General features: G+C 39.1%; 3 protein-coding genes and 11 non-coding genes across 14 annotated transcripts; 13 read left to right on the top strand and 1 right to left on the bottom strand.

Annotated features, from left to right (window-relative positions):
- The first annotated feature begins 7806 nt into the window (after window positions 1-7806).
- Window positions 7807-7958, top strand: LOC135462233 (U12 minor spliceosomal RNA). Its single transcript, XR_010443452.1, has one exon. It is a non-coding gene; the product is annotated as a U12 minor spliceosomal RNA (small nuclear RNA).
- Window positions 7959-8930: 972 nt separating this feature from the next.
- On the top strand, window positions 8931-9082 carry LOC135462232 (U12 minor spliceosomal RNA). Its single transcript, XR_010443451.1, has one exon. It is a non-coding gene; the product is annotated as a U12 minor spliceosomal RNA (small nuclear RNA).
- Window positions 9083-10948: 1866 nt separating this feature from the next.
- On the bottom strand, window positions 10949-35483 carry LOC135481941 (uncharacterized). The gene is made up of 13 exons (XM_064761726.1): window positions 35459-35483; window positions 30523-32792; window positions 28840-28898; window positions 27813-27911; window positions 24456-24616; window positions 23074-23197; window positions 22327-22458; window positions 21260-21401; window positions 19849-19980; window positions 18580-18710; window positions 17248-17388; window positions 15426-15503; window positions 10949-15080 (listed from the first exon to the last, which is right to left on the bottom strand). The coding sequence occupies exons 2-13, from the start codon at window positions 32669-32671 to the stop codon at window positions 15015-15017; spliced, it is 3414 nt and encodes a 1137-aa protein (XP_064617796.1). The 5' UTR covers window positions 32672-32792; window positions 35459-35483; the 3' UTR covers window positions 10949-15014.
- A 63-nt stretch (window positions 35484-35546) lies between these two features.
- Window positions 35547-57068, top strand: LOC135481738 (dual specificity protein kinase TTK-like). The gene is made up of 20 exons (XM_064761408.1): window positions 35547-35756; window positions 36143-36292; window positions 36609-36760; window positions 37200-37273; window positions 37928-38034; window positions 40815-40967; window positions 41761-41860; window positions 43341-43457; window positions 44417-44620; window positions 45189-45346; window positions 49430-49856; window positions 50217-50307; window positions 50626-50703; window positions 52167-52324; window positions 53213-53379; window positions 53870-54090; window positions 54456-54633; window positions 55234-55312; window positions 55975-56063; window positions 56964-57068. The coding sequence occupies exons 2-17, from the start codon at window positions 36187-36189 to the stop codon at window positions 54582-54584; spliced, it is 2442 nt and encodes an 813-aa protein (XP_064617478.1). The 5' UTR covers window positions 35547-35756; window positions 36143-36186; the 3' UTR covers window positions 54585-54633; window positions 55234-55312; window positions 55975-56063; window positions 56964-57068.
- Window positions 57069-62125: 5057 nt separating this feature from the next.
- Window positions 62126-71340, top strand: LOC135478512 (uncharacterized). Its single transcript, XM_064758628.1, has 6 exons — window positions 62126-62224; window positions 65557-65751; window positions 66520-66658; window positions 67568-67697; window positions 67871-68010; window positions 69419-71340. Exons 2-6 carry the CDS (start codon window positions 65568-65570, stop codon window positions 69567-69569), a joined length of 744 nt encoding a protein of 247 aa, XP_064614698.1. The 5' UTR covers window positions 62126-62224; window positions 65557-65567; the 3' UTR covers window positions 69570-71340.
- A 31901-nt stretch (window positions 71341-103241) lies between these two features.
- Window positions 103242-103314, top strand: Trnav-cac (transfer RNA valine (anticodon CAC)). The gene has a single exon. It is a non-coding gene; the product is annotated as a tRNA-Val (tRNA).
- A 1900-nt stretch (window positions 103315-105214) lies between these two features.
- Window positions 105215-105287, top strand: Trnav-aac (transfer RNA valine (anticodon AAC)). Its single transcript has one exon. It is a non-coding gene; the product is annotated as a tRNA-Val (tRNA).
- A 12002-nt stretch (window positions 105288-117289) lies between these two features.
- On the top strand, window positions 117290-117362 carry Trnav-aac (transfer RNA valine (anticodon AAC)). Its single transcript has one exon. It is a non-coding gene; the product is annotated as a tRNA-Val (tRNA).
- A 1403-nt stretch (window positions 117363-118765) lies between these two features.
- Trnav-cac (transfer RNA valine (anticodon CAC)) lies at window positions 118766-118838 on the top strand. Its single transcript has one exon. It is a non-coding gene; the product is annotated as a tRNA-Val (tRNA).
- Window positions 118839-124782: 5944 nt separating this feature from the next.
- On the top strand, window positions 124783-124855 carry Trnav-aac (transfer RNA valine (anticodon AAC)). Its single transcript has one exon. It is a non-coding gene; the product is annotated as a tRNA-Val (tRNA).
- Window positions 124856-126290: 1435 nt separating this feature from the next.
- Window positions 126291-126363, top strand: Trnav-cac (transfer RNA valine (anticodon CAC)). The gene has a single exon. It is a non-coding gene; the product is annotated as a tRNA-Val (tRNA).
- A 584-nt stretch (window positions 126364-126947) lies between these two features.
- On the top strand, window positions 126948-127020 carry Trnav-uac (transfer RNA valine (anticodon UAC)). Its single transcript has one exon. It is a non-coding gene; the product is annotated as a tRNA-Val (tRNA).
- A 154-nt stretch (window positions 127021-127174) lies between these two features.
- Trnav-aac (transfer RNA valine (anticodon AAC)) lies at window positions 127175-127247 on the top strand. Its single transcript has one exon. It is a non-coding gene; the product is annotated as a tRNA-Val (tRNA).
- A 1431-nt stretch (window positions 127248-128678) lies between these two features.
- Trnav-cac (transfer RNA valine (anticodon CAC)) lies at window positions 128679-128751 on the top strand. The gene has a single exon. It is a non-coding gene; the product is annotated as a tRNA-Val (tRNA).
- Window positions 128752-128904: the final 153 nt, after the last annotated feature.

Here is a 128904-nt window from a genome sequence, read left to right as displayed (position 1 = left end):
GAACATTAAAATTGTGTACGTTATTGGATACGTCTTGAACGAGCTGTTTTAGCAAGTTCAGTGGCAGTGCATATAATACTGTGCGTAGAGCATGCATGCTATTGGTGTCATACGACAATCCTACTAAATAGCTAACTGTAACGTGTAACGTGTAATGAAATCAGTTTGTTGTTAGAAAAGCACTCCCGACGCCATACCTCACCATCAGGCGTGAACTGTTACCCAAAGAGGGTAATTTGAGTTCAGTTTAAATCTATTTAGGTGTGTGTCTTGGGAGAGGCTAAGAGTGTAAATGGGAACAGCTTGTGCACTGGAGCAAAGAATAGAGCCAACGTGTCAGAAGTGATATAGCCTATAAACGCTACTCGCTATGCTATTGCCCCACAAAGAGGAATGGAAAAAAAAGTAACCTTTAGTGGGCATAAGAACACATAGCTTAGCCTGTATACAGGTTGTCGCGGTTACTTTACCAGGACGTACTGAGGGCTTGTGACATGACACAGTTAAACGTGCACTCACAATCGTGGCGATAGAATTGTGATATTCCACTCGTGGTATTATCTTTACACCTAACATAGCAATATTAAAGCCAATTTTTCAACCAATCAAGTACTAAAGCTAAGGATCTGATCTGACCAATCAGATAATCAGTTTACATCGCAGACGTGAGGCATATAAGTGACATGATAGCAGCAACTAACATGTGACTAAATATATGTGCCTGGAGCTTTCATTGGAAGACTAAATTGTAACTTGATCAAACTACATTCAGTGTTCCAGCAGCGAACGAGAATCGTCAACATTGTCAAAAGGCGCATGTTGGAGACACGGCTCATTTGATGTGAAATCTCGCTTCTCAATGTGAATTTTATTCAAAGTGATAGAAATGACACTTGAACACGACTCTACCTGATAACAAGAAAATCTCGCTGTAAAGCGTGGACATGAATTCCATGCTGCAAGTTGTCCTACCTTTCGTCAGTTAATAGGCCATCTTTACACGGGAATAGGATGCGTGGTGTTTTGGCGTTTCCGGGAATAATTACGACAACAACATGTTCAAATCGATGTCCGAAAACCGGCGATCTACCAGTTTTCTTAATTACGTGTGGATATCACTATTTATCTCAGCCTTGTACGCCGTATACACTCTGCACAGAAACGGCTGTCTATCCTTCAACCCGGTGTCCGAGCCACTCAGAACTCCGGAAGACATTATGGCGGATCTTGTTCAGTTATTATTGCGCGCCTGTGACTCCCTCAACCAACTGAACGTTCCGCACTATTTGTGTTACTCCACACTGTGGGGTGCCGTGTATACTGGGGCTATATTGCCGTGGGACAGAGCAGTAAATCTGTGCGTTCTGGAGGAGGATATAGCAAGGTGGACGAGGCGTTCCTACACGACACATTCCGCAGGGCCGGGTGGAGAGTTCCTATAGCCACGTGCACGCATTTTACAGGTTAAAACTGCGCGAAGCCGACGGAACTCTTAAGGTATTCAGAAAAGGTGACGGAGAAAGAGTAAAGGCTGGTTTTGACACAAGACTGCTTCTCTTGTTTCACAAAGACGTCGAGTCATTTCCCAATCGATTGTTAGAGAGTCCATTCGCTAACGTCTCCTTTTACGGACGTCGGTTTCTAGTACCAAAGGAAAGTGTGAGTTTCATTAAATCATTGTCACCGTCAGAGTTATGGGAATTAACAAAACTACAAAACCTATAACATAAACAAATGCGGTAGATCAGAAGACCTACTGGCTCTTATTGTAATTAAACGAATCATCAAACAACTGTAACTGTATCCTGTTCGAGAAGTTGTTGTGACTGCAGTTAGGCTGAAATAAAATTTGACGGAATGTCATTCCGAGTATGGAATTGTCATTTAACGGATTGGTGGATCTTGTCATCAAAGATGGCCTAGACATTTTTCTGTCCTATTAGTCCGTTGGCAAATTTCACATATTGGGTACCACCCAAAGTGGCTCTGTGTTAACCCTAGCAAACATATAGCTTTATAGGGGTTGCCTCACTTTTAATGCACTCACTGTGTTCAGTTGGTCAACGTGTTGACTCAAACTTTGCTAAATGTAATGCAATAAAATCGCTCTGTCAATCCCCCAGTAAACTCAGAAAACAAGTTCTTACCTCTTGCATTACCTCCTTAACTAATGCAAGCAGTTCGTATCAAACATTATGGAGTAACAAGTTTTGCTGATGAAGCCAGGACGTCCTTCAATGCCTTTCTCGACTTGGAAGACAGATGCGAGGAAGCAACCACAATCTAGAGCACTTGCAGTCCATCTTTATCTTATTAAGTCCCACTTGGCATGTAGCTGCCAGTTAGAAATAACCAAACCACCTCACTTCATAGCTAATAAATATTAATAAGTAACAAAATATCCAATAAACCAGGACACGACCATTATCGTTCTATTCCATTTTTGTTTCAAGCCCACGCCTTAAAAACATTAAAATATCACACCAGGTATATTCCAAATGGCAGACAGAATCAACTGTTTCACAGGACACAGCAAACAGCAGCTCACCTTCTGGACTTTTGACTCTGTCAGAGGGACGTGACCCCTTACCTTCACCATGCCTGTAATGACACAATGAGGAATTACAGTTTCTGTCTCAGGCTGTCATGAAGTAAGAAATAAAGACGGACTGTTACAAAGAGAAGCATATAGTCCACAGCTTTAATTAACGTTTCTGGACGAAACGAATTAAATGAGTACCCAAATCATGTTCTATGGTAGTTTAAGAGTTAATCTTAAATCTTAGGTTTTGTTAATCAAAATATGTACCTCAGTTGTGCTTGGATTACGACTGTTCGTAAATCCAACGCGGTGATCTTATTCAACGGGATGAATACAGAGCCCGTCTCCTAGATTAAGCGGAATTAGACACAATTATAAAGCGCAGTGACTGAGATTCTGCTAACTCTGCCTCTGTCTACTTACACTGTATAAGGCCGGAGCTCAGTAGGGCAAAGATTCTTTAATCAAGTTACTGCTCAACGTATGTTCACATCTGCACGAGTAGCAAAAATTTTATTACGATGGGGCAGGTGGTTTGGGACATATAAAGCAATGTTTTGGGTGGATGGCTCATCAACGGCACCTTTGGAAAGAATCAAGTCTTTCACAAGAAGAAAACGCATATTAAATTTGTAATTTGTTTATCTAATAATCTGTTGGCTACAACTAGAGCTGGGGCATATGTTGCATATCACCGCTGTTTAAGGGGCTTGAACATATTAATATGTCTCTCAGCGACACCCAAGAGTCAGCCAAGAGAAAAAAGGGCGTACTTGCCCGATGAAATACAACATGGGGTACAAAAATAGTTAGATTTTTTTGTTACATTTCTCCCCGCCCAGTAAAATGCTGTAGTTACATCCATATGTTTGACTTGAAAAATGTCAAGGTCCATTAGGAGAGTGTATTCACAGCTGTGTGTTTGTATACATTCTTGTCAAGTCGCAGAAACTTGATGTGGACATCACTTGTTTCATTATATTTATGGCCAAAACGACAATCATGGCCATGTCAGAATGTAGTATTTCAAACGCTTTTTACTCGGTTTTACTATCCAGGGAGAGTGTTTAATGGTTTTTTATATACTTTGCCTCAGTGTTTTGTTTGTCTTTGAATTCAAAGGAGTCACCTATACCCTTTGTGAAAATTTTCGTTTTTGTGATTGCCAATTTTTTTATAATAAATATTTATAATCTAATAAATTAATATATATATATAAATATTTTATTACTTACTTGGGCTAATTTACCTAAACAATTATAGTTGTAATGGAAAGAAAATACATAGCTTTGGGTATGTGGCCAAATTGCATCACACCATCAGAAAAGCCCACAGATTTTACATGTAAAGGTTCAAAGGGATATTCCGCTAACAGCTCATATTAAATACACCAGTGAACTGTTAAATTTACTTAACGTCATTAACAATACAAAGCAGCTTTTTTGACATGGCTTTTGGTTTTTTATTGACTGAGAATGTGAGACATATGGCGTTTTTTTTGCTTTTCGTACTTTACGCAACACCGAAAATGATGCTTTTTCACTTTCTCAAAATATGTGATAAAGCCACCATTGTCGAAAGGCTATCATGTCTTAATTTACTTCTACTGAGCCTACAAACGTGTTTGTACCAATTAGGTTTGGCCACCCAGGTGGTACCAATATCTGGTCTGGCCAATGGACTATATAATATGCTCATAAATCGTGATAGAATATACACAATTCCCTTTCATCGAGATCTTGAGTAATAAGGTAGTATGTTTAAATCCGGCAACAACTTTACGTCCTATAAATTTGCCTGGTACAAAGCGAGAATATCTGAATACCTTCCCATCTCGACTTGCGCATGGTCGATGGTTTCCACCGGGCTCTGTCCGGTTTCCTCCCACCATAATGAGGGCAGCCGTTGTCTAAGTGAAACATTCCTGAGTACGGCGTAAAACACCAATCAAATAAATAAATAATTCAATCTCATCTGCATGGTTATAGTATAAAGCACACAACAAAAGCCACTTTTACAATTTCCCACATGACTTTTCAACAAAACTCTTGATAATCCGGCTCCGTTTTCAAAATCCTTAACGAGGACTTGAATTATGAATATTTACACGCCAGCTCTTAACAGTTCGCTCTAAAATTGGCAAATTAGTATTTTAAGATGAAGTTTTAACAGGTTTCAGAGATCTGCAATATCCCATACCCATTTACATTGAGCAATTCCTTTATTTGAGCACTTCAGTTATATAACTTAATTAAGTCCGAACTCTGAAGACGAAATCATGTTAGAAGTGCTCTTTGGTAATACGTATTTCGCATACTGAGTATGAACACATTCAATCTCCTTTGATTTGATTTGATTTATTTAATTCGTGTTTTTACGCCGTACTCAAGAAAAGTTCACTTATACGACGGCGGCCAGCATCATGGTGAGAGGAAACCGGCCAGAGTCGGGGGAAACCCACAGCTATCCGCAGGTTCAATCTCCGTTGAGTTCTGCAATCCCCACAATTCATATTCATATATCAGGATTTTCGTTTTGCCAAAGAATTCTATTTGGCAGAATTGTCAACAAGTAATTTCGTAAAACACACAGACCATACTGTAGTTCCTTAATATTTACATTATTATTAATAAGGGTAATCACATTTGTGCTGAGGCTATTATACCTATAAAATAAGATAATCGATGACATAAAATGATCAAAAAATGCTGATGTCGACAATGGATAAATCTATAGCTTTCCTTCTGTACGGTACCAGAGTTAGGTTATTTAGGTTATTATACTCTGCTAGGGTACTAAATATTGTAGTATTTTATTTTCATCTATGTATGCCGATCGGTATCCATTGTCTCTTTAATGGCTTTATGAGCGTTGTGTGTCTCATTGCATCACGGAAACAGCCCTCTACGTTAGAGCGGTCGTATTGCCCTGGGACAGAGCAATAAATCTGTGTGTCCTGCAGGAGAATAGCAGGGTGGCTACACGACACATTCCAAAGAACCGTGATGGAGAATTCCTACAGCTCCATGCACGGGTTTTACCAGTTAAAACTGCTCCAAAACGTCGAGTCATTTCCCATTCGGCACCTTGAAGATTCATTCGTTAACGTCTCTTTTCACGGGCGTCGATATCTAGTACCAGAGGAAGACATCGAAGCATTATGTCTCCAGAGGCTTACCGTATATATGATTGATCCAGGAGGTACTTATGGAAGTGAATTCAGATCGTTTCCTTTTTCAAAACCTCCTTTTCGGTGTCTTTTACAATCCAGTGTGGCGTTCCACAGAGCTCCATACTTGGTCGAGTGCTTTTCCTAATTTACATACATTGGTATCACCTACTGATCTGATATATGAAATTTTCCTTTATTTGCTGATGACACAAAAGGTCGTACTTCACCGGTTATGTGTGACCATTTGCCAACTATCAACATGTCGCCGCTGCTTTGGAGAGCTCTGCGTGCTGTACTCTTTTATAATAACCCTTTATCTTTTACAGTAAACATTCCACATTTATAAGATGAACTAAGGTAGTTTTACTTGAAATAGCAATCTTTTGTTGTAATAATAGTAATAATAATAATAATAATAATAATAATAATAATAATAATAATGTGGGAATGAGTGAGTGAGTGCTTGGAGTTCCACGTCGTCCTTAACAATTTTAGTCATATGACGATGAAGGAGCCCTGAGAGTACATGTACGTGTAATGTGCCTCCTTGTTGCAGGACGGATTTTCACCGCTTTTTTATCTAGTGTTGCTTCTCTAGGACGATTTATCAAGGCAAGTAAGTCGCTCCGCCTCAGCCATTATACTGATACGATTCAGCCAGTCGTTGCACTATCCCGTTAAACTGAACGTAAAGAGAGGAAGTTACCACTTCCTCTTTTAAAGTCTTCGGTGTGACCCGACCCGGGATTGACCTTGGTTCTGTAAAGGTTTAATCATAACCCGTAAAAGTTTAGAAAGATAAATGTTAACCTTTATATTACAAACGTAAACGTATACTCTCATGTGAAGTGAAACTTGACTGAAACGGATGCAGCTCATGCAGCTTTACCTTTTTCAATGAACGCTTTCGGAAACTTTCAGCGATACATGATGCAGCAGTATTGTCCAACTTTGATAAAAAAAAATACACATTCATGATTTCAAAGGAAACAGTTTTGAAATGTATCCCCCTGTATCTCTTTTCATCAACGCGGCTTATATTTGATGAACAGTTAGTATGAAAGAAGGCGTAATTGAAAGATTTGCTTTTGGTGACAAAACGGTGACCCAGTTTTTCATTCTGTTTTTTTGATTTATTGATTTGATTGATGTTTTACGCCGTACTCAAGAATATTTCACTTATTCGACGGCGGCCAGTATAAGGGTGGGAGAAAACAGGAAAGAGGCCAGGAGAACCCCACGACCATCCGCAGGTTGATGCAGAGCTCACAGCGACCGCATTAGTGGGAGTCATTTCGCCGTGCTGCCGTGCTAACTCCCTCGGCGACAGAATCCCCGTTCTTCATTCAAGAATAAGCATGTACTCCTGCCAATACGAAGCAGACTTGGACGACAAAAGTGAGGACACGTAAAGCGAGTCAAGAGCAAGACGTCAGAGCTAACACAAGGTGCTTCTTTGACCCATTTATAAATAGTCACCAAGCGGCACAAAAGCCTTATAGCTTTCACTTAGAAATGATGGCAATTCACCGAACAGGCTAATAAAGGAAGTTTTTCTTATTGCCGGCTGCCGCCATATATGTGAAACATTCCTAAGTACCAGGACACATCGTTCCTGAGGAATTTTTGCCCGGGTACAGGTCTTCCTCAGATAGCCCGCCTACTTTCGCGGGATGTCTAAAATTTGCCCGGAAAATTCATAAACTACCAAAAAGTGAGTTAGTTTGAGTCTGTGGCACCGTTAAACGATTCTCAAAATGAGAAAAGCCCAAGGAAGGGGATTTATTGAAAATTATTAAGAACGACATTAAACAACATGCAATCAAATTTGATCAAAGCTTGTGTTAAGAAATCGTAATTCTTTTATTATCAGTTGGTATATTTGCCATCATTCACACATATTATTTTCAAAGTTTTGTACAACAGCATTATTAATTTGCACAGAACTTGAAGAAACGTCTTGTCTCCACGTGACATTTTCCTGATGTATTCTGGCTCATAAGGCTAAAAGCGAATGTATGCTAATCGAACGCCCCCCAACCCATATGCGGATTGATGGTGCATAAACCTAAAAGCATCAGGGGTAACAGTTATGCCTTAAACTAATGAGTAAGGAAAATAACGAACCTGGGTAACGCCAGGTTCCAGGACACATCGTTCCTGAGGAATTTTTGTCCGGGTACAGGTCTTCCTCAGATGACCTGCCTACTTTCGCGGGATGTCTGCCAGAGAACGATCTGCCCGGAAAATTAATAAACAAAGGAAAAATCATTAACAATAACGGACTATATTACTATACATGATTGTGACATGATGCGGATGTTGACAAACTGCTGACTTCAGTTGAGAAGGATGTGTTTTTATACATCTGTTTCGGTATCGCTTACATGTCCACACACCAAAAGTTGTACAAGCCTTTCAAGGTTTGTCAACTGTCGTACAAAGCAACCAATATAGGTTCCTGAATCCTAAAATAAACAGAGCTAATTTTCCTGTATTAGGCAAAATTAAAGACTAATGATGGAATACCACTAATTAACAGTTGTTGTAGGATTATTGGGTCGTTAGAGAAAAAGGCAAAGACTACCAAAAAGTGAGTTAGTTTGAGTCGATGGCACCGTTAAACGATTCTAGACATGAGAAAAGCCCAAGGAAGGGGATTTATTGAAAATTATCGTTTATTTATTTATTTATTTGATTGGTGTTTTACGCCATACTCAAGAAAATTTCCCTTATACGACGGCGGTCAGCATTATGGTGGGTGGAAACCGGGCACAGCCCGGGGGAAACCCACGGCCATCCGCAGGTTGCTGCAGACCCTCCCACGTACTGCCGGAGAGGAAGCCAGCATGAGCTGGACTTGAACTCACGGCGACCGCATTGGTGAGAGACTCCTGGGTCATTACGAAAATTATTAAGAAACGACGTTAAACAACATGCAATCAAATTTGATCAAAGCCTGTGTTAAGAGATCGTAATTCTTTTATTATCAGTTAGTATATTTGCCATCATTCACACATATTCTTTTCAAAGTTTTGTACAACAGCATTATTAATTTGCACAGAACTTCTTGAAGAAACGTCTTGTCTCCACGTGACATTTTCCTGATGTATTCTGGCTCATAAGGCTAAAAGCGAATGTATGCTAATCAAAAGGCCCCCCAACCCATATGCGGATTGATGGTGCATAAACCTAAAAGCATCAGGGGTAACAGTTATGCCTTAAACTAATGAGTAAGGAAAATAACGAACCTGGGTAACGCCAGGTTCCAGGACACATCGTTCCTGAGGAATTTTTGTCCGGGTACAGGTCTTCCTCAGATGACCTGCCTACTTTCGCGGGATGTCTGCCAGAGAAAGATCTGCCCGAAAAATTCATAGCCAAAAAAAGGAATATATTAACAAGAGCAGACTATTACTACTCATAATTTGTGTCATGATACGTGTGGTGAGTATGTTGACAATCTTCTGACTGACAACCGATAACTTCTAACATCCTAAACTAACCAAAGACATTGTTCCTCTATTAGACAAAAGTAAAGGTTAATGACAGAATAACATCAATTGTTTGAGGATTCGTGGTTCATTAGACAAAAGCAAAGACTATCGAAAAAGTGAATCAGTTTGAGTTAGTGACGGTGTTAAACGATTCTGGGCATGAGAAAATCCAAGAAAGGGATTTATTTAAAATTATTGAGAACGGCATTAAACATGCAATCAAATCTGACCAAAGCTTGTTTTAAATCGTTCTTGAGAAGTCATCTTATACATTGGCCGTCAATATGTTTTTGAATTTTTTTCAACAGCGTTATTAATTTGATTAGAACTACTTTGAAGAAACTTGTCTCCGCGTAACATTTGTCTTATGATGTCGTCTCATAAAGTAAAAAACGCATGTATGGTAATCAAACGGCTCCTCGACAAATACGCGGACTGATGGGGTATAAAACTGAAAGCATCAGATGTAATTTGTTATGCCGTAAACTAATAAGTAAGGAAAATATCGAACTTAGGTAACGCCAGTCTCCAGAACAGATCGTTCTTGAGGAATTTTCTTTACCCGTGTATAGGACTTCCTCAGCTGACCCGCCTGCTTTAGCGTAATGTCTACCAGAGAACGATCTGCCCGGAAAATGAATAAACAACAGGAGACTTAGATGTGCAAACCATCATTATTACCCGGTTTAGATCATCTGAATACTGATTGTACAAAAAGAATAAGCGCAAATTCGCAAAACGTTAGACATCCTCCAAAAATCAATGTCGTTTTGCATCCACATCCCTCATTAAGCGAATGGCCCGTGTCAATAGATACGAAGTCGGAAAGTTTACTGTTCGACCAACCGACAGAGAGGCAGACATATGCTTTTTGCTTTTTGCACATGAAAATCTGCAGATTTTAATTCAGTTGCCTGTTCACGGAATAACCAAAAGTAATTTCTTTGTGTTTTTGGGTGTGTGTATGTGTTTTTTTTTTTTTTTTTTGATTGCAAAAGGGATGACATTTTTCTCAATGCAAGGGAAAAGGAACAGTGTCTGATACAACCATTTCATTCATTTGATTTATTTGCTGTACAAGGTTCTTGGAAGATATTTCACATGTGTATGAAGGAAGTCACGTTTCCGGCAAACTCCGGCGGGTAGGCTGTATCCATCAAACTTCTTGACTTTGCGCCACCGCTGAGCGAGCTTGAATCGAAAACACGTAATGACTTAATTGGTCTGACGGTATTCCTCTTCGCGTACACATAAATCCGTGCGTCGAAACAGACATTCGCATACAAGACCTCAATCAAAATGAACGTTCCGGTCAATAATCGCAAGGCCAATTGCCAAAACGACGTTTAACACAAATTCCCTTACAACTAAGAAAGCATATATAGTACAGAATCTTTACGGAATCAAGTAAAAAGAAACAGTCAACAGTTTTTAACGATGTTGGGAAGGCGCAAGGAATATTCTGGGCGAATCAGTATTCAAATCGTGTATCATAAGGCTTGGTCAGCAATAGCCTGCCGGCATTTAATACTTCCATAAGTTTCATCGCCAGCATTCTCGCTTTATTTGTAATATTTATTGTCTCTAAAAATACACTTTTGAGGCGAAATTTAACCAATATTTAGAACGAAAACTTTGAACAATATACATTATTCGATTTTGTCCCACAAATTTGCACCAAATGTATTAACACAAAAAAGTCCACAGGACTGTATGTTAAATAACAACAAAGCAGAATTTTAATCTCTATCATGAGGTCATACGAATTTTATTTACAAAAATAAGTACATACCAAAAAAAGAAATCCACTGATACAGTGGTATATGGTAGCGAGTCTGTATACTCCGCGGTCATACAAGTCATTATACAAACACTATATATGGCACGATACTCGCAAACATTGCTGAAAGCCATGAACCCGGCATGGGCGCATGATTAACATTTATCCTATACTACTTAATTATGGGTAATTTAAAATGTGCTCTAAAAATTCCCTTTAAATGCGCTAAGCGAATGTAAGATGAGTAGATGAGCACGAGCACTGTGGCTAATGCAGGGGTACACGTGTACACATCCATTTTATTCCAGAAAGACATTTGGCCCTGCTTTTTTTTCTTCTTTTCATGGATAAATCATTCAATTTTACGCTAATTTCTCTGTTACAGTAATATTCCACTTTTGCCGATAAAAAAAAAAGAGAGAATAAGCAATTTTTGTTAAACTTTCCAGTATCGCCAGCTCATACCGCTCCTGTGGAGTTTATAACTTTGTATGTTTATTTTTCCCCATATTCCCGTTCATTATTTCTCCTATATTGTATGTGTATTGGTGAAGATTTGGACAATGCCGACTTTTGGAACGCATAACACCAAACGCCAATATTGACAATCGAGTCTGAAGTATGCCATACACACCTTACTTGAATGATGTCCCATACATGCAGTGAACACCTAGTGCTGTAATTCTTTAACCTTTTCGCATCTTTGCAAGGTGTTTATTCAAGCATATTCTGAGGGCATTATTCTGTGTAGACAGATAAAATTTTACGTTTTGTGAAGTCTGAAAATTGGCCAATCCAACCAATGTAATTTTGTCTCCGAAATCAAATAAAGAATATTGATATACTGCGCTAAAAGTTGCTCTTTCATATGCGGAAAGGTTAAGCAATTAGGGCAACGTTTACGACATATATTATAGTTTTATGTCCTGGAATTTCTGATCAATCTCATAAGAAGCCAGATAGCACAGCTCATGTCTACACTATAATAATTCTATGTACAAGGAGACAAAATTAGTCTATCCTATAACTATATTTGTCACACTCACAGCCACAACGAGCAAAAACTTGCAAAACTAATTGCAAACAATAATAAAAACAGTGAATGAATATACCCTATGCTTTTCTATACAATTAGAGCCTGTAAATCTGTCTAAATGCATATTTTTCAATACTTTTTTCATACAAATATACAAATATGCATAGTTATGACAGTGAATAGAAGGAATGGGTTCAAATCTTTGCCTCTCATGAACAGAAGGGCAATGATCAAGGTCTATAGTCGTAAGAAACAATCTTCAATATCGTCCTCCATGTTATTTCCCTTTTCACAATACCGATACTGAAAAGCATGCATACCCATACGACCTTGGCATTATTGACTGAGATAGGATATACACTTTTTACTGTTGTTTTTAGCTAATGTTGCCTTAACAGTATGATTGTTAATATGGATTACACTTCCTGAATATAGCACAGATTCTAGTGCTGAAAAAATGGCTGAGACCACTGCAGGTTTCGAACCAGGGACCTCAGAGCCAGGCACCAAATCGCCAGCAATACGTCCACCGTCTAGACCACTCGATCAACAGGGCTTCCACAAAAATAGAAGGTAGTTGGCCGGTAGACTTTACAGCGAAGATTGGTTGGGAGACTGGTTGGGAGAAAGGTTAACCACTGCACTACCAGTCCTTTACGTACAAGTATTTCTTTTGTATTTTAGCCAATATCTGGTCAGGTCTGATACCATGCTTTACTTTTCCCTACACATGATCCACTTCGAGTAATGTTATAAAAACACTTTTTTCTAAGCTTACAATAAAACTTTCGAAAATATTAAATTCTGTCCTTCAGTTATTGATTGTTTGTGGGTGCAATGTGTGAATGTCAGTGTGATTATGTGTATATATATGGATGCTTCCCAGACTTTTCCAGATGATTACAAATGGACAAAAATGCAGGCAATTCTTTGTCTATATTTTTGCACAAATAGCCGGGCATAAAGAGAAAGAAGAATATTGAAATGCACCGCAATTATGTGGACCCCAATGATCAACCAGTGGACCCAAACAAAAGTGGGTGTTCTTAATCACATACTTCATAACATTAAAATGCACTGTTTGCAAGGGAAATGTTTTACTCAAGTTAGAAAACAAATGCAAATTGCAGCAGTAGGTAGAAATGCCAGCACATTTCTGAGCCATTTACAAAAAAAAAATCCTTTAAAGATCACTACAAGGGTACTATGACAGCTTCACACATCTATTTTCACAAAGCAATTTACAATTTATGAATAAAGGGGATCATTCTATTTAACACACACATGCGCATTCAAGTAGCAAACCCGTCTACAGCTTGGACCTGGTTAAAACACAAAGAACAAATTACACATACCCTAAATGACCTAAAATTTCGTCCATGACTAAGTTGCTCATTTTTCCATATTCTAGGAGTTCTACTGATTTTAGATAGGTGCTTTGAGAGGTGTTTGGAAGGTTGGCTGATATTCTACTGGGAAAATGTAAATTTTAGCACAAGAAGTAATATCTCATGACATCTATTTGCCTCCACGAATGCTTTTTTATGGTCAAATTTTTAGGCCATTAGGGTATGTTATGCGTTCTGGATGGACAAAAATAAGTATTTCATTGCTTCCTAAAGTACAATTGCAACATTTACATCATTCGCTCCAACAAAATAGATACGAAACGGCCCAAATACACATGTACCACAGTAGCTTTAGATTTAAAAATATCTTATGCAGTAATATATCATTGTAAAGATGGACAGAATACATATATCAGTTCTTTCCAGAGCAAACCAAACCACTATCAACGTACCTCATCACTACCATGCTGAATTATTATTCATACTTCAGAAAATAGCATTATAAATCTGCATCAGCTGTTTTACAACCATTACATGTGTACTTTCCAATAAAGATTAGTGATTTTCATCAATGTATATTACACCTCGTCAAAATAAATCCTGTCCACGTTTTTCTGAATTTCCAATAATCCTTCACACAATTCATGAGACTAAACAAACAAGACTACTTTTTGTGTTGGCTGAACAAAGGGGTATTTCAGAATGTATAGATTTGTCAGTGTGAAAAATAGTAATGCCCACACAATTATACCTTCAAAGATGTTCAAAAATTACAGCTGGAATTTTTTTTACATGTGTCTTCATTTATTAAATCAGGGACTCAATCTCTAAAGTAACACATACAAATTTTTTATAGCATCATCATTACGAGCCAAGCTAAAAATGTAAATGTTCATAAAACCTTGACACATATTTCAGACAGAACTTATTGCCATCACTCCACCAGCCAGCGATACCTTAGATAAATTATCTATATGACTGGTTCATATCATCTGAAGACCACACCCTCTGGTTTATCTCTGATCCCCATGCTCTATCCACTTCAGGAACCCTCATAGTGGCTCCTCTGGTCACATTAACCTGGTTGACACTTGGTTCACATCATCTGACTGACCTACCAAAATTATCCACTTCCAGTGCTTGACCTCTTATTTCCACACACTGGTTGACCTCTTGTCTCCACACACTGGCTGACCTCTTATCTCCACACACTGGTTGACCTCTTGTCTCCACACACTGGTTGACCTCTTATCTCCACACACTGGTTGACCTCTTGTCTCCACACACCGGTTGGCCTCTGTTCCTCACATGGTCCTGACATGTGGTTGACTTCTGCTCATAAGATGCTATACCAAGACACACCTGCTGGTTGACCTATAGTCCCCATATGCTGACCTTTGTTCTATGCTCTCTTGATAAGATGCTGTGCCATGACACACCTGCTGGGTTGACCTTTAGTCCCCACACGATGGTTGATTCCAGGTCTTGACATGCTGGTTGACCTTTGGTCTACGTCCTCTTGATAAGATGCTGTACTATGGTTAACAACAGTAGAGAAGAATGGAGTAAAAGGTTGAAACAGCTTTGTTCTGGAGGTTCAATGCCATACTGGCAGTATTTCAGCCATAAGCGCCAAAGTCACGCAAGAGCATGTGTTAAAAGCTCGCTCAGTTGTGACGCAGACATTCTCTCCTCTGGAATGACCTGTGGAAATATATATAACGCAGAATAACTGTTAACAAATTCATGTAAAAAGTGCTATCCGTAAAATGATGTAAGTCCACACATATATAACATGAACTAATATTACTGGTACTTTCCTCAGAATATATCAAGTATGTTAAAAGCGTTATTCTATCGACAACGTGTTCAGCCACCCAGCAACACTACTACGTTCTTTTCTATTCTATCAAACAAGATATGATATGTTCATTTTCTTCGTTCAAATAAAGAATATGAAATCATCAATGTGAAAAAATGGAGGCCTAAATAACATGTTTTTCAAGATTTGGTTGAATGTAAAATGTTTCAAAATCAGAATAAACCTACCTTCCAACATCCTTGTAAAATCTCCTGGACAGTGGAGTCTATCAAGGCAGGAACAATTGGGAGTGGAGAGTCTTTTATCTGTAACAATGAAAACATGAACTCTGAGGAGAGAAAGGTTTGTATTATATTTCTACTAATTCATGTGTTAAACTCATAGATCATGCAATAGTGCTATGATGACTGGTGGACACACCTGTACACGGTGATATCTGAGTCTCAGTGTAACTCCTGTCTGGAGAACATACCTGTACACAGTGAGGTCTGAGTCTCAGTGTAACTCCTGTCTGGAGGACATACCTGTACACAGTTGTACCTGGGTCTGTGTAACTTTTGTCTAGAGGACAAACCTGTACAAAGAGACACCTGAGTCAGTGTAACTCCTGTCTGGAGGACATACCTGTCCACAGTGGGTCTGAGTCTCAGTGTAACTCCTGTCTGGAGGACATACCTGTACACAGTTATACCTGGGTCTGTGTAACTTTTGTCTAGCGGACACACCTGTACAGAGAGATACCTGAGTCAGTGTAACTCCTGTCTGGAGGACAAACCTGTACACAGTGATATCTAAGTCTCGGTGTAACTTACCTGATGTTCTGTCTGTTGTGTACTCACTGATGAATTTGAGGACAAACCTGTACACTGTGATACCTGAGTGTCAGTGTAACTTACCTGGCTTTCTGTCTCTGTTCTGTCCTCATGGATGAGCTCCTGTCTGGAGAACAAACCTGTACACAGTGATACCTGAGTGTCAGTGTAACTTACCTGGCTTTCTGTCTCTGTTCTGTCCTCATGGATGAGCTCTTGTCTGGAGAACAAACCTGTACACAGTGATACCTGAGTGTCAGTGTAACTTACCTGGCTTTCTGTCTCTGTCCTGTCCTCATGGATGAGCTCCTGCCAGGAGAACAAACCTGTACACAGTGATACCTGAGTGTCAGTGTAACTTACCTGGCATCCCATCTCTGTCCTGTCCTCATGGATGAGCTCCTGTCTGGAGAACAAACCTGTACACAGTGATACCTAAGTGTCAGTGTAACTTACCTGGCATCCCGTCTCTGTTCTGTCCTCATGGATGAGCTCCTGTCTGGAGAACAAACCTGTACACATGGATGAGCTCCTGTCTGGAGAACAAACCTGTACACAGTGATACCTGAGTGTCAGTGTAACTTACCTGGCATCCCATCTCTGTCCTGTCCTCATGGATGAGCTCCTGTCTGGAGAACAAACCTGTACACAGTGATACCTGAGTGTCAGTGTAACTTACCTGGCATCCTGTCTCTGTCCTGTCCTCATGGATGAGCTCCTGTCTGGAGAACAAACCTGTACACAGTGATACCTGAGTGTCAGTGTAACTTACCTGGCATCCCGTCTCTGTGCTGTCCTCATGAATGAGCTCCTGTCTGGAGAACAAACCTGTACACAGTGATACCTGAGTGTCAGTGTAACTTACCTGGCATCCCATCTCTGTCCTGTCCTCATGGATGAGCTCCTGTCTGGAGAACAAACCTGTACACAGTGATACCTGAGTGTCAGTGTAACTTACCTGGCATCCCATCTCTGTCCTGTCCTCATGGATGAGCTCCTGTCTGGAGAACAAACCTGTACACAGTGATACCTGAGTGTCAGTGTAACTTACCTGGCATCCCATCTCTGTCCTGTCCTCATGGATGAGCTCCTGTCTGGAGAACAAACCTGTACACAGTGATACCTGAGTGTCAGTGTAACTTACCTGGCTTTCTGTCTCTGTTCTGTCCTCATGGATGAGCTCCTGTCTGGAGAACAAACCTGTACACAGTGATACCCGCGTGTCGGAGCAACTTACCTGGCTTTCTGTCTCTGTTCTGTCCTCATGGATGAGCTCCTGTCTGGAGGATAAACCTGTCACCAATTCCTTCAGTAGACAACCTAGTCCCCATGAGTCTTGCTTTGGGCAGAGTGATACATCTACCTGGCCATTCAGCAACTGAAAGGGCAACATAAAGTACACAAATATACATGATATTTTACTCAACCAAAACTAAGGCAACAAATGTATTTCTTCTTTCTGCTACACTATTTCACAGCAGGATTATCAGTGATGCAACCAACAGAAACCAGAACTTCAGCACCTCACCCACTGTACCTGGTCTGATGTTTGTGTAACTATAAAAACTCAAGTTTTACCACAATAATTATTATTACTAAAGGATACATGAAACACTTTGGTTTTATTTCTTAATATGCAGATTATCATGTGTAATAACATATAACAGTACAAACAAATTTTTCAACTTTCACTTTCGGGGGTAAAATAGACTTAAAAGTGCAGTTTTCATAAGGCTCCAGCGGTCAGGCCGGAAAGTAAGTACATGCAGCGATGAGGTCAACGATGATACCTGTTTTAAAAGAACTCTGGAGGGAATGAACCGAATGGGTCTGGCCCAATGGGGGCAGGGGTGTGGGGAACAGGGCGAATGGGGGATGGGGAACAGACCGAATGGGGCAGATGTAGGGGCACTAAGCTGGCCTGAAGAAGCCATGCAGTATCTGTGTACATATCAAATTGAATTCCGACCAAAATATGCTTAATATAGAGGGGTAATTAACAGGTATAAAAAACATACCCCCAAAATGACCTTTTTTTAACAAAAAATTCCAGGGTATAATTTTCATCATTTTCATGGAAACATCTTTGTTTCAGAGTTCCTTTTCAAGTATCTTTTAGGTCAATTTTTCTTTTGTAATTTGAGAAATGTTTGTATAAACTGTTAGGACTGACCCATATGAGTCAATAGTAGTCTAGTTCATGGTATCATTCCACATACAGGATGGAGACTAAATTTGAATGAACTGGTCTCGGAGCTTACGATATTATTCTATATGAAGATATATGATTTTTCATCAACAGGTTCTAAAATATTGTTCTCTCGGTAAAAACTTGATGCACTTTTTTGGGGGCAAACTGAAGTGAATAGAATACATCTAGGAGGTGTGAAAAGGGGTAACTACATGTAGAAGTCCTCACACACTATTACTGAGGACGGATCCTTCCTGATCAAATATCACGCAATATCTTTGCCTTGGCTTCATGGCCCATGTATTATGATGGGCCTACAGAAATAAGACAACAAAGTAACAGTCTTCACTGCAGCTACACCAGCGCTATGTTTTTTACCTCAGGAGGAAGAAGCGTAGCAGGAACAAGGTTTGACAGCTCTTCTAAATCATAGCTGTCATTGTAATGTACAGCTGTGGAGAAATTACACAGTTTGGCCACATACCGATTTGTCAACACAACATTCTTGGCTGAAAATCAATTAAAACAAACAAATGAATACATAAATTTAATCAAACATTTCTAGCAAAGATTAAACCAAAAATGACTGAAAAATTCTTCAACCAATTCATTTCATATAAGACAAAAAATTATTTAAAAATAAAAATTATGAAGAAAAGGTAATGGTGAACAATACCAATCTGCTTTCTGATTGTTTGTCGCAAATTGTGGTGCACATGTGGACAGCCATTTTATATTATTGCAAATCTTAAAATTTGAGGAGTCAAATAGTATCAGTCTCAGTGCTTATAACTAATATGAAATTCGCCTCATGAAATTAGATGCTCAAATCAATAGTTTTATACGTATCTATACAGCTCTTTAAGGTAACCAATATGCACATAACATGCTGAATTTATGATCTTGCCTGTTAGATCAACTGAATCAATGGGCCAGTAGATCAGAACCTTTGATACCGTGATTGGACTGGTTTAGGTGGTTAACATAATTAACAAGTTCTAAATCTGCAGTTGAAATATCTCCCTCCTTACATTTTTAGTGATGTTAATACAACCTGATGAATTCCGCTGGTAGTTTGAAATAAAATTCTCTTAACATCACAGCAGGTATATGTCCTTTATGGGTAAACAACCCCATTTCTTATTTACATGTAAATTTCCCCATTTCTCAAACACTTGGAAGGTATTATATATTGAAGATTCTTAGCAGTAATCCTTTAAATTCCTTGTTAAAGTAACTAACAGCATGCTACAGAAGAAAAAACTTAGTCATATGCACACAAAGACAGACCGTAAATTATTTATTTGATTGGTGTGTTACGCCGTACTCAAGAACATTTCTCTTATACGACTGCAGCCAATATCATGGTGGGAAGAAACCTTTCAGAGCCCGGTGGAAACCCACGACCACCTGCAGGTTGCTGCTGGACCTTCTCACGACAAGAGGATAATGACAATAACACTAACATCATCGTAATGCATGTTCTGCTTATTCCCGCCTTAAAGATGTGAGTACATCAGTACTGATTCACATCCCAAAGAGTATGAAAACAGGTACAAATGTACTTCTCAAACCCCATTATTGTAGTCAGAAGGGTGACACTTTTTCCATTCTGACAAGTCACTAGGACCACCATTAAAAACATACCGTTCCAGTAAAGAAATAAAATCTTCAAGTTGTGGAGAAAAGATGCCGCTGATAACACCTGACTGAAGAAATGCAATGCCTGTCTGGCCTCAAATGGTCCAGTTGTTAATATGTGGTCAAAAAGACTTCCACCTGATAACCAACCAAATAACCAACATGTGAATTCAGGCATTAACTAACACCAAACAAGTTTAAAGTTAACTGTAAATATCAACATTATCAACGCAAATTAAGTAGTAAACACAATTTCATCTTCAACAGTCCAATTTGACAGGAGTGAAATTTAGCCTGAAAGCATTAAACGCAAGAAATCTGGAGTCTGATTTCAATTTGTGTATTTGTATCAATGGACAGATTATTTTCTCTTATATTAAACTAATTAATCATTCTAAACAGATCTGAATTTTAATACGGTCCTTCCAATGAGCAGAGTTTGGACAAGAGGCCAAAAGCTCTCCTAAATTCCCTGAGTTATAGCTCACCTACACACTCCTTCCCTAATATCTTATTGGGAGAGCTATAGCTCATCTTAGGGGTGAAGTTGGCTACAACCACGACATGTAAAGTGTTTGAAGAATTGAAATTTACTGAACAAATTCACTTTGTGATTGTGGTACTGACATTACGTCAGAATCAATTCGCTGACAGCGCATGACAACGCAGAGTCTAGAACACACAACTTCCGTTTTCAAAATGACAACAATCACCAAGTGAACGGCCAAGACATGCGGGAGACATTTTGACGACAATAAAGGATAGTTCTATATACGATTTGACCGAGCAATCAATCGGTTGCCTAAAACTATTTCGGCGATTGTGGGATTCGCCTTTCATTGAAAGGGCTGTACTATTTGCATGGGTTAACTTAAGCAAATTTGTGTAAAATAAGGGAACATAATGACACAGTAATCAGTCCTGGTTTATTTTTTTAAATATGAATAAGGTAAAGCAGATGATTGGCCACAGCCTGCCTCACAGTAATGACACAGGTTCAAAGACTGGCCATAGCTTTAAGTCATGAAGTTTGTCAGGTACCGGGTGAAGAGCAATGGTATACTCCAGGCTCTTAGGTGTACATAAGACTTGAACCTGACAGCCTTCATCTAAAAGTGATAAGTTCTTTGCGGTTCAACTTCAAGCTTTTCACTGTGAACTATATTTTCCATAAAATTCCCATCTTTTTTATTAACCAATAAACAAAAATTCCCCCATCAACTCATCAACCCCACACAGGTTTTCAGGTGGTTTTACGTTAATGGATAAAGGGGACATACAAAAGGTTGGGGTAAGCTAAAAACCTCAGACATAAAGTACACGTATGTATGATACATACTGGCGTATTGAGGTGATCATATTCAGATTATCAAATACATCTATGTCCACTATTTTTTGAGTCTTCATTTTTTTTTACCTGGTTCATATTCCGTGCAGACAAAGAGCACTTTTCCAGTTTGTTTCATCCACAGGTAAGTAACAATGTGGTCAGCAGCATGGTTATTAAGTCTTCTATACACCTGTAATCTGTTATCTGCCTCTGGATGGGTCAGCTGTACCTACAACAACAACCAAACTGAGTCAACAACAGTCAAGCCTGTGCTCAAAAAAACATCCTTGAAATGTATCTCAAATGAAATCTGGGCGATTACTGGCTCAAGAACTGTAGCTCTTGACCACTGAATGAATGAATGAATGCCTGGGGTTTAACATCGTACTTAACAATTTTATGTGTCATTACGCGAGCGTACATATACTTTGTCTTCTTGTGGCAGGGCGGGTCCATGCCACCAAAGTGCGGCCGCCACTGATGCTGAAGACACCAGACATGACACTCCACCCAGTCACATTATACTGACCCGCCATGTTTCCAGTGCTGAGCACCAAGTGAGGCAGAAACACCTTGAACAATGAGGTAGCAGATTCCAACCCAGACTGCCTCCATCTGATTGGCTGCAGATCTACACCAACAGGTTTATTACACCATACTTGTCACAAATATTTTGATTGGCTTACTTTACCTTGTACATTTATCATCTTCTCCAGCCCAGGTATGATACCTCAATATTGACTGAGTAGAGCAACGGATCTATAACACCTGGCTGGTGAACATTTATAGACATAAAAAGGAATCATGACATCAAGTATCTGTAGGTGGTCACTGATTGTCATGAAAATTAAGAAACCACAAGTATTGGTCACAGGAAAGATGTGAAAAAAAAAAAAAGAACACTTCAAGGGGCATAAATCTGCAAATATTTAGATCATGGGGAATACCTGCATGTGTGATTCCCATATCCCTTCTCCTCTCATCTCAACCAACTTTTTAAACATTCTATCGCAGACAAAACATTCTCCACTGGGCGACCATTATATCCTAGTAAGACACCATAGTAATGTGCGCACAGCAGCCTGAAGCATTTTCCAGTCCGAACTAAAATTCTCTAAAAACCTGAAGGAAGGACAGAACCTAGAAATACCCACCCTCTTTACCACCCAGTCTTTCTGTGTTTGAGTCTCCCTGGCCAGTACGGAGCCACCAAACTTTCCTATCCTCAACAGGGCTATCCAGTCCCTCCCCTCAACAACAGGGCAGGCAGAGAATTGGGAGGACAACTGTAACAGAGAATGAGAAATCAAGTTTCAACAACGATGCAGGCAGAAAACAGGTGGAATGAGAGACTGCCATATAGGGGAAATCAAGCTGCATCAACGGTTACCTGAGAAATTGGAGGTCAGCTCTAACGGAGAATGAAAGCCTGTTATATGGGAGAAATCAAGCTTCAACAAAAGAACGTGTAGAGAAATGGGAGATCAACTGTAACAGAGAATGAGGGTCTGTCATATGGGAGAAATCAAGCTTCAACAACAGCACGGGCAAGTAAATGAGAGGGCAACTCTAACAGGGAATGGGAGAAATTAAGTTTCACCAGAAGGATGTGCTTTATGATACTGAATACTTGTATTTTGTATACAATATATTGAAACAGATAAGAGTATCAGCCAGCTTAAAAGTTCTATACAGGCACTAATATTTTTATGACTGGTCTTTTATGTGTCTGTGGAGTGATTGAGGTGTGCCGGTGGAATGCACAGAGAGTGCTCCATTAAGCTGGTGAGCATATCAGCAATTGTAGAAACTACACTCTAAGCAGATAAAGGGTATCCTGTTATGTGGAATGCTAGAAACCTGCTACAAGTATGCTTCCGAAACTCATACAAAAAACTCACTGCAAAAAATGTCTCTTCATTTGTTGACATGCTTGTGAATTTAAGAGTTGGGTGAAGAACAAATTCTGTAAGCTTTTTCGTGACCTCCTTCAAATCTATCTCTGTGTATCTCTCACTGCTGTACCTACAAGAATAAAGAAATTAATTAGCAAGTTTAATCAACAATGTTTCAAGCTGATCCAATTTTACCACTATGAAAAGGAATAATATTAAACACATAGTAGAGTGCATTATTACAATTGTTTAATCTTTGCTTACTGAGATCTCGTACATGTGTAGTTCATTATGGCCCAACAATCCTTAATTCTTGAAGAAAACTATGGGTTTGAAAATTCATTTCTCACAACTTTTGTTTCATATCAAATAATTATGTCTGTGTCAGAATTCAATCTGGGATGATACTGATAAATTGAACTTTCATGCAGCTTTGAAAAAATTGGGCAATATAAGCCTACAATTTCAACTGATACGATAGAGGCCTACTTGTCTAAAATAGTTAAAGCTGACTTGAGAATCATACTTAGATGTACTTGTTTGCATATCTATACAGCTATACTGTTGAACTTCAGAAGGTTCAGATATGATCATTTTTATTTGTCATTTAACTGCTGTTTTACACCATACGATACCATAAAATATTTCAATCTCGACACCAGACCCCTAGTTTATCGTGTGGTGCAGCACCATGCCTATTGAGAGGTCTGCCACAATGTAGTGCGCCCTGCCTCTACAAAAACACTTTATTCGATCTACTGTCCTTTCCCGCAAAACGATACAGTGAAACACACAACAAGTCTATGCTACCTCTTTTTTTCACGAACCAGATAAATGAAACTGTCAAAGCAAGACCAATGACAACTTACGGACTTACGAGTACATCTTGTAGGATAAGAAAATCATTATAGAAAGTTCTCCTCCAGCACTTTATTAAGTGGAGGAGCTCCATGGGTGACATGATATTAATACTGACATATTTAAACTATGACTTAAACTAGATCTAAACTGGTCTTGAATTGCAACATAGCCATCTCCAGCAGTGGCAAGTTCTCGGAAGCTGGGGGGAAGCGGCAATACCCAGCTATTATGGCTAGGACACTAATCCCCCATGCCTTTCATAAATATTAGCTAGGGGTCTGCACTCATACATAATTACAGTCAGGTTTATACATGTAGGTTAGGAAAAGCAAAGTGTCCCAGGGTAATTATTCCACCCAACTGACAAACATGCACCTTACTGACAACTGCAGTGAAACTGGCACAATTGAGCTGGATTTGAGCCTACAGCCTTATACTTGTAAGGGGCTCTGCTGAGAACAATGCTTCAGTATACTGCACCCACAAGGAGCACATGTGCACATACATAAATGTATATGTTTTCTTACTTCCAGCTAAGAAAGTTACACCATGGTACAGGGCACTTGATCTCATCACAGTGCTGACTGTGGTCAAACAAACAGAGTAGTTCACTGAAGTAGTCTGTATATGTCTTGTCAGACAGTTGTGTCAGTAGTGCTTTCTCTAAGTCTTGCAAGAGCCGCTTTCCCTGCCAAACCAAAACAGACCAACCAAATTCAATAAATCACAAATGTACACAATCATATGCTTGTAATTTTACTTTACAGACACAAGATATGATGTAATAAAAAAATAAAAGAATATCAAGGCTAATTAACTTTATATTAACTTTTTCTTAAAAAAAAACAAAAACTGTACCAAAAGAAAGATGCACAATTATTCATGTATGTATTCATTAGTTTAAAGTGTTAAACTTCTAAATCTGGTCCCTTCTATCTAATCACAACTCATTTATAACCTGACTCCGCCTCACATCTCTCTACATGTATCTCTACTTCAACATCATAATGTAATGTGTAAGAACTTACCTTACCTGTCAACAGTCGTGATCAGAGCACAGGTAGTAGTCACACCTTTTCACACGTATCTCTACATCAACCCCACAATATGATGTATAAGAGCTTACCTGTCTAGAGTCATGATCAAAGCACAAGTAGTAGTCACACCTCTCCACACGTACCTCTACATCAACACCACAATGTGATGTATCAAAGCATACCTGTCTACAGTCATGATCAGAGCACAGGTAGTAGTCACACCTCTCCACACGCACCTCTACATCAATACTACAATGTGATGTATAAGAGCTTACCTGTCTAGAGTCATGATCAAAGCACAGGTAGTAGTCACACCTCTCTACATATACCTCTACATCAACCCCACAATATGATGTATAAGAGCTTATGTTTATCCAGTTGTGATCGGAGCACAGGTAGTAGTCACACCTCTCCACACGTACCTCTACAACAACCCCACAATGTGATGTATCAGAGCATACCTGTCTACAGTCATGATCAGAGCACAGGTAGTAGTCACACCTCTCCACATGCACCTCTACATCAACCCCACAATATGATGTTTAAGAGCTTACCTGTCTAGAGATGTGATCAGAGCACAGGTAGTAGTCACACCTCTCTAAACGTACCTCTACATCAACCCCACAATGTGATGTGTAAGACCTTACCTGTCTACAGTCATGATCAGAGCGCAGGTAGTAGTCACACCTCTCTACATGTACCTCTACATCAACCCCACAATGTAATGTATAAGAGCTTACCTGTCTAGAGTCATGATCAAAGCACAGGTAGTTGTCACACCTCTCTACACGTACCTCTACATCAACCCCACAATGTGAGTTATAAGAGCTTACCTGTCCAGAGTTATGATCAGAGCACAGGTAGTAGTCACACCTCTCTACACGTACCTCTACATCAACCCCACAATGTGAGTTATCAGAGCATACCTGTATACAGTCATGATTGGAACACAGGTAGTAGACACACCTCCCTACACGTACCTCTACATGAACCCCACAATGTGAGTTATAAGAGCTTACCTGTCTACAGTCATGATCAGAGCACAGGCAGTAGTCACACCTCTCCACACGTACCTCTACATCAACCCCACAATGTGATGTATAAGAGCTTACCTGTCTACAGTCATGATCAGAGCACAGGTAGTAGTCACACCTCTCTACATGTACCTCTACATCAACCCCACAATGTGATGTATCAGAGCATACCTGTATACAGTCATGATTGGAACACAGGTAGTAGACACACCTCCCTACACGTACCTCTACATGAACCCCACAATGTGAGTTATAAGAGCTTACCTGTCTACAGTTATGATCAGAGCACAGGTAGTAGTCACACCTCTCTACACGTACCTCTACATCAACCCCACAATGTGATGTATCAGAGCATACCTGTATACAGTCATGATTGGAACACAGGTAGTAGACACACCTCCCTACACGTACCTATACATGAACCCCACAATGTGAGTTATAAGAGCTTACCTGTCTACAGTTATGATCACAGCACAGGTAGTAGTCACACCTCTCTACACGTACCTCTACATCAACCCCACAATGTGAGTTATAAGAGCTTACCTGTATACGGTCATGATTGGAACACAGGTAGTAGACACACCTCCCTACACGTACCTATACATGAACCACACAATGTGAGTTATAAGAGCTTACCTGTCTACAGTTGTGATCACAGCACAGGTAGTAGTCACACCTCTCTACACGTACCTCTACATCAACCCCACAATGTGAGTTATAAGAGCTTACCTGTCTACAGTTGTGATCACAGCACAGGTAGTAGTCACACCTCTCTACATGTACCTCTACATCAACCCCACAATGTGATGTATCAGAGCATACCTGTATACAGTCATGATTGGAACACAGGTAGTAGACACACCTCCCTACACGTACCTCTACATGAACCCCACAATGTGAGTTATAAGAGCTTACCTGTCTACAGTTATGATCACAGCACAGGTAGTAGTCACACCTCTCTACACGTACCTCTACATCAACCCCACAATGTGAGTTATAAGAGCTTACCTGTATACGGTCATGATTGGAACACAGGTAGTAGACACACCTCCCTACACGTACCTATACATGAACCACACAATGTGAGTTATAAGACCTTACCTGTCTACAGTCATGATCAGAGCGCAGGTAGTAGTCACACCTCTCCACACGTACCTCTACATCAACCCCACAATGTGATGTATCAGAGCATACCTGTATACAGTCGTGATCAGACCTCTCTACATGTACCTCCATCCACATCAACAACACAATGTGAGTTATAAGAGCTTACCTGTCCAGACTTATGATCAGGGCGCAGGTAGTAGTCACACCTCTCTACACGTACCTCCACATCAACCCCACACTGTGATGTATCAGAGCATACCAGTATACAGTCGTGATCAGACCTCTCTACATGTACCTCCACATCAACACCACAATGTGAGTCATAAGAGCTTACCTGTCCAGACTTATGATCAGGGCGCAGGTAGTAGTCACACCTCTCTACACGTACCTCTACATCAACCCCACACTGTGATGTATCAGAGCATACCTGTCTACAGTCATGATCAGGGCACAGGTAGTAGTCACACCTCTCTACATGTACCTCTACATCAACCCCACAATATGATGTATAAGAGCTTATCTGTCTAGAATCGTGATCAGAGCACAGGTAGTTGTCACACATCTCTACATATACCTCTACATCAACCCCACAATGTGATGTATAAGAGCTTACCTGTCCAGAGTCATGATCAGAGCACAGGTAGTAGTCACACCTCTCTAAACGTACCTCTACATCAACCCCACAATGTGATGTATAAGAGCTTACCTGTCTACAGTTGTGATCAGAGCACAGGTAGTAATCACACCTTGAGGACCTCACTAACATCTCTTGAAGTTTCTTCTCTCTCTGCTGTAGATCAACAGACTGAAAAACAATGCCCTCATATGTACATTATTAAATGACTGTGAGCAAATCAGACTCGATTTAATCCACTGTTCATATTGTACCAGGCATCTTATACTGCCATGAGTCAAATGACATTGCCTAAGTTCAACAGATTATATATGAAGTTTATAAATGAAATCAGTCAACATTACTGCTACCTGAAAGGGCTTAGATCTAGCAAGGTATATAAATGGCATGATCAAGCAGCACCAAATTACCTCCCTTGAGGCCACTCTCCTGTGTAAAAGTTGTGTTATTAGAAGTAAGCTGTGGTTAGGGACCTCAGAAAATGGCTAATTGCAAGGTTCTCAGTTAAAACGGAATAAGCTAGCTGATGACCTAGTTTTAAGGCAGATTTTAATTTTATACACTTATTTAGCAAGCCTAGGATAAACCCTTTTTTTTTAATCCATTCGGAGGTAATTTCAAAATCCTAAGTAAATACAACAGACAACTTTGGTAAACTCTTCACCTGAAAACATCGACTACATTTATGATCTCTCAACATTTCTGCAACTCTCAAAGACTGATATTGTTTCTTACATTCTTTTGACTACAAAATATTTATCACTACTGTGACATAACCTACAAACTGCATGCTGTAATAGGCGAGGTCACACTTCTTGAAGTTTTACGCCTCAAAAACTAATTTTCCACCGGACTCTACCCAGTTTCTTCCCACCATAATGCTGGTCGCTGTTGTATACATGAAATATTCTTGAGTACCGCGTAAAACACCAATCAAATAAATAAATCAAAAACCTAATCTCACGTTAGGTCATTGTCACTATCATGTAACAAGGGAGGTAATTCGGAGCAAGCCCATTAAATGTTCATCTGTTATCAGTCTAGGTTCAATTTCAGTAACATTGTGCATTTATGGCTTCTTTGTTATCTCTGTACATACCTGTTGCTCTTGAAAATAAAAATTTTTTCTCTTCTGATCTGGCGATGCAGCTCCTCTGGCTAAAACACATTCAAACAAGATATAGGGTACCAGTAGATGGGGAGGCCCAGATATGCTCGCAGTAAACACTTTTCACAAACCAGTTAACCCGCTGTTCTAACTGAATGAAAAGTCACTGGAAATTATAAGTGATTTTAATACCGTGCATTAATCATAACCTAACATATTTTTCAACAACTAATCCACGTGGACTACAGTCTGTACAGCGAGGAGAGTACTGTACGAAAAATTCCATGAAATTACTGGTGGTTTACTGTGATCAATTATTTTACTGAGATCAATTATTTAGCCAGGAGATTAACTTGATGTATAAGCCCATACAAGTGAACAGGTATACGTGTGCACATGCATGTATATATGTACACTGTACACATGCATGTAAATGCACTGAGAACAGGTGAACTTGTCTGCCTGAAGTTGGCCAGAGGTAATGCAAAATCACGCAGTTTAACAGGAATGTGAGTTGCAATGTATACGAGCAGCCAGAAATATACATGTAAGGGTGCTTATATGCAAAGGTGTACCATGACATGTGACAATTGAAAAAATTTTCAAAATACCTTGATTCACATTATGAATTGTTTTTCACATAAAATAATCATTATATTTTCTGAAAAGCATATCTATTAGATAACTAAGCAGCTCTGTTGACCTATAACATTCTGAGAATAGTAGATGGTTTTAGTATGTTGGACGAACATTGAAAGACACACAAGTGAATTTCATACACAATAATAGCTTTTCATGGAAAAGTTTATTAAAAATGCATTTGTCTGAGAGTGCAAACAAATTCTAAAGTAAAGAAGTCTGCAAAAATTTCTGAATTAGTATATTTTACAGAAATACCTACTTTATGTTGGACGAACACAAGAGTGAGTGAGTGCTTGGGGTTTAACGTTGTACTCAACAATTTTTCAGTCATATGACGACGAACGAACACAAGACAGACAATGTCCTATCCAAATAATATTGCCCTCAAATGCAGCTGGTTAAGACAATGTAAACAGTTGCTAGTAGAATGATTTCATACAAAAAAAAATGCCTGAAAACTGATCTTGTCCATAAAATAAACACTTGAAAAAAACAAAATATATGTTGGACGAACATAAGACGGACAACTTAGATGTTGGACGAACACAAGACGGACACATAAATTGGATATTAGTGTAAAGTGAGAACTACTCTTTCCACTACTGTAGGAAGCAAACAACATATGAAAGTGTGTCAATAATTATTTTAGCCTCCTGTTCTGTACCAACTACTCAACCACAGCATATTTTTGGGAGATCTGAAATGGGTTATTACTGAAAGTATCCATTCACACCAAAAAGTACTCAAAAAGTTTTTAAGTACTAGCAAGAACCAGGCGAAAATTACTTCTCATGTCTCTCCTTAACTGGGAATTGTATCCAACTACTGAACTGGTGGCCACTAGAGAAGTTTGTTCTCAAGAACTTATGATTCCAATTCATTTTGCCACAGCAGCCAAAAATGGCACCACTTTAGCCACAAGAATATGTTTTTTCATTTCTTTGAATACTGTTACATATCATTTTCAAGTATTTTTCACTAAAAAAACAAACAAATGTTAGATGTTAGTGAAAATAGCGGTAGCACACATACCCTTGCGGATCTGCGGGGTTAAGGGTGTCACAGGGCTCGGGGAGCTCTCTGGAGCTAAAAGATGCTGAATCCACTGTATGGTTTGCTCAAACTCCCTGGAGTCTGGAGTCAGGAGAAGTAGCAAATCCTCAAAGTAATTGGCTATAAGATCATCTCGTGCCTTCTGCACAAATGCTTTGTCCGTCAGCGGCTTGTTGACGTGCCTGTCACTGTAACGCCTCGTCTTATCTAGTGAAAACTGTGAGTTATGAAGTTTCTGCACAGCAGTTAATTTCTGGAAATTTTTTAGCGTCTCTAGAGCATAGCTATCTGACTCTGCTGTTCGGTTGGTCTCTCCACTAGCTGTAGATGTCAGACAATCCTGCACCTCTGGAGGCACTGTCTCCTCCCTCTCACCAGATAACTTCTCTTCTGAGGGTAACTCAGATGGTGACACCATCAAGCTGCTATCATTGCGCTCAGATGTTGACACCATCAAGCTGCTACCATTGCGACTCAAGATGCTCAAGTTAGGCAGACATCCTGCCTGCTGAGAACAGGACAGAGATGTGTCTGTAGCAGGTGGATGTTTCTGAGAATCCTTGAAACTGTTCAGAGTGTTAGAATTGTCTGGGACCTTTCTCATCAGAATGCTCAAATTAGGTTGATTCTGATTGGCCAAGGCTGCTTCACCTTGGAGGTTATGGATACATTCACCCTGATCTTTGGAGGGACTACCTGTAGCTTCTTCTGCACATACATGAACGCTGGTTTGAACACAGTTGGCTGTAAATGGACATGTACCTGTATTAGTACCAGAGGTTATTTCTAGGATACTCAATTCTGGCAGATTTGTTTCTGAACCCATTTGAGAACACGAGGTACCAGTTGTCTCAGAGCCATTCTGGTCATCTTCTAGTGAGAACACTTCTGTATATGTATTGTCCTCTGTGCTGCCATTCTCTGTGGAGTTTTTGCTGCTTTCTCCAGTTCCATACCCAGATGTTTTGTGCGAGTATCTATTCCTCTTATCCTCAGCAGATGTGGAGGTCATTCTGTTGCTGCCATTTTCACAAATGGATATTTCCGTACTGAAACTGACCTGTCGTTTCAGTTTACCTTTGGGATCATGTACCCTGCCTTCCATTTCCAACTTCTTCTCTTTCGAGGTACATGTAGACGCTCCAGCAGAGGGCAAAGGCATATCAGCAACAGCAACGTTGCAGCTGTTATCAGACAGGCTTCGCGCCAGGGATTGATGACATGCAGGATCTGGCTGGAGCAGATCCGGAGACATTTCAGACATTTCCGCTGTAGAGCTGGTCGAGAGAATAACATCTGGGAGACTGCCTGTATCGCTTACTTGCCTCCTGTATGGAATATCAGGCTGTCCTTCATCAAAAACATCACTATCACTGTAGCCCTCTTCCTGCCTCATTTCCGTGGAGGATTGATATTTAGAACGTCTGTCTGAAGCGGAGCCACTGTTCCAACTGTGCACACTATCTCTGGTCCCACCTGTGGATGTACATGTATTGGAATCATCTGGGCCCATAACTGCAGTCTTCCTAATGCCTAGCTCTGAGTTTTCTTCAGCTGACTGCATCCGACACGTTTCAAGCTGACCATCCTGAATCTTAAGGCCTTCATAAGTTCTCGCTGGTTGTAGCTGTGCAAAAATACTTGGGTGTTGGGGAGCATGTGGGTTGAGTTGAATATGCTTAGAATATAACAAGCTATAGAACTTGTCAAATGCATATTGTGTGGCATGAAAACTTTCACTGCTCTGAACTTTTAGACCATCTGGATCAATTGAGGGATACACTTCATCGTGGGGCTTAACAGATTTCAGGGAATGCATCTTATTGGCTTTGCATGGATATTCAGCTTCTGGTTTGTTAATTTTACAAACTGCCTCTGGTACAATGTCATTATTGGCGGGTCCAATCATCTTTTGGCGACAATCATCCCAAAGCTGGATGGTTTCTTTGGCTACCTTGGCTACACTGGAGACCATTCGATCACATTTTGCCAAATGATTTCCTGTGGAGTCAAGATTCTGGTTTCCTACAGGGCTTTGTCCCATGGAACGGCTCTGCTCATCACTGTGTCCAGTTGTCCTCTCCCGCACCCCAGGGTCTGACAACTGTTCATCACTACCTGATGCCATCTTTTGTGTTATAAATCGCACCAGACTGACAATAGAGGCTATGGCATGTATGGCTTTGATGACAACATTACCTGACAGATGTCTGCCAGGCTTTTACCAGTCATCTTAGCCCATGATAGATCTGAAAATGAAATAAAACTAAATTAGTGAAAAGTGGAACAATAAACTGACAAGAATAATACGCTTTTCTGTTTCATCCTACTTTTTCATACAACATTGTACATATGTTTTCATTCAACAATGCCCATAAAGTAATGAACAAGCTTTCTTGCTCATGTATCAGTTATGAGAATGGGCCACACCATTTTTGGGGTAGCTTGGGGGTGGGGCCTGGGGTGGGTGCTGGGTGGTGGTTGTAGTGGTGGTGTAGTGGGGGATAAGGGGAATTAGGTTGCTGTTTATATGCAGACACCATTAAAACAAATACATCTTGGCATTCAACATGGTCTTTTTTGCTAGCCAGCAACTTCCTAGGAGAGAAATGTATTACTAGAGAAGAGTACTATCTTGCTTGAAAATCCTCTCTAAAAATGGCTTATATTTACATAGAAGACTGCCTTTTTTCAGATCAGAAGATTTCTTGGCTACGTAACTGGTACCTTTCAACTCCGCATTCTTACATATTTCAGCTGACAAGAAATTCTCTCTCCGACTATCAAGGAATCGTTAGAGCCAAGACATTCGGTGTGGCTTTTACAGTCCCATCTAAATCTGTATATCAATGCGTTGTTTGTCTGTTATACCATGAAGGTATATATGGAAGGTGAACAACTCGCCCAGTCATCTTAGCAAGCTGGTCAGACATACCCACTGTCCTTTTCTACTCTGAATGAAATCTCACGTGGCTACGCAGCCTTTGATGTTCAATATATGATACTGTGCCTCACAGTGCACACGCCTGCCAGGCTTAGGGCGAACTTTCAGGAAAAATATCACGCGCACTAACTTTGAGTAAGAAGCATCAACTCAAAATTCTGCGCACAACAAAGATATTGCAAGGTCATTATTTTGGGGTCTAAGTGATCATTTTCATCACATCTATACGACTATTGCATCAGAAGATAGTTTGTACAGGACAGCGATATTTATTCAGCTATCGGGAAAATTTCGTAATTTTTCGCTACTTTCCGGCGGGTTAGTAAGATTATGTTTTTCAATTACCATTACCTGAGGCTGATGGGTTACAGCCACGGAGTTCAATGTTTTTAAAATGATGATCGAAAACTGAGAAAATTACCTGTTTGAAATACGAGGGCCTTTCTCAAAAATATCAAAAATTGGTCATGTCTGGGTTCCATAAAACCACATTTCCCCACAGCTAATGATGTACTGTTTATAAAAATAAGATAGGGGAAATACTGCACTGAATGTGCACGTGCCAATTTCGCCGCAAAAGCAGTTTCTTTCGAAGTATGATTTTCGTGAACACTACATTCCTATATTTATTTAAAATTATTAAAACAGGCAGACTGAGCCTGGGGGAAACTCATGACCAGAGAGGAAGCCAGCATGAGCTGGACATGAACTCACAGTGACTGGATTGGTGAGAGGCTCCTGGTCATTGTGCCCCGATGGCATGCTAATCACCACGTCGCATGCGTCCGCCAAGGAGGCCCCTAGCTAATATTAAGTCAGGGTCTACCATTCACTAACAAAGCCTCATTTCAATAAAACCATGTCTTGCACTGTCTATCAAGGAATAGTTCATCCATCACTGTTTACATATGCTGAGCTGCTAATATTTATGCTTCATGTGAGGTATCTCTAACTGTAGTCTGCCATACTGCCAATGCCTCATTCTGATTTTTGATGCGGCTGCTTTGCATGACTCGGTGCATCAGCAGTTTATCAGTAGGAGAGCTATTGCAGGCTAGTGTATCAACTATCAAGGTGTGATACTTATTTCCATGTAATTCCAAAGAACCATATGGTAAATCTTCAACCTTTTCAACCACTAAAGAATGTTTTCTAAAACAAGTTATGCACAGTTATTATGAATAATGCAATAAATGATTTAATGATGTCATTACAGATGCAAGCTTCATAAAACTGTGCAAACTGTTTCCTTGCACTCCATAGTTCACTTACAATGCTTCACTGTACTTGGTTGCAGACGCAGTTGAAAAGGTTGAAGAATTAAAAGGTATGTTTCATGTAGTAGCTTTATTTGTTAGAGATTTATTTATTTACTTGATTTATGTTATATGCCGTACTCAAGAATATTGCACCTATGCGACAGCGGCCAGCATTATGGTGGGAGGAAACGGGCCAGAGACCGGGGGAGACCCACGAGCATCCGAAGGTTGCTGACAAACATTCCCACTTACGGCCGGAGAGGAAGCCAGCATGAGCTGGACTTGACCTCACAGCGACTGCATTGGTGAGAGGCCTCTGGGCCATTATGCAGCACTAGCGCACTAACCAACTGAGCCACGGAGGCCTGTTATTTGTTACAGAAGGCCAGACATGTGCAAAAATGTAATGCTACGCATGTGTATGTATTTAAACTGTATAATACCACCATCAAGCCTACATTCACTATGCTGTAGCTTGCACATAAAAAGTCACTTGACACATGTTACACCACCTGAAATTGCCATTGGACAACCAGAAAACGACATTTGCGTCATTTTCTCCAATGTCCTCGAACACTGTCACACTTTTCTATCATTGGTTTCAAGAATCATGTATTATGCCCAATAATACACGTGTTTAAACGTTTTGCAAAAAGTAACAGCGCCGAAAAAACGCCTGTTTTAACCAGAATGGTGATGCAAACCACCTTACCTTGATGAACGTGTTGACCCTTGTGTTGTTCCCGGAAGTGCAGTTGACATCATTGTCATCCAATGAAAATCAAGCGCCGGATCTTTCAAACAACGTCGTCAAGTTTTACAGTAAGTTGGGTTAATGTGGCTTAAATTGCTTAGTTTTGCGTGCACAAAAATCTGTACTTTCGGTGCTGTCCTTGTGTGTAAACAGATAATATAGTTTTACCGATAACTTTGATCTTACCTGGTGGCTAAACGCTTCCCTCTATCCCGTAAAATTTGTGTTCACCGGAGAGCGACAACAACAACATCATGTAAGTATGGTGAAGCGTGACACTGACTGGTTCGAGTGCATCTGATTTGAGTTCTAGATTTACCGATTTGAAATGATTGTGAAGTATTTGAATGTATTCGGATTCAGATGGCTTCAATTGTTTGGGTATGTTGTAAGCCTACATTAACCCAAAGCTTAGCTGGTGTAACTACACTGGGCCAAGCAATTTAAGGCCAGAGTTGGAGTCTTTCTGGGCTATGAGTTTGGAAACTTCAGATGCAAATGTCTTATATTTCATTGTAATCAATACTGTGCTAAGTTTTATGTCATAAAAACAAACATTTTAAACTTGAATTCATTCCGATTTCAGTTTTAATGTTGTGCTGTTTAGTTTTTGTTCCAGTTGATTTTGTCATTTGATTGCAGACCCACATGAAAGATTAGATGTTTAAAAGCCTTGTTCCTGCAGAATGGCCAGTAATATGGCAGCACTGTGGCAGAAGCTTGGGTCATTTCAGGCAAGAGAGAAAGATGCAGGCCCAGCAAAACGAGGAACTGTTAGTGGGGAATCACTGGGTGAGTAACTATCCTGATGCATTTTGTGTTTATAAGCCACATTTACCATACAGACTATCAATTGCTTATTGCATGTATGAATTTATAAGCCATAAAGAAATGTAAGCAGTACAAAATGTTTTTTTTTTTTTTGTTGTTAAGAAAACTAAGGCCCCACCTGTACATCAGTGTGGAAATTAAGTAGCCGGCAGCAGCTGTGGTCACTTCATTGGTGATTTCTGTCAAAAAAACTTTGAGGCAAGAGCCCAAATTGGAGGCACTACAGATGACTTAAATGTTTTCAGCTGATTTCTAAATGTCATTATTGTATGCCCAGATCACACAGCCAAAGCTATGCAGATACAGGAGAACGGTAACAAGGCAGAGGATTGGCTGAATTACACACGGTTTATCAAGCATAGTGTGGAATTCCCAGATCCTGTCAGTCGTCACAACTTTCTGTGTGGTACTTATGACTTAGCTATTAAGGTGAGACCCTGTTTCTATGAAGGTGGACTCTCTTCCGAGAGTTATATAAGTAACAAATCAAATAATTTTATCAGGTAAACAAATTATTTTCAAATATGCTAATATGGCTATTAGAATATTTAGTGTTATAATTAGCCATGTCAGCACCATATTTGTACCTTCTATCATGTCTGCAGTGCTGGGCTGTAACAGAAAACATTTACTTCCCCTGGAAGCTGTGGAAATTTAGAAAGTTTAGCTGATCTTATCATTGGTTTCATATTTAGAGGAAACATATTGAACGTGAATTTTCATATAAAGATTTGTAATGCAATGTGAAGTGTATTCAGCACTGACATGCCTGAATAGAGAATATATCATATGTCGTCTCATAAATGTGATTTGCATGTTGCACATGTTTGTTCACATACATGTAACCATATATATTTTTAATTTTTAGGCAATGTCTTTAGCTGAAAATAAGAGAAATGTCTCATATGCCATCCTACTGATCGAGTATGCAAATTTGAAAAGGTAATTTTTAATCATTTTGTTATTTATAGGTAATCATATTGCTTGCAGATTATCGTACAAATGTGAAATGTAACAATCATGTACCAGTAATCCTCAGTATGCCGTTCTTGTCCCTTGTGCAGTTAACTTCATTCATGGCAAGGCCACACCAATTAAAGTTTTCATTTTAAATAAAAGTAAAAAATTCATAAGAAGTGTGGACTATTCTGGCATTTTTCCAAGTTAAGATGCATGTATGAGATTGAAAATTTTCAAAAACAGAAAAATCTGAAAAACATCAAGGTTGGATGTAATAAAATTGTGGATTTATAATTTTAAATTTTTGGATTTTTTTTAGTGAAAAATATGCACACAAAAAAATTGTTTTTTTTTGTACTGTACGTGTTATGTGAGACATCGGGTCTTTTTTTAACAAAACCCACACCACAGTTATCTTTTCTGATATAATTTATACAGCTATTTGATACCTATGAACAACACATTATTCCTTTTTCTTCCCTATGGAGCTCTGTGAACCAGTGCAACTTTGGACCGTTTTCCTGTTACTGTAATAGCTCTTAACACCAAAATGGGAATAAAAGACTCGTGTTTCAAGCTGTACCAGTGTGTTTAACGTTTTGAGCATTTTAATTGTTTCCTCGTTTTACTTTCTAGTCAATATAGCCCTGATGATGCCCGTGCCCTGTTTAACTATGCACGTGTGAACATAAAGAGACTGGCTGTCGTTTACATCGCAGCTGCACAGTTTGAGCTCAGACAAGGTCAGTTTAAGATCCTCATCTCCTGATTCATGATTCCTGCAGCGATTGGAGGCATCACTGTTTTCATTCTCTTTGGTTTTCTTCACAACTGTCCACAGTTCTACATGTTTGATATTTATCTGCTTTATAGGAAAAGACCTCTGAAAATTGAAGTAGGCATCACTAAATAGACCACTTAAAACTATGCATAAATATACTTTGATTTGTCTTTTTAAATTTTTTGTGAAAAGAGTTAAAGCTGCTCAAACTTTTGAGTTTTAAGGCAGGCTTTATGGACCATACTATCAGAATTTAGGAACTCTGATGTCAAAGGAATTTTTCCAGCTCTAATCACGACACTGAATGTTGGAAGACGTCTTTTTTTCCCATGAGCAACAGAGAACTGAAATAGTGTTCCCCAAAATTTTTTCCTTCGTGTTAATCATCAGCCAAAAAAGGTGATATGATGTCAGAGTTCCTAGATACCTTCAATATAGCTCGTAAAGCCCACCATAGCATTCAGATATTTGAATGCCTTTCAACAGTTTTACAAAAATGTGAAAAAATAAGCAAAAGTAATTTTAAGTATAGTTTTCAGTTGTCTTTATGATGAACATCACTTCATAGTTAAGCTTTCTTTTACTTTAACTTTGTGCGCTATCCATTTTGTTCTTCTAACATGGAGGGAGTGGGTCTGGGTCGATTGATTAAAATACCTGGGGCCGGTTTCATGAAGGTGACTTACATGTATCTAAGTAAGCCCTTAACTACCATGACAACGTATGCTGTAGAGATATAAAGTGCGCTTAGCTAAAGGCACTTTAACACGAAGTAAACTTCATGAAACTGGCCCTTGTCTTTCAATCACTAGGACATGTACACAAGGCAAAGGTTCACTCCCAACCTTGGACAGGAATTTTATGGATTCCCCTACTGTCACTAGTTGTGTGGCATTGGTGACAGTAGGCGATTGACAATTCTCATTTAGCTGTTCGCGCTCTCTAACATTGGTTGACTAGACATACTTGTCTTCCACCAGTATCATACTGTATGTCCCGCGATGGGAAGGTTTGTTGGTAACTTGCCAAAAGCCAATTGTTTACCACAGGCACTCCAAACCCCTCTGCCTATGAAACCATTTTGTAAGATATTTTGCAAAGTTTCTGTCAGGCAGAGAGACGAACGTCTGTCAATGGTGAACAATCTTTCCAAAAATTCCTACTTGTTGATCCAGATCAGAAATGGTTGGTGCTCTATGCCATGGCCAAGTTATATACAAAGTCTCATCAAAATCTGTGTATAATGTTTTAGGTAAATTTGTAGGCACATTTAAAGAGATGAAAAATCATTAAAAAATGCCCTGGATCCAGATTGTCACCGAACTATAATGGAGTGTTGCTTATACTTCTTTCTGTATTGAAGTTGCTGACAGACACAAAAAAAACAATGGTAAAAACATAACGTCCTTTGGCTGGTGATAAAGACCTTGTTAATGTTGAAATGCATGTGCTAAAGTACATGTAAAGTCTGTTCTGATCTCTTAATATTCATGCATTGGCCAGGGATGGGCAGAGCTCATTGGGGTACTTGTGAAACTCTTTCCTTCATGTAACAAAGCAGTCTAAAGCTATGGACTACTTTGTTCTTTCCATTATCAGTCTCAGTTATTAGTGCATGTGTGCTCATAAAACACCAATGTAGTACACAAGCACTGTAGTGTCATAGGAAAACTATTCGTTCTGCTGCGATTTGAACCTTTCTGGCCAGCCTGTCTGTCCCCCATTGAATCCATATGTTTGTTTTTGGTTATCACTGCTGAAAAAAATAAATAAAGCATGGTGATGACTTCATGGCCACATTCTCATCAACTCTCTATATTAAGACAGGGAGTGCACAGTCCTTGAAACCCCTTGAAAGTGCTTGAAAAATACAATTTCATTTTCAATTACTTGAAAGTCCTTATAACAGACAAATACTCCTGGAACTCTGAGTTTGTCCTGAACTTAAATATTGTCTGCTTACTGCCGAGTCTATATCGGGAGCCCGCAGATAATTTTCGCATCATCAGGGCTTTCGCTGACACTCGTCATTGTCGCAGATTGAGAACAATTTTTTGAAATGGTGATAAAATTTGAAAAAATGCGAATGTTTTTGGCGACAAATTTATTTACTTAAGAAAAAATACAAACGTTATACATAATCTACCATGAGAGTTTTCTGGGGTTTTTAGCAGATTTTTGTAATTTTTCTAATGAAAATAATCCAATTACTTTCATTTCAAACGGCCTCATCTCGGCGAAACAACAACAACACAGTTGTATGGCGATTACTTGGCCATTACTCAGATATTTCTTGTGAAAGCAAGCGTACTATTCAATATACATGCTTGCAAATTAAAGAATCTATAATTCAGACTTAGAATATAGTCTATAATTTGCGCCATGGTATGTTTAAACTAGCCTTGAAAATGACAAATAAACTCCTGGAAAACTCCTTGAATTTCATTTTCATATACCTGTACGAACCCTGTAAGAATACATGTATGTGTGAATGTAAAGTGTTGTGAATTATCCTAATATATTATAATAGTAGATTGAATGTTGTTTTTGCTGATAGTGAAATATATTATGGTGCTCTAGAGAATAGTGAAATTTACATATGCTTGATGTATTAATGTTCAGCTGGCTGTGTTCCTACTACATGTAGCTTTCTTAATCAAACCTGCTTGTATGTATGAGGACTCATACATGTACTACAGCTACAACAAAAAGTCTTGACATTCTTCTGATATCTTGTATCAGGTGCTCCGGGCAAGTGTAAAAAGATTTTAGAGAAAGCCAAAATGTTTGATGTCCAGCCGTCCAGTCTTCTTCAGAAAGCCTTCATCAGTTTCGAAGAAGGGAGGTCACAATTGCTTACTGAGGAAGAAATGGAGGCATGCCTTAAGAGTGAAAGTAAGTTCCATGTTCATATGGTTACACCAGAATGTCTGCTTTGGAATGTTTTTACGTATTGTGCTCTCCTGTTTCACGGGCAAATGTATGCTTGGAGCTATAATTTATACACTTGTATGTGAATAGTCATAAGCTCATAATTATTTGCTGTATCATGTAAATTTTCTGGTGCTGTAATGATAAACATTTTCTGAAAAGTGAAATACGTGTGCGTCTGATAATTTTAACAGAAGGAGCATGTCATGGACGAGTGGTTAAGGTTCTTGCCTTTCATTTGCTGGAGTACACAAGGTGCGAGTCTTAACCACGCCTTGAACAGGGAATTTGTACATTACACTGCTTTTACTGTTTGTGGAGTCATGGTGACAATATGCAATTGGAGAAGTTTGGAGAAGGACCATTTTTGCATTCTAACATTTGGTGAAGACCACTTGGCTACCACCAGTATGGCATGCTTATCTGGAGATACTATGTTGGAAAGCTCACTAGTATCATGCCAAAAGTTGGTGGTTTAACCCGCGCACTCCATTTTCCTCCATCTCTAAAACTGATTGCCATTGTATAAAGGAAAAAACCTTCTGGAGTTAAGCAACAGTGAAATGAATCAGCTTTTCCAAAACATGTGAAAATGTGATCATATATCAAGCACCAGCTTTGTTAGTATGAGAAAATGGAGGTGAGATATGCTATACTTGAATAGAAGAGTATTTTCCAAATTGTCATAGAAAAACTGATTATGTATGTTTTAGTGGTGTCTGTGTTAGACCCAAAAGTGAAATTCTTTTATTTGCAGCTGAAAAAAACCAAAGTGGCAATACTAAAAGTCTGGACAATACTGGGGATTTGAGTCATACTGATAATAGCAGACAACCACTTGCTCCACTGTGCAACAAGTAAGTATGACTGTCTCATTGCGGGCTTCTGTGTGACATTAGACTCATTCTGAGATTGGTGGACAACCACTGACGGCACTATACAATAAGTATGTTTGTATCAGTGTAGTCTTCTGTGTAACATTGAACTCCTGATATTGGTGGACAACCACTGACAGTACTGTACAACAAGTATGTTTGCATCAGTGTAGTCTTCTGTGTAGCATTGAACTGATATTGGTTGACGACAGATGATTTTACTGTATGCCGTGTGCAGCAAGTTGTGCATGCCGTAAACTTGAAATCTATGTATTATTGTCACATACATGTAGTATACTTTTTAGTCACATTTGACTCAAACAAACTGATTGTTGCAGACAAGTGCTCATTTCACTGTACAACAAATAAGTATAATTGTCTCTGTGTAGGCTGCTTTGTGACATTTGACTCCACCTGATATTGATCAGTGGACAACCACTGACTGCGTGCTGTACAACAGATATGATTTGGCTCACAAATACTGACAAGGACAGACAAACACTTAGTCCGCTGTAGAGGATATATAACTTTGCATATACTCTTGTCAGTCCCCTCCACCCCTGAACCTGTGTCATTGCTGTTGTGTTATTTATAGGTCTTAAATTTCCAGGTTCTGACTAACCCTAAACCCCAACAGCTGGTGTAAAAGGGCATAAATATTGAATATTGTAAAATCAGCAACTTAATATGCTATGAAAAACACTCATTGTTTTATTTTTTCATTGTGACATTCTGTTAACATGTGTAATTTTTCAGAAATTCATCCCTTAAGTTCAAAATGATTTTATTTACAACATTGGGCCAAGTTTCACAAAGCGGCGTATGACGATTTTGTCGTACGATAGTTTGTACGTCACTATTACCGTACCTTTGTCCAATATGTGCGATTATCGTACGTGTGCGACATCTTTGCAAAACTGGTCCCTCCACATATACATGTACATGTAAGTGGTAATATAAAAACACACATCTGAAAAAGTACATTGCAGCTGTTGGAATGATTGACCAAATCTAATTATGTCATATTTGTTTGGTTCCTTTTTTTCTCAAGGGAGGTTTGGCGTCGTACTTTACAATTTTTCATTCATGTGACAATGAAGGAGTCCTTAGAGTGCATGTACATGTATGTGCTGGACGGATTTCCACCACTCTTTCATCTAGTGCTGCTTCACTGAGATGACTTAATAGCGAAGGCAAGTAAGCCGCACCACCCGAGCAGTTATACTGATACAGGTCAACCAGTCATTGCACTATCCCCTTTATGCTGAACGCCAAGCAAGAAGGCTACAACTTCCTCTTTTAAGATATTAGGTGTGACCCGACCCAGGATTGACCCTGGATCAGCCACCCCGGAAGCCCAAGTTTTACCAACTTAGCCATTGGGCCAGAGTTTTTTAAGTGTAATGACAATGTACAGATGTACTCATTGTTGATACTGATGAACACTTGAATTGTCTTCCAGTTTTCCCAAAGGCTTTTCCTCTTGCCCTGTTACTGGAGGCGACAGCTCTAAGCACAGTCAGATGAACACAATGGCTCACCTGGCCATGCCAAGAGAGGACAGCCACACTGATCACAAGTATGATCAACAGCCAGGATGTTCTGGATTATGTGTTACATGTACTTGTAGCTGTTAGTTCAATATCAACTTCTGTTAGAGGTTTATGCATAATATGCATTTATTATTCTTTGAGCCTCAAGAAATTCCAGTCGATAAATTAACTGCATGCATATTGTGTAAATGTGCTAGTGAAATAGGAAAGGTTAGATAGTATGTTTAATATTAAATGGGGAGAGGGCATACCTTATGGCTTGCCTGTACAAAGTACAGGCATAGCTTTTGTCGCACCCTGGGTGACGGCGTACAATAATAGAGAAAGCAATGTTAAGAAAATGTTAAGGGTAGTATGTCAGAAAGTACAGCATGAAGTTTTACATGCGTATGAAGCACAGTGACACACGGGGGATGATTCATTGCTGATGATCTGTGCATATTAATTGCCATAAAGGACCAAATTCATGTTTTCAGTACATTGTGTATTGAGCTGAAGTTTGGCATTTATGTGTCTCCTACAGGCAAGCTCTTTGGTAGCCTTGCTAATTGCCAAAAGTGGTGCTAGTATTAAGCAGGACCAGGAACTGTTGCTATGGCAAAAAATGATCAAAGTGCAACATCTAAGATGTTACAGTGTATATGTTGTTCTGTCTTTAATTTGACATCGTGATGATTAGCTTTGAAAGGATACCATTTTACGACAGTATGTATACACTTGACAGGGCCTCTACGGCCAAGGGGGTTAGCACGCCAGGGTGGCACAATGATCCAGAAACCTCTCACCAATGTGGTTGCTGTGAGTTCCTCTCCATGGGAAGATCTGACAGGAACCTGTGGATGGCCATGGGTTTCCCCCAGGCTCGGCCCGGTTTCCTCTCACCATAATGCCGGCAGTTGTCGTATAAGTGAAAGTGAATGGGTGAGTAAGGTGGAAAACAGCAATCAAATAAGTAAATAATAAATGTGTACACTTTTTGTTGCAGACCTTGTTTCAGGAATAAAGATTTGGGAGTTGATACAGGAGATGTGGCTGGGACAGCAGATAACAACACTGCCCCTATAGATATGGAGACTGAGAGCCATGCTTACCATCCACCACCTCCCCCACCAGCAAGCTGCTCAAGGCCTCCTTTTCGGTCTTACCATAGCACTCCAGACGTCAAATCTGAGAAAAAGGCTTTGTCCTGGTACTTTGATTTTTATTTAACATTGGAATGAAAATTAAAGATTTCTACTCTTTACACACATTTTCCCAAAATGAATTTGGCACTTTAATCATTGATTTATTTGATAAGGCTTTCGTGAAAAGAAATGTACTCAAAAGTCGTCTTTGTACTGATTTTGTGATATGTCTGCATCATAACTTCCATCATTGTGCCATTGATTAGTGAGTGATCTGTTTTGCTTTCTTAAAGATAATGTGGGAAGCTCTGGCAGCAAGCTGTGGATAGTCATGGGTTTCCCCCTGACTTACATGTTACCCGGTTTCCTACCAGGATAATGCTGGCTGCTGCCTGATAGATGAAATATTCTTGAGTAGGGGTGTAAAACACCAATGAAATAAATAAGGAAATGTATAATTTAAAGATAATGTGTACTTAATTGCTCATGAGTTTTTTTGTTCAGTATGTAAATATTGGGGAAATTTTGCATGTAAACCACTTGATTAAATTTAGTCTTTGTCTGAAAAAATGTGCACATACATTTATGAATGAGCAGGGCCGATGATAAATTAACTCTGATTTCATTTTCCAGTCGAGGAAAGTCCTCAAAGTTTGTTGCTCGCCGTGTGAAAAAGCTAGACATTCCAGTTGTCACTCCTGAAGACGAAGACTCAGAAGATGAAATGTCCTTCAATGACATCAAACCTCTGGACAAAAGTCAACATGATGAGAACAGGACACTGGCATCAGGTAAGCCAAATCACAAAATACTGCGTCATTATGATACTTGTCAGATACATGCAGTGTAGCCGCTTTGGGGACAGGTTCCTGAACGCGTTATAGGCTACCTGGAGCTATAATGAAATGACCTTGAGATCCAGTATAGAGGGCTCCAGTCTATCTTACCTGTAGGTTATGATTCTGACATTAAGCAAAGTTTTATCGATGCAAATTGTGTTTTGTCAAATGCTTTCTTATTGTTGGTTTACTATAAACGCATAAGATTTTTTTTCACCTATGGATACAGCTAGTATTCTAAGGAACAAAGATTTCAGCACTGTCCTATGAGTCATATCCTAAAAAGCTGGCCTCCTATTGCGTAATTACCTTGAGCTGATCTGCGGAACTAGGTGCATGTTAACGATTTACGCAAGATGAATTCAAGTTACATAGTTTCATCCACTTTATTTTTAAATAAACACAGCTACATTTGGTATCCAAATCGTCCATGTCTGCTCGTGTCAGAAGTAACTTACGGAACTTAGACGTCTCAGATTCAAAATGGCGGACTGCAGACCCCTGTCAAGCCGATCATGTGACTGCGTAATACCTGCTGAACTAAAGAAAAAAACAGTAATACTGTTCACCATTTTAATGTTTATGATGCTAAGTAAAGGTATCAAATGAAAGGAAGAGCATCCATTCTCAAACATGTGAGTGAGTCCATGTCAACTGTCATTTGTCATTATGCTGATAAGCCAAATCTCACTCCCTGCAGTTTTACACCTAGCATTATAGCCATTCAATAGTCTGATTAAAGTTATTAGCATTTACTGAAAGTGTACAAATATTAATCCCTTTGTGAGGTATGCCTGTCACAAGGAGCGAAATGTTTTCTGCACGGCCACACACACACGCGGAAGTAATGCTGCAAATACAACATCAAACGTGTGTGTGGAATCAAACTCACTTGCGAGGAAATGTAACCAGTTACAACGTCTTCATTATTAATACGAAAATTCTTTTCTTTTTGCTTATAGTATATACTCACGTAATATGCAAAAGCTTAAGCCTAAAATATCAAATAACACAGGGTCACACACCAACAGTAGGAAATGAAGCAAATGATGTTGCATTATTTATGTATATTTCTTGGTGAAAATCTTTATTTATTTACAGTCTTAGCTGTTCTCACATGAAAGTACACCACAGATTTTTGGGAGACAAGATTTGGGTTGCGTTACATCCAATTGCATGCTATATCGAGGCGTCTTATAGCGAGACTACATTGTATATAGGGGAAATCAGGTATGGGGAAATACAGAAAAGTGGAATCGGGTATAGAGAAATACAAAACACTGGAATCAGGTATGGAGAAATACAAAACACAGGACTCAGTTACGGAGAAGTACAAAACATTGGCATCAGATATTGAGAAATACAGAACACTGGAATCAGGTATGGAGAAATACAGAACACTGGAATCAGGTATGGAGAAATACAGAACATTGGAATCGGGTATGGAGAAATACAGAATACCGGAATCACGTATGGGGAAGTAAAAAACTTTTCATCAGATATGGAGAAATACAGAACACTGGAATCAGGGATGATGAAATACAGAACACAGGAATCAGGTGTGGAGAAATACAGAACACTGGAATCAGGTGTGGAGAAATGCAGAACACTGGAATCAGGTATGGAGAAATACAGAATACCGGAATCACGTATGGGGAAATACAGAAAAGTGGAATCGGGTATAGAGAAATAGAGAACACAGGAATAAGGTATGGACAGTGGATTCAGGTATGGAAAAATGTAGAACACTGGAATCAGGTATGAAAGAAATACAGAACACTGGAATCAGGTATGGAAAAATACAGAACAGTGGAATCAGGTATTGAGAAATACAGAACACAGGAATAAGGTATGGAGAAATACAGAACACTGGAATCAGGTATGGAAAAATACAGAACACCGGAATCAGGTATGGAGTAATACAGAACACTGGAATCAGGTATAGAGAAATACAGAACACAAGGATCAGTTACGGAGAAATACAGAACACAAGAATCAGTTATGGGGACGTAAAAAACTTTTCATCAGATATGGAGAAATACAGATCACTAGAATGAGGGATGATGAAATACAGAACACTGAAATCAGGTATGGAGAAATACAGAATACCGGAATCACATATGGGGAAATACAGAAAAGTGGAATCGGGTATAGAGAAATAGAGAACACTCAAATCAGGTATGGAGAAGTACAGAACAGTGGAATCAGGTTGTGGAAAAAATACAGAACACTGGAATCAGGTATGGAGAAATACAAAACACGGGACTCAGTTACGGAGAAGTACAAAACATTGGCATCAGATATTGAGAAATACAGAACACTGGAATCAGGTATAGAGAAATACAGAACACAAGGATCAGTTATGGGGACATAAAAAACTTTTCATCAGATATGGAGAAATACAGAACACTAGAATGAGGGATGATGAAATACAGAACACTGAAATCAGGTATGGAGAAATACAGAATACCGGAATCACGTATGGGGAAATACAGAAAAGTGGAATCGGGTATAGAGAAATAGAGAACACTCAAATCAGGTATGGAGAAGTACAGAACAGTGGAATCAGGTTGTGGAAAAAATACAGAACACTGGAATCAGGTATGGAGAAATACAAAACACGGGACTCAGTTACGGAGAAGTACAAAACATTGGCATCAGATATTGAGAAATACAGAACACTGGAATCAGGTATAGAGAAATACAGAACACAAGGATCAGTTACGGAGAAATACAGAACACAAGAATCAGTTATGGGGACATAAAAAACTTTTCATCAGATATGGAGAAATACAGATCACTAGAATGAGGGATGATGAAATACAGAACACTGAAATCAGGTATTGAGAAATACAGAACACAGGAATAGGGTATGGACAGTGGATTCAGGTATGGAAAAATGTAGAACACTGGAATCAGGTATGAAAGAAATACAGAACACTGGAATCAGGTATGGAAAAATACAGAACACCGGAATCAGGTATGGAGAAATACAGAACACAGGAATCAGTTATGGAGAAATACAGAACATTGGAATCAGGTATGAAGAAATACAAAACATTGGAATCAGGCATGGAGAAATACAGAACACAGGAATTAGGTGTGGAGAAATACAGAACACTGGAATCAGGTGTGGAGAAATACAGAACACTGGAATCAGGTGTGGAGAAATGCAGAACACTGGAATCGGGTATGGAGAAATGCAGAATGCTGGTATCAGGTATGGAGAAATACAGAACACTGGAGTCAGGTACAGAGAAATACAGAACACTGGAATCAGGTATTCAGAAAACCAGAACACTGATCAGGTATTCAGAAAACCAGAACACTGATCAGGTTTGAGGAAAACAATACACATTTGAAACACAGAGTAGTGGCAGTATCAAGCAAAGCAATGTCAGGCTTGGGAACCTGACAAGGTAATGCTCCTCCTTCACAAGGTATTAGCCAGCAGCCTTGAGCTAATATACAACGATCACATGCATGTATTCAACTGCAGTTATCTCCTTTTTGGTGCTGTCTGATATCTGCATGTTTGTGATGTAAACAACTGGACAATGTCTTCTACTGTCGATGTACAAATTCAGTGATTTAAAATACCAACTGATCAGGCACACCATGATTTTTTTGTTTTGTTTTTCTTTTTTTAGTATAATTTAAACATATGGTGTATGTTGTTGGATGGGATATGAACATTACTTCTCAGCTGACCATTCCTGATATCCCACCTTGCATCAAGGGGCCTCTGTGGCCTATTGGTAGGCGTTCGAGTGCAGCACAGTGACCGAGGAGCCTTGCCAATGCGGCTACTGTGAGTTCCAAGTCCAGCTAATGCTCGCTTCCTCTGGTTGTCGATAGGAAGATCTGCCAGCAACCGGTACACGTTTGTGGGTTTCCTCCAACCATAATGCTGGCTGTCATTGTATAAGTGAAGTGTTCTAGAGTACAGTGTAAAACTACAATCAGATAAATAAATAAATAACATCCCAGAAGCATGTACTATGTGTATAATGTGTGTCATTATGTGTATTGCAGAGAGTATGAACCAGTCCCACCCCGGCCACACGTCTGGCTATGTCAGCTCTGTCAGCATGACCAGTCACACCAAAACCCACCACCTTCCAGCAGCTACTCAAGAAGAGAGACCAAACAAAGCTGGTCCTGTCCAAGGAACAAAACCAGCAACAGACATTAATGATAAACTGCACCGAGGCCTTGAGGAGAAATGCTTTCAGGTGCCAGAGGTGAAACATTGTGTAACACGTATGGAGAAACCGGGCATGTCCGTTCCAGTAAAACCCCACCCCGTACCTGCTACCCCCGAGATGCTAACCCCCAGCATATCTGTGGCTAAGCCTGTACCCTGCTTGCTGTCTGCCAGCAGACCAGTACAACCACAGTCAGCCCAGCAGCCTCATTGTCCTCAACTCTCATTTCAACCTCTGAGTAAACCTATGCCTAGGTATGTTTTTTTTCTTTAGAAATTATTGGAAGAAAGTTTAGTTCCAAATGTTTTTATTGTATACAAACAAGTTTTAATTAAGCAAACTCATCAATCTGAAAGTATCAGTGTAAAATGGAATGTTTCATCACAGTTGTCTGAACTGAAATCTGCATCCCCAGCTACCAAGTTGACAACTATGATACTATGTGTATATCAGTTCTTTTGTGTGTGTTGAGGATGGTTGTGGGTTATCTCCCATGCTGACTGCCATCATATAATTAAATATTCTTGAGTACAGCATAAAACACCAATCAACAAGTGGACATTAACTGTGATTGTTTTAGCAGTCTTTCAATCTTACTGTATTATTTCTTCCAGCCAACCAGTTTTCTCAACTCCGTCCCACCATGGTGTTCCAGTCATGTCACAGCAGGTCACACCAATGATGGCACAGTACACCCCCAACATGGTTAGTGTCATTACAGCTGTTTATGACAAAACAAATTCTAGTCACATGTTGTCACAATTACTTATTCCATTATCTTCTTTTGTAGCTGCTTAAAGATAAATAAAGTACTTAAAAATAGATAGGCTGAAAAATTTGGTCAGTATTATAACTAAGTTTTGTGTACATGTTCAACAGGTGTAGTTTATTCCTTTATGTGTAAATAAACCCCCTAATGTAAATCCTTCCATTTCCGGTTTTAATCCATTTAATTTATATGTGAAGTGTGAAGGTGTCCTGTGATGCTTTATTATGTCGAGAACATTCATGATCATATTTCAGAAGTCAATTCAAGAACTTTGTGTCAATGGCAAGAGCTACTCAATCCTGAAAGTGGTGGGCAAGGGAGGATCTAGCAAGGTATGACATCAGCAACTCTTGGAACTGATAGATATTAAAATTTAGCTATCTTCTTTGCTTGGTGAATTTAACTATTTTATGGTATGTTTGTGGTTATCAAGCTTATTTTCATATTAACATAGTGTAATTTTTATGTGTAAGATTATGTCAGTGTCTAGAGATTTCATATTAAAGCTGGAAGCTGGTAGAATGCATATGTTATATTTGTGAATGTGGGAAGTATAAATTCAGTTAATTGAAGAACAAAAAAACAATTATGTTCATTGGAATGCTTAATGAGAGACTCGAAGACAAGCTATGCAGAAGGTCCAAATGACTGTAGAATGCAGTGTTTTCTTATTTGACTTTGCTGTGCGTGTGTGCTTCATATTTGTTTTATGAGCATGCTTATTACACCAATGATTGTGACATAATAAGGTATAGAACAAATGAGTTCACAGGTTTGGACCATCTTGATACAGGCTAGAAGGAGTTTTGTGAGCTCCCCATTGATCTGGAAGTAAATCGTCTTGACTTTGGTAGTTTATTTATAGATAAAGCAGCTGTATTTATGGAGAGTCAGACCCTAATGTCTTGAGTTCGAGTCTGACACAAGCCAGTCTCGTTTTATCAGGCATTGGAAATCGTATGTTTATACAAACCAGGACCAAAAATAATAATGCCGCCACCACATCTGTCTTCCGCCAAGATTAAGTTCATATCTGTTTGCCACATGTGAAAAGTATGATAGTAACTTGCCAAAGGTCAGTAGTTTATCCTTGGCACTTGGGGTTTTTTTCCACTCACATAAGTGACTGTTGTCATGACGACTTCTTGAGTATGACATTATTAAACAATAATTAAATAGATAAATTTATATAGAGATAGGTTCACATGGCGATAGCCGAGTGATAAGAAAGTACCTCAAAATAATAGACCCAGTGTCAATCCTGATTTGTGAAAAAGTTGATGGTCTGAGTACTTCTTTTGTGCTCAGAATATGCAGACCAAGTACTTTTAAAGACAGTTTGGGATGACTGGAGGTTTCATGTCTGTTGTCAGAAGCACAGTGTTACAATGAGGCAACACTACATATATACAGTGATCATGGTGATGTTGAGACAGACTTTGTGCAAGGACTGTTCGCAGTCTGCTCCTGATTGAAATCATTTTGAATATTAACAAACAAACAATTAATGAAGACGATAGAGGTAAAAATATGATGATGTTCTGCTACACATGCTCTTGTAAAACTCCCTTCCCTGTAACAAAATGATCCAAAGCTATGAACTTCTTTCTTTTTCTTTGTTTAATTGGCACACTCGTTGCATGTGTACTCATAAAACACCTATATGGTACATGGAGTGTGATCATACACTCCAATGTCATGGCAGAATAATGATGTGTTCTCCTGTGATTTGGACCTCAAGTCTCCCATTAGCTTGACACATGTAAGAGCTTAAAATCATTGGTTTTGTTTGCAGGTGTATCACTGTTTTGACTTTGACAACCAGCAAAGTGTGGGGATCAAATATGTGGATCTCTCTGATGCAGATGAAACCATCATTCAGGGGTATAAGAATGAAATTACTTTGCTCAAGAGGTTACAGTACAGCGATAAAGTCATCAAGATGTATGATTAGTAAGTCTCGTGTTTTGTTGTTTTTTTTTTTCATGCCAAATACACGTATTTATATCTTGATTTCAAGAAGATTCACCTTGGTACGTTATCAGTAGTTATAGTTGAGTCTTTACAGAATATGGGTGCAGGAAAATGAGTTGCACAAGAGTTCAGCAGACCTCGTATAGCTGTGTAGTTACTTCGTGCATTAAAAACCTGTATGATCTGATAGGTGCACTCTCAAGTAATTTTTATTGATGGGTCATATTACTTATTCTGTTTTCTGTTTGTGTGTGCCAGTTCTCGTTTTCGCATGATACATGTACATATATATTTGTTCAAATGAGATGATTTTATCTTAGATTAGGTATGGGAACCCCTTGTCTTGAATACTTGCATGGGCTTGCTTTTTGTTCCGCTTCTTTCAGGCATCCCTCGATATGACCGTTCACATTTTCTTTTCTTCACGATATTTAAGTGAATACTTGACAGGCTGATCTAAAATTTGATATCTATGAATATTTTCGGCAATTCATGATGGATACACCTTAACCAAAATAGGCATTGTTCACAGCACACATGTTTTAATGATAATTTCTTATTTTATTCTCTCCATATCTTAAGGTTCCCAAATCTTGTTTGTTTCACAAAATACAACTCATTTGATTAAAGGGTACCCAGAAGAGATAATTTTACATATCAGGTTTTCGGGATGGGAAGAGACAAAGCAACACATCTGTAGGCTTTTGTCATATGGGAAGAGAATAAAGAACACATCACTGACTAGTGCATGTGAACAATGGAACCATGAAAATCACCCAGTAACAAAAGTGTATTAAGTTGGTTCAGGAACATGTATGTTAAATTTTTGCCAATGCCTATAAATGAAGTTTTTATATATGTTTCCAGTGAACATAACAAGGCACAATGCTGCCTGCTGATAGTGATGGAGTTGGGAGACACAGACTTGGCCTCACTGTTTAGAAATGCCAGCAAAAGCAAAGACATTACACCAAGTCTGATGAACTACTACTGGGAGGCAATGCTAAAGGCTGTCAAAGTTTTACACAAAGAAGGTTTGCAGAAGAAAAAAAGCATTTGTCTCGTATCTTATATTTATCTTGTACTTGACATTTTTCTAAAAATTGGTAATCTTTGAACAAAAGTTCCTTGATAAACTCTCCGATGGATAGATGAATACCGGTATGTAATGTGACTCAGTGAGTATCCAGTGTTTATAGCATGGGGTATAATTTACAATGTGTGGAAAACATTGAATTTGTTGCTTTATCTAATATAATAACCATTTGTAACTTCAAATTAAACTGAATGAATGATTATGGCTTAGCACCATGGAATTATTAAAATTAAGTATGGAATCATTTTATATTTGAAATAGTCTTTGTGCCAGGCCCTGTAGCGCTGATCAGTGTTATGATAGTTACATGTGTTTGATTCAATAATGTGTTTGCAGTAGTTTCAACCTAAACTCAAACAACAGCACGTGAAAACTGTTGATTTGTTCTTTCTGTTAATTTTATTATTATCATTTTTTTTTTCCTGTAGGAATTATTCACTCAGACTTGAAGCCAGCTAATTTCTTGCTAGTCAAAGGGCAACTAAAGCTGATAGACTTTGGTATAGCCAATGCCATTCAGCAGGATCGTACAAGTGTGGTGCGGGACGCTCAGGTAGGGACTCTCAATTACATGAGCCCGGAGGCCATTGCAGACTCTTGTGGAGGGATGACCATGGATGGAAGTGGAAGAGTTCAACCACGCTATAAGGTGAGTAATTCTAGCTCTTCATATGACAATAATTTCTGCGTGTAAGTGTTGTGTGTATTATATTTATTAGCTGTGACTATCACCTCTCTAAGTTGTTAAGTCAGTCCAAATGGGGCACTAGACCGGTGTTCTTTGACCACGTGTTCCAGCTTTTCCAAAATACTATCACATTATGAATAAAAAAAATATGCTGTTTTACTTTTCATTAAATGTTTCTCATTTTACAAATAGGTGACTTTTCTGCCTTCCATGTGCCATGACATAATTGAATAATTTCATAAATAATATTGATCAGGGGGAAGTTCCACCGTCACAAGGAGAAGGTTTTTGGATATGTGTGTGATTGATTCATACTTGTGTTGTAGATTGGAGTGAAGAGTGATGTGTGGTCATTAGGATGTATTCTGTATAACATGGTGTATGGCCGCACCCCATTCCAACTCATCACAAAGCCCCATGATGAAGTGTCAAGCTATCATCAGTCCCAGCTATAGCATAGAGTTCAAGGACATTACTGACAAGGACCTGTTAGATGTCATGAAGGTAGGTGGTCTGAGCCTATTCATGGGGCCTTGATGACAATATTGAAGCAGACAATGAAGCTTGTGTGGCTGTGTAAACAAACTTCATTGAAAACCACTTATCTTTTGTTATTATCATGATCAGTGTGAATATCTCTACATTAGACATGGAAAATTTGTCACTATTTTGCCAATGGTTTATCTAGGGCATTCCAGTTTCCTCCACTCATATCTCATAAGTATGGTGTTAAACAGCATTCAGATAAATAAAATATGTGTAGTATTCTACATTTATATAGTGTAGTATGAGTAAGCCCACTATTGTTGTAATCCTGGTATTGGCTTAATCCTCGTATTGATGTAATCCTCGTATTGGCCTAAACCTAGTATTGGTGACATCCTCATATTGGCTTAATGTTCGTGTTGCTGTAATCCTTGTATTGGCTTAATCCTCGAATTGGTGTAATTACCATATTGGCGTTATCCTCGTATTGGTCTCATCGTCATATTGGTGTAATTCTTGTATAGGCTTAATTCTCGTTTTGGTGTAATCCTCTTATTGGCGTCATCCTCATATTGATGTTATGTATTCATCAATTCATTCCTTTCCTCTCACCTTCAGCGCTGCCTGGTGCGAGATGTCAAACTAAGACCTAGTATAGATGAACTTCTTGCTCATCCCTATCTCAGAAAGAGTAAAGGTGAGTTAGCGTACAATATACTTGTCATGTACAAGTGTGTGTGTGAGAGAGAATTGGAGCAGAGTATCAGGTTTAGGTACAGCTTGACGTATCAGCATATATTATAATTTTAGGATTTCATGATAATAGTATGATGAAAAGCATCTTATCTTCATCTGTACATTTACCACAGTATGGCTCAGTTGCTGCCATGATTCCATAAGCCATAATGATTCCTTCATTCTTACCTTTGAACTTACAGTGTAAATCATGTGTCTGTAATACTGTGGTTGTATCTTGTCATGAAGCTCATTCTTGGGAGTTCACAGTACATGGGTATACTTTTGTTGTAGAAAATTGGAATTCTTACACAGGATATTTTGGCGAAAATTGATCTGTGCAATTGATCGATTTTTGCTATTATATTAGAATAACCCAAACAAATGCACATGTTGTCATTCAAAATCTGTACTAAAGTTCTTAAAATTTATATAAAAAAAATATTTTTATACCATAAATAGCAGAAGTCTGATATTGACATGTCAGTAATTTGAGCTATTCATGGTAAATACAGGAAATTTGCTATGATTAACGAATACAAATTTTGTCAAAAATCTCTGTTGTAGCATCTTTAAACAATACATTTGAATTTACTTGGATTTTCCTGTTATATCTGCCCACAGCGCCTGCACCAGTCCCGGGCTCAATGCAGACAATTCTTGCAAAACTTCAGGCAGTAGCAAACTCACCAAACTCTCTGCGGAAGCTGGAGGTAAGTCTTAATCTCACCAACAACCAACCAATTCACTGGTCACTGCCCTGCTGTGTATTAATTCCCTCCTGTTTTAACAACACTGCCAGCTTCATCTACTGTACCAACAAACCTTGAATTGTGGCTGTATGAATTATGTTATGAATGAAATCACCCTTGCGAAGGAAAGCCCACTGATTCATTTACAATATGAAGTTGCTCTGCTTGAAATGTCTGCCATGATGTTGAATTTTATGTGAAAGCTACCATCAGTTCTTCAACATTTTGGCATCAATTAGTTTACAAATAAATTTGCTTCGTTTCTTCTAAATACCAAAAATAGATGTCTGAAGGTAATACTGTCAGAAAAGAGACAAACCAATTTAGAAAATACATACATGTATTTGAATCATGTTGTAGAATTAGTAAGTGGCACTTTAGTATAAAATGGCAAATTCATATCATGATATTGATGAAATTACATGCACATGTACCTGAGATTGCAGTCATCTGAATTGAAAAATATGGAGAATTTTGTCAGTGTGTGGCCATGTGTTCTTATTATTCAGAGAAAGACCGTAGCTCTGTCAGCATAGCAAAATTTTACCGACATTTTTAAATTTAGTCCATATATTGCCCATACATTATAGAGTATTTGACAAAATCAATGTATGACAAGACGGGAGATGAAGACATTGTTATGAAATGGTACATGTTACATTAAGATTAAGATGCCAAAAAACATGTGCAATCAACTTTTTTTCTGGTCTGTGTTAAACAGTAAAGAGAGCTCAACTGTATACATGTATTCAGGAACTTGCCAGAAAAACATGGTACGGGTATGTAGTTTTTTTTTTTTTTTTTGACGGGGACCCTTTTTTGCCATATGAACTTATATGTTTTTGTTCTGTTTGTTTTCAGAATGTACTGGAACAACTGCAAGACAGCAAGCCCCCAAATGGATCGGGTTTATCATAGTGTTATGTGAATCTCTCTGCTGCTAAGCTGTCCTTGGACTGCTTAGCTTTTGTGACATTGTAATTTACCTTATTTTAGTTCTGTGTTTGATAATAAGTACATTTAATCTATGTTTACTTCTGTCATTAAAATACATGAAGCAGTGCTGAATTCATGATGCTTGTATATATGTAAAATAGTAATCACCATGAGCCTCTTTGAAAGTGCCTGAAATTCTGTGAGGCATTGCTCTCAGGTGATGCCGTTTGACCCCTGTTGTAATGCTGGTTCACTTAAATATACATGAAATAGCAATTGTTACCTATAAGGACTGCATGCTTCAAACACACTGGTGTCTGTTTCAGAAAGTGTACATACTAATGTTAGCTCCTCAAAGCAGTCCTACTATTGCTAGGCTCTGGAAAGACACATATTCCCTGTTTCACAAAAAAAAAAAAACACATACTATTGCCTGCATTACAAAAACCACATTTACTATTTACCACAACCACATTTGCATGCTTCACAAAACCACACATATTATTACCTGATTCACAACAAAAACATGCTATTTCCTGCTTCATTAAAACCACTCATGCTATTGCCCACTTGACAAAAACCACAAGTTCTAATGCCTGCTTAACAAAAACCACACGTACTGTTGCCTGCTTCACGAAAACCACTCGTGCTATTGCCTGCTTCACAAAAAACACACATACTATTGCCTGCTTGCGAAAACCACGTGCTATTGCCTGCTTCACAAAAACCACCTGCTATTGCCTGCTTCACAAAAACCACACGTGCTGTTGCCTGCTTCACAAAAATCACACATACTATCCCTGCTTCACAAAAGCCACCCTCACTGTAACCTGCGTCACAAAACCACATGTACTATTACCTGCTTCACAAAAACCACCCTCACTGGCTAAACATACTATTCCCTTCTAGGGGCCTCCGTGGCTCAGTTGGTTTAGCGCGCTGCCGCAGCGTAATGACCCAGGAGTCTCACCGATGCGGTCGCTGTGAGTTCAAGTCCAGCTCATGCTGACTTCCTCTCTGGCCTGCGTGGGAAGGTCTGCCAGCAGCCTGCAGATGGTCTTGGGTTTCCCCCGGGCTGTGCCCGGTTTCCACTCACCATATTGCCGACCGAAGTCGTATAAGTGAAATCTTCTTGAGTACAGCTTAAAACACCAATCAAATAAATAAATAAATATTCCCTTCTATAGGTCAGTTTAAAAAGCACCTATACAATTACACACTATCTTGTGGATTACTAACATATGGGTCTGTAAAGAACCCATTCACTGACAATCATGATTTTCATCAAAAATGGTGGCTGTCCTGCCAAACAATTAGGCTATACCTCCGTCCAAATCCTGATAATATGTGTCACAATTGCTTTCATCCTGCATAAAGAACATAGATGATTCAAAATTAGGACAATGCAGATTACAATAAAATAGCTCTGTGTAATGTATTTGATAGTCAATCAGACAAGTCCCCATCATGCGTTAATCATTGTTGTGTATACAGTGAAAAACCCCTAGAACCTGTCCACTAAACCCTTGTATGGGCTTTTTATCATAGGAGATGACAACTACCACGGCTGTATACATGTACATGTCTCCATGTGTGTGACACAAGGACAGAAACATTAGTATCAGGTTATCTTTCTTTGTATACAAACAGTATATATAGTGCCCATATACCCATTTGCCAGATAAAAAGATAAAACATTACATGTACCCCTTAGATTCATGATGTTATTATGGTACATGTGTACAACTACAAGTGATGATCACTGAGTTTCTATATTGCACGCCACATTGACACATGTATGTTGTTAGCAATGAGTTGATTATGCCAGTCATAATAGCCATAACCATGGCTGGCCATTTTTATTTTGTGACAAATCCTTTTAGACAAATGTGATGTCATTCTGGTATCGCTCTTTTACACGATTTTTACGGACGCTGGACACCAGTTGCTTTTTTTTTTTTCATTTGTGATTACTGTAATTCTTCAACCTTTTCATGTGTTTGCAAGGTGTTTATTCAAGCATATGCTGAAGGCATTATTCTGAGTAGATTAATTAAATTATACTTTTGGGAAGCCCTGAAAATGACCAATCGGCCGAATGTACATTTAGTTTAGTCTCCAAAATCAAAATACAAATGTGCATAAATTACTCTCAAAGTTGCTTTTTCATATGTGAAAAGGTTGAGGAATTAGGGTAATAATTATTATTGGGTAGTAATTATTAGTGTAGTAACTATTATTGCCACAACATGTTATTCACACACACTCAGATTTTTGACATCCTACATGTATCCTTTAACCTGGGTCTGATTGAAAGACTCAAAATCCTATCAGGTGGATTCATGTATAGTGAATTTGTGTTTGTTACTATCATATTTTGTTATTACATGTATTTTTTTTTTAACACTTTGTACATACATATTGTAAATAACACCTGGATACCACGCCTCCATGTCACAACTGCTTAACTTTAATTTCTCGATTAAAAATGTACATGACTGACTGAAATATTGAAAATAAACTTTGTGATAACTGATGCCAGTATGCCAGTCTTGCTTAACAAAATCTTGCACATGTATACACATCATTGTAGCTATACAAAGACTGAAGTTTACTGCTGTAAATATGAAACGTGTCATAATACACAATGTTTTGGAAATGTTGCATGTTATTATTGGCTTGTTGGCCAAATTATTAAGAATCCAGGAATTTATGTCCACTATAGCCTCAATCTGGAGTGAGGTCATAGACAGGAAACAAGCAATCTTGGCACATCTATACTGTGTACTGATTGGGAAAGCTTGACCGTTGTCTTCAGCATACTAATTCAGTGAGGCAGCAGTCAGAACTGAGACCGATCTGACATAACGAGACAAAGTGGCAGTTTTATTGAAATATTGTCGAAACTGGTGTTAAAACCCAAGTACACGAACTAAAGTTTATGTCAGTGATAATGTGTGTTTAAATGCTTTTGTCAACATTTCTTACTACGTGTACATGCAGGTCTCACTTCTCATGATTTGAAAGGAATGGCTCCTCATTGCAAAGAAATACATAAACAGGCCTTTGTGGACCACTTTGGTTGCCAGTGACGTCAAAACTTTTTTTTTTTTTTTTTCAACCTCAACACAGTACGTGTGTTTAATGTTGGACATGTTGCACATGAGTAATCAATACAATAATGAAGATCACAAGAATTTCTTTTAAGGGTGAAAATGGGGGCCTGTGTGGCCTTGTGGTTTGTGCGCTAGTGCGGCACAGTGACCCAATAGCCTCTCACCAATGTGATCGCTGTGAATCCAGCTCCTGCAGGTTTCCTCTCAGGTCATACGGGGGAAGGATGGTTGTGACAGGCCTCTGCCCAGTTTCCTCTCACCAGAATACTGGCTGCCGTCTTATAAGCGAAATATTCTTACGAGGGTAACATGCATGTGTAAATAGAAAACTAGAAAGTCAAACTAACGCCTTTTCGAGCACTGTTTCCAGAATATTGCTGCACAGGCAAACACATCAAAGGTAGCCTAAAAGATACATTACCGCTATGCATTACTGTACTGTTATTTTGTACGGTACCCTGGTTAAATATGTCCCAAGAATTTTGAAGTTTTCTTGGTCAGGCTCTTTTTGTGTTTTGATATGTTTTACTATGTTTTCGAGGAAAGTGTGACATACAAGTAGTGATCAGACAGGCCTAAGTAGTGATATTGGTAATGGTGTGTGCATGTTATTAATGGACTACAGTCACTGCAGCCTGCCCAGACCTTCATTGCAAGGATCTATATTGGCAGAGTTGATGCATAAAGTTGTATTGGCTGAGGTTATGGTGTGCAGCCGTGTACTCCGAGATGCTTTGTGGATAATGGCTCAAATCAGTGAGCAGTTGACAGCCGTTTCAACAGTGTAAATGGGAACATGATCATGCTGGCAGTGTTTATTTTCATATTGGCAGAAATTTACCAATCTAATGAAGGCAATAGTTGCATCATAATATACATAGTCTTATTAATAAGTCTATTAATAAAATATTATTAATCCAGTATTTTTGCATTATAATAGCATTTTTTGGCACTTTCATTTTAATACCATTTCCTCGGTATTGGACCTCAGAGGCAATACGAAAATGTTTGATCAGTTAAGACCACAGTTTTTTTGTTGTGCTGTACTCAATTTACTATATATAGCTATTCAGGAAAAGTAATGCACATGTGTAGCAGTTTCAGGTGTGGCTGATTTTTTTTCTTGTTCTTTTTCTTTCATGTAGGCCTGTGTACATCTAGTAATGCCATCACAGCGGTACACGTGGTTAAGCAATGGTGCCGTCTCTGAGTACATTTCTAATGTATTATTAAACAGATATCCGATGTAAACAGAGAATCAAAACGAGCACATGATGTATAATGTACATGATGTCAGCTCTGACAGTGATGAGTTGTTCAGCAGAGCAGGCTAGGCCTGTACATCTGTACATAAACAGTTGCAAAACAGTACTCAGACAAGGCGATGCCAGTTTTCCTCCCACCATAATGCTGGTGAATAAGTGAAATGCTCTTGAGCACGGCGTAAAACACCAATGTTGTAAATAAATAAACTCGGATGTGATAGAGCTGGTTTAGGGCATGTGATATTGCATCTTTGTTCAGTTAAGAAATATGTAAACCAGTTGTTGTTCTTTTCAAACTTGCCTAAGAAGCTAGTGTTTATAACTACATGTGTTTCTTTTTCACCGCACATCTTGACTCCCCTAGCCAGTCTAACTGGTTTGTGCTTGTTGGTAACAGATGCCGTTTTCTTGGTGAAGAATATTCAGCAAACTCCTGGCAGGTTAGATCGATAGTTTGAGTGTGTCTCTGAGACGCCGGTCAGTGACTATATATATCTGATTTCACCTTATTAAAAACGTGTGTCAGCGATCTCTTCCTAGGATATGAGTTAAGTATTTTCAGAGTAAAAGAATTGCGTGTAATTTGTTCTCAGAATCTGCAAGCGAAAGTGAGCCTGGTGTTCGAGTCATGGCGTTATACCACTGCAGAGATTATTTGTTGACGTCGCTTCCGGTAAGCAGGTCAGGCTGCAGTGTTACAGGGGATGGGCTCTGTTAGCCTTGTAAGGTTCTAGGTGTAGGAGTTCGGGGATGGTCGAATAGTCATCACAGGAAAGTTTACAGCATAATAGCAGGCGCTGCACAGGTAAACTATATTCCATTTTTCTTAATCTTCTATACAGAAATGAGTTTATAAACTTTTGTTGGAGTTTAATAATTCATTATTAGTGTTTCTTGAAGAGGAAAAGAAGTGGGTCAACTTTAACTTTTAGTAGAAAAAGCTACTAGCTATGCTGTCTACATAGCTTTAAGCTCTCACTCTTCGAAGGCCTACACTAACAGTAACACTGCAGTAGATGTGCATGCATGTGCGCTAGAAGTTCTCTAAATGAATTCTGTAAGTTCTCTAAATGAATTCTGTAAGTTCTCTGTTGTTTGACACTGCATATGGTCAATGTAAAGCGAAAGAAATCAAAACTTTGCTGTCTTCGGGACTTGGCATCAATTTTACGTTTGTAGAGACTTTGCAACAACAACAACAACATCATCATCATCACTAATACGGTGTACAGGCTGGTGTTTATTATGAAGGCAGATACATTTTTGCTGCTCGCCCAGTAATCCAAATTTCTAACGTTTCTGCTAAATTTTGTCTGATGTTACACAACAATTGTAGATAATTTGAAAAGTGCATCTAGATGGACTCTCTGTCATACATCGATGAATGTCAGAATTTTGAAATAGCACACTGAACCCATCAAGATGAGCTATATGTACTTGTCCAACTTATCATTAATTATGATTGCCAGTATCAAACATTTACCTGCATGTAAGCATATGAATGTAAGTCGTATAACAACAGGGTGATGTAGAAGTTAACTACCCGATAATCGAGCCCAATGGTTAACATCTCTACAACTTTGTTGTTAAGAGTTTACCACATGATCCCTTAGGGGCTGAGGCCCAACAAAACAGGGGCCTTACGGCTTTGAATATGAGCCCTCAGCTCTTACCTTAATTCTAGACATGAGCCCACAAGTATTTATGTGAAGTGTATAAATATGTTTTCTCTATTTTATTACAGTTTATGGAGGAAAACATTACAAGTTTAGATCTTTCATGCACATCACAATCATGCAGTATGTGAACTGAACAAAATTATAGAAAGACATTTCAAACTTCTTCAGTCTCGGGAATATCTCAGGACAAATTCTCCATTTTTTTGCTATGTCACGTGGTTCGGCCGCCATATTGAATTTTGTGTAAAACCTTTAAAAATCTTCTTCTCAAGAAGCACTGAACCGATTCTTTTCAAATTTGACATGCAGCTAGAAGGTCACGAGTTACAAAAAGTTTGTCAAAACTCTGGAAGATCGCCATTGGTCGAAGTTGTGACGTCACAAAAAGTTCTGAAATGTCAATTGTTCTCAACGCATTCTGATGTATCTTGAGCTGCTGATTCCGAATCTGCTTTTATTTTTTGCATATCTGTGTAACTTTTTGAGATATAAGCAAAAAACTCAAAAAAGTTACTTAATTTCAATGACTTGTAACTCGAGAACTATGGGAGCTAGAAATGTGCAACCTGCACGAAATTGTAGAACAAGACATGCTCTTACGAGCATTTGTCAACGGATTTGAGCTACGATCCATAGTTTTCTGGCTAGAAGGGCTTAAATGACAACACCGTTTTTTGTTCAGAAAAAGATGGGAATCCTATTGCTTTAACATGGCGTTAGATGGGGACTGGACTGGGTTTATAGTATTTCACCTGATGCTTTCGGCTACACTGTCCGTGATCTCTCGAAACAGTTGTAGGATGACATTCAGCTATATAGTAGTCTGTTAGATGGCGTAGAATTCTAACTACAACAGTAAACGACGTGGACCTGTAAAAGTTAGCTTTGTTTTGCGACGGCCTTGTCTTCTTTACTATGCGCTAACCAGGCCAGGGTGATTGACAGACATCGCCATGTGCCGTGGTCCAGATGTTGACTTTCTAACAACGGCCTAGATATCAGTAGAGCAGTGAGTCTGTTCATGGCAGGTCGTGGATTGAGACATGAAAGTACAAACTTTGATTTTTCTTCTTTCTTTCTTTTCTCTTACCGCTGACGCCTGTCAGTCATGTCAGAGTTCGATCCCAGCTTAGGCAATTTGTCAGGCGATGAAAATGTTGTGAATTTCAGGGTTTTAAGTAGGCTGCAACGCGTAGTTGGATGTTCTGATGACGAATCTGTTGGTTTTTTCCTTTCTCCGACGCACGGTTTTGTCGCCATTTGCTATGAAAGTGTGAAAAAGTGCAGTTTTCGCCCATATTTGGAAGTCACGTGACACAAAACTGCTGCAGCTGTGGAGCTGAAAATGACTGAGTACAAAGGGCTATATGGGTACTGTATGCATGCGGAAAATCATGGAAGTGTGTCAACAAATGTGGGAGTTGCAGCGCTTCAAATATTGTCCAAAGGCCGATTTCTGTATTCGGCACTTTGACGTCCCCATGTTATATGATGCATTTTAAATGCATTTGCGACTAGGATGAAGGCAAGAACATTGTAAGCATGCTGCCCGGCGGAGTTTGACGTTCTGATCATGAATCTGGACTTATTTCTTTCTGGCGATGTATAGTTTTGCCACAAATTGCGATCAAAACGCGAAAAAGCGCAAATCCCACCTTATTTGAAGGTCTGGTGAGAGAAAACCGTTACAGCTGTAAAGCTGAACATCACTGAGTGGAAAGCGCTACACACGTACTCTATGTGTGTTGAAAATCTTTGATCTGTGTCAACAACCACAGGACATGAAGGGGAAAACGTCATCAATCCGATCCGGGATCCCGGCCTAGGATCTGCTCTTCGCAGATCCATTCTAGTTTTTTTTGTTTTTCTTTGTTTTTAAGAATAAATACAAATATTCTTTCAATTTATACAGAGTTTGTTGAAAACGTTGCTAAAATCTGTATGTTTTACCTCATTTTTTATTGATACCCTTTGATATTTTTATCTTTCGGGTTTTATCCCAGTATTGTCTAAATTTTATATTTTTTGTAGGGAGATATATGTGTATTGTTCTTAATGTTTCCAGTGTACATTTTGATTTTTATTACAAACACGTTACATGCAAAACATATAAATATTGTTGAGACAAAATTGTTATCTGTGTGTTGAGAAGGGTACATGGGTATTTAAATCCTGGTTGTAAAATTTTACACACACGGTTTAAATAGCCATATACCCCCTCTCAACACGCAGATAACTTATAGTGTCCTGACTCCAAAGGGCTTATGTCGCTAATGTTGTGTTGGTTTCCTGTCCTGCTCTATCGGGGAATGTGCCTATGAAATATTCTTAACCATGGCCCAAAATGCATGACGTGACACAAATGAGTCTTTCTGGGACATTCAAGATTGATACTGCCATTTTTTATCCAATGAAAAACTTGTTAAAGCATTTGTTTCACTGTTTTGACAAATTTTAGGCTCTGTAAACATGAAGATGTGGTTGACTGTGTGTGGTGTGCTGCTATTCTCAGCAGTATCTATAGCCCAGCCACCTCTAGAATGGACCCCAGATACTTACCCCAACCCAAGACGTGACCCTGCAGCGTGTGGTAGACCGTACGTAAATGCCTCCTGGGTGTGTGACCCTAATGGGCTCATCACAGTGGAAGAGGGTAAGTACAGTGGACTACCTGACACATGATGTTGGTTGACTGTATTAGTAAAGGGGTTTTTGCATGTTGTTTAAAGAGGCAGAGATTTTTTGGCAAAACATTGATTTTTGTAAATCCATTTGAATTTTTGTTTTTACATGTACTAGTATTTTAAAATAGCACAAATTTCATATTATATCAGCCTTGTCTGTGAAAATTAGTAGTAAAGTTTGTAAAATTTTAGAGATGTACAGTTTGCCTTTTTAACTTTTTCAAACTTCAGAAACATCTTACCCTAAGAAAAGTACAGGAATGCGTCTATGTTCTACAGCTATAATTGGAACTTTTCTTCGCAAATAGGGATGATTTGATGTAATAGCGAACATGGATTTTTTTGGCCAAAAATCTCCTGTATAGCCTCTTTAAAATGCCTAATTGCAAAACTTTTTTACACGCAGCTGTGATCTGATTGACTTCATTAATTTGTGTTACATGGATCAGTTTGCTTGGATTTTTCTTTTGAATTTTTGTCAATATTATGTGGCACACATTTGTTTCAAGTACTCAATTTACATGTGACTGTTGATTGACAAGCATCACTCTCTCTAGATGAGAGACTAATGCTGTTGTCTGAAAAGACTAACACTCTGAAGTTTACTTAATCTGACCTCCAACAGAAAGTTACTGTAAAGTTTTTTATGATGATGATGATTACTGTAAAGTTTTTTATGATGATGAAAAAACCTGTTGACCAAATCCACCTGAACACTGTAATTGTTTTATTTTCAGCTGAGGTGTTGGACTATATAATTGATGGTATGGTCAACACTGACACCCCTTGTCCCTGCAGTGCATATGAGTGTGGCAGGAATAGAAAGGGCTATTACATAGGCATAGCACTGATGAATAAAATCAAGAGGCACCCAAAGTAAGAAAGCTTTTTCATGCACATGTTTGAACTTTTTTTAACATGGTAGTACTTCATAAGATTCATTTATGAAACAAGTTTTGGAATATATAAATATACTGTTCATGTACTGTAAAAAACTGTTGTACATGTATTTTGAGAATATAGATGTTGCACTTGTATGTGCTATTATGAGTGATTTGAGGGAATAAGTCTTGGTCAAGTAGAGGAGGTTTTTATCTCTCATTAGCTAAGACACATAAATGTGGGTTCAAATTCTGCCTTAAACATGGAATTTGTTGATTCTCCGGCTTTCACTGTTTCTGAGCAGTGCTCTTTTGGCAGTTTATCTCTGCTTTACAAGTCTGGAAGGTTGTTATCCACTTGCCAAATGTTGTTAGTTTATATGTTCCAATTTTGAGTATCAAAAAAATAAATAAATTAGTGATTTGCTGGATGAATGTACATTGTGCTTGACAGTTTAACCACCACTTAGAGACCTGAACAGCTTGACCATGTAAATGTACGAAAATGTATGCTTTAGTAAGTCTGGGAATAAGCATGAGTCTGTCACCATATAGTATTTTGACACAGGTCAACTATTTGGTAAGGGACAAAACTGCAATGTAAATAACACTATAACTCTTTTGACAGTGTGAATAACTGAAAGATTTGCAATATGTCCTGCACTAAATTAAAATTTATTTTGAGGCTTGTTTAGCTGAAGGTAATGCTGGTTAAGTGATGTAAATAATTGGTGCCCTTTTCTCTAATGCTGACAGTGGTTTTCAATTGTTACACATGTGATAAAATAAAATTGTTAACATCATTTTTGCTTTTTTTTTGTTGTTGTTGTTCTTCTTCTTTTTATCCTGTAATTACAATAAGTGTCCTCACTTGAGTTGTTTATTTGGTGTTTTTGTGCTTCAGCGACCCTGACACTGAGGAGAATTTGATGAATGCTGCGCTGAAGTTTGCCTATGACCTGCAGAACGACCAGTGGAAATATGGCACCTGTAAACAGTCCATCATCATCCTGTTTTCAAAGGAGGATGACATGGTATGTGTCACCCTTTTATTTAAATGCTTGCTCGAATAAACACCTTACCAAAATGCGAAAAGGTTGAAGAATTACAGTAATGTAGAATTCTTTTAATTTGGTACCTAGTATAACTATTGGCACTTGTGAATGCCAAAATGTAGTAAATGTTCTCAATGTTTGGGTGTTAACAGCTGTACACTGTGACTGGAGGCACTGCCAGGCTAGTTTTAACAGACCCACTAGTCAGTACCATCACTGCCAATGCATGGGAACATTTCCAACCTGGGGAAGATCTGTCTGTTGGTCTAAAGAAGATGGTCATCAATTTCAAGTAAGTCTTTTTCCAAACCTCAAAGGTTTTTTCTCGCTTACTCTTTAAACTAGAAGTGTTCACAAGTGTATCAAAAGTATGGAGCAGTCATCATGGATTAACATATATACAGTATTGAATGCATGCTAGAATGAACGTCTCTTGGAAGGGGAGATAATCCCTATCATTGTGAGACTATTGACAGTTATATTAATTTGAGTTCCATTGATATTATATTCTGTGTGTTGGAAACTTCTGCTGAAGCTGCAGCTTTAGACTTCATTCTGTTACATGCAAAATCTTTTGTCCTTTGCAGAAGAGTTGTAAACACTGTTCTTGATTTAAAATATGTTTGAAAAAATTAAAGGATCTGTTAGTACTTAAGTGCTTGAGACTAAACAACAAGAGTTTTGGTATACTGAAACACATTCGCCAATACTCTGTACATACAATGATTTTTATGACTTGCAAAAGATTGTACAAAATCAGCCAACTTCTGCCATAACATCTCTCTATAGTGCTATCACTGGTAAATCAGTTGTAGCTTCAGTGGTAAATAATACCTCTAAGAAGTGGAAAAAGTCTGCAGTCACACTCCACAGTTTAAAACTTTGATCACTTTGACTGACAGTTTTTGATGTCAAAGATGGGTAAATGTAATTTTTTTTTTTTTTGTCAAATATCAAAACATAACAAATAGGCCTCCCCTGAATTATCTCCCTTTTCACAAGACAACAGCTGCATGTCGCAAGACAACAGAGGCGTGAAATGAGAAGTGGGACCTTTTTTATTGGCATAGGCCCAGGCAGTATGTAGTTTAGGATGGACAACAGTCTTCTAGGCAAACAGCGTGTTGAAAAACATGGCAGCAGTCGCTGAGAGTTGCTGAAATGTCAATAAATCTTAAATGGAGTTGATGTTTTCAGTTTAGATGTAATATATATATTTGATGGTGTGTATGTATATCCTGCTGATTTAGGAGTAAACTTCCTTTAAGTATCTATGACAATTGTGTAACATCTATCAGTGTCCTGGTTTATCAGATCATCTTGCACACTAACTGACCTATAGAAAGGTGTTTCTGGTGGGAAAATGTAAAATTTGGCACAGGAAGTGATGTTATAAGACAGGTATTTGCCTGTAAAAATGTAAATTTTGTGCCCAAATTTTAGGTCATTAAGGGTAGGCCTTTAACCAGCTTTGACTTAGAAACCCCCCTAGTGGCCATTCTCAGATGTCGACCTAACCACCACATACCTCAAAACATTTGGATTAAAATGAGAGAGTGACCTCAAGTTTGGTTATTTTGGTGCTTCCCTATTCAGATATGGAAAAACAGGTCCAACTCTTTATGATATACATGTATATCACTTCTGTTAATAATATTTCTCTTTCATCACTTATATGTATTTTACCGTATGTTTTCCAGAGAGGTGTTCAGGAATGAATACTACGAACTGGCACACTTTGTGGATTACTCTGCTATTGGTGGAGCAACACCTTTGCACTCATCAAACTTATTGTACGGCTTTTGTACCTTACTAGGAACTATTTTCATGACTTGGTTACTGCATGGTTAGATGTTATATTATTGTTTTGATGTCTTGTGATTTACAAATCTCCCTAGAATCTCATCTTCATTGTCATAAGTTGATACACCTGGTTAGGCTGGAGGGTAGGTTTTTTTACTTCTGTTTGTAACAATTTTGCAAAAACACAATTTTTTGCCAGTCTGAAGACACTTTTTATGTAAAGGAAGACTGAATGAAAATTCTTGTCTTCTGTGCTCTCCATGATATTATGAATGGAAAATTTAATCAAGACTCATTAATCTGAACTTCAGAATTTGAATAAACTGAGATTTTGTCTTTGGTGCCTTAGGAAATGAGACATTTACAGTATTTTGTATTTCTTCTCTATAGATTACTATATTTTGTCTTCCTGTTGTCTATTTGGTTGTGATAAATCAGTCACTGTGTGAGACTGTGAATTTACATCTATGCAAACCAGAAGGTTGCTGCATTTACCAGCCATCCTGGATCAATCCTCTGTTCGCAACACTAGTCTTTGTTCTATCCAATGGAGACTGGTGCCTTGTCATGAGTTCTCTTCTACCCAGTGTTACAAGTGCCTTAAATCGTGTTCACACGATTTTTTTTGTGGTATTGACTTATTTTATTTGACTTGTTGAACAGAAAGAGAACAATTGCTGTTTCGCTAGCAGAATTCACACTGTGGGATTCATTGAATTCTAAAATATATATGAAAAATCGTTCTGTCTTTCGTTCAATTAGTCAAATTTTTATGTTTCCATACCACAAATTATACTCTGTTGACCTATGATATAGATAGCATTAATGGTAATCATAAGGGTGCTTAAACTATATCACGAGGAACTGTAATTATTAAACATTTTCTAAGTGTTGCATTATGGATTGAAGTTTGTGTGACATTTTTTTTGTACATTATCAGCATTTCTACTTTTGTAGATGTATCTATTGGTGATGTCTATACATAACTAATGTTTGACAGTTGCTTTTTGCATGTAGAGTAGTAGTTGTTAGCATACATGTACATTAAATGTAACTGCACTGGCTGCTGGTGCTATTTGTCTCATAGATGATATCTTGGAATTAGTTTTGTGTGTAATTTATAGAACTGTGCAGTTGCATGGTTTAGCGAGAGACATTTTGACAAATTGACATCCAGATTAAATTGAATTTACCGTAGATTGCGTGTTATTATTTGATAACGTCTTGCCCTATGGGTTATTTGTACTCGTACACATTTAAAGCAGTTTTCTCAAGCTCGCTTGACATAGTTCGAAAACTTTGGCCAGTTGGTATAGTTAACGAGTTCAGGGTCTTGTCAGTTATTGATGTCACATCTTTTCACATCTGTTGAAACTAACAGATTGCTGTGGTAAATGTGACAAATGACGTAAAGCCTTATACTTTGATTCAATATTTTGGTATCAAGAAGAGTGAAAACGTGAAAAAAACATTTATGCTTGAAATAGCCAATCAGTGTGATTTCTGGCCTAACAGATTTTGGCGCAGTTGTTCACTACATTGATTTTTCCAGAGACATTTAAGCCATTTGGATGGATAAGTGTAATTATACAGGTACTGGCACACCTTTCATAAATCAGATTTAGTTATCAGCTTCTTCACAGCATAAATGTGTGATGATTTTATAAAAGTCTGTTATACTGCCAATTTTGTCTTTTAATTTTTTAAGTGGTTTGTTATCACAGTTGTATTTAGTGCTACCTTTATCCATTATATACATGTACCTGAGCTTTTAGCCGTATTTATTTGTGTCAATAAACATTTTCTTTTATTACATGTACATTGTATTTCGATTGTAATTGATGTCTAGACAGCTTTAGATATAATCTTGATACATTAGTTTTGTTTACTGTGTGTGGTAAACTACTATTTACTCACCATTCACTTCATTTACAGACATTTTCAAATGATATGAAATCATTTTGATATTTTTCAAGTGTGTCTGTAAATAATTTGATAATATCATTAAATCGTTGTTTATGTTAGAAGTATCTTCAAATGACTTGATGATATTCAATTTAAGATTGTGACTCTCAGATGAAAAGTAAATGACTGCTCTCTGACCTCTGAATGCATGCTTCCAAAGTTTACCACAGCTGAAGCTGTGATAATTCTGCACCTTCCAATTGTAGGCGTATTTCTGATGAAATTCCGTCTACTCCTGAATCAGCCTATCCTGCTCTACACAAAGTATTTAATCAACACCAAAATGTGAAGAATGAACCCATTGGCAAGTTGAGATGCAAAACCTTTAGTCAAGGCACTACAAGAACTACATTCAGTATGGAAATTACTCTCGTGCAATTGCAACAAAATCAGGCAGGTAATGTGGGTTCGTAGCTAGCCTTGAACTTCAAACGTTTAACCCAGGTCCCAGTAACGAAGATCTAGACGCTCGAATACAGGTACTGTATAAGGACTTCTCGACTTGGGATTTCTCTACTCTCTATGACTGATAAGATTTCATCACTATAAATGTTTAACTAGTCACTCTCGCATTAACGTCAAAGGCAACAAATTAAAGTCATCATTAGTTCCACTGCACACTGACAGTTAAGGGTTACCATTCATGGGATGTTTCGTTGCTCATACTGGCTCCCTCTCCGGCTCTACGTAAGAAGGTCTGCCCGGTTTCCTCTCACCATAATCCTGGCCGCTGTCGTATAAGTGAAATATTCTTGAGTACGGCGTAAAACACTAGTCAGATGACCAAATAAATGTATGCTATATGCGTGTATATGTGACGATTTCAGTCAAGGTCACATGTTACTATTGAAAAAACTGGTGCGTCAATGTTTTTGAATCGAACGCCTTTAAGCTGCATAATAAATTTTTACAATTGTCTTGTAAGTAAATATATATGTCGAGCGTCAAGAATCTCTGGCACAGCTTCATCATTGTGTCTAATTCATCTTGACCAGGGTTCAGGTGCTATATTTTCACCGTGTTGGATATATGAACAGTTGCCATCAAAGCGCAACTGAGATACATATCTAATTATCAACGGCTTAATTATATACCAGCATGGTACACGATCTGAATACTAATTTCACGCATTTGCTTGCATTTCCTTGCGTCGTTCTAACATAATCGAAAACTGTTGGCTACTTATGTAGTTTCTTAGATCTTTGGTGGTCTGTGTTAACGTTTTAGAACTGATATGGCGATTACTGACCCGGAAAGTTCATTTTGTTTGACGGCTGGTTTACGAATGTCTGTATCGGTGCATACATTCGTATGTTTGGCATTTCAACCAATCCAAACAATAGAAATTTCTCAGAATGGTGATAATGAGATGTGTGTGAGTGTGCGCGTGTGTGTGCGTGTGCTGGCACCTGTATCTAGGCGATTTTTTTCTTCATTAACCTGTAAAGTGGTCAGTTAGACTTTTCTCGAGCAACCAGAACTTGTGTTGTCAAGAAATATTTTGACCTTTTTACATCACATATAACTTCCCTACAGTTTATAAAGCGATTTGAAATTTTGGCATAAGCCTAAGCTGGCTTCGTCATTCCGGGGTCACACCTTCTTGGAAGTTTTAAACGACAACGGATTTTTAGCATATCTTACAGGAAGGACTTCTAGCCCACCATATCCACCATTACATAAACCCGCTACTGGATTATAGAAAGCGTTAATAATCGACATTCTTCTAACTTTTAAATCGCCCCGTAAAGCTGAATACACAGCTTGCTGGCTACCATGGCTATAGTCTAGAATATCATCAAATCTATTTTTTACTAATGTAATTCTCACTAAATTCATTTCAGTCAACTGCAGAAAGAAATAACCGCTCGGACGAAAACTGAACCCATCGGCCGACGGACGAAGTCGACTATATTGTTACATGGTCCAGATAGAGGCTTTCAATGATCTGTAAGCCTAGATGTATAAAACTGATAATCTAGGCTATAAAATATGCAAGATTACTCCTATAGTACTAGCCCACTTTCTCGATAGGCCCTCAATAAAAATCAATAAAAATTTTACTGAAGATAGATCCTGCATTAGCCATACACATAAAAGTTTGTTGACTGCAGTACGTCAGGAAGTCTCATACTAGTTTGTTGTCTGAAAGTAACATTATGTATTTTACCATAAAATAAAGCTTCATTTCTGGCGTAAGGATGGGCGTGGGGGGGGGGGGGGGGGTGGGGGGTGGAGAGGGGTGGTTCAGATGTGAATGTTATTTACATGTATCCTGTATGGTGTTCGTCCCATGTTGGGTGGCTTCGAAATAAACTTTCCTGCTGAACCGATGAACGAGGGCCTCAGAACTCCAGTCTGTCCAAACAATAATTAACATTTAGCTCAGTCAAAATGTACATGCACAAGACAGCCTTCTTTTAGTTGCAAATCATACATTTTAGACCAGCTCATGCTAGCTTCCTCTCAGGCCGTACGTGGGAAGGTCTGTCAGCAACCTGCGGATGGTCGTGGGATTCTACCGGGCTCTGCCTGGTTTCCTCCCGCCATAATGCTGGCCGCCGTCGTATAAGTGAAATGCTCTTTACGAGTACGGCGTAAAACACCCATCAAATAAATAAAATAAATACATTTTAGACCGTAAATAGTGTTGAAAGCTTTTATATACAATGTCCGTCAGTCGGCCGATGGTTCCAGTTTTCATCAGCGATCACTTCTGAAATGACTCAGTTGAATTGCTAAAGCCATATTTTCCATGCAGAAAGATCACCCATATAAATATAACGGGACATAAAATCGTCCTGAGTTTTGTGCATGGTATTTGATGTCATTAAAGGCTAATCAAGCCTTTCTTAAGTCTATTGCTGTCTTTATTATGTGCTATTAGCATTTTTCCATTTTTTCCAGAGCTGCATGTGCAGTGATTTAAAGTTTATACTTCTGATGTCACGGGGTTCACAAGGCGTTCGGATCTTGACTACACACTTAAAAATGCCTAAATTTATATGCTACCAAAACTGTCTATATTTATACTTACGCATTCTTGGTATGAATACGAATAGTTTAGTACGCTTCTAGTTTGCCATTATTATTATTATTATTAGAAAATTCAGCGTGTCACACTTTACAAGGTTTAAAACCTGGCTACTCATGAAAATGATCCTATCCACCGTCATGAAGGCCAAAAATTTTAAGAAAATGTTATTCTTATTTTTAAAAATTTCGATGTATATAATCTAACTCCTTTGACATTTACACTTAGAAGGCAAAAATACATGTTTACTTTAATGCTCTGCAAATGTCAGTGCCATTCAATGTCACACCATATAACATGATAATACAAAGTCTTTGGTACCTTCATGTATAACGAATTTACGTCAAAGCCACCCATCTGTATCGTAAATGGCGAATGGTGTCAGTGCCATTCACTGGTATACCATAATACGGAGTTGACGGCAATGCAACCCGTGTGGAATCCCCTTGTGGAAGGAATTGATGTCAAAGCCACCCACTTATACGTTCATGAATAGGAGGAGCCGTCAATGCCATTCACAAACTGGTACACCTTAACATGCTGATGTAAGCCTTCGGTATTTTCATGTTTAATAAAGTAACCGAGTCTGCACATTCAGGAATATATCACCCAAACAGATCTTTGTACATTAAAACCATGGTGTCTTAATACAAATTTAATTTGACAATTGATCCCATCTGTTCCATTCCATCTTCACGTATTCTATACGCCAAGCAGCTAATCACGGCCGTATATACGCTATACACATCGAGAGGTGCTTGGGGTTCGGACGACGTTGATTAGGCATACCCACTATAGGTCACCTAATATGACTGATGACCCAAACCCATGATTTCTCACAAATAACATGACAAATGTAAATTGATAGAGCATCAGCGGTCACTTGTTCATACCAAAACAAAGACTCCAGAAGTGCAGAATGTGTATATTGTTATGGACTGATAAGAAACATTATAGCGCCGGTTAAGTGTTTTTGTTACTGTAGATCAAGTCTATCCCCTGCCAGTGATCTGTCACTGACACACCGTTTCTTTTCGACACTTTTAAACTTATCTACCAGACTTTTTGCGTTTACCCTAACTAGGCCAATATATCGATATCCAATGACATCTCACTGTCTTTAGATATCCTATACCGTGATACTGGAACACGACAGTAGTATACTGCGTCGAAAACATATCACACTGGGGAAGAGGCGTGGGGAGGAGCCGAGTCGAATATGATGCTCACCCCAACCCCGGCTCCAGCTCCGACAACCGCTCCCTAACACGACTTCGGTACCGATTACCGTTTCCACACCCGTCTCTTCCCAGACCAACACGGCACGGAGTACCCATTTACCTCGCCAGGCACGGTGGCATCTCACACTGCACCTCACCCTCACCCTCACCCGAACGACACGATCTAACCGAGATTGTCGGACGATGGATACGCGATGGGGGCACCCGTTTACCTTCATCGTCAGCGGACCGTGTGGAAAGCCCGTATTTGTGAAACTGATGGTGGAGTACGCTCAAGCTTTCATCCACCCAGCCCCGCAACGCGTCATCTCGTGCTACGGGAAGTGGCAGCTGTTGTACGCTACTGGACGTTCGATTTGAAGAAGGCGTGCCCAGCACGTCAGCATTCGACTCGGTGGACGATTTGATGGCAGAAGCGAACGAGTGCGTTACAAAGCTCTATTAAAGGCAGCCAACACCGCAATATCAGCGACGTGTACATTTTGCCGAACTTGTTTAACAACACTAAAGATCATTAAACAATCAGTCTAAACGCGCACTACTTGGTGTTGTTTATAAACCTCAGATTACCACGATCGCCAAACAGATAGAGACGCAGTACGTACGCGAGGCGTTTGAGGATGCCACCGCCCAAACTCATGGGTACTTGCTGGCCGATTTCAAGCAAACCACACCCGACCCTCTGCGACTTCGCACCCACATCTTCCCCAGAGAGATTCAGCATGCCTACCTGCGCAAGTCATAAAATCCCGTACTCACGGTCCGGAATCAGTTGTTTCAACGTCAGCGTCCGCGATGTCACGCCGGCTCCAACATTACGCGTCCTTGCTGACCCTGCTGGCTCGAGCCACCCCAGGCTTTCGACGCGCCGTTGTGGATGGGTACGAGCCAGCTCGCAGCCAAGTTTACCGGTCGCTTGAGCGAAGTGGAGACTTTAGAGAGCGTCACCATCAGTTTACGGCGGAAGGCTGCCCTGATTCTCCAACGCTTCAAAGCGCACCGCGGAGAACTTACCTTCCATGGAAAGACTGTCCCCGACAATAACATGTTCGACCTTGAGTGAAAGACAACATTTCTAACCCACGGGTCAGAAGGACTTCGCCCGTGGGCTGAGAGACATGAACATCACGCGAGACTGACTTCGCAACCGAACATGGTTAGGCGACACCGAGCGATCGAGCGATCGGTGGCCTGAGCGGGTGCGGGGAAAGATGGACACCAAATGTAAAGTTGATCAACAGTGACACTATTGAGAAGTATGTCGTGTAAGGGCCAAATGGCTCCCGTTGTAATTTACACCGAATACATATCTATGACAAATGGTGTCCATACTGGGACATATGTATATGGTATGGCCTGCATCTCTCGATGGAGATGTAGAGGAATTACTCGTGCATTGGCCATATATTAATGCAAAAACATGCATGCACTAACCAGGTGACATAAAATAGGCTACAGTCATTATATATACTATAGTATACTGTACTGTACTGTATAGTACAGTACAGTACAGTATCGTACCGTACGGTACGGAGCAGTTCACCCTGCGCTGGATTGTGCTTAGAGTGCGAGCTCAACCACACGGCTCCTCCCTAACCCGACACGTTTTCGACGGAGTATACAACTCACGACATTTCACTTCCCCCATTATGTGTTACTTTCATCTAAAGGATGCATGAAACGCTTTGGTTTTATTTCTCAATGTGCAGATTATCATGTGTAATAACATATAACAGTACAAATAAATTCTTCAACTATCACTTTGGGGGTTGAAAATGGCTTCAAATTACAGATTTTGTAAGTCCCAAGCGGAAATTAAGTGGCTTGCAATGGTGACGACAACGATGATACCTATTTAAAAAGAACTGTAGAGGCATTACTCTAAAAAGAACCGAGTTCCAAGTAAGGTCAGTGATGACGTAATTTCTAAAAAAAATCCGACCGTTGACGGAAAATATGCATAATATAGAGGGGTAATTAATAGGTATAAAAATACCCCCAAAATGAAATATTTTTGGCAAAAATTCCGAGGCATAATTTTCTTCATTTGGCATAGAAACAATCTTTGTTTCATACAGTTCCTTTTCATGTATTCTTTAAGGACCAGCCAATAAGAGTAATACGTAGGCAAATATTCTAGGTTGTCATGGATTTACCATCTCGTAGCCGGTGATGTACGACCTCTTGTCAGTTTACCTCAGTCAGGATTTTATTCTGTAGCTGTTCACCTAAATGTATAAGTACATGTAGTTGCAAATTATGCGCCGCCTAGCACCATGGCCTAGTCAGAATTAGGTAAAAAAAATGTCGTGATTGCAATTAAGTGGAAGTCACTGATCTAGAATGACTAAAAAAGCTGTGTTTTGATCACATTTAACATGCAACAGCATTAAAACAAAGTAAAGGAACCAGACCACACAGATGCTTAGTCCACTAGCAGGTCTAGGCCCGGTTTTCACGCACACTCAACCTTACGTTCACTTAACTTCCACGTCAACTCGTACTTAGACTGTAGATTACTATTTTTTGAATTAGCCTAAGTCTTAAGACGTTTGCTAAATATGACCCCTGGTTAATGAAGGTAAGTAAAGTAATATAGGCAGTAAAGCCAGAGCAGTTACGACAGTCATATGACGTCATATTAGCCAAAAGACTGCGCTTTTCAACATATTTCTACACCACTATATCGCCTGTTCATATTGGTTTAAATAAGGGAGTTCCCTAGTTTGCTACCATTTTTCACTATGTATATAAGCTACTATATATAATGCTCGTCACAATATGAACATCTGCGATACTCTGGGGCCCGTTTTAAAATGATTATGCCAAATTTAAACGCCTGTTGTGACGCCACTCTATTCAGAAACCGTAATTTTTCAGTAAAGAAAGTACACCAGTCGAACTTTCGTAAATGTCCTAACAGATCATCATGGCCATGTCGCCGTCCATAAAGAATCAGAACTAAAACTATTCTCTGTGCAATCTGCGCACTTCGCATCCCTACCCACTTCCACCGCTAAACACAGAAGTCGTTTATTTTGTAACCACTAATGCTATCGTTTAATTAGGAGAAAAGGCCACGTAACTGTACATAGCAAAGTACAGTTACCTAGCCTTTCTCCACACCATAATCACCAGTCTGAGGACGAAGTGTCCCAGAGGCATCTCACCAATGTGGCTTCCTCCTCGGCTGTACATGAGAAGGTCTCTCAGCAACCTGCGGGTTGTCGTAGGTTTCCCCCGGGATCTGCCCGCTTTCCTCACACCATAATGCTAGTCGCCGTACATGGTATAAGTGAAATATTCTCATTTACGGCGTAAAACACAAATCAAATAAACAAATAAATAAATAAAACAGTAGCTCTGACACATTCTTACCGTGAATAGACGCCAATTCCTGAACAGTTAACGTTTTGTTTTGGTGGATATTATTTATTGTGTTACAAAGCATATCAGAAAGAAATGGCCGTTTATATGTGTTCCTGTACATATTATTTGCTGTCTTTTCTTTCAATTAATCGCTTATATTATAAACTGGGCGCGGATTTCATGCTTATGGAAAAGGGTCTAAAAACAGCTGAAACCCAATCAAAATTCGTTGATTTTGTACAATAGTAGATTTAAGACCTACTTAGGTACAGGAGAGTGCAAAGTTTTTTGTTGCAGTTACTAGTATAGCACACGGTCACCTGGGCAACGTCATGCCGCCTTCATTCTGCAATATTTTTTAACGTATTGTTGCTTTATATTTGGCTATATATCTATATATTGTGACGACAAAGAATCTGAGTAAATCCATGAGTCGAAACAGACTTTCATGTACCATTCGTACCCCATTCCGTGGTCATGAAAGAGAAAACTCTCCAAAGGCTGTATCTTACAAATATATATGAATACATTTGTACTTTTGCTGACAGCTCCAATTATCATCAGCGGGAGAAACGCATCTATACTGGTACAGAATCGGTTCTGAATACATATACTATACCTGTAATCCTAAAGTGAGTATGCAGCTCTTGTTATAGTCATAATTGTACATTGTGCATTTCCAATTTATAAAATAGGTTTAAAAGAGATTAGGTTTAACAGAGAGTGTGCTATCTGATCAGAGCACACAATAACGCTGTACATGAGAACTCTTCTCCGTAGTTAGAACCGGCCCCGATGGCACAGTTGATAGAGCGTCCGCTTCGGGCGGGAGAGATCCAGAGTCAATCCTGGGTCGAGTCACACTTAAGCCTTTAAAAGAGAAAGTTGTAGCTTCCGCGCTTGGGGTTCAGCATTAAGGGGAAAGTGCAACGATTGGTTGCCCCGTATCAGTACAATGATAGTATAACGGTGGGGCCGCATATTTTCGTTCGCTATGTCGTCCCACTAAAGCAGCACTATATAAAAGAGCGGTGGAAATCCGCCATGCAACAAGGAGGCACATTACATGCACTCTAAAGATTAAGGACTGTGTCATCATATGAATGAAAAATTGTCAAGTACGATGTTGAACCTCCAGCACTCACTCATTAGTTAGGTGAACAGACTTTTTCAGTTAAAATGTTGACAACGGAAGTGACTTATACATCGCAGATGGTCAAGAAAGCTTCTGACAGATATGAATCATCGTTAAATACATGTACTTTTCAGAGGCTATTCCATTTCCATTTGCATGTTGAAGCCTCGATACCCAGGCTAGCCGTTTCTGTTATCTTAAAAGTCATCTTAGGCATTGAAAACCTACTGAACAGATATGGATCATTGCTACCTATACTATAGCGGACATTCCATTTGCGGTTCCACGTGAAAGTTTCAAACCAGCCTCAGTCGATTCTGTTGTCTTAAAAGTCATCTTGGTCATGGAAGCTTTCCAGTCAGTCATCGTTAAGTACTTTAGCGGCCAAAATTTCGATTACAAATTGAAGTTACAAAACATGTCTATAAACCGACACTGTTATCTTAGGAAATTTTTATAGAAAGATGTGAATCATCGTTAGTTATACTTTAGCGGCCAATCCATTTGCTATTGCAAGTTGAAGTTTCCAAACATGTCTAAGCCGATTATGTTATCATCATCTTAGATAGGAAAGCTCTCTAAACAGTTCTGGGTCATCGTTTACTACACATGTACCTTAGGGGTCATTCCATTTGTAACTGCAAGTTAAAGTTTCAAAACCCGTCTAAGTTGACTATGTTATCTTAAAAGCAATCTGAGAAAACAGTGATCGTGGCATGTGTTTTTAAACCCATGACAATTTATCATTCATTTAAAAAAAGGCCAATAAACAAAAAATTAGACACTTTTCAGCGATTTTTGCTTGTGTGATATCGATAGCATTGTCGTATTTGTTCCTTCCACTATAGTACACATGTTTATAACTTGCTTAAAGGTCTGTTTTGTCTTTGTCTGTAATATTTGTTCAAGATTAACCTATGTGATATGGTGACAGGATAAACCTACATGTATATGATATCTCACAGTGCTATACACCTTATGTTTTAAGTTCAATTTATCACCTACCGCATCAGGTGCTCTGTTGTCACGTGGCCATTGTTGTCAGCCAAACAGTATGTTGTACATAACCATAACGGCGTTATATAATGGCGTTATTATTGCATCCCCGCGAGTGCTTAATTTTGCGCATTTCTCAGTTTCTCTTCACAGATACGTGATACCCAGTTTCTAACTGGAGTAATGTACCGCTTATTACTAATGCATTGTGGTTGATAAATTCAGATCAAGACGTTGACATTGTGATTCACTTTTCGGTGGTAATTACTGCCAAAGCAAATTTCCATCCATTCCTTCTCCTACTTTACAGGAGAGACAAGCATCTGTCTCGCCTTATAAGCTCTTGAAATTTGCCTGTTGCCGAGGACGCATAGAATCAACATATTCAAGCGTTTCCTATAATGTCCAGTATCTACAAAATGGCGGTGGTCTTTACTTTTACTATAATAAAACGTAGCATCACTGATGAGAACGTAGGTTCGAAACTGCATTCCAGTCATGCTCAGCAGGTTGACTTCGAGTGTATTTGGTTGCTTTTTGTTGAGTTTATCGTACGTGGTAATTTCACTAAAGTAGCATTTTAACCTCCATCCAACTGACTGGGGCCCAAGCGGATCTAAAGAAGTCTTCACTTGCCACGCGATTATCAGGGACCCAACAGGGAGTTCAGGGTCTAGGAGTTTGCTCGCCTATATAAACTTTATCTAATGCATGCAGTAATTTCTTTTTATTGATTCCCTTATTCATCTGTTGCAGAACGCCATGTACCAGTACTGAAGAATTTCCTCACGGAGGAAACCGGAATGCCCCGGGTAAACCGTTACTGCCAGGAGACGTAAGGGATAGATGATTCCCCTTACATTCCTACCTGTTTGTATCTGGGGATACATGTAACAGCCGTCACACGCATTGCCACTGGGCACGTCTACAGGTTTTTCTGTGGATGCACAAGTGCGTTATATATATATATATATATATATATATATATATATATATATATATATATATATATATATATATATATATATATATATATATATATATATATTGTTTGAGCTTTTTCATCACCTTTCGGGCATGCAGGTAAATAAATGTATATACGATGTGTACAAAAAAGATAGAAAATGTTTCGGGTTGCTATACATCAATCAGATGGCTAGAAAGCAAACTATAGACACGCCCACCTTTCATAATGTTACCACAACCTGTCCATAATCCTTGAAATGCAGTAACATAGCAAATGTTCACACTTTTATAACCATCTGATTGGTTAACTTCAGTGGCCTGACTATACAATGTTATAGTATAAAAGACACGGAATTCTCGTACAAATCATTCCTGCTGCTCTTCCAGACACCTTCGTCAAGATCGGTAAGTACGTGACATTCGGCCGTTACATGGGGTTATTGTTCAATCTATTCTAACCTTCAGCAAAAGCGATGACTTAAATGAAACACAGTAGCAAAAATTATATTTATACCTGTTTTATTATATCAGAAAGTGATTGGTTATTTTGGCTTGTTCTTCAGTTACTCAAAGAGGCTCCAGTGTGTAGTATCTACGAAAATCTCGGTGAACAAATGCCCTCTGTGTGGCATCGCGCTCTGTGGCCCATTTAAAACGTTTACGTAATTAAATTTCGAACATACTCACTTGTAAAGACGCATCCATAGAAGCATAAGTTCGGTTAGAGTCCTAATTACTCAGAGCTAGAACCATTAAACTATTATTAGAACCATGCGGTTTTGAATATCCGAACATAGTTAATATATCGGTTCACAAAAACCTTACACATTCACATACATGTACTTCTGCTTATAAAAGCTGTGTTCCACCATAGGGTTTCAAGCTTTGTAGGTTTGCAATAGCTAATAGGAAAAATGGAGGTTATATAACAAACGAGAAGTAAATTAGGCTAATGTCTGTACATGCACATCTTTAACATGAGGAAACGTTCTTTGTACTCTGAAGCTCTGATGGGCTTTTTTTTCAGATCAAATCCTTGGAGCTGTTAAATTCACCACAATGGGAGGTAACTTCATTTGGCTTGCCGTGCTGGCGTTTTTAGCCTTAGCACCTGTCTGTTTTATGACAGTATCAGGAGCATCAGGTAATAATCCTTAATTTTCAAAACAATCTTGACGGAATATGAAAAAGTTTGATCTGTTAACTGGGTATCACGCGCAAATTTAAATCATCACAATGAAACATAATTAGCATGTAAATAGAATTCTCACCCCGATGAAAAGGGTATGTGTGTTTAAGAAAGATCATCGTGTAATTCTGCTCAAAGCAATTGTCCAAAGCAGGAAACCATAAAAGTAACAAACGTGTATGGTTTCTTTTCCTCGTCATTATACTTGATGACACTTGATATCCTGACAATTTTGTCTAAAAAACTGCAACTCCTACTCGAGAGGCAGGTTTTCATAATAATAATAATATGTGTTTGCCAAGTTGTCATTAACTTGCCGGTTGTCGGTGGTTTACGCCATGCCCTCCAATTTCCTCCAACCTTAGAACTGAGCACCCTCGTGTAAGAGAAAAGTTCTTAAATATGGCGTTAAGCAACAGTCACATGAATAAATAAATTAATCTTAATCGGCTAATGTCCTTAACTTTCAGTGGCCTTCTCCGTGGGCAAATCGACTCCTCAGAGAACGTCAAGCACCGGCGTGCAGGTGACCTTTGACACAGAGTTTCTCAATATCGGCAGTGCATTTGACTTAACCACTAACACTTTCACCTGTAACCAAGCGGGTATTTACGCCTTTCATGTGCACGCCTTGACGGAAGCGCAAAATGATCGCTTCCTGATTGGGATTTTCCGCAACGACGTGTTGACGGTTTCGGCTCACGGGTCTGTTAAGAATGACCTACAGTGGGCGTCGGGCGGGAACACGGTGCTGTTATCCTTAGCGGTGGGTGACACAGTGAAGGTGAAGTTTGTGGATAAGTATGGTGGTAGTCATGGGCTGTACGGCGTTACCAACGAAATCTACACGACCTTCTCTGGGTACATGTTGTAAAATCTGTCAAGATAACTCCAGTGTGCCCCAAAGGTAGAAAATTCCAACTCAGAAGAGGCACATGAGTAAAGCTGACATACAAATCTGTACTTCATGAATTAAAAATCCATGTCACCTGATTAAGGACTTTTTGGTGATTTACTACATCTGCAAATATAGTCTTAGCTCTTTATAAAGTGCCTTTTGGGACCGACACCGAGATGTCTGTATAGCGAGATTGGCTGCTTTGACCGTTGCTTCATTATTTATATATTTATTTATTTGATTGAGGTTTTACGCCATAATTAAGAATATTTCACTTATATTCTGTCCGGTTTCCTCACATCATAGCGCTGTCCGTGGTCGTATAAATGATCTACGGACGAAACCCAAAACCACCCGCAGCTTTCTGGAAGACGTGGAACATTCCTTAAGTAAATGTCGAAAAGACCAATGAAATAAATAAATAAATAAATAAATTTATAACTTAAAGGAGAACAAAACTTTAAAAAATGGCACTATAGGCTGAAAAGAGCACACTTTTTTCTATCTGGTGGTGCCTGCTGCATAGTTTTGCGATTTTTCCTCGCCATACACGTAAAGCCTGAAAACGGCAAAGCTGGCATAAATGGCTGAGTCCATGGCGCCCTCTATCTTTAACACGCTGTGATTTATGCTCGGGGTATGTTGCCTTTTAGCCAAAGAGAGTCCTTAAAACTGCCCGCTTGTTCGTGTAAACTCGGAACCTACGTCCAACATTCCGGTTTACCGATCGTCAAGCGGAAAACGAACTGTACTGTTCGCTACCTTCTGGGAAGAAGAGGTCTACCGGAAATGTACGAACTGCTCTTCGGTGGTTTCCGACGGCAATTCTCCTCCTAACACAGAAGACTTCAGGACTAGTTCTTAGGCACAATGGAGTCGCCCACAGCGGATGTTGGAGCTGACTTTATTTATAATTTATGATCTTGAGGTACATATTAAATTTTTTTTACTGCATGCATCTGCGAGGAAATGCATACTCTTTTCAATGGTATTTGATTTATATTTAAATTTTCTTCTCCTTAAAACGTCGATGTTGTGGTTAACTATAAGATCGTCAAAATCATTTACAATCAACCTTTAATCTAATTGAACCATCTACCATTGAACCATAACTGTAGACGACCAAAAGAACGATTCAAGAGGTTGTTGGTTTTCATTTGCCCGGCCCGATGCATGCCGTATTGTACACATGTGTCATCCTGTTGTAATCTTTCAGAAGTGGTAACATTGTACCCCCCCCCCCCCCCCTTCTACTCGCCCCCAAATATACTGAATGAGCGGTCCCTAGACATTTACATTATGAGTGAATAAAAGTTCATTTAGTCTGCATTGTTCGACCAACAGCCATAGAGACAGGGTCACGTAAACAGACCTGGTTGTCCGATGTAAAAAAAATTGTAGAGCATTTTACTGCTAATAGAATAGATAACCTGAAAAACCTCTATTATGAAGAATATAATGTCTCCTAACACCTCTATATGGTTCATTATATTTACTCCCTTTTTCTTCAACCCTTCTCCCCCTCTCCCCTTCTCTCTTTCTCTCTCTTGTTGCTTTGGTTTACTCATTGCAGTGTTTTAATTGACTGTCTTGTACACAACCATGAGCACTGCCTGGCAAGATGACGACGCCTATTTTTGTATGGAAAAGGGTCAATCGTACAGGTGTACTTATTTTCCGAGACGGTTGAACTCCCCGGTTTCTTTTCACATACATTTTTACCCTACTTATTTGCACCTTATTCGAATTCCTCCTATTTACTCATACGCTCTCAATAGACAGCAGAGTGTTTTGCCAAAGGCTATATTCTTTACTCTATGCCAGTCCTTCGTGGCCTAGCGCTTAAGCACTCGTGCATACCTGGCCCAGCCTGTGAAAAAGCAACCATGAAAATCTTGACATAAGTTGATCTTCAAAAGGGAGGGTAGCAATGACAGGGGGACGTCACTCAAAGCAAAGATCCTAGAAGCAAGAACAACAATAAAATCAATGACAGGGCATCAAAACCCATGGTGACAGACACATGTAGAAACAAAACAAAATAAGACCAGTTCACCTTGGTAAACACTAACGGTAATACCAGATATGTTACATGATTCATCGCTGTCAGACCCGCATACCTTAACGATTAACGAAGACTTAACGATTTTGATTACATTGTACGATAATGTTCAGTGAACACTGCGGATTCATTTCACAAATGATTTTACGTCGATGGTGTGCTATCTCTGTTCCTTGAGCCTTGGTGACAGTTGGAGATTCCGCCGCTATCTCTGTTCCTTGAGCCTTGATGACAGTTGGAGATTTCGCCGCTATCTCTGTCCCTTGAACCTTGGCGACAGATGGAGATTCCGCCGCTATCTCTGTTCCTTGAGCCTTGGTGACAGCTGGAGATTCCGCCGCTATCTCTGTTCCTTGAGCCTTGGTGACAGTTGGAGATTCCCCCGCTAACTCCGTTCCTTGAGCCTTGGCGACAATAAGCCGCCCACGGCATTAGTCGTAGCGTTTGCGCAGTTTTACATTCGTTCGTTTAACGCCTCTTGTTTTTCACCAATATTTATATATGACAAGTCCGTCAATAATTTGCTGGTGGTTTACCCGGGGGAATTCGGTTTCCACCATCCACTGAAATGACCAAAATCGTACAGGTGAAAATTCTGGAGAATGGAAAAAAATCAAATAACTAGTCTAGTAGTCTTCGCTCATGAGATACGCTTCCATATTCTATTCAGCTTGGAATCAGTTCTGAAACGTTTATAGTTATTTAATAAATCCCCCAACCAAACCACTACTGCAATCATCAACAAATGGCATGGGTGTAATAATCAAAATGCAAACAGATATCCAAACAATTTTATTTATTTATTTATTTATTTATTTATTTATTTATTTATTTGTTTATTTGATTTGATTGAACGCTGTACGACGGTGGCCAGCATTATGGTGGGAGGAAACCGGGCAGAGCCCGGGGGAAACCCACCGCATTGGTGAGAGACTCCCGGTTCATTATCCTGCGCTAGCGCGCTAACCAACTGAGCCAAACAATTTTAAGCAGAGCTTACTTCAGCTGAGGTTCCAGACACTCGCAGACATCACGTGACAGTAACGTGTTTTGAAACGATACTTGAGATGTGGCCGCGAAATTGACCTCGCGTCACGGCGCTTAAGAGAATATTCCCAAACGATGGGTCGCCTGATCATAATCTTATTTTGAGTCCGAGGATTGGATTGTTTTTAGTGTTGGGTGTCAAACATTCAACACAAAATGCGTTGAAATTTTCCACCCATCGTTACGAAAATCCTAAAATTTCTGACTAGAACAACTGTGTCAAAGTTCAAAGAGAAATCAATGGCGTGTGAAACTACAGGCGGTAAATATGACAACTCTCAAACTATAACTGATCAGTAACTGTTTGACCATGCCAAGGGTCACCTACCCTTCAGTGTTTTCCAAGTAATAAATAGTCAAAAAAGCAGCAAAAAAGGAAACCATAAAAAGACCTAGGGCCTACTTACGGTTTATGGTAGCTTATTAATTAATTTAAAAAAAATGTGGGTGTGGTGATGTAATTTCGCATGCTTTTAATGCTACACTTCGCAAGAAACTTGGAGGCACACGCATCCCCTAAGCACGCTGGCCTAAATGCTTCATTTGAAAAGGATCGTCAATTGACCTGAACTAGGCATCAGAATTATTTTTGCTCCCATTCCGGAGAAAGCCTAATGTGTAAATATTAAACTACACCATTATAAATACATATAAAAAAACTTAAAGCCGCTTTAATGTTGTAAACGTTCGTTTTCGCTAGTACTAATATAGACCACTGGACAAAAAGGGGCACATATCTTTTCAATCTTCAGAACATGCATTAAGCAATCCGTCTAGACGGGATTAGAATCTTTTATGGCAAAAGTTTGGCATAAAGAGTTTTGGGTTCTTTTAAAATGTGCCAGATTGTTTGCAGCCAAACAGGGTTTAAAGTAATTTATGAATATTTATTCGAAAATTCCAAACGTTCAATGCTAGAGGTGTATGTGTGGGTTATTTTTCATCATGAAGAGAAATTCGCAATATATTCTCAAGTAGGTTTAGCATCAAAACATGAAGGGGATTATTAAACATCTCAAGAGCGTATGGGTCATTTATTTTTGGAAATACTTCATTGCGGTAAAGATTTTCAAAGTTTATCAATATGGCTGTCTACTGAGATTAATTTCGCACATATTATTCAATAATTCTGCCACCCGTACATCTTTAAGGGTGCCGGCATTTTCCCACTACCCATACATTTCCCTGGTGCCTTGCTACGTGCACGTGTAACTTGTGCTGGATTCGTAAATCCGTATGTAAGCCTCCTAGGTTTTTGTAAACATTGTCATTATTAGTGTTGCTATCCATCATATTTGTGCAGCCATCAATTTTGGTACCGCTATTAGATTTGCCGTGCACCATGCATGTAAGTCGGAGACCTCTTACGATTTGGAATGACAGGTCAGAACAAGGCCATCGACTTTGATGCGTTGGTGATCACCCACGGCCTGCGCGATCAATCGCTCGCGCCCGCTTTCTACGATTTGCACGTGATTTCAATGTTTCTGTCGCGGCCCCGTAATCTTGCAGGCCCTGGTCACAATCATTACCTGCCCCCACCCCTCAGCACTGTTCGCGGGGCCATGGTGAAAATAGAGAGGTTAAGCTACTCGTCAGTGGGTGAGCCAGGTGAATTCGAGTCGCTGTGACGGAAAACCGTGAAGCTACTCGAATTACACGAGTAGCAGACATCCGGTTAATTGGATCAATTTGATGTTATCAATTAACCAGTGATTTGAACAAGGAGTAACACACACCGGAGCAATATATACAGAATTATGGATGAAAGCTACGACCTGTGTGCCATTAATCGTTATGGCCCAGTCACGTTGGCATAAAATACATAGTTGGAAAATTATGTTTTTTTTGCCTCGATTTCCACGTTTTGCAAGCCAAATGCGATACTTGTTGTAGAATCATTGTTTTCGTTTGTATTTAACATTCAAACAGATAAAATCACTTCAAACAAGTATAGCTCAACTAGTAAGAAAACGAGCAGACGATGCAACGTTGATATGCCAGATTGACGTCATACACAAATAAGGATAACGTCAACCGTTACTCAGAGGTCGTTCACGATTTGAGAAGAAGCTAACATTAGCAGGATGTGAACTTACAGTGACTGCATTGGGGAAAGGCTTTTGTGTCATTGTGCCGCGCTGGCACGTTAACTACTAGATCACCGAGACCTGTGGTATATTTTAAGTAAAGTCTGAAATAAAATGAATTCAAGATAATGAACCACATAAAATATTATCGCGTCAAGCAGCACGAAGTAGGCCTACTGCAGTACCCAGGATGGGTTTTGCGTTGCGGAGATGAAAGTAGGGAAGGAGGCCGTGGGAAAGATCTAGGACAGTCCACACCATAACCAAACCATAAACATCTTCATTTGCACAATATATCTATATCTTTTAGAATATTAAAGTTCTTTATGTATCAGTGGGTATCAGCGTTTCGGTTCAGTAGTTTCCGTCAATGGAAGGCAGATGCTTGGCGGGATTTCAGCCCTGGATATCATGTTGTAAATGTGTTATTTTGTTCACGACTGTATAATAATGTTACAGATGGCAGATCCTAAGTTATGCGACATCTAATTTACATTAACATCGAAATAGCAAAAAAAAAAAACACATTCAAGCCAACCTTTAGAGGGAGATTAATCTCTTTATTCAAAATACCATAAATTAAGGTTTTTGAAATTTATTAATCTGTCCCGAGGCTAACAATTTATTCTAAACATTAGTTTTTCTTTCATTTTTAGAAATATGTATTCCATGGCATAAAACGCCTTTCAAAGTTTGTCTTTGTGGTTGAAGTATAGTCTACTGAAAATAATTTCTCCCAGTTTACTAAAGCTCTGCAACCTGTATATGTTTCAGCATTGGTAAATACGTACATGAGACTGCATGGAGAGTTATAGGTTCGAGCAAACATTGCCACTAACAGGCTTGCTATCCAAGAGGTTTCTGTCACCATTATGTTTGCTCGCCGCAGTTAAATTTGCCACCGCCAGGCCTGCAGTACATCAGGTTCCTGGCTGCCATCAAGTTTCTTGTCGCTCATAAGGTTTATGGCTGCTCCGATCGGTTTCAGCAGGGCTCCGGAGGGTTTTTTTTTTTTTTTTTTTGGTTTTTTTTTTGGTTTTTGCCACTATCCTTCATCATATTTTTTTTAATTTCTTTTACTGGGGAGTTACATGTACGCCTGACTTAAATATAGTTCACATAAATGAAGAGAAATGTTTATCGTCACCGTTCAGGTGGACTTTTATACACTATTAGAAAGAGTCCGTTTTTTAGAGATGAACTCGTACATATGCTGATCTCACAGCCTCTGAATCGAGCACTCTTCATTCTTCAGTTATCTCCTATTTATTGATTTAACTAATTGATGTTTTACGCCGTACTCAAGAATATTTCACTAATACGGCGGATGCCAGCATTATGGTGGGAGGAAACAGGGTACAGAACGAAGGAAACCCATGACCATCCGCAGGTTGCTGGGGACCTTCAGACGTACGTATCTCGTTTTAGTTACAATAAAATATGTATTTGATTTGTGTTCAAATACGAAAAGAAGACTTTATAGAAAGAAACTTGCAAATACTTAATCGCATGAAAAATATGCTAAAATCAATTTTAACAGAAATTCTGATGTCTGAGTGTTGTTAGAATGCATTCAATTATTACGACACAATATTCTATCATATTCAACATAATATACTGTTAGTCTAATGGAATTAGTCTATGTAATTTTTCTAAAGCCTATGGCCATTAAGCCATAACTCATCTGTATACTGGGCTAAGCCTGTGTCTTAGTACGACGTCTCTCGCCCTTTATAGTGTCTGTCCTTGGAAGTTTCTGACAATGACAGGCAGATGATTACAGGTTTATCAGTCCGGAGTAAACATAAAACGTGGCAAGTACATCTGTGCAGGTATGATCTAAAAAGATCTACTCGGAGCCTGTTAAAGTGATCGTGACCAGGCTATATAACATATTTAAAACTTAACCCAATTATTCATAATGAGCTTTGTCGAAAAGGTCACGCTACATGTTTGTAATAAACGTTTCCTAAACTGTATGTGTGAGGCTATATCAGATGTTAGTGGTTATATAGTTTTCGTTTATGTACAAAATTATTTAAATTTAGTTAGTTTCGTCTCTGTGTTTACTCAGCTGATTTTAAAAGTGATCACCTTTTGCTTTTTGATTCTGGATAGTTTTTGATTCTCACTAGCCAGTGAGATTAAGGGTTTAACACCGCCGTTCTTGTTGCGTAACCCGATACAGCTGATCCTTGTTTCATATCGAGTCAAATCCAGAGAATGCCCAGCATTTGAGATGTTTGACTCGGTATGAAACAAGGTTCAGCGGGGTCGGGTTACACAACAAACACACAGACGGCGTTAAGCTTATATTTATTTATTTATTTATTTATTTATTTATTTATTTGATTGGTGTTTTACGCCGTACTCAAGAGTATTTCACTTACACCACGGCGGCCAGCATTATGGTGGGTGGAAACCGGGCACAACCCGGGGGAAACCCACGACCATCCGCATGTTGCTGGCGTTAAGCTTATACATAAACATTGTATATATAGACATTCCACTATACACCATTTATATTTCTTGATAAAAATGGTTAGTCATTTGATAATGATCCCGGCATGTGGATCGAAAGCTTGTGAAACTTTTGTTACGTTTTACGTGGTGATGCCTTGACTTCATTATTACTATTTAACCCACGTACAACTATGAGTCTTTAAGTCTTCCCCTTGCCTACTGTTTTGTAGTGATGCTGCGTGAAGAGTAACTTTCCTTGAAGTTCACTTTCACTGAAAAGTATATCAAAACTTACATGAAGTTAGAGTAACTGGGAGTATCCCTTACTTCTGAAAAGATATTCAGAAATGTTGAATAATAATATGCTATATATTTGTGGTGAAGTTGCAAATAGTTAGGCATAAGGAGCTGCAACATTTGCTTGCCCGGTACTTCATATGGAATATTGGCTATCTCTGTGCTGTATTTCCTGTACTAAATTTGGAACTTATATAATTTATGTAGATGAGAAGCTGCTACCATATGAATTAGCAGTCCTGATCAAACTGTGTGACGCCTTGTGGATCTTTGGGGTAAGAGCTACCTATTACGGATTATACAGATAGTGCATCTACTGTGGGGTGGGATATGAGGAAGAGAGACGTGATATTCAACAAGGGCAAAGCACGTGATCGTTGGATATTAGCACGAGCTCGTTGGATATTGCCTCGTGAATGTGGGATATTATACCTTGTGGGCGTGACGTTGCATTCCTTGGGCATGTGGTCGTTGTACATCATGTTTTGTAGAATATCATGTGACCGTGTCTCGACCAATGGAAACGGAGAGTAACCCTCTGAGCTATACTAAATAGTGTTGTACAATTTATAATTGCAACCCAAATTAGTTTGTAACCGCATACACTATATTGTACTGGTACATGTGGTGTAATTTCCTGGTGTAACAGTGATTTTATAAAAAAAAAATTACCTTAGTAATGGTTTTTAGTAAACTGCATTATGTGTGTTTCAGTATTATGGTATATTGTATTTGTAGAAGGTAGCATAGATAGTGAGCTACACATCTATGTATAAGTATACTTTGTGTGTGCATATGGTAATTGAATACGGTTGTCCAAGATCATAGTTTTACCACTTCTTTGTAGGGGATACTACTTAGACGTCCTAGCCCGAGTTTGCGCACTGCTACATGTTGTTAACATTCACCAAGGACGCAGATAGGTGGAAGTGGCATGGCGGGGGGGAAGGGGTCACTTTCATCAATCAGTTTTTTCAGAATTTTTCTCTTAAATGACGTTGCCTTATGGCACTATAACCCAGACAAACGTCTTTCACGAAAAAGTTCCCAGAAATACGACTTAAAAAAAAAAGTGGCCACAGACACCTTAATTTCTTTGTTCACTGTTTTTAAATTCTATAACGTGTTCTTAAAATAGGAGAAAGGGTTAACCTCCATCCCCTCCCCCCCTTCCCTTTCCCTGATTAACTTTTTCCTATTATGCTGTATCATACCTATACAATGAGATATGTACATGTAAAAGTGGTAAAAGCTTGAGGTATTTATGTTATATCATTCCTGGTGCAAAACTGTTGATATACAAGTGACATACGTAAAACAGAAAACATATGATATGTTATTTTAGTGTAAAACAGGTGATATGCGTGAAGAGATAAAAAGTATTATGTTATAGGCCTATCACAGAAGGTATAAAACTGGTGATATGCAGACGTAAGACATGTAAGATGGTAAAAGTAGGCCTACATGTTATATCACAGAAGGTATAAAACTGGTGATATGCAGACGTAAGACATGTAAGACGGTAAAAGTAGGCCTACATGTTATATCACAGAAGGTATAAAACTGGTGATATGCAGACGTAAGACATGTAAGACGGTAAAAGTAGGCCTACATGTTATATCACAGAAGGAGTAATTTGAGACATGATATTCTTCCGTTTTAAAACGCAATTCGGTTTTTCATATTCCTGGCTTACGATCTGTAATTTAAAATTCCGTTTTTTAATAATGGGAAATATTTTTTGCAAATATTACAGTTATTTACATTCGAAAAAAGGTGTATTTCACTCTCATCTGGTTTCTATAGGTTTGACAGAATCTGAATGTACCAGATGTTAGTCTTATCTGACGATGATAGGATCAAAAATGTCATTGGTCACTACTTCGGGTACAGGCCTGGTGAAAACTGGCCCATCCACTTATACAAGATACGTTGTTGATTGTCAGCATGGAGTACACAAGTTGTTCAATGAAATTGCAGCTTACATGATCATAGCAATTGTTTTCCCGCCAAATCCAACACAAACACAGTATTACAAAGATGGTGGATAGGAATGTTTACTGTGATATGAATGGCAACAGCAGTGATAGATGCGTCAAAAATGCGTGGAGATGGGGGTGGATAGGGACAACAGTTTGAAGGTGAATATGTGCGTCGTTTCACATGGAAAATAGATAGACCTAGCAATGATTTTTGTGACCTTTGTAAAAAGGAAATTTATTATGGAAGTCTGGGTTTTAAGCATCGGGAATAACACTTGCTCAAGACAGTTCATCGCAAAAAAAAATGAAAGTACTGTGGACAAACTCTAAGTCTTACAGGTAAACTATGGTATTTCTTTTTCTAGTCATAGCAATTGGAATATCAAGTGAACCACTGTCAGTTTCTGCAGTACAGAGTAAATAACAGTAAACTATGAGGATTTTTTTAAAATTTCTTTGCTGGAAAGTACTAAGTGAATGAAGGAAGGGAGGTAATTTATAACAGCAAGATTAAGTTACCTCCCCTTAAAGTATTTATTTGAATTAACGCTGATTCTGAACATTTCCTTTCATGAGCTGATATTTGTTTTATGAGTACGAATTAATATTTTGTTACTTACATTGGGAGAGTTCAGGTTTAGGTAATGATAATGGTCGCCACGTAAACACAACATAAGCTTGAATTCTCCCCTTATTTTTGTCAGTAGCATTTTTTAATAAAAAAAGAGTTACATTTGACTTATTTGCTTTTTAAAATTAAATTGACCGTTTGACAGGAGTTTTGACACACTGAAATATCTTGTTTGAAGTGTTGCCTCGAGCCTGAAGGTTAGATTGAAAGCTGAGTTGGTAAAGATTCTGTGTTAATAGTACTGAGCCATACATAATCATACATTTGAGATTGTGATATAATTTGTTATGAACAATTTTTTTTCTACTTACGAATGCAGGTTTGTTCAGACAATCATTCAAGACAACTGATGTCCCCTACGGAATTCACCCAGTGTTTAGAGCAGCAGCAAAACAGTCCAAGCCAGAAAGCCCAGTCTGACTGCAACTTCTTTAAAAGACAGAGTTGTGAATGCAGAAGCCATGGTTTTGGGATTTGCCGCAGACCATTCTTTGTCCTTTGCGGCAGTGCTAAAATTGATAGACTTCACTGAGAAGTTGTCAGAAGACAAGAAGACTTTGAAATGCTCTGCAAATGCATCGATCAACTGCATTCCTATACATTTGAAGGGCACCTCGTAGAGAGACTGAGGCCTGTTTTTTTTTTTTCTCACTAAACCTGGATGAGGTCACGAGCTTGAAGTATCAGAAAGCTCCGACACTCCTTATCAGTTTCCCTTAGTAAACAGGTGATGGTACATCATTTGACATCATTGACATGTATCAAGGTGGAAGTCAATCTTCATACAATAAGTTAGTGGCTCTGTTTAAAAAAAAAACAAATCCCATGGGGAAACTTGATGTCAGTTTTATTTATTTATTTATTTGATTGGTGTTTTACGCCGTACTCAAGAATATTTCACTTATACGACGGCGGCCAGCATTATGGTGGGTGGAAACCGGGCAGAGCCTGGGGGAAACCCACGACCATCCGCAGGTTGCTGGAAGACCTTCCCACTTACGGCCGGAGAGGAAGCCAGCATGAGCTGGACTTGAACTCACAGCGACCGCATTGGTGAGAGGCTCCTGGGTCTTTACGCTGCGCTAGCGCGCTAACCGACTGAGCAACGGAGGCCCCTCACCCGCTTTTGAGTCGAACAGAAGCTGATCAGCTTAACTCCTAGCAATAACATTGCAAATACAAATTCTGATTTGGTAAAGCAAGATTATAGATGAATTTTTTCTGGTTACGTATTTTATGTGAATTTAGAGGGAAATTCTGTAGAAGGATAGGACAAAGGGTTGCCATTAAATCTCAAGTAAATAGAATCTATAGGTAATTGCATGTCATGCATAATGACAGTATGAAAATACTGTCTAAATGACTGCATGCAGGTTTAATATATTTCAAAATGGGTTTTAGAAACTTTGATGAACACCTGTTACACCACTATTTCATGCTAAATATGATTGTTATATTTGAATCAAAAACAACTAACAAACTAAGGTTGGGAGAGGAAAGATCGCATTATATGCCCTATTTTCACCCAAAGGAAGGGGACTAATTTGATTATGAGTTTATACACATCTGTGTTTCCCTTTCTCAAGAACGTTGTCTTGTTTTTTGAAATGAAAGAGCCTCGCATACATCAGCTGTATGAAGAGCAGGTAAAAATTTATATATACATATACTTAGGCTGCTGTTTTTTTATGTTGTGCATGTTCCAGTTTTGTCATTTTTGTGATTATTATTTTTTTATCATCAAGGAGTGGAAAATGCATGTCTAAATGCACCGCTCTGTGGAAATCTTTCTCTGCTGCATTAAGTATAAAGTTGACCACCAATACAGTCTGTAAAGGCTTGTCCCCAGATTTCAGGCATGCAAAGTAAGGCAAAATTTAGCTTGTATCACGTGAACTTTGGTGAACAGAACCTTTATTTAGTTTCATTGTCTGAAAGAAAAAGAGATTCATATTGTCGGTGAAAATGAAAGAAATAAATTGATTAATATATATACAGAATAAAAAAAAAGAAAATAAAAAAAACAGAAATAAATTTCCCAAATTATAAAACATAACAAGAAAAGAAATGAAAACATGAAAATCAGTAAAAACAGGCGTTTTAATTTTAAAATTGTTTTCTTTACCTTTGTTTCTTATAGGTTACTTTGATCTACCATTTGTCATTTGAAATCAGCTTGGAATCTGGATGTTTTTCTGAAGCTGAAACCAAAGAAAAGGGGCTTCAGAATGAAAATCCATTTACCGTACGTTGCACATTTAATTCTGGATATAGTTCATGTGATTCTGAAGGTTTCTTGTAGTATAAATGTACATGAAGGATACAACTTTATGATTATTATGAGATGCACTGGTTTCTGCTTTTTTAATTTTTTTTTAATGTTTTGTGTTTATTATTTTAACTATTTATGATTAAAAGTAAATATTAAGAGAGCGTTTTTGGTTTTGTGTTATCTCACACATAGAATACTGATTATGATTTAATTATGGCTTTGATTTTAGACAGCATAGGCCTAAACGCTGAACCATTTACATTGTTTTACATTCGTTTAAAACTAATACGAAATATGGCGTGGAAAAGTGGGTCAGTTACTTGCCAATAGTCGGTTGTTAATTCCTGCAACTCTGGGTTTACAAAATGCATTAAACTGATCAATATAAGGAAAATTTCTTCACGTTTTCCTCACGTCAGGCAAAATAAATCTGGATTTATTTTTCAAATTGGCTTCCTTGACAGGAATGCAAAAAGTAACAGGAAATTTTATTTATTTAATTATTGTTTTTTTAATACCGTTCTTCAGGGTTTTCATTATCATTTCAAATACAAGGCTACCATGAGGGCAGCTTTCAGGAGTAAATGTAAGTGCCCCGAGAAAGCAACTACTCTCCACCAGGCATCTCATACACCTCCAGACTTGAAAACCAGTAGCTTTCGGGAGGTTGGTGTTATCTCGAAGAGGTATCGAACAGGTTCACTCTGGGAACCTTAAACCATTGGCCGTTTGTTGAAAAGGGTGTATGTATCAAACAGCAATTTATTGCAAAACTTCGGTGTTTAATGCCGAAGAAAGTACTTGTGAAAATAATAAGCCTATTTTTGAAAAATGTTATTTTATAAACTGTACAGTTCTCCGTGAGTAATTTATTGCCACAGACCAAACCCTTCCCATTTGGCATCCGCTGAACATACTAATTTGACACTGTGCTATATTTCTTTCGAGAGAAAAGAAAACAACACATGTTTAGGAAGTCAAACTTTAGCCATTTTTAAGCCATATCTTCATTTAATCAAGCGAGCAATGTTCGACATCACCTACCTTGATTTACTGAGCCATATTAGCTCTTCATACATGAATCATGCTCCAATCAGATTTGATTCAGACAGGACTTTGGAACAGCATGGGGTGGGGCGGCATGTAATGAGAAGTACGCGGTATAAGGAATAAATTTATTTCACAACAGAGATAATATGCTAGCGCAAAGAAAAATAACTGTCTACATGTCCACGTGTTTAGGGTTTTACAACAACAGCAGCTTAAGCTGTATTGGGCCTCTTCATTGCCTGATTGCCAGTCATTGCCCGATTGCCTGATAGCACAGTGACTTTCTTCAACCTGTTCGTTTCAACAAAAGCACATGGATCATCCTCCATTGTACTACTTATTGCTGTTGTATAATGAAATGTATTATGTTCATTCAGTTTTAGTATAAGGAGAGTTTATATATTTATTTTATTGTGTTAAATGTCATAACATATTTGTTACTTAAGTTACACCGGTAAGACCGGTAAGTAAGGTTTATTGGTGCAGGAATGGGAGTGAGAGGAGTATATTTATTTATTTATTTAATTATTTGGAGTTTCACGCCGTACTTAAGAATTTTTCACTTATACAACGGCGGACAGCGGGCGGAGTATATCACCGCCCCTCTACGTAAATTCGCATCCGAAAACAGCGAGGGTTGGATTCGAACAGGCAACCTCAATGGTCAAAGGCTTGAAAATGTCGCGGACAGCGTTTTACCCGCCTGAGTCTGAGTCAACGAAGATTTTTTTTTTTTTTTTTTGATTGGTGTTTTACGCCGTACTCAAGAATATTTCACTTATACGACGGCGGCCAGCATTATGGTGGGTGGAAACCGGGCAGAGCCCGGGGGAAACCCACGACCATCCGCAGGTTGCTGGCAGACCTTCTCACGTACGGCCGGAGAGGAAGCCAGCATGAGCTGGACTTGAACTCACAGCGACCGCATTGGTGAGAGACTCCTGGGTCATTACGCTGCGCTAGCGCTTTAACCGACTGAGCCACGGAGGCCCCGAGTCAACGAAGACTTCGATGTATATATATACATATTCACCAATATGGTCGCTGTGAGTTTAAGTCCAGCTTCCTCTCCGGCAATGTTTATATATATACTATCCAAAAAAAGAAACGCATAACCCGGTTTTTTGCGGAGGTGATGCAGTCTTTTCAATTATGCATAACTAAATAAGAATTGTTATTCTGCAAATATTTTTTTACACAGATTAAGGAAGGGTCCATATCTAGACAACAAGGCCATCAGCTTGAGGTAAGACACTCACAATAGCCGCGTTTAGACTACAGCCGGGCCGGGCCCATTTTAGCAGGGTCGCGCTTGATCAGGGCCGAGCCCCCTTGACAAGTACCGTTTACATTACACGCCTCGCTGGCGGGCCAAATCCATTATCACAAACAGGAACGACAACTCAGGTTGAGTTGGGCTATTTATTTGTGGCACTCTTCAGACATTGGAGGTACAAACACTTTATTCAGCTGCGAAAATGGCGCTGCCAGTAGTTGTAAGGCAAAGATACAGACGGCCTTTTCGAAACTCATATACATCCACCTGTATGATGTTCTCGTTGTGACGAGCGCTCTCAAGTTGCGCCTGCACGTTTTCCTCGCCCCAAATAGCTAATAGCTGTTCTGTCTCCTCTTTTGTCCAAGTAGCGCCACGATTTGTTGACATATTTAAATTCTTATTGTTCGAAAAAAAGTGCGCCAACTGAAAAGCCGGAAGTGGAAGGTCAGAGGAAGTTGCCTTTAAGCATGCGCAGTTAAGTCCTCTGAGCGGGCCAGGCACGGTGACGCGTTTACACTACACGTTTGGCTAGCCGAGCCGAGCTTCAGCTGGGCCGAGCCTACCTCTCGTTGAGGGGTTCGGCCCGGTCAAATCTGGCACGGTGCCGAGTACGCTTAACCCGTTTAGACTACCCAATTTTTTGCCGGGCCGTGCCCCATCAGGGCCGAGCCTGGTTGAAAAGCGGTAGTGTAAACGGGGCTAATGAGTCTCCCACTTGAGTGGAATGTCAGTATCTGTTGTGACCACCACGGGCACGAATAACAGTTCTGACACGCCTTGTCATGGACTGGATGAGACGCTGGATAGAGGCCTGGGGAATGTTCTGCCACTCCTCCTGCAAACATGCAACTTGCTCTTGAAGCGTTTGGGGTTGAGGTTGACGTTGGCGTAGACGTCGATCAAGTTCATCCCACAGATGCTCAATTGGGTTAAGATCCGGGGAACGGGACGGCCAGGGTAGCACATTTACATTGTTTTCGGCGAGGAAGTCCCTTGTGACACGTGCCGTGTGCGGTCTGGCGTTGTCCTGCTAAACGTAGATTCCATGCAGTCACGTTGTTACACCATCGGAGGCGATTGGCGCGATGGTGAGGACGCAGCACGATCCCAACATAGGGCCTCTTGGCTCTCAGTCCATGTTCCCTCAGCCTGTTCCGCACTGTCTGACCTGATATCCTCCTCAGTCCCGGTATGCTGGCTGCTGTGCTTTCAGCTGTAGCACAACGGTCACGCAAATGGAGGACCCTTATGTAGCGATCTTGGGCTGCTGTAGTGACACGTGGTCGACCTGAACGCCGACGGTCATTTGTTGTCCCAGCATTGTTGTAGCGGGCAGCAAGCCGTGAAATCGTGCTCTGGCTGACGTGTAGACGCCTAGAAATTGACGATTGGGACTCTCCAGCTTGAAGTCTTCCAATGGCAATATTTCTTGTGACAGTGTCAAGACGTGGCATGTTGAATCAGCTTGAAAACACCACTTGAAAGACGCCGATTTCCGGCCCGAAGTTGCGGTTTTATAGTCACACACTGCATGCTTTCCATGCGTAGGCCTAAGTTCGGCGTGTAAGACTGCACGTGATGCAGTGTGGTGCTGTATTTTTTACTTCTTCCAAAAACGGCCTCCAAACTCAACATTTTCAACCAAGAAATGTTTTGAGGAATAAAATGTGTGCTAACTGTGACTATTAACAATATTAAAACACATTTTGCTCATGAAATGAAGACAGAATGTATTTATTTCATTTTAAAATAAAACAAAACACCTATGCGTTTCTTTTTTTGGATAGTATGCAATGTTTATGTATAAGCTTAACGCCAGCAACATGCGGATGGTCGTGGGTTTCCCCCGGGCTGTGCCCGGTTTCCACCCACCATAATGCTGGCCGCCGTCGTATAAGTGAAATATTCTTGAATACGGCGTAAAACACCAATCAAATAAATAAATAAATAAATAAATATATATATCAATCTGTTCATATAAGTGAGTGCAAGCAACTCTGTTCGCCAATATTGATTCGTAAGAAATAGTTAAAAATAAAAACACCAGACAGACCTAACATTGTGTAGACAAATACCTCGAACCAGTGTGAAGACATTTCACTGAAAAACCCAGACGGTTGATATTTCATGGGTTTTGATGGATGCATTCATGTATTAAATATTAAAGTTAAAACTAAACGTAAGGCAATGAGTTTGGAAAGTGACGGTTTTCAAACATATGTGTATACAGAGAATTCTAATCCTAATTTGTGGTCACCTCTGTAGTATACACCAAAACTCAAAGCTACATAGGCTACGCATCAAACACGGTTAAAGCGAGTATATGATTGATTTATTTGTTTATTTAATTGGTGTTTTACGCCGTACTCAAGATTTGATTTAGATCGTTGTTAAATGTCGCACTCAAGAATTTTTCGCTTGGCTGCGTATATGTAATAATGTTACTTTCGAGCACACAGAATATGCATGTAGGCTTGTATGTAACTGTATCAACATTTAAATAACCAACAGACGCCAACACGCACTTTCACGCACATCTGTTAATACAGTCATACAAATAATGTGTGCATGATATTTTCATTATGTTAGCATTATAATATATATACAATTAAACTTATGAAAACTATGAAACGTTAAGGAAAATGTTGGGCAGAACGTTCGCAATACACTGCTAAAACCGTAGCCTACAGTTTGATGATTTTTTAACATTGAAGAGCTCTGCTAAATGTTTTAAATTTAAAAGTGCTTTTGTACTATAACTGGGTTGAACTCTTACTGTCCAGCTGCATGTTTTCGATGACTTTTAATATTTTTCGTTCATTTTTCCAGTTTGGTCATACAGTTTAATTGGTTAAGACATTTAGGGGTAGTTACACAGCCACGTAACTGTCCCTTGTTAATACATGTTAAATAGGCATAGGCCCTATACCCTACCTGTCATACTTTACCACGAAATGAAAAGAAACTGCATGAAACAAACTAGACCAGTCAATACAAATACTGGTCGAACTCAGGATTTTTTTTTACGTAGCGACCGTTGATCCAGAAAGACACCAAGAAAAACCTCTTACTTTGATAGGTTTAATTTAAAGTTTGGCATACCTGGTATGCTTGTCATATTTCCTTATTCAATTTTACCCTATATAGGAATACGTGGATTTTACTTTATTGCAAATTATATTTATTTATTTGTTTTTTTACTTATTGTATTGGTGTTTTCCACCTTACACAAGAGTATTTCACTTAGACGATGGCGGCCGCTAATATGGTGTTAGCAAACAGGGCAGAGCTAGTCCGAGAAAACACACGACCACACGCAGGCTGTTGCAAGAACTTCCCGCATACTCGTATACCAGCATGAGCTTGACTTTTGAGCCCTGTTGAAAAATATAAAAGTATAAAAGTGGATAAAGTTTTAAATGCACTTAAACCTCCACGAAAACATCAATGATGACAGGACATTATAATGAGGATTTCATGATTTGACGCACTGGTACTGCACGTAAATCCTGCATCATGGAGGTACGTGTATACAGGCAAATCAAATAATAATAAATCCTGAAGACAACAAAACAACAAAGTATGTTTTCAGAACAATATTTTAAATCTGTTGTATTTAGCATGTACATATAACTTTGCTAGATCTGACCTACATACTCGTATGCGCGTTGCAGGCCTGCGTGGACATCATATACATTGTGTGTTAAATCGCGCCATGATTGACTTCGGTTGTTGTATCTCAACGGCTAAGGAGGGTTTCGTGGTGTAGTGGTTATCACGTCTGCTTCACACGCAGAAGGTCGCGAGTTCGATCCTCGCCGAAACCTCCCCAGTTCACTTTTATTGTTTAACACATTTATGAATCGTCCAAACCTATTGAAATCTTGAGTGGTCTATGAATTTGGGAGAGCATCAGAGGTTAAATTTAATGTAGCTAAAAGTCTGGTACTTCCTACTTTGGTACATGAAAGGTCAGTGACGATGCTGTATCCGGCTTTAGGAATGTGGAAAAAATAAATATATGTGGTGTATATTTTTCGCAAAAACCAGGAAGATCTAAACAGCGAACGTGTAGGCCTACTTAAAAAAGTAAAAATAAAAGTGTCATGTTGGGGTGACCGATGCCTTACAATGCGGAACAGGGCTGTTATAATTAACACTGTTCTGTTGTATATTGCCCAATGCGTTATCTTACCACATAAATGTATTGTACAGTGTACTCAGCATGCCTTTAAGTTTCTTTGGAATGGCAAACCAGAAGCTATTAAGAGATCTGTTTTGTTTAATGAATATGATAACGGTGGGTTAAATATCCACAATATCTTTTGCAAACTGAAGGTATTTGCAGTAAAACATGTCTTAAAATTACTGAATGACATTGAAACGGATTGGAGATATTTTGATATTTATACTGGCTTGGAATTTCACTAAACCAGGTTAAGCCAGAGTGTGCGAGGTCAAGCTTACCGCACTCGTTAATGTTTCCATTTTTTTTAAAATAAGTTTGTGTTGCCTGCCTGGAAAGAATTTGATCGTGGTCAACAGTTATCTCCAGCAATGTTTCACAATACATTTATACATAGTGCATTTCTGTCCAAGATTTCGCCTCTCAACCAATGATACCGTGCCTCGGATATGGCGTACAGTGTTCAACGCCTTCCTGGATAACAATCTTATGAACATTTTATTTAAATTAGTTCATAATATTCTGCCTGTCAAGGAGATTCTCTTATATGTGCTATTGAGAACTCTATTGAGTAATGGAATATTTGACCTGTTGTAAATACATATACCGTGCATAAATGTAAAAAGACGACAGCCCACATCTGCTGTGATAAACGTATATTTATTTATTAAAAATGTAAAAAAAAAAAAAAATCTTGAGTGGGGTGTGCGTGGGATAGCGGTGACTTACATATGACCTAAACATTTAAATCTTTATATATAATGTTTTGGTGCATAACATGCAATTAATATTTATTTATCAGTAAATATGTCCTTCTGTCCTTTCGCCTTTGTGCCTAGATCCAGAGAAAGGTGTCAGACTGATCTACATGATTTATCAGGCTTATTATCATAATTTTCGCGCCTACTTCTTGTCCATCTTCTTCGGTTATACACGAGCTTAAACTGTTGCCTTATGTGCCGTCAGGTATAGCCTATCACAAACCGATGATTTCATTAGAATTGGCTAAGCCAACGTTCACGCTACCAAACCCCTCTTATTCGACGATCAGGCAGCACCACGTGGTTCCAAACGCGAACCCGTGAGCTCGGGTATTTCCGGATAAAGCCGAGAAAGGCATACGTCACGTGATAACCCATGCAAATATTGATTTTCTAGGTCACTCAGGCGCGCCGTAACTCCCCTTGACGTGCCCGCGAGTTTGACACGGTCTGTAATGCGGGGTCAGTCGATTCTGATAACAAATAGCTCTATAGCTCTCTTTCCATGGCCAAATACTGAACGTAATGCAGTTAAGAATAAGATAGCCATGTTCTTTACGCCTTCTTTTACTACACCATGTGATTTGTATTGACCAATGATAATGATAGACAGACCTACGATGATTCATTCCGTTTGTACAGGGAACACTTTGTTATTCTTTGCTAAATGTAGATGATGTATAGGGTATTTAAATGAATAAACACAAATAATTCAGGTTAAGCTTTTCACTATGGACAAAATTTTTTAAAATGTGTCAAAATGCTCTCAGTATACGGGAAGGTTCCGTGGTGTAGTGGTTATCACGTCTGCTTAACACGCAGAAGGTCGCGAGTTCGATCCTCGCCGGAACCTCTGTATGTTTTTTTTTGTGTGTTCTTATTGTTTTCTAATGTTATTGAAAAATGAATGTTCCCCCCCCCACCCAACAATCTAAATCTGAACATAGCGCCCGCCTTAAAATTGAGAGATTTAAAAAAATCGATTTAATGTTATAATCGCCACTTCTTTCTTCCAAAAAAATCTAAATTACCATAAAGAGACTGTTGAAATAAAATGACCTCAAATTGTTTGAAAGAGTCACTTACTGTGTTATTTATGTACATGATAGTGAATGCAGTGCATGAGATAAGACTTTCACATGTGTACAAAACAATTACACCTGTATTTATGTATATTTAAGAATTGTACAAATACAGTAAACGTTTATTTTATAGATTTGCAAACGTTTATAAGTTGTTTCACTATTTATTATACACATGCAGCAACCTATTCCGGTATTTATTCTCTAAATATACACATACCTGCTAAAAATTGCACATAATTGTGTCAAATTCCGGTGCATATATCTAAAAGTTACCCTATATATTTGTGCATATGTGCAAAACTTTTTATGTAATGTATACAGGGCTTTAAGTTCAGGTCGTATATCCCAAGATGGATGAAATCTATAAGGTTATTTCTGTAAGTGTTTAAATCTATTAATACTGTATTAAAACGGCAGAAGCATTATGGACGTTATATAATAAATTAATGTAATGGCACAGGTAGACGGTTTGAGCCTTTCGGTTGCCTATAGCTGTTAGAGTGTTTTCCTCGAAGGACTGAACAAGTCAGGCTGTGAGTAGATTCAGCAGCTTACATGTACATTTCTTGTCTTGACTTCGCGCGATCGAATCTCGTCGAAACTTCTAAAATAACATTTTTAGTTTTCTAAGATCTCGTAAGGCATACAACATGAAGAGGCAGGCAACAGGCAAGATAACGAAATAAAAAGATTAAAGTTACAGATAGGTAGATAAAAACGAAATATTTCAGAGCAATATGTTGTTAATATACGGCACGTTTATAATATCAGAAAAGGTTGTATTTAAACACACGTTTTGCTAAATTTAGCTGAGTACTTTAAAATCATGTGTGCGTGGACTTGTGTGAGTCAGTCTAGCGGCGAGAGTCGGATGATGTCAAGAAAAAAATTTCAAGAATTTATGTCAAGACACCATCTAGTTGAAATTTGGCACAAAAGAAACCTAGGGAGAGTCATGTTCACCTGGTGCAGAAATGTGGAAAAAGCAATACGTCAGAGTCGCTTAGATAACATGTTAACCTCTAAGGAAATTATTACCAACTATAAAACTATATATGTAACATGTTATTCTGTATTGTGTACACATGTACGAAGTGTATATATGAACCGACTTTTCGCCAGTTGAAATCGGGCCTGGATTGTATTGTTTTAATAATGTCACTGAAAGATGAATGATTTTGCACCAACGTGAGAGGGTGAATAGATAACAAGCTAGCATATCCGTTATATAAAGAATATCTATGTTTATGTGGGGATAATCTCAAATACAAGCTCAAAAGTTGGCCTAGGTGAATATTACACAAAAATGAGGAATGAACAGAATCCCGAGGCTAATACGGTACAAAGAGATTTAGACAGTGAGTATCATAAGGCGAGTGTAATCGATAATTCTAAGCATGACTGTATTTTTAAATTACAAAATTGTTTGAGTATACAGTAACAGGGGACATGAAATGGGGCGATATTGTGATCCAAAGCTTGATGTACTCATGAAAGTGATAAAAGCACCAAATACTACTATTTTACAAGCTTAAGAAAAACACAGACAAGAGGAAATGTTATTGCCAGTCTTTTTGACGATATTGGAGAAAGCGTACAAATGATCTACTAGTATCATTTTTATTCAAATTTGTTTATGCAAGGAAAAATGGATGGAGTGAAAAAGTTTTGTCGTATGTTGATGTTTCACTGGACAAGAATGACGCCTGGACGTGACATTGTTGATGCTATTTTTACCGGCTGCAGAATATCTCGAAATTGACGATAGTGAATCCTATTGTATGAAGCTAGATGAAGAGTAAGCTTTCGATAGGGTATCACGCGAGTATTTACATAAATGTTTGTTACATTTTGGCTGTGGAGAGAGAGCTTGCGCAAATGGATATCTATCTATTATACAGATGTGCAGGGTGCTGTAAAGCGTAATAGTCATATCACAGGATATTTTTCCGTTAGGCAATCAATTAGACAAGGTTGTCCGATTTCTGCTGTATTTTACGTTCTTAGTGTGGGGCCTTTAGGGGCTATGATAGGTGCAGAGAGGAATATCGAGTTGTCAGAAATCCCGGGCTCCTGCGTAAAGTGTCTGTTATTCCAACATTCAGATGTCACAACTGTGACTGTAATTTAGCGAGAGAGTGTAAAATTGGTTTATCGAAACTGCGGAGTTGTATGACGAGGCATCTAATGCTAAATTGAAAATTGAAAAATCGGAGACGTGCGGACTGCCAGGATAGTACAACTGAGGTTATTCTTGTTACTAAACATAGTTTGTGTGCTCTTGGTGTTCATGTTGAGCCAGGCAAACTGGTGTGTTATGAGCACAACTGGAACAAAAAATAAATAAATAAATAAACGCAGTCAAATCTGTTGTTCGTCTCTGAAAACAAAGGTGACTGACTCTGCACGGAAGGATCGCTGTTATTATGACGTACAGGCTCTGGTATTATGTTTGTATTACCGGTTCCAGAGAAATGTATTCATGGTCTTAAAACCATGCGTGTAGATTTTCTCTGGTCTCAGCAGGGATATCTAACACCATACGCTGTTGTGGTTAATATGATTGAAATACGGTGGCTTAAATATGCCAAACATAGCAGCAAAAGTGGTGCTTTTGACCTCAAAGTGTTGAGTCGCTTTTCAACCAAAAATATCAAGCGGTGTGGAAAACGTTTTTTGTATATTTTTTGTCAATGTAGTATTTTTTGTCAGAAACTTACTCACTTTTTTATATTGTGCGAGATAAGTCCTTACTTGATGCTTACCGGTATATTACAAGGAGTTCTTTTTTGGCATTGACAAAGTTAAAAGTTGAATTATGTATTGAGAGCAGTCCGTAAATACCTAATCAACATGTGTTTTTAAATTCAAATGCTGAATTCAAATTACACAAGTAGATAGCATGTATAGAATGATTAAATTGGCTATTCCACAGTGGCGGCTTAACACGTAAATTGTAGCGATACTATATTTGTGCCTCATATGGGAATGTCTGTCGAGAACCGATATTAGATATTAAGGGACGAAGTACACGAGTTTCTAATCTGATAATGAGACAGTTTTATAAGTTACTACTTACTGAAACTTTGATAAAATCTGCTTCAGTACAATACTGGTTAAGGATGTTTCTTACTATTAATGTCAATGAAATATGAAGTTGTATAACTTGGAAAAGAACCTGATTCTACTGAGCTGGAGTTTAAGATTTGTCATAACTATCTGTATACCATGGAAAAACTTTTAAACATTGGCTATGTAATTAGCGACTTGTGCTGTCTGTGAAATAAACATGGAAAAAGTAGTTCCCGTAATGATCCACTTTCCATTGTTATCTGATTTTATTAAATATATTGGTGATATTATAGAAACTTTGTTTAGACATACACATCTGCGTGTTTTAGATAATGTTAATTTTGAATCTATGTTGCTCTTTGGATATCCAAGTCGGAATACAAAGTTATGTTTCTATTTCCTAAACATTGTCCTAAGCTCTGCCTGACTAGCCTTGCGGAAAAGAAGGGTTTTGTGGCTTGGTAACAAGCTCATTCTGTGTGTTTAAAAAAATATTCTCTGCTGTTCAATAACGTGAAAGAGGCATACTTTTATCACAGAGACAAAACGCAAGACAATTAATTTTCATGCTAAATATATCTAACACAACCCATTTGTTAAAATAAATGGCAATGATGGGATAGAAGTATCAGTAGGGACAGTTGTTATGAACCAGACAATGCTTGTAAAGTTGTAATTTATGTATATTCTAAATATTTTGATATATAGTGCTTCCTAGCTGTGTTATGTCTGTGATATTGTATTATATTCAACTATAGCCACGATCTCATACATGTTTTTTCAGGATGTTATGTATGACTATTTAACGTTTTCATGTACTGTTAGTCTGCGGACCTTTGTGAAAGCATAACAGGCCCTGTTATATATGTACAGCGCGGACCTGGTGGAAAGCACCTTGTTCAAGGCTTTGTTTATTTCACTGGCTGTTCATTGGCTGTTAATTCTGTGTTTAAAAATAGTTGAATCCACCTGGAACGTATATAAGCCGTGTTTTCTGTGCAGAGGGGAGGTATTTTTGCTGCATCCACTGGGAGCCAGGAGAGTGTGCGACGCTCTCGTATCGAGTCCATTATTTTGATATGAGCTGGTGATGCCAGTTTCATTTGGGAGGACAGATTTTTATGCCGGCACCGTTTGTGTACCACTGTTGTACTGATGTCTGGTTTATGTGAATTTCTGCGGAAGTCACGTTTATTGGTGTTCGGATCTTTATTATGATTATACAGTGTTGACTGTGTAGTTTGTTTAACACGCTGACCTCACCTGACCGACAAGGTCGTCAAGGACTCTAAACTGAAGTTTTCAGTTTTGCAAAGGACTTTCGTTCTGCCACAAGGTGACATTACCCTACGTCTCTGAACGGCTCGTTTGTGAGTTTCTGCGGGAGCTGTGACTGTTCTAAAGTGGATTATACCTCCATGCCTGTATTTACCCTGTGTTGTGCTCTGCGGGTGTGACGTCATTCAAAGGCTTGACTGTTCCAGTTCTGTGTAACCTGTGTACTGTGTTCGCGTTCGCTAACCTAGCGAAGTACCTGACTGGGACAATTTGTGACTTGTGTGAATTGTGTGTTTATCCCATGGTCTTTACGTTGGATCTCCTGGAATACGTTCCTTGGGGTGCAAAGGTGAACTGGAAACTTTTAAAGACCGGTAATACTGATGTGTATGTTTTTTTATGTTGTTGTTGAACTGTCTGTAAAACTGTACGTTTTACAGACATTTTATATACATAAAGCATTGTTTACATTGTAATATTGAGTCACTGAGTCTGTTTTCTGTTGCTGCTTTCAATACCGTAACAAGGAAATATGTATTTTGATTCTCAACTGCGTAAAACTGTACTGCATACATGCCATTATGTAACTGTTATTCCGGTGGAATAAACATATTTCAAAAAGAAAAAAAAACGTCATTTTTGTGTAGATGTCTAGAACCTTTCAACTTTGGACAAGATTTTTGTAAGTGGGTGGAGTTACTGTATACTGACATATCAAGCTCAGTGATTGTTAAAGGCCACATTAACAAAAAGTTTACATTATCTAGAGGTGTTCAGCAAGGATATGCCTTGTCGCCATTATTGTGCACATTGTATTTAGAACCTTTTATTTCTGCTGTTAAAGCGAATGATACCATTCAGTGTGCTCCAACACCAGTTACAAGTAAACAGACAAAGGTCGAAGCCTCTATGTAAATTATTCCACAGTTATGCTAACCGATTCTGCTTCAGTTGGGGAAGTGCTCCGTGTAGCTGAAAATTACGTAAGTATATCAGGTGCAAAACTAAATGTGACAAAAAGCACTTCTGCCAATTGGAAGATGTTCCTGATGTTGGATTTAAAGTTTGTGACAACGCTAAAACATGTGTCATTCATTTCAGCAACGATCACCAAGAACTGAACAGTCATTTCACTAAAATGAAGAAAATTGCAACTTCTTGGAATGGCAGATATTTAACTCTAAAGGGGAAATCTGTTCTTATAAACAAGGTTGATCTGTCTGTGTTATGGTTTGAGGCGCAATCTACCTTATTGCTCACATAATGTTTTACGCAAGGCACCCGATTGATTTTTGATTTCCTTCAGGACAATAAGCCGGAAGGTATAAGAAGTTCTGTGTTATGTAAACACTGAGTGCAAAGCTAAGGTCTTACTTATCCGCCACATTTTAAAATTTATATGTGCAATGGAGTCCGACTGGAGATATTTTGCTACCTACTAGATTGGAATGTCTCTTTACCTGTGCAATGTTTTTCGATGAAGTTTATTTATGCGCATTTAGTGGAACCAATCTGTGAGTTACCCAGCAATATGATAACGTTGCAGTCTTGCAATGGACTGTTATGTGGAAGCCAGTCTTCATTATGTTCTTGGATCACAATTTGGTCAACTTTAGCTGTAAGCTAAATGATATTTTGCCTGTGAAGGTTAGATTGCTTAAGAGCAACGTGGCAACTGACGATTTATGTGCATTTTGTGGGTTGTCTGAATCCCGGAAGAATCTTTTTCTACACTGTTGTGTAACTCAAGGTGTTTTCAGTCACTTCAACCATGTGTCCATGCGGTATGCTCGGTTTTTACAATTGTTTGACGAAAACGCGTTAGTATTTAAGATTTTGGGAGACAATTTTAATCAAGTAGAAAAGGATACAATATTTTATGTCATCAATGCATTGCAATTCAGCATATGGTGTGTGCACGAAACGAGATTGTGTTTCAAAATACACCACGAAATGTCCAAAGTATTGTCGTTTCTGTACAACTTACGTGATTTGTGGAGGTTACGTAATCCTGATAAGATTGCCTTTACTTTGCAAAGGATAGTTGACGTAGCTGTTCGGCAGAGCCGGATTGACTGTGCCTTTGTTTCTAGGGATATCCTAACATGTGTCAAATCAGTCTATAACAAACACAACGGCTTAAGTGACTACAGCAGTGTGTGTCTAAATCTAGATTTTGCAGCGGTTGCACGAGGACCGGGTCTCTATGTATTCAACAATAACCTTTTATATGACCAGAAATTTTGTGAATCAATTAGAAAAATAATCAGCGACCAGCTACACTGCTCTTTACACGAAACAGATATTCTCAACTGGTAGGACAATACTAAGTACAAAATGAAACAATATGCTCGACAGTATGGGATACGGAAAGAAAGAAACAAATTATAAAATGTACATATTGTAGGACAAACTTTCTAATGAGTATAGAAATGCAGCAAATGGAAACCACTATAATGCCACGGTGGTTGAAAAATTGCAAGAAGAGATGAATGTTTCTGAACAGCACAAATTATAGGGTGCTATTCTTAGGTGTAAGGATATCTTTACGCATGATGGCCATTGTAACTCAAGGTATTTTTGAGCCTACAGAAAAATAGACAGGAAAAGAAAGTTATATCCGAGCTAGTGGACCAACCAGGTAAATCTTTAATGGAGTCTGATTATATTCTACATGAAACTTATGATCATTACAAAAATCTGTATAAAGAGATGGCTTGGCCATAGAAACAATTTTGTCGTCTGTGAACAGAGTTTTATATACCAGGGACTCTGTGACTTAGGTATTACCCAAGAGGGTCTTAAATCAGCCTTATTCGGAATGTCAAAAAAACAAGAGCTCGGGTGGCGATTGAATAACAGTTGAGTTTTATCAACACTTCTGGGAAGAGCTGGGACAAATTCTATTTGAGGTGTATACAGAGGCTTTTAATTCAGGTGACCTCTCAAGATCGATGAAATCTGATGTCATTTCTCTAGTTTAGAAGGGAAAAGGTGACAGAACTGCACTGAAGAATTGGCGACTTATCTTTAGTCTTCTAAATGTGGACTACAAGCTGATTTCCAGGGCTATGGCGAATAGGTTAGCGCGTGTAGTGAATACATTCATAGATAAGTGTCAGACCTGCTCTATACCTGGGCGTGATATCGCCGACATTATTAGCTCGATCAGAGATGTAATGTGTCATTTTAAAAGCGACAAGTTAGACACTTATTTTCTCAAGCTGGATCAAGAAAAAACATTTGACAGAGTGTCTCACGAATATCTCTTTACAGTTTTGTATCATTTGGGTTTTGGGGACAATTTTGTGAAGTGGATTAAAATGTTTTACACTGATACTAGGAATGGGGTAAAGTGTAATGGCTTTGTTACAAAATATTTTCCAGCGGAAAAATCCATTAGGCAAGGCTGTCCTATCTCAGCTCTACGTCCTAACGGCAGAAACATTTGGGACATTAATACGATCTTGTAATGATATACACGGTGTAGACATTGCGAGATCCAGCGTGGTCTCTTTATTATATCAGCATGTGGACGACACCACGGTTACTGTTAATAACCGGGACTCTGTGAACTATGTACTGAATTGCTTTCAGTTGTATAGCAATGCCTCTAATGCAAAGCTAAATGTCGATAAGTCTGAGATACACCCAGATGGAGTTGAAGTTGGTGACACTGAGGAAATTGAAAGTATTTCAATTAATAAGGACTGTGTTCAAATTTTAGGAGTATACATGGGCTCCAACAAAGTAAGGTGTGAGGAGAAGAATTTTAAAGAAAAATTAAGCAAAGTGAAATCTTAGTATGTGGTCACAGAGAAGCTTAACGCTACGTGGAAAAGTATGTTATTTCTATCTTACTATTTTCCAGGGTGTGTTATACAATGTGGATACTCTTAACCCCTATATGGTATGTGAATGAATTGAAATAAATTTGTGTTAAGTTACTGTAGGGGAAAGGTGAAACACCTAGTGTCTTATCAAGTTGTTATAAACTACCAGGCAAAAGAAAGGTTTCACCCACTTCTTGAGCCCATAAAACAAAAACAAAGTCAGATATAAGAATTAAGAAGATTGGTTTATAAACAGGAATCATTGTGAAATATTCTCTCAAAAAGGCTTTAAAATATTGGCATTCAATTGGCCACAAAACACAATGAAAGAGACAAGGGGTCAGAAGAAAAAATTACACAAATGTAAAGTTAACTGGCAAGTGCATGTAAAGTCACAGTATCCACAGAAATGAAGGACTACAGTCATCAGTAGCGAGTGTGGCCACCCTGGGCATCAATGCATGCAAGCACACGCCTCCGCATTGACGTCGTCAGTCGCCGGATGACGTCAGCTGGGGAAACGTTCCAAAGGTTTAACAGAGCTTGCTCAAGTTCCTGTTGGTTAGTTGGAGGAGGCACCAACTGTCTCAAACTGCGGTCAAGGTGATCCCAGAGATGGTCAATGGGGTTCATGTCTGGTGAGTTGGCTGGCCAGGGCAACACGATGATGTTTGCGGTCTCGAGGTAGTCTGTAAAAATGCGGGCAGTGTGAGGTTTTGCGTTGTCGTGTTGCAAGATCGATCCTTTTGGCTGTCATTGGAGGAAAGGAACGACGACAGGTCTCAGTATCTCATCAAGGTATCGCTGGCCAGTCAGATTACCTCGCACAATAACCAGCTGCGTCTTCATTTGGTCACAAATCCCTCCCCAAACCATGACACCTCCGCCTCCAAACGGATAAACCTCTCTTACGCAGTTTGGCGCGAGACGCTCGCCTCTTCGTCGGAAAACTCGAACTCTGCCATCGTTCCTGAATAGACAGAACCTGCTCTCATCTGTAAACAGCACTCTCGCCCAGTCACGTCGCTGCCACCGACGTACAATACGTGCCCATCGCAATCTGCGTTGACGGTGTAAAAGGGTCAAGGCCATCCTACGGAAGGGGCGGTAAGGTCGTAAACCAGCTGAACGAAGACGACGCAGTGTTGTCCTGGGGCTGATGACATGGCCTAGTGCCATCGCCGCTGTTGACGTCGCCGAGACGAATCGGTTTCGGAGGTGGATCTGCCGGATGTAGCGATCTTCAGCCGCAGTTGTTACCCTCGGTCTTCCCGATCTTGGTCTGTCTTGGGTCTGGCCTGTCTGCTGATAGCGTATCAACAACCTCCTGATGGTGGTTTGGCTGCAGTTGAACGTTCTTGCAATGTGACGATGCGAGACTCCCATGGTGGACATACCGATGGCCTGGTCTCGTTGCGCTTGCGTAAGTCTTGGCATACTGTTGGTGTTTTTTCGGTCACTGAATGTCTGCTCTTTCGAGCAAGAGTATTTATGCAACATTACCGCACGTGCATCATGAGCCATGCCTCAAAAGGACGTTTTGCATGTGGTCGCAATTTCACAATTCCAACTGCTGCGTTCGTGACGATGCGTTCTGGTAGAGGAAACGATGCAGTCATACACCATGTCCTGCTTAGAATCAAATCCGGAACAGCGCTTTTATTTTTTTTATGACAAAAAATACGGTGAAACCTTTCTTTTGCCTGGTAGTTTAGATGCTCAATGGTGGACTAAATCTACCGGATGTAGAGAGCAAGTTAAAGGCCTTATGCCTGAAAATAGTTAGCAGGTTTTTCAATCAAATGAATCTGTGTGGAAGTCCTTTTTCCATGCATTTGCGTAACCTGTTTTGTACAGGAGAAAAAGTAGCATGGTTTTATACCACTGTTACAAGAGACATTCTGTCATCTTCACCTGCATTCTATAGAGAAGTTATGGCTACTTGGTCTGATTTCCAGCAATGTAAATCCTTACTTTTGACTAACGGGCCAGACATTTTGGAGCAGCCTGTATTTTTCAACAGGCGACTGGTTAGGAATGGGAAAACTTTGTTTTCAGACCTGTTTGTTAAATCTGGTTTATTTTATGTTAAAGACTTTCTGTACGAAGTTGCGCCAGGGTTTTTGCCGCGCATGGCGGTGTGTGAAATAATCTGCTTTCCCAGAGGCTGATGAACGCTGCATTCAATTACTGTACCTTTTTATTAAATCTGTAATTCCCGCAAAATGGATGGTTCAGTTGGAAGACTCGAGTCAGGGCGATACAACAGCTGAACCGGTTATTAACCCTAAAGGTAAGGACACTACGGTGTCTTCTCTCCAAACTAGGGATTGCTATAAGTTATTAAGAGCTCATCATGTGCGACCACCGGCAAGTAGTATTGCGTTTTGGGCGGCAACTTACCAGACTCTCAGTTTAAAGCAGTGTTGGAAATTTACGAACTTGCCAGTCTTAATGTTATCTTTACGAAACATAAATTGGTCAGACATGGAATTTGGGGTGCCTAGCAACGCCAAGGGGACGTCACTCGTAGCCTCAACACCACCTGTCTACTTGTATCCTCTCGCCGAGAATTTCAAATTTTCGTCATTAAAACTCATAGCTGCCCAAAGCTTAGACAATTCCCATTATTTTGATACCAAACATGCACCTGTACACCAAACACGGCAGGTTGGCAGCAAAAGAAGACTTTACACCCTAAAATACACACAATTACCTTCCCTCCCGAAAAACGAAGCTTGTAAGGGGGGAGTCCTATAGGAGGCCTTATCCAGTACTCGTTCACCTTTATACTAAATGATCTCAGGTATGAACAATTGCTTCTCTTTGGCAAGTGGATCATAGGAAGGGGGTAAACCATTACTTTGTCAACGTTGTATATGGACTTGCACGTTTGGCTATTTTCAAGGCTCGCAATACGAAGCTGTGCAACGACAAAGCAGTCTGTCCACTGCGATTGTAAAACTCATGCTGCCAGAACAGATTAAAGGTGCTCATTTGTACTTACAAAACCATGCACATCCTTTTCAGTAGAGATATGTGAAATTAAATCCATTTCTTTACCTATACGAGAGTGGAAAGCTAAAAATGGTTTTCCCACATTCGCACCTTGTAAGTAACTACCAACGCATGCCAGTTCTCTCACCAACATATCTTTAACGAAGATTGTTCAATTGATGCTATGTAAATATTGTCAACTCGCTCCCAACACAAGTCTGTGATATTCCCTTTTATATGTTGCATGTAAGTTACACATGTGTGTAATATTGGTTGAATAAACATTTTCAAAAGAAAAAAAAATCACGTCCGTTTCACACGCAGAAAATCGCGAGTTCGAGCCTATAGTACTTTTCCCCTTTGACTTTTCGTAGTTTAGTGGTTATCACTTCTGCTTTACACGCAGAAGGTGACGAGTTCGAACCTCAACAGAACATCTTTTATCTCAATTGAAGTCATCACGAAGATGTGTTAATGGTCGTACTGGAGATTTTATCTTGGTCAGAGTCACGAAATGAGATTTTCCCCCCCAAAACGTTATACTTCATTCGTGCATGAGATGCCCAATAACATAGAGTTTTCGTCGAAATGGTTCCGTAGTGTAGTGGTTATCACGTCTGCTTAACACGCAGAAGGCCGCGTGTTCGAGCCTCGCCGGAACCTATTGTATCTTTTTCTTCTTTGCCTTTTGGTAGTTTAGTGGTTATCACTTCTGCTTTACACGCAGAAGGTGGCGAGTTCGAACTTCGCCACAACCTTTTTTTATCTCAAGCGAAGTTATCACAAAGATGTGTTAACGGCCTTAGTGGCGATTTCCTTTTGGTCAGTTGCACCAAATGAGTTTCTTTCCCCCAAAGTTATACTGTGGAGTACCTAATAATATACCGCCAAAAATAATTCCAGCCAAATAAATGTCCAACACTGAATCATATACTACAGTTAGTAGTAAAAAGTGAAATCTTTGCCAAGGTGTCGGCAGTTGCGCTGAGAAAGCCGGACGGGCTAGTTAAATTTTTGAACCGCACTGAAGGGAAATTATGGTTTAAATGCATACAAACTCTGGTGCTATTGCTTGCTGGGTATAAAACAACGTGGGAGTTTATTCGTCTTTGGTTTGAACAGTCTTCGCTATGCAAGTTGAAAGAAAAGTAGACACCAGCACTTGTTGGCTTCTAATGAATGTCGCTCTGATACACACTATCCCATTGGCTGTGTGTTTCCTGTGATTAAATGGGTGAGCTTCTAACAAACTGTGAAGTGTGTACAACAAGACAGGTTTCTGACCTGCTACAGAGGGCGATAAAAACGGAAAACAATACACAACTTACTGTGTTGCTTGATAAATAATGAGTGAGTGGCGCCGATAATGGTAAATTCATATGTTTTCCTTTGAACCGTTGAAAAGGTGACGGGTCACTTTGCCAGATGTTTAAAAGTGCTCACTAATGATTTCGGTAGGTGCGTAAGTAATCTTCTCACGAAGTGATAATCCATCCTCCATTCCATTGTTTTAATCTTTGATCCAGATCACGAGAATTAGCGACTCTGCAGGCAACAAAGTGGAATAAAAGCCACCCATGATGATACATGTTTTAGGTGCTTGAATAAATTCGGCCATATTATATCTTGGAAAATTTTTAGAAATTTTACACATTTTTATTAAGTATTCTCTTAAATACGCAAAAATAAATTCCCGCGAATATGTTTTTGTAGAAAATTCGCGAAAGTAAAATTGCAGCGAATAATAATAATAATTACAGTAGTTCATTCGTGCATGAGATGCCAAAAAACATAGATCATATACCGCAATAGTTCCGTATTGTAGTGGTTATCACGTATGCTTAACACGCAGAAGGTGGCGAAGGTCTGTAAAAAATGTTTTTCTTTGCCTTTTCTCATGTTTTGCTCAAGAGAATTGATTTTTCATCACGTATTGAGAAATTCAGGCTGTGTGTGGATTTAGCCGATCATGTTTCTTATCTAGTCTTCATGTTAGGTTTGTAATTGTACACAACAAGTATCGGTTTCCACTGCCTTACTTCCTCTCATAAGTTCTCTAGAGAGAGGGTTTCGTAGTGTAGTGGTTATCACGTCTGCTTCACACGCAGAAGGTCGCGAGTTCGAACCTCGCCGAAACCTGTAAGGTATATTTATTTTATTCTTTTCAAACTTCTTCGGCCTTTGGGTCATTGATTTAGAAGCAACGCTTGCCACGGGGTGTATGTCATATGTGTTCTTCAGTTTAGTATTTGGTGTGCACGCAACGGCATAATATTTCAGAAAAAGAACAGGGAAGAGAGTAACTTGGTGTCCGGAGAGTGCAGACGTGTTTCACGAGCTCCTGGCAAATACTGAGTACAACAACAACGTGAGGAATTTCGTTCGGGGCAGCTGTAGTGTGCCGGAATTGTACTGAGCTTGTTAAAGGTAAAGATTGTTTTGGGCGTAGCCCTAATCCTGTAAGGATGTCGAAACCTATGTCGTACAACCCAGCAGTGAAACCTGATCGAACCTTGTCCGTAGCGATTTCCACGCAGAGTAATGCCAGTTTTTCTAGCGCTGTTCAGAGAGACTTTAATGGTGTGTTGTCTGACTTGATTGACATAAAGGCAGAATTAGTCAGCTTCCAGAAGAATTATTTGAAAAAAATGTTATACGTTCGTGTGGCCACTCAGGCAGCTCATAGCAGGTTGTTGAGTAAAGGGAATTTTGTTATGGGGAATACTACGTGGAGCATTGTGCCGGCGAGCTCGATCTACATGAATTTAACTGTGCACTGGGCCCCGGACGAAATGTCCGATGACATAATAGCGGCAGCGTTACAGCCTTACGGGACATGCCTCAGTGTAAACAAACCTAAGTTTTCCCAAGCTGAGATCGCTCATGTAAGGACTGGCATACGAGTGTACAGGTTTCGGTGCCATAATACCAGGTACGTGCCGAACTTTATAAGTTTTGCTGGTGATGTGGTGATGTTCACATACCCAGGCCAGATTTATGAATGTACGAGATGTGGGCAAAAGAATCACAAGATTGCCCAGTGTAAATCGGTGTGGTGTGAGAACTGCAATGGATTTTCCCCTCATGAAAATCCACACGGGGAAAAAGACTATGACGACTTGTGCCGCTCGTGCGGCTCTGCAGCCCACACCATCAGTGAGTGTTGTGCCCGTGCGTGCTCGTATGCAGCACGGGTGAAGGGTGACAACGTAGCAGTGTCACAGGCTACTGTTGTTCGCATGGAACATAACGGCGATCAGGAGGGCGAGGTAGATGTGGAGGGGGAGTCCGTTACGAGTGAGTGCGAGTGAGGAGAGGAGGAGGGGGACAGCAATGACACTGACTCTGCTGAAAGCTTATCCGACGAGGACGGTGAGCGAGAAAGCTGTCTGATACCGGCAGGGAGAGAGACCGAGGCAGAGCAGGAGGTAGTGCAGGCTGACTGCACCGTGGCGTTCACCGAAGCTGGGGTAAGTGCAGTTTCTTCTCGGCAGTCAGGACCGGAACAGAAAAAGTGAAAACTAGAGAAACCTGATGCACTTACTAGTGTCAGTGATTCACAGATGGTTGGGGCGGTGAACAAAGTTTCAGATTGTTTACGAGTTATTGAAACTCAGGATTCAAGGAATGATACAGTGGCTGGTTCTCAGGCTGATGCCAGTGTCGGTGCGGTAAGCACTCGAGAAGAGGATATCGTAGGTGTCAATGTGGGTGACTTGTGTGCAGATCCGACCGGTTTTCCTCAGACTCAAATGACACCGCGACCTATGGAGATCACCGAGATGTCAGTGGTAGACATTCGAAAGAAGACGAGGAAGGGGAAGAAGAAGGTATAGTGCGTCTCTTTAATTACCCATCAACTTTCAAGGTCTTACTTTTAGTTATCTGCATGTCTGTCCTTGACAGTGTAAAAGTTGCTTCACTGAATGTGAATGGGCTCCGAAATGATGTAAAAAAGCACCAAGTTAGAGACTTTGCATTCGAAAATAATATTGACTTACTTTTCTTACAAGAAACGGCTTTTGCCTGTTATAGTGACACTAAAAAACTCAATACCCCTGGTGATTGCAGATGGGCTTATGGTTCGACTCAGAGTTGTGGTGGCGGAATTATTGTTAGATATTCTGTGGATTGCACAATTAAGCATGTGCAATGCTGTCCTCAGGGTCGATATGTGGCGATATCAGCAGTCATAAATGATACGCCGGTTAAATTAATATCTATATATGCACCTAATGCGCCTGTTGATAGGAAAGAATTTATTCGGAATATGGACAAACTTATCGCTGGAAGTAGACCTGTAATTTTAGGTGGTGATTTTAACTTTGTTGAAAACAATAACCTGGACAAGTATGGAGGTGATCCATTAGCAAGTAACTTTGGTAAAATTGAAATGAACTGTTTAAAACATGATTTTTCACTTTGTGATGTTTACAGAAAACTGTATCCAAATTGTCAAGTGTTTACATGGTGTAGGGGCCAGGTAGCATCTAGAATCGATAGATTTTATGTATCTACCTCATTACAAGAGTGTGTTACATTGGCTGATTTTGTTCCCCTATCCTTTTCAGACCACTCATGTATTTTTATTGATTTGTCTTTTAGAAATGCCTTTGTGTGGGGTCCAAGCTATTGGAAGTGTAATGTGTCTGTGCTAGGGGAAGCAGAATTGTTACATAGTATTGAGAAATTGCATGAGGACATTTTTGGGACTGTGTAGTAGACATTATTGAAAAGTGGGATTATTTCAAAGCCAAAGCCAAACAGATAATTCAAGAATACTCTGGAAAGAAAAATAAGGTATCAAAGCAAAAGCTAAGGGATTTAAATCAAGAACTGAACAGTCTGAAATCTGACCCAGTAGGGAACAAAAATGAAATTTCTAGACTGAAAGCCACTATAAACGACATCCAGGCAGAAGGTAAAAGGGGCTCAATAATTCAAGCTAAGGCTACCCATTTTCTAGACAACGAAAAGCCAACAAGGTACTTTCTACAACGTGAATCTGGGCGTTCTAAGAAGAAAATGATAAAATCTATGAAATGTCATAGAGACGAATCATGTATACATGACAAACAAGCAGACATCTCTAAATGTGTGTGCAGTTATTATAAGAGTTTGTATTCTTCCAAGGGGTTGACACAGATGCCCAAAATAAGTTTTTGTCCTCCTTGCCCTCTTTAAACGGCGCTGATAGGGGTGCCTGTGAAGGAATTATGTCAAATGATGAATTATTTGCTGCCCTTAAAGGTATGTCTAAATATAAGTCACCAGGCAGTGATGGTTTGCCATGTGAATTTTATCTTCACTATTGGTCAGTTATTGGAGACACATATACCCAGGTTATAAATCAATGCTTCAGCCAGGGCTGCTTGAGCTTAAGCCAGAAGTCAGGTTTGATAACATTGCTGTGTAAAGATACTGAAAATTCGAATATGATAAAGAACTGGCATCCTATCTCTCTGTTAAATGTAGATTACAAGATATTGTCTAGAGCCTTATGTAATCGTCTCAAAGTAGTGGTGGCTAGTGTTGTAGACAAATGCCAGACATCTGGTGTTCCTGGCAGATCAATTTTGGATAACCTGCATCTATTAAGCAGTACATACGACTATGTAGGTCAAAAAGAATTGGATGGGTGCTTTATTAGCTTAGACCAAGAAAAAGCATTTGATAGGGTTGAATGGTCTTTCTTATTTAATTGTTTAGAAAAGTATAATTTTGGCCCATCATTTTGCAGATGGGTGAGGTTATTATATACTGATATAAATAGCTCTGTATTTGTTAATGGTTATGTTACTGAACAGTTTGCTCTAGAAAGAGTTGCTAGACAAGGATGTGCATTATCACCATTACTGTACATACTTACTTTAGAACCCTTTATAAAGGCTGTCAGGCAGTGTGAAAGAATTAGAGGTATACCTATGCCTGGTACAAGCAGACAGTCTAAGATTGCTGCACATGCTGACGACGCCACGATTATTGTGTCTGATGAAGAATCAGCTCATCATGTTATTAAATTGGTCCATGAATTTGGGAGAGCATCAGGGGCTAAACTTAATGTGGCTAAAAGTGTGGTACTTCCTATTGGTACATGGAAGGTCAGTGACGATACTGTAGCCGGCTTTAGGACTGTGGAAAACATTAAAATATGTGGTGTATATTTTGGTGAAAACCAGGAAGATCTAAACATTGAAGTGTACTCAAGAAAGTAAAAAAAAAATGTGTCATGTTGTGGTGACAGGTACCTTACAATGTGGGGTCGGGCTGTTATAATTAACACTGTTGCCTTGTCTGTTCTGTGGTATATTGGCCAATGTTTTATCTTCACACCAAAATGTATTTTACACTGTACTCAGCATGTCTTTAAGTTTCTTTGGAATGGCAAACCAGAAGCTATTAAGAGATCTGTTTTGTTTAATGCATATGATAACGGTGGGTTAAATATCCACAATATTTTTTGCAAACTGAAGGTATTTGCAGTCAAACATGTCTTAAAATTATTGAATGACACTGAAGCGGATTGGAGATATTTTGCTACTTACTGGCTTGGAATTTCACTAAACCAGGTTAAGCCAGAGTTTGCGAGGTCAAGCCTACCGCACTCGTTAATGCTCCCAGCCTTTTATAGGTTTGTGTTGTCTGCCTGGAAAGAATTTGATCGTGGTCAACAGTTATCTCCAGCAATGTTTCACAATAAATTTATATATAGTGCCTTTCTGTCCAAGATTTCTGAACCTCCGAGAGTTGTAGCTTCTCAACCAATGTTACCGTGGCCTGGGATATGGCGTACAGTGTTTATCGCCTTCCTGGATAACAATCTTATAAATTTTTCATTTAAATTAGTTCATAATATTCTGCCTGTCAAGGAGATTCTCTTAAGAAGAAATAAATGCACAGATGATTTGTGTAGCTTTTATGGTAAATCCGAAACCAGGAATCATTTGTTTGTAGAATGCGACGTTACACAACAGGTACTGTTGAATTTTCAAAGGCTTTTTTGGATGTATGGAAGCTTTTTCCCTGATTTTTCAGAGAAGGATCTAATTCACAAATTGTTTGGTGTTCCGTTATCAAAGGACGAGAATTCAATGTACACATATCTTATAACAGTTTGTTTGTTTTGTGTATGGTGCGCTAGAAATGAGGCTGTTTTTCAAGGTAAAAGGAAATCTGTTGCAAGCATAGTTACTTCTGTTAAGTCATGTGTAAAATCACGATTTTGTTCAGACTTCTGCCGTCTCAGTAAAGTCAACTTTTAGAAAACATGGGCCAGAGGAAACGTTATATGTGCTATTGACAACTCAAACCTTAAGTTCTTTCTGTAATGGAATACTTGATCTGTTGTAAATACGTATACCGTGCATAAATGTAAAAAGACAACAGCCCACATCTACTGTGATAAACATATTGTTTTAATTCGGCTGATGTATTATAATGTCAACTCTGTATTTGTTTATTGGGAATAAATTATTTTATTTTCAAAAAAAAAAAGAACAAAGATGCTGTCGCCATCGTTAAGGCTGCCAAAGGAATTATTAAAACACGTATTCATGTTCACTTTTTTCGGCTAGATAGGCCATCTTGTGAGAAAATCTGTTGTATAAACAAAGTCTTCTGTACATTACGCAATGATAAATTAGTGTATTTATTGAAATGAGCGGCTAATGTGCAATTGTTCTATTCACAAAGAAGTCATCTTCTCTGTGATATTTTATTTTAATTAAGACTGCTTTGTGATTTCAAAAGTTTGTGAAAGCCGGTCATGGTTAAATCTTGTGTATTGGATGACAAATTGGGAATAAACTCAACAATTTTCAAAAAAAAACTCTTGCCACGTTTTGCTTGTGGCCTCCACGTGGGACATATTGATTTCTCATGACATGGCAAACACTTCTACACAAGTAAGCCATAAACACATATGAAAACCTATTGGTTCTGTGGAAGTCCTCACGAAGATGTGTTAATGGTCGTACTGGAGATTTTATCTTGGTCAGAGTCACGAAATGAGTTTTTTCACCCCCAAAACGTTATACTTCATTCGTGCATGAGATGCCCAATAACATAGAGTTTTCGTCGAAATGGTTCCGTAGTGTAGTGGTTATCACGTCTGCTTAACACGCAGAAGGCCGCGAGTTCGAGCCTCGCCGGAACCTATTGTATGTTTACTTCTTTGCCTTTTGGTAGTTTAGTGGTTATCACTTCTGCTTTACACGCAGAAGGTGGCGAGTTCGAACTTCGCCACAACCTTTTTTATCTCAAACGAAGTTATCACAAAGATGTGTTAACGGCCTTAGTGGCGATTTCCTTTTGGTCAGTTGCACCAAATGAGTTTCTTTCCCCCAAAGTTATACTGTGGAGTACCTAATAATATACCGCCAAAAATAATTCCAGCCGAATAAATGTCCAACACTGAATCATATACTACAGTTAGTAGTAATAATGAAGTGAAATCTTTGCCAAGGTGTCGGCAGTTGCGCTAAGAAAGCCCGACGGGCTAGTTAAATTTTTGAACCGCACTGAAGGGAAATTATGGTTTAAATGCATACAAACTCTGGTGCTATTGCTTGCTGGGTATAAAACAACGTGGGAGTTTATTTGTCTTTGGTTTGATCAGTCTTCGCTATGCAAGTTGAAAGAAAAGTAGACACCAGCACTTGTTGGCTTCTAATGAATGTCGCTCTGATACACACTATCCCATTGGCTGTGTGTTTCCTGTGATTAAATGGGTGAGCTTCTAACAAACTGTGAAGTGTGTACAACAAGACAATGGCCATTTGACAGCTACGGCAATGTGTGCGGTTTCTGACCTGCTACAGAGGGCGATCAAAACGGAAAACAATACACAACTTTCTGTGTTGCTTGATAAATAATGAGTGAGTGGCGCCGATAATGGTAAATTCATATGTTTTCCCTTGAACCGTTGAAAAGGTGACAGATCCCTTTGCCAGGTGTTTAAAAGTGCTCATTATTGATTTCAGTGGGTGCGAAAGTAATCTTCTCACGAAGTCATAATCCATTTTCAATTGTTTTAATCTTTGATCCAGATCACGAGAATTAGCGACACTACAGGCAACAAAGTGGGATAAAAGCCACCCATGATGATACATGCTTTACGTGCTTGAATCATTTCGGCCATATTATATCTTGGAAAATGTTAAGACTTTCACATCCGTTTTTATTTTCTAAGTATTCTCTTAGATACGCGAAAATTAATTCTCGCGGACAAATCTTAGTAGAAAATTCGCGAAAGTAAAATTGCAGCGAATAATAAGTATTTTACAGTAGATCATTCGTGCATGAGATGCCAAAAAACATAGATCATATACCGCAATAGTTCCGTATTGTAGTGGTTATCACGTATGCTTAACGCGCAAAAGGTGGCGAAGGTCTGTAAAAAATGTTCTTCTTTGCCTTTTCTCATGTTTTGCTCAAGAGAATAGATTCTTCATCACGTATTGAGAAATTCAGGCTGTGTGTGGATTTAGCCGATCATGTTTCTTGTCTTGTCTTCATGTTAAGTTTGTAATTGTACACAACAAGTATCGATTTCCACTCCATTACTTCCTCTCATAAGTTCTCTAGAGAGAGGGTTTCGTAGTGTAGTGGTTATCACGTCTGCTTCACACGCAGAAGGTCGCGAGTTCGAACCTCGCCGAAACCTGTAATTTATATTTCTTTAATTCTTTTCAAACTTCTTGGTCCTTTGGGTCATGGATTTAGAAGCAACTCTGGCCACGGGTTGTATGTCATATGTGTTCTTCAGTTTAGTATTTGGTGTGCACGCAACGGCATAATATTTCAGAAAAGGAACAGGGATGCTGTTGCCATCGTTAAGGCTGCCAAAGGAATTATTAAAACACGTATTCATGTTGACTTTTTTCGGCTAGATAGGCCATCTTGTGAGAAAATCTGCTGTATAAACAAAGTCTTCTGTACATTACGCAATGATAAATTAGTGTATTTATTGAAATGAGCGGCTAATGTGCAATTGTTCTATTCACAAAGCAGTCATCTTCTCTGTGATATTTTATTTTAATTAAGACTGCTTTGTGATTTCAAAAGTTTGTGAAAGCCGGTCAAGGTTAAATCTTGTGTATTTGATGACAAATTGGGAATAAACTCAACAATTTTCAAAAAAACTCTTGCCACGTTTTGCTTGTGGCCTCCACGTGGGATATATTGATTTCTCATGACATGGCAAACACTTCTACACAAGTAAGCCATAAACACATATGAAAACCTATTGGTTCTGTGGTGTAGTGGTTATCACGTCTGCTTTACACGCAGAAGGTCGCGAGTTCGAACCTCTCCAGAACCTGTTTTATCTCAATTGAAGTCCTCACGAAGATGTGTTAATGGTCGTACTGGAGATTTTATCTTGGTCAGAGTCACGAAATGAGTTTTTTCACCCCCAAAACGTTATACTTCATTCGTGCATGAGATGCCCAATAATATAGAATTTTCGTCGAAATGGTTCCGTAGTGTAGTGGTTATCACGTCTGCTTAACACGCAGAAGGCCGCGAGTTCGAGCCTCGCCGGAACCTATTGTATGTTTTTCTTCTTTGCCTTTTGGTAGTTTAGTGGTTATCACTTCTGCTTTACACGCAGAAGGTGGCGAGTTCGAACTTCGCAACAACCTTTTTTATCTCAAGCGAAGTTATCACAAAGATGTGTTAACGGCCTTAGTGGCGATTTCCTTTTGGTCAGTTGCACCAAATGAGTTTCTTTCCCCCAAAGTTATACTGTGGAGTACCTAATAATATACCGCCAAAAATAATTCCAGCCGAATAAATGTCCAACACTGAATCATATACTACAGTTAGTAGTAATAATGAAGTGAAATCTTTGCCAAGGTGTCGGCAGTTGCGCTAGGAAAGCCCGATGGGCTAGTTAAATTTTTGTACCGCACTGAAGGGAAATTATGGTTTAAATGCATACAAATTCTGGTGCTATTGCTTGCTGGGTATAAAACAACGTGGGAGTTTATTTGTCTTTGGTTTGATCAGTCTTCGCTATGCAAGTTGAAAGAAAAGTAGACGCCAGCACTTGTTGGCTTCTAATGAATGTCGCTCTGATACACACTATCCCATTGGCTGTGTGTTTCCTGTGATTAAATGGGTGGGCTGCTAACAAACTGTGAAGTGTGTACAACAAGACAATGGCCATTTGACAGCTACGACAATGTGTGCGGTTTCTGACCTGCTACAGAGGGCGATAAAAACGGAAAACAATACACAACTTTCTGTGTTGCTTGATAAATAATGAGTGAGTGGCGCCGATAATGGTAAATTCATATGTTTTCCCTTGAACCGTTGAAAAGGTGACAGATCCCTTTGCCAGGTGTTTAAAAGTGCTCATTATTGATTTCAGTGGGTGCGAAAGTAATCTTCTCACGAAGTCATAATCCATTTTCAATTGTTTTAATTTTTGATCCAGATCACGAGAATTAGCGACACTGCAGGCAACAAAGCGGGATAAAAGCCACCCATGATGATACATGCTTTACGTGCTTGAATCATTTCGGCCATATTATATCTTGGAAAATGTTAAGACTTTCACATCCGTTTTTATTTTCTAAGTATTCTCTTAGATACGCGAAAATTAATTCTCGCGGACAAATCTTAGTAGAAAATTCGCGAAAGTAAAATTGCAGCGAATAATAAGTATTTTACAGTAGATCATTCGTGCATGAGATGCCAAAAAACATAGATCATATACCGCAATAGTTCCGTATTGTAGTGGTTATCACGTATGCTTAACACGCAAAAGGTGGCGAAGGTATGTAAAAAATGTTCTTCTTTGCCTTTTCTCATGTTTTGCTCTAGAGAATAGATTCTTCATCACGTATTGAGAAATTCAGGCTGTGTGTGGATTTAGCCGATCATGTTTCTTGTCTTGTCTTCATGTTTGTAATTGTACACAACAAGTATTGATTTCCACTCCATTACTTCCTCTCATAAGTTCTCTAGAGAGAGGGTTTCGTAGTGTAGTGGTTATCACGTCTGCTTCACACGCAGAAGGTCGCGAGTTCGAACCTCGCCGAAACCTTTAAGGTATATTTCTTTTATTCTTTTCAAACTTCTTGGGCCTTTGGGTCATGGATTTAGAAGCAACTCTGGCCACGGGTTGTATGTCATATGTGTTCTTCAGTTTAGTATTTGGTGTGCACGCAACGGCATAATATTTTAGAAAAGGAACAGG

This window comes from Liolophura sinensis, chromosome 1, assembly GCF_032854445.1.
Source record: "Liolophura sinensis isolate JHLJ2023 chromosome 1, CUHK_Ljap_v2, whole genome shotgun sequence".
Lineage (NCBI taxonomy): Eukaryota > Metazoa > Mollusca > Polyplacophora > Chitonida > Chitonidae > Liolophura > Liolophura sinensis.
Note: the sequence above shows the minus strand (reverse complement) of the source record. Positions and strands in the feature narration are given on the sequence as shown.

Bases quoted from the DNA above. Each gene is read 5' to 3' on its own strand.
- LOC135478512 (XM_064758628.1), top strand. From the start codon at position 65,568: ATGAAGATGTGGTTGACTGTGTGTGGTGTGCTGCTATTCTCAGCAGTA. The intron at 65,752-66,519 runs GTAAGTACAGTG...TTTTATTTTCAG, and splicing joins GCTCATCACAGTGGAAGAGG to CTGAGGTGTTGGACTATATA. The intron at 67,698-67,870 runs GTATGTGTCACC...GGGTGTTAACAG, and splicing joins TTTCAAAGGAGGATGACATG to CTGTACACTGTGACTGGAGG.
- LOC135481738 (XM_064761408.1), top strand. From the start codon at position 36,187: ATGGCCAGTAATATGGCAGCACTGTGGCAGAAGCTTGGGTCATTTCAG. The intron at 50,704-52,166 runs GTATGACATCAG...TTTTGTTTGCAG, and splicing joins GCAAGGGAGGATCTAGCAAG to GTGTATCACTGTTTTGACTT. The intron at 53,380-53,869 runs GTTTGCAGAAGA...TTTTTCCTGTAG, and splicing joins CAAAGTTTTACACAAAGAAG to GAATTATTCACTCAGACTTG.
- LOC135481941 (XM_064761726.1), bottom strand. From the start codon at position 32,671: ATGGCATCAGGTAGTGATGAACAGTTGTCAGACCCTGGGGTGCGGGAG. The intron at 24,617-27,812 runs GTAAGCTCTTAT...TTGGTTTGGCAG, and splicing joins CTGATCACAACTGTAGACAG to GGAAAGCGGCTCTTGCAAGA. The intron at 22,459-23,073 runs GTGAGTTTTTTG...TCTCTGTTACAG, and splicing joins ATGAAGAGACATTTTTTGCA to TTGTCCTCCCAATTCTCTGC.